Source organism: Apodemus sylvaticus, chromosome 14, assembly GCF_947179515.1.
Source record: "Apodemus sylvaticus chromosome 14, mApoSyl1.1, whole genome shotgun sequence".
Classification (NCBI taxonomy): domain Eukaryota; kingdom Metazoa; phylum Chordata; class Mammalia; order Rodentia; family Muridae; genus Apodemus; species Apodemus sylvaticus.
In genome coordinates, this window is record NC_067485.1 from 55,356,654 (window position 1) to 55,495,957 (window position 139,304).

The window sequence follows — 139,304 nt, forward strand, 5'->3', positions numbered from 1 at the left end:
GCACCACACATAATGTGTTTAGTGATGGTCCCTCACCATTGCCACCTGAACTACACTGGTGTGCTGTAAGCCATGCTGGGCTCCTACCTGCCACCTTCCCATCAAAACTTAGAGCTAGCAGGCTTTGATGGACAATACCCCCAGGCTGCCATTTCACACACAATGCTAGTTATCAGAGTCTCCTAGACACATGTTCACCACTTCTGCCACCCCACCTAGATCACTAGGTATCATGCCCTGTTGGACACACAGGGGCCAATGCAATATACACACATCTAAGTGTCAATCCATGTAGACCTCTTATGCCACATACATTGTTAGATAGCAGAAATTCAAGATATCCCCCTTCTGCTGATCTCAAAACCATGTTTTTGGCAGGCCCTACTGTGCTCAGCCTCCATGGACTCTGCAAATTCAAATACACTATTTGATATCAGGTCCTGTTACATCTCTATCTCTAGAAAACATTCAATTTTAGGTATTAGCTCCAATTGGGAGTCCTCTGCCAAGTCCTAGGTACACATTAAGTATCCGCCAGCAACACACACACACACACACACACACACCACTCCACAAAGGCTTCTAGGAATCAGATCCTCCAGGATACCTCTCCTACATCAAATTTACACATCTTTCCACAAAACCAGCTCTGCAAAGGATAACGGGTGGAAAATACCAACACAAGGCAGCAAACCACACCATAGAAAAATCAACAAGGTAATCTTTCAACAAACATAATAGAAGATAGAAACACAATCAGAATTTCACCTTTAACTAAGAAGATAACAGTAAGCAACATCACTTTTCCTTAATATCTCTTAATATCAATGGTCTCAATTCTCCCATAAAATGATGTAGACTAACAGACTGGATATGTAAACAGGACCCAACATTTTGCTGCATACAAGAAACCCACCTCAGTGACAAAGACAGTCACTATTTAAGAGTCAAAGAATGGAAAACAATTTTCCAAGCAAATGGTCCCAAGAAACAAGCTGGAGTGGCCATTCTTATATCAGATAAAATTGATTTTCAATCAAAAGTTGTCAAAAAAGATAAGGAGGGACACTTCACACTGGTCAAAGGAAAAGTCTACCAAGATGAACTCTCAATTCTAAACATCTACGCTCCAAATGCAAGGGCACCCACATTCATTAAAGAAACTTTACTAACGCTCAAAGCACACATTGCATTCCACACAATAATAGTGGGAGACTTCAACATCCCACTCTCAAAAATGGACAAATCATGGAATCAGAAGCTAAATAGAGATACAGTGAAACTAACTGAAGTTATGAACCAAATTGGTCTAACAGATATTTATAGAACATTCCACCCTAAAGCAAAAGAATATACCTTCTTCTCAGCACCTCAGAGTACCTTCTCAAAAACTGACCATATAATTGGTCACAAAACGCGTCTCAACAGATACAGAAATATTGAAATTATTCCATGTATCTTATCAGATCACCACAGCCTAAGGCCGGTCTTAAGCTCAAACAAAAGCAATGGAAAACACACATACACATGGACTTTGAACAATGCTCTTCTCAATGATAGCTTGGTCAAGAAAGAAATAAAGACTTTTTAGAATTCAATGAAAATGAAGACACATCATACCAAAATTTATGGGACACAATGAAAGCAGTTCTAAGAGGAAAACTCATAGCTCTGTGTGCCTCCAAAAAGAGAATGGAGAGAGCTTACACTAACAGCTTGACAGTGCATTTGAAGGCTGTAGAACAAAAGGAAGCAAATACCCCCAAGAAGAGTAGATGGCAGGAAATAATCAAACTTAGAGCCGAAATCAACCAAGCAGAAACAAAAAGAGCTATACAAAGAATCAACAAAACAAGGAGTTCTTTGAAAAAATTAACAAGATAGATAAACTCTTAGCCAGACTAACCAGGGGGCATGGAGACAGTATCCAAATTAATAAAATCAGAAATGAAAAGAGAGACATAACAACAGAAACTGTGGAAATCCAAAGAATCATCAGATCCTACTACAAGAGTTTATACTCAACAAGGTTTGAAAACCTGGATGAAATGGGTAACTTTCTAGATACATACCAGGCGCCAACGTTAAAATAGGACCAGATAAATCATCTAAATAGTCCCATAAGTCCTGAGGAAATAGAAGCAGTCATTAATACTCTCCCATCAAAAAAACAAAAAACCAAAAAAACAAAAAACAAAAAACAAAAAAAAACAAAAAAACAAAAAACAAAAAACAAAAAAACCCCCAAACCCAGGACCTGGGTTTTTGCAGGTTTCGCAGGGAATTCTATCAGATCTTCAAAGAAGAGTTAATACCAATACTCTTCAAACTTTTCCATGAAATAGAAACTCAGGGAACACTACTCAACTCATTCTATGAAACCACAATCATGCTTATACCTAAAACAAACAAAGACCAAACAAGGAAGGAGAACTTCAGACCAATCTCCCTCATGAACACTGATGCAAAAATATTGAACAAAATCCTGGCCAACAGAATCCAAGAATGCATCAAAACTATAATTCACCACGATCAGGTAGGCTTCATCCCAGGGATGCAAGGATAGTTCAATATATGGAAATCTGTCAATGCAATCTAGTATATAAACTAACTAAAGGAAAAAACCACATGGTCATTTCATTAGATACAAAAAAGGCTTTTGACAAAATCTAGCATCCCTTCATGATAAAAGACTTGGAGAGATTGGGAATCCAAGGCCCATATCTAAACATAGTGAAAGCAATATACTGCAAACCAGTAGCCAACATCAAGTTAAATGGAGAGAAACTTGAAGCAATCCCACTAAAATTGGGGACCAGACAAGGCTGCCCGCTCTCTCCCTATCTATTCAAAATAGCACTTGAAGTCCTAGCCAGAGCAATCAGGCAGCAAAAGGAGGTCAAAGGTATACACACTGGAAAGGAAAAAGTCAAAATATCACTATTTGCAGATGATATGATAGTATACTTAGGTGACCTCAAGAGAACTCCTAAAGCTGATAAACAACTTCAGCAAAATGGCTGGATATAAAATTAACTCAAGCAAATCAGTAGCCTTCCTCTATTCAACGGATAAACAAGAGGAGAAAGAAATTATGGAAATAACACCTTTCACAATAGTCACAAATAATGTCATACCTAGGTGTGACCCTAATGAAGCAAGTGAAAGATCTACATGACAAGAACTTTAAGTATCTGAAGAAAGAAATTGGAAGAAAGTCTCAGAAGGTGGAAAGATATCCCATGTCCATGAATTAGTAGAATCAATATAGTAAAAATGGCCATCTTGCCAAAAGCAATCTACAGATGCAATGCAATCCCATCAAAATTCCAAATCAATTCTTCATAGATCTAGAAAGAGCAATTCTCAAATTCATCTGGAATAACAAAAAACCCAGGATAGCAAAAACTATTCTCCACAACAAAAGATCTTCTGGGAGAATCACCATCCCTGACCTCAAGCTCTACTATAGAGCAGTAGTGATAAAAACTGTTTGGTATTGATATCCAGAGGCAGGAAGATCAACGGAATAGAATTGAAGACCCAGAAATGAACCCACGTTCAACTCACATATGGTCACTTGATATTTGACAAAGGAGCTAAAAACATGCAGTGGAAAAAAAGATAGCATTTTTAAGAAATGGTGCTGGATCAACTGGAGATCTGCATGCAGAAAAATGCAAATCAACACATTCTTATCTTGTACAAAGCTCAAGTCCAAGTGGATCAAGGATCTACACATAAAACCAGACACACTGAAGCTTATAGAGGAGAAAGTGGGTATGAATCTAGAACATGTGGGCACAGGGGAAAAGTTCCTGAACAGAACACCAATAACTTGTGCTCTAGGAACAAGAATCGATAAATGGGACCCCATAAAACTGCAAAGCTTCTGTAAAGCAAAGGACACAGTCAATAGGACAAAATGGCAACCAACAAATTAGGAAAAGATCTTTACCAACCCTCCATCCAATAAAGGGCTAATATCCAATGTATACAAAGAACTCAAGAAGTTAGTCTCCAGAGAGTCAAATAACCCTATTAAAAAAATGGAGTACATAGCTAAAAAGGGAATTCTTAACTAAGGAAACTCAAATGGCTCTAAAGCACCTAAAGAAATGTTCAGCATCCTTAGTTATCAGGGAAATGCAAATCAAAACAACACTGATATTCCACCTTATACCAGTCAGAATGGCTAAGATGAAAAACTCAGGGGACAGCGGTTGCTGGAAAGGATGTGGGGGAAAAGGAACACTTTTCCATTGTTGGTGGGATTGCAAGCTGGTAAAACCACTCTGGAAATCAGTTTGGTGATTCCTCAGAAAATTATATATAGCACTACCAGTGGACCCAGCTATACCACTCCTGGGCATATACCCAGAAGATGCTGCTACATGTAATAAGGACACATGCTCCACTATGTTCATAGCTGCCTTATTTATAATAGTCAGAAGATGGAAAGAACCCAGATGTCCCTCAACAGAGGAATGGATAAAGAAACTATGGTATATATACAAAATGAAGTACTATTCAGCTATGAATTCATGAAATTCTTAGGCAAATGAATGGAACTAAAAAGTGTCATCCTGAGCGAGGCAACTCAATCACAAAAGAACTCACTAATAAGCAGATGTTAGCCCAAAAGCTCAAAATAAACAAGTTACAATAAACCAAGCTCAAGAAGGAGGACTTAAGTGAGGGTGCTTTGGTTCCTCTAAGAAAGGGAACAAAATGGTCACAGAAGCAATAAGGGAGGCAATGTGTGGAGCAGAGACTGAAGTAAAGGCCACCCAGAGATTACCCTACCTGGGGATTCATCCTATAAACATTCAACAAACCCTGACACTACTATGGAAAACAAGAAGTGTATACCAAAAGCAGCATGCCATGGTTGTCTCCAGAGGGACCCTGCCAGAGCCTTACAAATACAGAGTCAGATGCTAGCAACCAACTATTGGACTGGGCATGAGGCCCCCAATGGAGGAGCTGGAGGATGGTCCAGAGGAGCTGAAGGGGTTTACAGCCCCATGGGAAGAACAATGATTTTAGCCACCCAGATGCCCCAAGACTCCCAGGGACTGAACCATCAACCAAAGGGCACACATGGTTCCAGCCAAAAATGTGGCAGAGGAAGGCCTTGTTGGGCATCAGTGAGAGGAATGGTCCTTGGTCAGGTAAAGGCTCAACAGAGGCCTCAACAAAGGGAAACTAAGGGGGGAGGGAGGAGTGTTGGGTGGAGAGGCATATTAGTGGAGGCAGGGGAAAGGAGGAGGGGGAGGGGATGGGAGTCTTAGGGGAGGGGGGATATAGGGAAAGGTTTTACCATCAGAGGTGTGAATGAAGACATGAATATCGTCTTCATTTAATAAAAAAAAAATTTAATAAAAAAAATTAAAAAAAAAAAAAAAACAAAGCGAGCCTCAACAGACAAAAGAAAATTGAAATAACCACTAGGAACTTATCAAACCACCATGGACCAAAGCTGAAATTCAACAGCAGAAACTACAGAAAGCCAACAAACTCAAGGAAACTCTACAATTCTCTATTGAGTGACTACTGAGTCAGGGAAGAAATAAAGAAAATACAGATTTTTCTAGAATTTAATGAAAATGAATGGACAACATAGTTAAAATTAAGGTACACAATGCAAACAGAACTAAGACGAAAGTTCATAGCGCTAAGTGCCTTCACAAAGAAAATAGAGAGATCTCCAACTAGCAACTTAAAAGCAAACCTGAAAGCTCTAAAACAAAAAGAAGCAAATTTACACACAAGAGGGGGAGTCAGTAAAACATAACCAAGATTAGGGCTGAAATCCTTAAATGAGAAACAAAGAGAACAATATTCGGAAAGAAATCTAACCAAGAGCTAGTTATTTGAGAAAAATCAACAGTGTAGACAAACACTTAGCCAAACTGACTAAAAGGCAGAGAGACAGTATACAAATAAAGAAAATCAAAAATGAAAAGTGGGTCACAACTGACACTGAGAAAATCCAAACAGACATTAGGTCTGACTTCATAGGGCTGTAAGCCCCAAAATTGGAAAATCTGAATGTTATTGATTATTTTCTTTATAGATACCATATAACAAAGTGAAGTAATGATCAGATAAACACTTTAACTAGTCCTACAAACCCCTACAGAAATAGAATCAGTCATTAGAAGGTTCTCAACCAAAACAAGACCATCTGGTCATACCAGGTGGGTTTCAAACAGAATTCTACCAGATGTTCAAAGAAGAGCCAATACCAATACTCCTTAAACTAATCAACAAAATAAAAACAGAAGAAACATTGTCAAACTTATTCTATGAGGCCACAGTCAGCATGATAACTAAATCACACAAATGCTTAACAAATAAAGAGAATAAAGAGACCAATTTCTTTTATGAACATTGATGTAAAAATACTCAATAAAATACTTGCAAACTGGATCTAAGAACAAATCAAAGACACCATCTACCATTATCAAGGAAACTTCATCCCAGGGATAGAGGTTTGGTTCAATATACAAATTCTATCAACGTAGTCCACCATACAACATGGGAACAACAACAACAACAACAACAAAAAAAAACCCCAAAACGCACATGATCATCTCCTCAGATGATGAAAAAAACTTTGACAAAATACACCACTCAAAAAACAAACAAACAAAAAAAATACACCACTCATGTTAATATCATGGAAACATCTTGGATACAAAGAACGTACCTAAACTTAATAAAGGCAATATATAGCCAAGATAACAGCCAACATCAAATTAAATGGAGAGGAGCTTAAAGATTTCCACTAAAATCAGAGTTTGGACAAAGCTGCTCTTCTCTCTCTCTCTCTCCCTCTCTCTCTCTCTCTCTCTCTCTCTCTCTCTCTCTCTCTCTCTCTCTCTCTCTCCCCCCAACATTGTACTTGAAGTTCTAGCTAGAACAAATAGACAGCTAAAAGATATCAATGAGATAGAAATTACACAAGAAGTCAAAGTATCATTATTCATAATGATATTACAGTAAACATTAGTTACCCCTAAAGTACTACCAGCTGATAAAAGCCTCAGGAAAGTGGCTGGATAAAAAATTACTGACGAGTGAACTCTGCAGTCAGTTCCACAACACCCAGAGGAACCTCCACTCCCAGGCGCTCTAACACTCCCAGGATCCCAAGATCCCAGGATCCCACGAGCTTGGTCACACCAAGATCCCAGAGCCCCAGAGGCAGCTTGACTCCCAGGAGCTCTGACACACCCAGGATCTCAGGATCACAGGATCCAAGAATCACAGGAACACAGAGACAGCTGGACTCTGAGAAGTTCTGATACAACTAGGATCACAGGAAGGACAGGTTACATCCCACTCTTTTGATGGTCTCTGTGACTCAAACCATAGCAGATCAGCAAGCAGAATAAGCTTGGAACAAAAGATTCAGCCCCAAGGATCAAAACCATCCATTCACATACTGGGGAATTGGAGATAAACTGCAGTCAGGCATTGACGACAGGAGAGCCTGTGACCAACATCTGAAACAAGTCAAGAGAGGAATAGCCTTTGACCAGCTCCCCACTCCCATGGGGATCAATCATCCATATTGGTATAGGGGAATTAGAGACAAGCAGGAGCCAGTTCTTGCTGATCAGAGAGTCTTTGACACAAATTAGAGCAAAGATTAGAATGGGCAAATGTCCACATAGAAGCCATTTTGGGTACAACTATCCATTCACATACACAGACACTGGAAACAAACAATATCTGGGTGTTGTCCATAAATCAGTTGATACCAGGAACCATCTAGGAAAAGCTAAAAATTAGCTGGTGATCTTCCAGTAATGGTTCCTCCATGGACTGTAAAGCTATGAAAGATTAGCTTCTTATAGAAGGCAAATAAAAGTACGTTTAAGGAAAGATTTTGCTATGAATATTCATTTCCTGTTATTAAATTTATCATGAGGTATTAGCCCAACCTTTTGAACAGATTTCTGCAGAACAATGAAGATGTGCTGACTTTTTTGTTTTGTTTTTGTTTTTGTTTTTGTTTTTGTTTTTGTTTGTCAAGACAGGGTTTCTCTGTATAGCCCTGGCTGTCCTGGAACTCACTCTAGACCAGGCTGGCCTCAAACTCAGAAATCTGCCTACCTCTGCCTCACAAGTGCTGGAATTGAAGGCATGTGCCACCACTGCCTTGCAATTTCTTAATTCTTAATGATGATTCTATAATTCCTAAAATTGTAGTAGTCATCATTAAGATCTTTTTATAATAGGACTGCTATTAAGTTCTTTCTGATGTCTAAACTGCAATGAGAACTCTACCAGTCTTCAAGTGTTACGATTTCATTGCTTCTGAAAAAGAAAGTAGGCATTTACAACAGATTGTAAAACAGCCAATAGTCATAAAAAGGAAACTAATAATTTACTATACATGAAAGAACAGAGGATTAAAAAAATGACTAGGTTAATCTATAGAAAACAATAATAGCATAGTAACAAAAATTATGATTTTTAACTTTCAATGAACTTGTTGAGCTTGTGACAGATAATGTTTGGCAAGATAATTACTCTTAAGGAATATGCATGTAAACATTCTCTGTTGTAAACTCATTATTCAATTTACTATTTGAATGTATGTGTAAACTTGTGGTGAACTTTTTACTATGTGATCATGTATTCAGAAAGATGTCTAAGTGCTCAGTACAAACAGAAGCTAGAATTTTTATTCTAAGAGAACTTCTGGGGGGGACTTTTTGAAAGTACAAATCTCACAGGACTTTTTAGATATAGAACTTAGAAGTAAAGATGAAAATCCTTTTTTTTTTTTTTTCTGTGACTTTCACTAGCAGGCTGAGAGTAAGATCAGCAAGGTTGTTGGGGAGAAGGAGCAAAGGCTACTTAATGTAATCCCCTAATCCTCTACAGGTGTCAATCACCTACGCCAGAGGTTTTTTAATCCTTAGAATAAGCAAGAAAATTTCAAGACTTTTTAGAAATTATTGTCAAGCATTGAGTCGAGAGGTAGAACTTCCAGAGACCATCAGGCTTTAAAGCTACAACCGAGCCTGGCTCTGTGTTCTGCATCCACCCATTCCAGGCTGGGCAGGCTCTAGGAACTTTGACTCACTTCAGAGAACATAGACAGGAAGGGGCTGTGACTGCCTTCTAGTCCCAAAGGGTCCTGTTTTCGGTGGATGGCTCACCTGGTGCTGGTGGTCAAGACTCCAGGGCATGGAGTAAATGAAGTCAGGAGCTGGGATGAGGGCACCATGTTTGACCAGCTTGACCATGACATCATGGCTGGTGCCTGTGAAAGCAGAAAGGGCAACGAGCTAGTAGCTCAGCTCCAGCAACTAGCGGAAAGCTGCAGGCACTCATAGAGTTTCACTGGTGTTTGATGGGTTTACAGGCACACATCACCATAAAGCTCTGGTCTTTCTCCTTCCTGAACTTCTCAGTCCTTGTCAGGATGTTCCCATTCCCCATGGTTCAAATGTCACAGAAGTGGGCCTTTTTCATCACATGAGAGATACAGGAAAGAGACTCTCTTAGTAACATTAAAACATGACACTTTCTCAGGACTGAGTTGCCCTGAGCAATATCAACAGCATCCCCGTGTTATACATGCATTCTGGGTCAGGAAAAGCCATTACCCATACTGACCAGGACAAAGCAAGTCGGCATTGTGAACGAGTGATTGGTTTCTGCATATGCCAGCAATTGTGGCTTCCTTTTACTCTACCTGGTCACAGAGCTGTTAACCTTTACATGGAGGTCAGGAATACACCCAACTCTGCATTCATTCCTTATACCCTCAAGTCCCTAGGAGATTGTCTGAAACAAGTCAGCAGGCTCTACCATTTTCTGTGTGTTCAGTGTGTCTGTGAGAAACTTTGCTTCTTCTTACTGAACGGAAACCACAGGGATGGTAACAGACATGGCACAAGCACAGATATGGATACCATGCGCCCGCCACTATTTTCATGGGAAATAATACAGATAAATTGGTTGAAATAAACACTTAACTAAAACAATTGAAACAGGAATTATGAATATTTTCTGATAAAATTAGAGATGTACATGGAAAATATAAATTGTGTGATAAAATTGAAGAAATATATAGAAAAAAGGGTTAAAAATTGAAGATGGAAAATTATACAGATAAACTGAGAGACATTAAAATGATTTATAAATACTTGAAAAGAGAATTATTAATATTTTCTGATAAAATTGAAGATTTACATGGAAAATATTTCAGATAAAATTGAAGAATTATATAGAAAAATGTAATGTGATTGAAGATTTTCATGGAAAATTATACAGATAAAATGGTAGACATAAAAACATTTCTAATATAATTGGAAAATGAAGGAGAAAGTTTTTCAGATAAAATTGAATATGTTGATGTATAATGTTTCTGATAAAATTGAAGAATTATGTAGAAAAATGTTTTAAAATTGAAGATTTTCATAGAAAATCATACCAATAAAATGGTAGACATAAAATCATTTGTAAATTAATTGAAAAAAGAATCATAAATATTTCCTGATAAAACTGAAGATTCAAATGGAAAATATGCATGAAAAAATTGAAAAAATATATAGAAAAACATGTTAAAATTGAAGATTTTCATGGAAAATTATACAGACAAAATGTAGACATTAAAATCATTTCTAAATTACTTGAAAAAGTAATTATAAACAACTTCTGATGAAATTGAAGATTTATATGGAAAATTTTGTCTGAAAAAATTGAAGAAATATATAGAAAACCATGTTAAAATTGAAGATTTTCCTGGAAAATTATACAAAAAAAAATGGCAGACATGAAATATATTTATAATGTAATTGGAAAAGGAAGTAGAAATTTTTCCAAATATATGTAAATATGTTGACGATAATGTTTCTGATAAAATTGAAGAACTACATAGAAGAATATTTTAAAATGGAAGATTTTTTTTATAGATAATCATATAGATAAAATGGTAGACATAAAATCATTTCTAAATTAATTGAGCTGGGCAATGATGGCACATGCCTTTAATCCCAGCACTTGGGAGGCAGAGGCAGGCAGATTTCTGACTTTGAGGCCAGCCTGGTCTACAGAGTGAGTTCCAAGACAGCCAGGGCTACACAGAGAAACCCTGTCTCAATCAGGGACTAGACAAGGCTGCCCCTCTCTCCATATCTTTTCAATATAGTTCTTGAAGTCCTAGTTAGAGCAATTAGACAACATAAGGAGGTCAAAGGGATACAAATTGGAAAGGAAGAAATAAAAAGGGTCATAGAAAGTCTCCCAACCAAAAAAAGCACGGAACCAGATGGCTTCAGTGCAGAATTCTATCGGACCTTCATAGAAGACCTAACACCAATACTCTTCAAACTATTCCACAAAATAGAAACAGAAGGAACTCTAACCAACTCGTTCTATGAAGCCACAATTATGCTGATACCAAAACCACACAAAGATCCAACAAAGAAAGAGAACTTCAGGCCAATTTCTCTTATGAATATTGATGCAAAAATACTTAATAAAATTCTTGCCAACCAAATCCAAGAACACATCAAAACGATCATCCACCATGATCAAGTAGGCTTCATCCCAGGGATGCAGGGATTGTTCAATATAAGGAAATCCATCAATGCTATCCACTACATAAACAAACTCAAAGAAAAAAACCATATGATCATCTCATTAGATGCAGAAAAAGCATTTGACAAAATTCAGCATCCTTTCATGCTAAAAGTCTTGGAAAGAACAGGAATTCAAGGCCCATACCTAAACATCGTTAAAGCAATATACAGCAAACCGGTAGCCAACATCAAACTAAACGGAGAGAAACTTGAGGCAATCCCACTAAAATCAGGGACTAGACAAGGCTGTCCTCTCTCTCAGTATCTTTTCAATATAGTACTTGAAGTTCTAGCTAGAGCAATTAGACACATAAGGAGGTCAAGGGGATACAAATTGGAAAGGAAGAAGTCAAATTATCACTATTTGCAGATGACATGATAGTCTACTTAAGTGACCCAAAAACCTCCACCAGAGAACTCCTACAGCTGATAAACAACTTCAGCAAAGTGGCTGGTTATAAAATCAACTCAAGCAAACCAGTTGCCTTCCTATACTCAAAGGATAAGCAGGCTGAGAAAGAAGTTAGGGAAATGACACCCTTCACAATAGCCACAAACAATATAAAGTATCTTGGTATGACTCTAACCAAACAAGTGAAAGATCTGTACCTCAGAAAATGGAAAAATCTGCCATGCTCGTGGATTGGCAGGATTAATATAGTTAAAATGGCCATCTTGCCAAAAGCAATCTACAGATTCAATGCAATCCCCATCAAAATTCCAACTCAGTTCTTCACAGAGTTAGAAAAAGCAATTCTCAAATTCATCTGGAATAACAAAAAACCCAGGATAGCTAAAACTATACTCAACAACAAAAGAAATTCTGGGGGAATCAGTATCCCTGACTTCAAGCAATACTACAGAGCAATAGTGTTAAAAACTGCATGGTATTGGCACAGTGACAGACAAGTGGACCAATGGAATAGAACTGAAGATCCAGAAATGAACCCACACACCTATGGTCACTTGATCTTCGAAAAAGGAGCCAAAAACATCCAGTGGAAAAAAGATAGCCCTTTCAACAAATGTTGCTGGTTCAATTGGAGGTCAGCATGCAGAAGAATGCGAATTGATCCATTCTTATCTCCATGTACTAAACTTCACTCCAAGTGGATCAAGGACCTCCATGTAAAACCAGACACACTGAAACTAATAGAAACGAAACTGGGGAAGACCCTAGAGGACATGGGCATGGGGGAAAAGTTCCTGAACAGATCACCAATAGCTTATGCTCTAAGATCAAGAATTGACAAATGGGACCTCATAAAATTACAAAGTTTCTGTAAGGCAAAGGACACTGTTAATAGCAGAAAACGGCAACCATCAAATTGGGAAAGGATATTCACCAACCCCACATCTGATAGAGGGATAATATCCAATATATACAAAGAACTCAAGAAGTTAGACCCCAGGGAACCAAATAACCCTATTAAAAAATGGGGTACAGATCTAAACAAAGAATTTTCACCTGAAGAAATTCGGATGGTCCAAGAGGCACTTTAAAAAGTGCTCAACATCATTAGTCATTAGGGAAATGCAAATCAAAACAACCCTGAGATTTCACCTTACACCAGTCAGAATGGCTAAAGTCAAAAACTGAGGAGACAGGAGGTTTTGGCGAGGATGTGGAGAAAGAGGAACACTCCTCCACTGCTGGTAGAGCTGTAAAATGGTACAACCACTTTGGAAATCAGTCTGGCGGTTCCTCAGAAAACTGGACATGACACTTCCGGAGGACCCTGCTATACCTCTCCTGGGCATACACCCAGAGGATTCCCCAGCATGCAATAAAGACACATGCTCCATTATGTTCATAGCAGCCTTATTTATAATAGCCAGAAGCTGGAAAGAACCCAGATGCCCCTCAAAGGAGGAATGGATACAGAAAATGTGGTATATTTACACAATGGAATACTACTCAGCAATTAGAAACAATGAATTCACAAAATTTTTAGGCCTATTTAGTGAGGTAACCCAATCACAAAAGAATACACATGGAATGCAATCTCTGATAAGTGGATATTAATTAGCCCAGAAGCCCTGAATACCCAAGGCACAAATCGCATAACAAATGACTCCCATGAAGAAGTATGGAGAAGGTCCTGATCCTGGAAAGGATTGATCTAGCATTGGAGGGGAATATAAGGACAGAGAAAAAAAAAGGAGGGAGGTGATTGGAGAATGGATGGAGAGAAGAAGGTTTATGGGACATATGGGGAGGGGGGATCCGGGAAAGGGGAAATCATTTGGAATGTAAATAAAGAATATAGAAAATAAAAATATTAAAAAAAATAAAAAATAAAAACCATATTTCAAAAGGCAAAAAAAAAAAAAAGAACTCAAGAAGTTAGACCCCAAGGAACCAAATTACCCTATTCAAAAATGGGGTACAGAGGAGCTAAACAAAGAATTTTCCTGTGAAGAACTTCGGATGGCTGAGAAGCACCTTAAGAAATGTTCAACATCATTAATCATTAGGGAAATGCAAATCAAAACAACCCTGAGATTTCACCTCACGCCAGTCAGAATGGCTAAGGTTAAAAACTCAGGAGACAGCAGGTGTTGGCGAGGATGTGGAGAAAGAGCCCCACTGCTGGTGGGGCTGTAAGATGGTACAACCACTTTGGAAATCAGTCTGGCAATTCCTCAGAAAACTGACATAATACTTCCGGAGGACCCTGTTATACCACTCCTGGGCAAATACTCAGAGGATTCCCCAGCATGTAATAAGGACACATGCTCCACTATGTTCATAACAGCCTTATTCATAATAGCCAGAAGCTGGAAAGAACCCAGATGTCCCTCAATGGAGGAATGGAGACAGAAAATGTGGTATATTTACACAATAGAATACTACCCAGCTATTAAAAACAATGCATTCATGAAATTCTTAGGCAAATGGGGGGAACTGGAAAATATCATCCTAAGTGAAGTAACCCAATCACAAAACAATACACATGGGATGCATTCACTGATAAGTGGATATTAATTAGCCCAGAAGCTCTGAATTCTCAAGACACAATTAGCATATCAAATCATGCCCAAGAAGGGGGAAAGAGAGGGCTCTGGTTTTGAAAAGAGTTGATCCAGCACTGTAGGGGAGTACCAGGACAGGGATATGGGAGGGGGGTGATTGGGAAATGGGAGGAGGGAAGAGTGCTTATGAGACCAATGGGGAGGGGGGAACCGGGAAAGGGGAAAGCATTTGGAAGGTAAACAAAGGATATAGAAAAAAAAAGATAACAGAAAAAAATCTAAATTAATTGAAAAAGGAATTATAAATATTTTCTGTTAAAATTGAAGATTCATGTGGTGAATATGTCTGAAAAGTTGAAGAAATACAGAGAAAAGCATATTAAAATTGAAGATCTTCATGGAAAATTATCCAGACAAAATAGCAGACATTAAAATAATTTCTAAATTACTTGAAAAAGGAATTATAAACAACTTCTGATAAAATTTAAGATTTACATGGAAAATATGTCTGAAGAAATTGAAGAAATAAACAGAAAAATTGGTTAAAATTGAAGATAATCATGGAAAATTATACAGACAAAGTAGTAGACATAATTAACATTTCTAAAGAAACTGGAAAGGCATTATTAACAACTTCTAATAAAATAAGAGACGTTCAGGGAAAATATTTCTGATAAAATTGAAGGAATATATAGAAAAAAGTGTTAAAATTGAAGATTTTTATGGAAAATTATACAGATTAAATGGTAGCCATAAAAAACATTTCTAAATTAATTGAAAAAGGAATTATAAAACTTTTCTGATAAAATTAAAGACTTACATAAAAAATATTTCTGATAAAATTGAAAAATTATATAGAAAAAAGCATTAAAATTGAAGATTTTCATGGAAAATTATACAGATAAAATGGTAAACATAAAAAACATTTCTAATATAATTGGAAAAGGAAATAGATACCTTTTCTGATAAAATTGAATATGTTGATGAAAAATGGTTCTGACAAAATTGACGAACTACACAGAAAAAAGTTTTAAAATTGAAGATTTTCATGGAAAATCATTCAAATAAAATGGTGCACATAAAAAACATTTCTAAATTAATTGAAAAAGGAATTATAAATATTTTCTGATAAAACTCAAGATACTCATGGAATATATGTGTGAACAAATTGAAGAAATATACAGAAAATGGTTTAAAATTGAAGAATTTTGTGGAAAATTATACAGAAAATGATAGACATAATTAACATTTCTAAAGAAAGTGAGAAGTACTTACTAACAACTTCTAATAAAATAAGAGCTGTACATGGAATATATTACTGATAAAATTGAAGAATTATATAGAAAAATGTGTTAAAATAGATAATTTTCAAGGAAAATAAATCAGATAAAACAGTAGTCATAAAACACATCACCAATATAATTGAAAAAAGAGGTAGATACTCTTTCTGGTAAAATTGAAGCTTTATGTAGAAAATAAGTTGGAAAATTTGAAGAAATATTTAGAAAAATGGGTTAAAATTGAAGATTTACATGTGAAGTTATATAGATAAAATGGTAGACATAAAAAGCATTTCTAATATAATGGAAAAAGAAGTAGATATTTTCTCTGATAAAATTGGATATGTTGATGCATAATGTTTCTGATAAAATTGAAGAACTACATAGAAAAATGTTTTAAAATTGAAGATTTTCATGGAAAATCATACAGATAAAATGGTAGATTTAAAATCATTTCTAAATTATTTGAAAAATTAATTATAAATATTTTCTAATAAAACTGAATATTCACAGTGAAAATATGACTAAAATTTTGAAAAGATATATAGAAAAATGTTTTAAAATTGAAGATTTTCATGGAAAATTATACAGACACAATGTAGACATTAAAATCATTTCTAAATTACTTGAAAAAGGAAGTATAAACAACTTCTGATAAAACTGAAGATTTACATGGAAAATATTTCTGAGAAAATTGAATAATTATGTAGAAAAATGTGTTAAAATTGATAATTTTCAAGGAAAATTATTCATATAAAATGGTAGTCATAAAAAACATTTCTAATATAATTGAAAAAGGAAGTACAAACTCTTTCTGGTAAAACTGAAGATTTACATGGAAAATATGTCTGAAAAATTGGAGAAATGTATAGAAAAATTGGTTAAAATTTAAGTTTTTCATGGAAAATTATAGATAAATGGTAGAGTTCATTAACTTTTCTAAAGTAATTGAAAAAAGAATTACATGCAACTTCTGAATAAAATTAAAGATTTACATGGAAAATATATCTGAAAATGTTGAATTATAAAGAAAAATGTGTTAAAATTGATAATTTTCAAGGAAAATTATTCAGGCAAAATGGTATTCATAACAATATTTCTAATATAATTGAAAAATGAAGTAGAAACCCTTTATGGTAAAATTGAAGATTTACATAGATAATTGAAGAACTACATAGAAAAATGTTTTAAACTTGAAGATTTTCATGGAAATATTACAGATAAATTGGTAGACATAAAAAACTTATCTAAAATAATTGAAAGGGGAATTATAAATATTTTCTTTTTATTAGATATATTCTTTATGTACATTTCAAATGTTCAAGTTTCAAGTGTCCCCTTTCCTGGTTCCCCACCCCTTCCAAAAATCCCATAAGCCCTCGCCTCACCCCAATCAACCCACTCCTGCTTCCCTGTCCTTCCCCTACACTGCTGCATCGAGCCTTTCCAGGAACAAGGGTCTCTCCTCCTTTGGTGTCTAACAAGGCCATCCTCTGCTGCCTATGCATCTGGAGCCATGGGTAACACCATGTGTCCTCTCTGGTTGATGGTTTTGTTCCTGTGAGCTCTGGGAGTACTGGGTGGCTCATATTGTTGTTCCTCCTATGGCACTGCAAACCCCTTCAGCTCCTTGGGTCCTTTCTCTAACTCCTCCATTAAGGACCCTGTGCTCAGTTCAGTAGCTGGCTGAGAGTGTCCCCCTCTGTATTTTTCATGCACTAGCCGAGCCTCCCAGGTGACAGTTATATCCAGCTCTGGTCAGCAAGCACTTGTGGGCATTGATGATAGTGTCTGGGTTTTGTAACTGTATATGGGATGGATCACTAGGTGGGGCAGTCTCTGGATGGTCTTTCCCTCAGACTCTGCTCCACACTTTGTCTCTGTTTCTCCTTCTCTGAGTATTTTGCTCCCCCTTCTAAAGAAGGGATATAATAATACCAGAGCATCCATACTTTGTTCTTCCTCCTTCTTGGGCATCATTTGATCTGTGAAATGTGACTTGGGTATTCCAAGTTTCTGGGATAATATCCACTTATCAGTGAGTGCATACCATGTGGGTTCTTTTGTGATTGGGTTACTTCACTCAGGATGATATTTTCCAGTTCTACCCATTTGCCTAAGAATTTCATGAATTCGTTGTTTTTAATAGCTGAGTAGTATTCCATTGTGTAAATATACCACATTTTCTGTATCTATTCCTCCATTGAGGGACATCTGGGTTCTTTCCAGCTTCTGTCTATTATAACTAAGGCTGCTATGAACATAGTAGAGCATGTGTCCTTATTACATGTTGGAGAATCTTCTGGGTATATGCCCAGAAGTGGTATAACAGGATCCTCCGGAAGTATTATGCCAGTTTTCTGAGGAACCGCCAAACTGATTTCCAGAGTGGTTGTACCAACTTACAATCTCACCAGCAGTGGAGGAGTGTTCCTCTTTATCCACATCCTTGCCAGAACCTGCTGTCTCCTGAGTTTTTTTATCTTAGCCATTCTGTTATAAATATTTTCTAATAAAATTAGAGGTGTACATGGAAAATGTTTCTGATAAAATTGAAGAAATATATAGAAAAAAATGTTAAAATTAAAGATTTTTATAGAAAATTATACAGATTAAGTGGTAACCAAAAAAAACCATTTCTAAATTAATTGAAAAAGGAGTAATACACAACTTCTGATAAAATTGAATATTAACACAGAAACTATTTTTGATAAAATTGAATAATTATAAAATAATGTATTATAATCGAATATTTTCATGGAAAATTATACAGATAAAATGGTAGACATAAAAGCACTTCTAATATAATTGGAAAAGGAAATAGAAAGTTTTTCTGATAAAATTGAGTATGTTGATGTATAATGTTTCTAATAAAATAGAACTATGTAGAAAAATGTTTTAAAATTGAAGATTTTCATGGAAAACCATACAGATAAATTGGTAGACATAAAATCATTTATAAATTAATTGAAAAAGGAATTATAAATATTTCCTGATAAAACTGAAGATTTACATGATAAATATGTCAGCAAAATTGAAGAAATATATAGAAAAATGTGTTAAAATTGATGATTTACATGGAAAATTATAGACAAAATTGCAGACATAAAAATCATTTTTAAATTACCTGAAAAGGGAATTATAAACAACTTCTGATAAAATTGAAGATTTACTTGGAAAATATTTCTGATAAAAAATGAAGAAATATGTACAAAAATGTTAAAATTGATCATTTTAAAGGAAAATTGTTCAGACTAAATGGTAGTCATAAAAGAAATTCTAATATAATTGAAAAAAAAGAAGTAAAAGCCCTTTCTGTTAAAATTAAAGATGTACATGGAAAATAAGTCTGAAATTTTTGAAGAAATATGTAGAAAAATGGCTTAAAATTGGAGATTTCCTGGAAAACTATACAGATAAAATGGAAGACATTAAAAATCATTTCTAAATTACTTCAAAAAGGTTATAAGAAACTTCTTATAAAATTGAAGATGTACATGGAAACTCTTTCTGATAAAATTGAAGAAATATACAGAAAAGGTTTTAAAATTGAAGATTTTCATTGAAAACTTAGATAAAACGGTAGTCATAAAAAACATTTTTTGTTTGTTTGTGTTTTTGAGACAGGTTTCTCTGTGTAGCCCTGGCTGTCCTGGAACTCACTCTGTAGACCAGGCTGGCCTCAAACTTAGAAATCCGCCTGCCTCTGCCTCCCAAGTGCTGGGATTAAAGGTGTGTGCCACCACCACCTAGCAATAAAAAACATTTCTGATTAAAAAAGGATGTAGAAACATGTTCTGGTAAAACTGAAGATGTTGATGGAAAACATTGCTGATAAAATTGAAGAACTACATAGAAGAAAGAGTTAAAATTGAAAATGTTCATGGAAAATATTACAGATAAATTGGTTGCCATAAAAATTATCTACAATAATTGAAAGAGGAATTATAATCATTTTCTGATAAAATTAGAGATTTAAATAGTGAATTTTTTTGAGGAACACAAGAATGTTTTGCACAAGAAATACCATGTTCTAAATGCGACTAGGAAGTTTTTATTCATATGTTTTTCTATACTCCACAACCCTGAATTTCATTACTCTATGGTATTTTCACATGCACTTCCCAGAAGAAACTTTAAATGCCTTATAACTGAAAGAAAACTGCTTTAACAAAGATGCCACAAAAAAAATTACTGCAACATGAATGCATGTGTGTTCCTCTCTGTGCTAATAACCAGAGTGTTTCTTTTAGAATTCACATGCACTGCTAGTTTATACACATTAAGCATTAAAGGTGTATTGTTTAGAGGAAAACAAGAACATTTTGCACAATAGATGTCATGTTCTAAATGCGATTGGGAAGTTCTTATTCATATGGGTTTCTGCAACACTATATTTCATTACTATGTTGTATTTTTATGTGCACTTCTCAACAAAAACTATACAGTGCATTATAGCTGGAAGAAAAATGCCCTAACACGGACAGATGCTACACAAAACGCACTACAGCGTGAATGTGTGTGTGTTCCTTTCTGTGATAATATCTAGAAGAGTGCTTCTTTTAGTCTTCAAATGGACTATGAGAGTAAACACATTAGGCAGTAAAAAGTATGTTTTTTAGAAGAAAACAAGAACGTTTCTCACAATAGACATCATGTTCAAAACGCATTAAGTAACTTCTTATTTGTAATTGACTTACTTTAGGACGGGGCACTGAATAGCATTCATTTCATGTAGATTCGCTTGCACATTTCAAAAACTAGTGTGCAATGTGTTATAGCAGAAAGAAAAGTACTTCAACAAAGAAGCTGCAAAATTCAGAGGACAGCGAGAATGTGTGCATGCTCCTCTCTGTGATAATAACAAGAAGAATGTTCCTTTTAGTATTCACACATACTTGTAGATTAAACACATTAGCTGGTAATGGTATGTTTATTTACAAGAAAACAAGAACTTTCCTCACATTAGAAGTCATCTTGAAACGGCCTTAAAGTAAGATCTGCTTTGTAATTGATGGGCCATCCCCTGTGGAACACTAATTGAGAAAAGGCCTTACAGATGGATGTCCTAGAGGCATTTGCTCGCCTGAAGATCCTTTGTCTGTAATAACTCCAGCTTGTGTTGAAACACAAAACCAGCAAGTATAATACTTCATCTTTAAAACGCATTATGTTCCTCTTTGTAATTGGTTTTCTTTAGCATAGGATACCCTGTGTCATTATATTCATGTATTAACACAGTGAGAAATACGAAAGCATTCACGTTGTAGTGTGTTTTGTTTAGCATCTATGTCTTTTTTTTCATTTTTTTCTTTTTTTTTATTCGATATATTTTTATTTACATTTCAAATGATTTCCCCTTTTCTAGCCCCCCCACTCCCCGAAAGTCCCATAAGCCCCCTTCTCTCCCCCTGTCCTCCCGCCCACCCCTTCCTACTTCCCCATTCTGGTTTTGCCCTATACTGCTTCACTGAGTCCAGAACAAGGGGCCACTCCTCCTTTCTTCTTGTACCTCATTTGATGTGTGGATTATGTTTTGGGTATTCCAGTTTTCTAGGTTAATATCCACTTATTAGTGAGTGCATACCATGATTCACCTCAAAGCCCTATTTTCCAGTTATAACACATTGTACAGTTTTCTCAGAGAAATGATTGTGAAAATACAATACAGTAATGACATAACATGTTGCAGAATGAAGAAAATCACATAAAAATAAGAACTTCCTAATCACATTTACAACGTGACATCTATTGTGCAAAACATTCTTGTTTTCTTATAAACAACACACCTTTACCACCTAAGGTGATTAAACTAACAGTAAATGTGAACTCTAAAAGACACGTTCTTCTGGTTGTTAGCACAGAGAGGAACACACATGCATTCATGTTGCAGTGTGTTTTTTGTAGCATCTTTGTTAAAGCACTTTTCCAACTATAAGGCATTGTACAGTTTTTTTTCTGAGAAGTGCATATTTCTGAAAATACCATAGAGTAATGAAATACAGTGTTGCAGAGTAAAGAAAATCACATACGACTAAAAACTTTTTAATCCCATTTAGAACATGATTTCTATTGTGCGAAACATTGTTTTCTTCTAAACATCACACCTTTACCGCCTTATGTATTTAAACTCACAATACATGTGAACTCTAAAAGGAACACTCTTCTGGTTATTAGCACAGAGAGAAACACGCACACATTCATGTTGTAGTGTGTTTTCTGTTGCATCTGTGTTAAAGCACTTTTTTCCAGTTATAATGACCTAGGTGGAGTTTTCCTACAGGAGCAGAGTGTCTGCTGAGTTTGCTTTGCAACATAATCCAGCTGAAACAAAGGATGGGGCTGTGAATTTTCCCTATATAAACACAGAGCTGAAAATTAAACTTTGATCTTTGATCAGAATCCTTTGTCTTGGCTTTATCCTTCTCTCGCCCACCTGTCTATTTTCATTTCCAGCGTCCCTTTCACGCAGTTCATCCATAGCTGCCGGACAGCTACACATGGGACAGTTTGGTGAAGCGGCCCCAAACTCTCCTCCGGACATTTTATAAGAAATGGCAAGGAAGAGACAGGGCGAGGGAGGATGTATAGCCTGACAATCATCTAATAGATTGACTACTGTAGCCAACAGGTGGGTGCTCTGAAGCAACAACCTTATACAATCACAAATGGTGATTAAATTTGGCCCTGTGAGTGTACATTGGGATCTCCATCTTTGTAAATGGCAGACCCCAGAAGGCTGGACTCCTAATCCAAACCCTAACCCTAACCCTAACCCCAACCCCAACCCCAACCCCAACCCTAACCCTAAACCCCAGCTCAACCCCAACCCTAACCCCTACCACTAACCCTAACCCCAAACCCAAACCCAAACCCAACCCCAACCCAAACCCTAACCATAAACATAACCCTAAACCTAACCCCAGACCAAATCCCAACCCCAACCCCAACACCAACCCTAACCCCAAACCCCAACCCCAACCCCAACCTTAACCCCAAACCCTGACTCCAACCCCGACCCCAGAACTAACACCAACACCAACCCTAAGCCTAAGAATAAAACACTCTTTGTGTTTACATATTATTCGAATTTGGGCTATCATTCTTCAGTAATCATGGACCCTTACAATAATAAAGATAAAACCATCACAACAACACAGTCTGATTTCTCTGGAGGGAGTTTTAGGAACTTCATATTTGTGCCCTATTTGATTCTCTACAGAAGACATTGATGGTTTTTTTCTCTGTATGCATGGAGCAGTCCAGATTCATAACTCTGAAGCACATGTATTGAATCAATTTAATAAAGATACATCTCATGATGGTCCGTTTTAGTAAATTACAAATTTTGTTTTCTTTTGTAACTAATGACTATTATTGTGAACATACCCAGCCAAGCACAGTTGACGAAACAGGCCAGTATTTCAATAATTTTTTAGAAATATTTCCAAAAAATTAAGAATCATGACAGAAAGCTGAAACTCAGAGGAAAAAATGCTAAGGCCACTTGGAAATGTCTCCAGCCTCACCCTAGTTGCCATGAATTTGCAATTGGTGTCCTCCAGGATTTTCTTGGCAGGATCATTCCACTGAGTTCCAAACTCTTACAAACATTTCCAGCGGGAGAGAGTTGAAAGCAGGAATCGCTCAGAGCAGTGTAATTCAGAGCCATGCTTCACGGAGGCCTCGAGGTTTGCTCCCACTCCACTTTCAATAGAACTGTGACGTTGTGAACTGCAGAACCTGGGTAGCTCACTCTCAGTTTTGAGATAAATGAACATTTTCCTACTTGCTGCAAGTGAAGCTTCTCACTGAGTAATGTTTCAACACCAAAAACCAGGCAGATGCTTACACTGGATATGTGTAAAAAACACCAAAGGTTTAACTGTTGTGAAGAGTGTAACCTAAACCCAAGCCTTCAAGTGCTCCTGACACTCTGCTCCTGGCACTTTCTGGCCTTGGCGATTTAACGTTCTTGTAGTAGTCATTGTTACCACTAGAGGGAGCCAGCAGAGGGCCTGCCATTTGGAGTCTCTCCCTGGATGTATTGTTGGAATACAGGAAAGGACCAACAAAGGGGCTGAAGTACCAGAACCTCCAGGGTAGTTAGAATAATTCCTTGTCCAGTGTGGTCAATAGGAAGGGCAGCCCCACCTCGACACCTTGGTAAAGATATGCTAATAGCCCTAGAACTTGTCACTACCTTGGACCTCAAGTTTGTGTTGTTGTTCAGAACGATTCTGGAGATCCAAACACTTGCAGCCTGTGAGTGGAAGAACAGACAAAGAGAACTGATACTGATAATTTTAAATTATCAGTAATAATAATATTGTTATTATTATTGCTGTTGCTGGTTCCGTCCGTCTGCAGGCCCGTCTGCAGGCTCAGTGCAAGCATCTGCCGTTGTTGAAAGTCCACAGCTGTCCTGTTCAGAAGACGGCACCTAGAAGCCTTTACTCTCTGCCTTCTGTTCAGTGGTGTCCCCAAGCTTTGGAGGGGAATGGCATGTTAGTGTCGTTTAGGCCTGAATATCCCAGCATCCCTTTCTCAGCCCTGCAGCGACAGTGCTTCCAGCGACACACCACGGGGTCTTCTCTGCAGGCCTCTCCACAGAGGCCATGTCTTCTTGATATGCTCCGCTCTCCTTTCATTCTTGACTCCCCCCGCCCCCTCAGAAACGTATCTACCTCTTTAGAATGACTGTAAACACTTTTGATGTTTATATTTATGGGAACTCTGAAAACGAACCTATAATTATACAACTTATAATAATACAAACAAGGATCAAACTGATTAAATCAACTATTCAGGAATATCAAGGCAGGGAATGCCGTATGTGATGGAGGAAGAAAAACCGTCCCGGACTAGCGTTTTAGAGGAAGCTCATTTATCAACATATTTTTCCAGAATTACACTGTCCAGTTTTCTTTTGCAGACTACAGGTATCATGAGCTGGGTTCTCTGTGGTTGGGCTTCTGTATTCTGTAGCCAGGCTTCTCTTGCTGCGACGCCTCTGCGTTCACGCGTTCTGCCCCAGCGACATGCTGTCTAAGTGTTCTAACTCTCCGCGGTAAAGCTGCTTAATGACGTCCAGCTCTTTCTTAACCAAGCATTCCTGGGTGCTCACTTCAGCGATGGCAGATCTGATACTTTTCATTTTAAGTTCCATCTGAGTTAGGACGGAGGCGCTTGAAGTCTCACGAACGGACCCTAAGTTTTCTGCAGTTGTTGCTTCTCCCTGAGACAAATGAAAGTGGTGTGTTATTTAAGATCAGAACCCAATAATGGTGAGCCATGCTGTGTTTAAAAACTCATTTTGTATCAGTAACTCGGAGAACTATTTAAATGCAGGGAAAGAGAATATTTCTGTAGGTTTTGAATATTTGAAATCAGTGACAACTCTTACAGTGTTTATTTCACAGGTGCTGGAGAGAAGGCTCGGCGGTTAAGAACTCTTTCTGCTGTTCTAGAAGAGCATCCGGTTCCCAGCACTTGGTCAGGCAGCTGCTCCTAACTCCTGTAAGTCTGATTCCAGAGGACACAATGCCCTCTTCTGGCCTCAGTGAGTACCATACCTTACATGCACACACCCATATTCAGACAGACACACGCAGAAGTTCTTAAAATAAAATAAATTTTAAAAAATTATAAACAATTTTAATGTATCCTCCGTATGTGTACAGGTGCGTGCCAAGTGCTGCGGTTTGGAAGCACGTCCTGCCACATGAAGCTCTCTCCCACTCAGCCACAACCTCAGCTCTTATTTACACTGTGAAAGCATTCGTGCTATATGGCAATACAGAGATTTATAAGAATGTGTTCGAAAAGTTTAATAATGAACAGGGTAACTTAAGAATGAGTTATGAGAGCCGGGCGGTGGTGGCGCACGCCCGTAATCCCAGCACTCTGAGAGGCAGAGGCAGGTGGATTTCTGAGTTCGAGGCCAGACTGGTCTACAGAGTGAGTTCCAGGACAGCCAGGACTCTACAGAGAAACCCTGTCTTGAAAAAAGCAAATCCAAAAAAAAAAAAAAAAACCAAAAAAAGAAAAAAAAAAAAAGAATGAGTTATGAGAATGACAGTCCCTAGACCTAGAAAAACCAGAGGTGACGATGAGGATTTCAAGACCAGTGGGAAATGATCATGAAGTCCGACATAGCAGGGACTCAGCTAAGGGCAGCCAGGAATAGAACCAATTATAAGAAGTAAGGAGAGATGAAGAAAAAAAGGCCGCACATAGGACAGCTTGTAGGAGCTCACACGAGCTCTAAACGTTTACTTCCCGTCTGAACCCCCCACACAAGGAACATCACCACAACATTCTAAAATAAACACCTTCTGAGAAAACATCAAATCCAGGCTGCTGCTGAAAACATCTGGTGTGCTGGACCAGCCTTGACTATGACTGTGTGCTAAGACTTCAGAAACCTGCAAACCAGTACTGTCGTCCCCATTAAGTTTTGTAACCATAAAGTTACCAAAGCCTTAGAGGCATTGCTTGGGTACAGTGCCACAGGTATTCCAAGGTGAGAAGCTTTCTCTCAGAGAGATTTGCAAGAATGGATTCTTATAGTGTCACAAATTGCAATAAAAGCCAGAGATTATCTCTTAAGAGAAATGAAGAAACAACAAAATATTGTTCATTTGCTTGGATTAATCATAACCAAAACAGCTTCAAAAAAAATGTGTGAGACAGGTTAAGAATGTAGTGTCTGCATCATGATAGCTTGTCACCTGCGGTTTGAAGTCTCTACACAGAGAGAAATTGTTTCCAAGGACAGTACTTTAGCAACCACGTCTGGAGGACCTCGGCCCTACTGGGACCTGATAATGCTGATAAGGCCTGGTGTTCCAAGTTTGCTTCAAGTGAGCGTGACATCTGACAACTGGACTGTGGCAGGTACTAACATTTATGAGTGGGAGGTGTCAGCCATTGCAAACAAAGAGCAGAATATGCTGGCTTTGGACAGTCCATCCCTTCACGGTCATTCACAGAGAAGGGTGACAGAGGTGATCACATGTGACTTCCATACATTAAGTTAGAAAACTGTCTCAGAATGCTGTCTTGGGACACCACCTAGCCTGTGAGGTCACTAAGCCACAGAGCTAGACCAGGTATTCCAGTGTGGGGTGGGGGGAAGGATTCCAACTGCCACCTCAAGTGACATCCCAGACCAAAGTGTCCCAGTACAGGAGTTCCAGCTGCCTCCCCAGCCAGCCAAAGTGGCAGCCCAGGAAACAGCAACATCTACAGCAACTAAAGGCCACCCAGCACCCTAGGCATCAGGCTGGCCAACCTCAGCTGAGAGGCATAAGAGACTAGGTATCTCCAACCTTTCCCCAAACCACACATTCAGAAAGGAAATAAATCTCTGAAGCCACTACATTGAGTGATCTAAATGGAAAAAGGTAAGGTTTGCAAAAGGCTCAGTAAGAGAGCCACTTTCACTACAGAAGTTGGTGTTTGTTCCTTAAAGAGACTGGGACACAGGGAGGGTGGGGGGGGGCACTGAACACATCAGCTATGCTGATGAGAAGCCACAAGGCAATCTACAGCTACACGGAAGGCTATGCATAGCTCCCTCCTACTGCAAATTCTTACAGTGAGGCCAACATTGTCCCGGAATTTTCCCCTCAAATTGGGGAATATGGAAAAGGGAGACGGTGAGAACACTTTACTTATGCATGTACTAACAGCTGCTAGATTCTAATTCTAATTTGCATGGTAACATCTCACGGCATGTTGACTACAACCCAAGGGTTTTCCTACTTGCAATCTGAGCACTGTCGCGGTATAGGCTGCTTACGTCTGTACCTAAGCCAGTTTTAAGATGAGAAAATCAATCCTGTATTTCCCTGATGTCATGTATATGGGCACTATAGTTCAATCTTCATGGGCTGTTGGAAGTTTCCAGACATCTACTTTTCCCAAAGTTAAGTGATTTTGATCCCGCAACTTGGTCACCTCAAGTCTTAGCATAGCAACGGGAACACCCGTGTCAGCTTGACTGACTTTTGACACCTCGCAGCGATGATGTCTTCTGCCCTCATGTGCACGCTTTTCCTGTGGTGGCACGCTAAAGATCTTCTTCATTCTGCAAAATAGCAAAGGAAGAGAGGTTTAAGGTGTTTTTTGGTTTTTTTTGTTTTGTTTTGTTTTTTGTGGTTGGTGGTGGTGGTTTGTTTTTTTGTTTTTTTTTTAAGATTAATATACCCTATCATGTGTAGGAAATGTCTGTAAGTCACAATCCTGTCTCAAAGTAACTTGATTTGAAACCACTAGATTACATTATAATCATAGATAACTGATGTCTTAGTTAGGGTTACTGTTGATGTGACGAAACACTGTGAACAAAAGCAACTCAGGGAGGAAAGGGCTGATTTTGCATGTACATCCTGAATCACAGTCCATCAGGAAGCCAAGGCAGGAACTCAGACAGGGCAGGAATCTGAACAGGGTCCTCCCCCAACACCCCAACAATCACTAAGGAAGAAAATGCCCTACAGGCTTAGCTGCTACCACGGGATCTTAGACAGATTTTTTCTTTCTTTCTTTCTTCCTTCCTTCCTTCCTTCCTTCCTTCTTCCTTCCTTCCTTCCTTTCTTCCTCTTCCTTCCTTCCTTCCTTCCTTCCTTCTTCTTTCTTTCTTTCCTTCTTTTCTTTCTTTCTTTCTTTCTTTCTTTCTTTCTTTCTTTCTTCTTTCTTTCTTTCTTTCTTTCTTTCTTTCTTTCTTTCTTTCTTTCTTTCTTTCTTTCGGTGCTTTAGCTTTGGGCACCATAGCAACAGGCCTGGAGACTGCAGAATACAAGGTGGGGAGTGGAGTGTCTGCAGTGACAGCAGTGCATGCAAAAGGACCAAGTGGGGAGGCCAAAGCTGTTGGGAAAGCAAGACAGGCCCAGGGCCAAAAGTCGTTACACTGAGCCCCTGGGCCCCACACCCTCCTGACTCCAGGCTAGGGATTCTCTGGACAACTTTCTACAGGAGCAAAGTACACAGAGAGGCAGTTGCCCTTCAGTGATAAAGTCAGAGGGTTTCCAGTCCTGCGTTCCTCCTTCACCCCTCACTCAAGTAAGGCCGTGAAAAATAGCTGGCCTCTATTGCGTGTTTCAGAGGCATTAATTTTCCCTGGTGTCCCAGCCCATCAACGCCACACTATGGCCCAGAGTGAGCACTACAAGCGTCGCTGCCTAATTGATAGGATAGGGGAGGGGGAGGGGTAGAAAAGGGGTTCCAGAGGGCCATCAAGGTACAGGCATACACTCATGGTGTTGGTGAAGCCAGAGCCAGGGCGTCACCCGGTGAGCACAATGACCACATCTTCCTTCTCGAAGAAGCCTCGGGTCTTGCCAACATCCATGGCCAAGTTTACACGAAGGTCAACACCTCAGCCCAGGCATCCAGTATGGCATCCTTACACAGCACTGGGAAGATGCCACGCTACAGATGGGCCTGGGAATTGTGCGTCACAGCAATGATAGCAGCCCGAGGGTGGTACCTAGCCACTTAGGTAGCACTCCTGCCAGACTTGGTGAGCACAATAACGGCCCCACTGCAGCACTTGAAGGAGGCCTTCACAACACCCACGGCTTCTGTGGGGTCGCTGGCAATGGGCTCCAGGCAGCGGAGTTCCTCGAATGGTAGTGGCAAGTGGTAGACAGTAGCCTCTGCCTCTCGGGCAATCAGGTGCTGCATGTGAACAGCTTCCGGTTCGAGGGAGTCCCGCTTGACTGTTTCTCGGGACAGCATGATGCAATCTGCTCCATCTAGGACTGCATTGGCCACAACACTGCCTTCAGCGCGGGTGGGGCGGGGCTTCTTGATCATGCTCTCTAGCATCTGCGTGACACAGATGACAGGCTTCCCAGCTCTGTTGCATCGTCCAATCATCATCTTCTGAGCCAGGAATCTCAATGCCCAGGTCACCACGAGCCACCATGATCCCATCACTGGCCTCCAAAATCTCATCAAACCTTCGGGCGCCTTCATGGTTCTCGATTTTGCTGATGATCTTAATGTTCTTGCCTTTCTCTCCCAGGACCTTTCTAACCTCATGCACATCAGCTGCCTTGCGGACGAAAGACGCAAACACCATGTCCACATCCTGCTCCACCCCAATCTTCAGGTCCTGGATATCCTTTTCTGACCCAGCAGGGAGGTTCACGCCCTTCTTGCTGCCCAAGGAGCCGCCATCTCCACCTCTGTCCCCAGGCAGTCAGCACCTTCCTTCACCAGCAGTGAGGTGAGTCCATCGCCCACGTAGATCTTGCTGCCCCTCCACCGCCTTGCAGATGTTCTTCTAGTCCAGCCACAGGATGTTCTCGCCACACCTCTCCATGTAGTGTAGTCTAGGGTGATCTTCAGAGCGGCTCCCTTCTTCAGTTCCACCTCTGCAGTGCCGCTGCCCTGATGAGTCCCCAGTCCGGATCTCAGGTCCCTTTGTATCCAGAGCCACCGCAACGTTAGGTAGAGAATGGGATCAGATGCAAAGCTTTCTGTGGCTGCACGGACATTCTTGATGGTCTCTGCATGGTAGAGAAATTCCATGAGAGAAATTCAGCCCAGACACATTCATTCCAGACTTAATCACGTCCTTCAGCATCTCCACAGATCGGGAAGCAGGGCCAGTGGTACAAAATGACGCCAGTGTTGCAGGCAGTGACGAGCGCGGAGTCCATGTCCAGGCGGCACATGTGCTCCAGGAAGGTGTTAACCATGGTCTCATGGTCTGAATGAACACACTCCCTGCTTCGCTGTGTGGCTTCCGCATGGTTCCTGAAGTCCTTGGGAGTACTTAGGATCCTGCTGCAATACCAAAAGCAGACAACTGTCCAGTCTGGACGCCTTACTGCTGTGATCAGGTGTTTTTTCAATTGAGGTTCCATCCTCTTAGGTTGTGTCAAGTTGATATAAGACTAGCCAGAACAACTGATATTCGTGGCAGACAAATGGTTAATACTATATATGGAATTCTATAACGATTAGTATCAATTTCAGTATGTTAGCCTACTTTAACTTAATATTAAATATTAGCAAGAATCCAGAAGTCAGTAGCCAAGGCAAAGAAGATAATAGTTGTATACAATGCTTTCAAAATATCTAAAAAAAATATACCTGTTAGCTCTAGAATACAGTCTATAAAAAGAAGACAGTATACATGAGAACACATCGGGGAGATTAGACGATGCAGCTCAGTGCTAGAATCTGGGTTCTTAAGCCACATTCTGAGCATCAAGAACATTCATGGATGAAAATTAAAAAAGACTCTGAAATCTCCATAGTGAGTGAAGTAAGACCAAAAAATCCATGTCTTTATTGACACAATATTGACTCAACACACAAAATAAAAAAATAAGCCATGAACAGGAAGCTAAGCAGAAGGAGAATATTGATTACACTCAGCAAATAAACTCAAGCACTCAGCGAATAAATAGAACTGCAGCCCTGCGGGGTGGGGCGGGGTCTGCAAAGCCTCTGCCAGGCCCAGTCTGTTTGGTTTTCCCTTCCTCTCTCTCCCTCCCTTTCTTTCCTTTCCTTCATCTCTCTGCTTGCAGATCAATACATAGCTCTTAGCTAATGCTCTAGCAACATAATAATGGTCTAGGCTTCCGAAACAATAATGAAGCCCCAATGAGATGCTTCCCTTTATAAGTGATGCCTTGGTCATGTTGTCTCTTCACAGCAATAGAACAGCAACTAAGACAGGACTAACGCAGAGATTTCAAAGAAATACACATGGCTGAGAGGTGTATCTTACATGTTAAGTATCCTTAGCTATCAGGGAAATGCACATCAAAACTACTGAGTTTTGATTTCATCTTACTCAAGTCAGAATGGCTAACATTTTCTAAAAGGCAAAAAGGTAATAAATTCTAGCATGGATGTGAGGAAGAAACCACTCCTTCCCTGTTGGTGAGAGGGCAAACTTGTGCAGCCGCAAAGGAAATTAAAATGGATATTAGATCCAATACATTAGAAATAAAACTACCATATGTATTAGGATTCTGTCTAAGCTCCACCCCACAGTTACCTGGCAACAGCCAGGCAGGTCTGGCCCACTATAAAAGGGGATGCTTGCCCCTACCTCTCTCTCTTATTCTCACACTCTCCTAGCCTCTCTCTTGCCCTCTTGGGCTCCTCTCTCTCCCGTCCCCTCCCCCCATCTCTCCACCACGTGGTCATGGCTAGCCTTTAACTCCTCTCCCCATGCCATAAACAAACTCTATTCTATGCTATACCATCTGGTCCCTTGGGGGAAGGGATGTCTTAGCATGGGCCCGCTGAGGCACCCCCTTCCCCCTCACCGCCACAGAACATATTCTCACACCTATTTCTCTTTTTATGATCACAACAATAGGACCCAGCTATTCATAGTCTCCAAAGACCCTATATCCTAGAACAGAGACACGTGCCTACCCATGTGTATTTCTGCTGTGTACACAGTAGCTAGGACATGGAAAGGGCCTAGATAACCATCAGGTGGTCACTTGGATAATAAAACTGTGCTCCCTATACACAAGGGAACTTGATTCAATGATAAAGAAAAACGAATATTTAGGAAAATGGATGGAATTGGAAATCATAATTCTGAATGAAGCGACCCAGGCCCAGAAAGACCATTGTCACATGTTCCCCTTCATCCCTGGATGCTGGATTCCACTCTGTAGCTATGCGTGTTTAAATTGGAGTACCCACAGAAGGAGGAAACTCGTCGAGGGCTGTAAGTGAGGGATCTCAGGGAAAGGATGTGAAACACAGGCAACATGGAGCAGAGAAGACCAGTGATGGAGTAGGAAGGGTTAAATGGGGTGGGGGAGGGGAGGGATGATAAACTGTAGACTTGAAAATGACAAAAGAAAACCCACATAGAAGCTTCATAAAATATATGCAAATGCTATATAAAGGCATTTACATGGAGTTACGCTATAACAGAGAGCACACCCTCTTCCAGATATCCCAAGCTATCTAAGAAAACCCAATGCCAGGTAAGGGTAACCCCTTTCTTAAGTGTTGACCACTGCACCGCCATGTCTCCCTCCCAGCGCTTCATGTTGTTGCCACTGTCCGCAGTCACCCTCTAGCACTTGATAGTGAGGCCTGCTGCTGTTAAAGATGCCACTTATCTGTTCCATAGAAATCAAGCTGGTCCCAGCTGCCTGCACACTTCTCACCGTGTACTGGCTATCTCTCACGGTGCTGGAAGTACGCTTGCTACCAGAAGCAATCAACAGTCCTGCAGGGCTGTGACTCCTGAGAGCTACGATAACGACCAGTCTGTATGAATACCCACTTCCAGCACCGTGAAGGTTGTGGAGGAAACAGGCTCTTTCTGATCGGATTTAACTCCTACGCCACAAAACCAGACTCATGCCTGGTACTGTTAACTGGGCCCAAATCTGTGGCTGGCTAGGTCACAGGCCCTAGGAGAAAACTAAGTAATATTAATATGCTAAATGGACACAGTTCTACAGTTCCCTTCATGTCCTTTTTTGTTTGTTTGTTTGATTAGATATATTCTTTATTTACATTTCAAATGATTTCCCCTTTCCTGGATCCCCCCCAACCCCGAAAGTCCCATAAGCCCTCTTCCCTCCCCCTGTTCCCTAATCAACCCCTCCCACTTCCCTGTCCTGGTATTCCTACACTGCTGCATTGAGCCTTTCCAGGATCAGGGGCCTCTCCTTCCTTCTTCTTGGACATCATTTGATATGTGAAATGTGACTTGGGTATTCTGTGCTTCTGGGCTAATATCCGCTTATCAGTGAGTGCATTCCATGTGTGTTCTTTTGTGATTGGGTCACCTCAGGATGACATTCTCCAATTCCACCCACTTGCCTAAGAATTTCATGAATTCATTGTTTTTAATAGCTGAGTAGTATTCCATTGTGTAAATATACCACATTTTCTGTATCCATTCCTCTGTTGAGGGACATCTGGGTTCTTTCCAGCTTCTGGCTATTATAAATAAGGCTGCTATGAACATAGTGGAGCATGTGTCCTTATTGCATGTCAGGGAATCCTTTGGGTATATGCCCAGGAGTGGTATAGCAGGGTCCATGGAGGCACTTTCTTAACTGAGGTTTCCTCTTCTCCGATGACTTTAACTTGTGTCACGTTGACACAAAACTATCTAGCCTGGGGCTCAGAAACTTCTCCCCTGAGATGAAGAGCTATTAGCAGCTAATGGCTGCTGTGGGAGGGAGAATCAGTTTTATTTAGGGCTGTGGTCCTTGGAGAACTAGCCATACTCCAGCAGATGCTCCTATATCCATTCCCATACAGACAGGAACAAGAGACTTAGTGTCTTTTTTTTTTTAAAGCACATAAAGTATGGAGGAAAGTAGTGTAGAGGCACAGAGGAGAGACTGGAGGAGAAGGGACGGAGGGAGGGAGACTTGATCAAAATACGTAAAGTGTACATATGAAATTCTGAAACAGTGAAAAATTAATAAAAATCATCTTTGTGTGATATAATTGTAGTATATTTTTCTCTTTTTGTACTAGCTATCAATAATGAAAATTAATGTGAAAAAACCACCTGGCCCACTTTTATTTTAAATCAAGTTATTATTAGGATAAGATAAAAGAAATGGATGATAAAAACCTATGAAAATAAAAATTCAAGGCAGAATAAGAGGGGAGCAGTTGGCATTATTCTTACTGTTTTTAAAATGATTAAAGAGTAAATGTAATATTTTGACAACCAAAATTGTTCAGGATGCACTTTGAGCGTCTAAAGTCCGTATTACAATACTGCACTTTCAGTGTGAATTGGGATGTAGGGTTTCATGCAATTATAGTCAAGCCAAATAATGGCTGAATAAAGTCTTACTCGGCTAGCTCTTTTTTTAACCCTTTAGTCCTCCTGGTTTCTTGATGCAAAGCGCAGAGTAGAGACCGTACCGAGCTGATTAGTTCAAGCCGTGCTTTCTCCTTATCTTCAGACTTTGGGAAGAAATTAGGAGATGGTTACATTTTTTTAAGTAAAAAGACTTGCACATCTTTCTTAAAACTATTTCAGAACTCCTCTACCCCACTCATGCCCATTTTCTAACACTTGATGTAGGTGCAGAGTTTAACAAAGCTAATCTCTGTCCATCTATTTCTAAGTGTTAACACAGATGAGGAGCAGTACTTACTGAAAATGAGAGCTCAGGGGTCAGGTTTTTAATTATAAATTTCCTCTTCTCCATATGTGCATCTCTGTGACCTTCTTTCAAAGCATAAGTCAACTAACTAGCTCAGGAGTTCACTCAAATTAAGCACCAACTGATGTCAGGAAGTCAAAACGCAGAGGAAGAGTGATTATGCAACTCACCCAGTGCCTAGATTTTTCCATGAATTCACATCTGGCTTCTGGGCCTTGGGAGGGCTGGGGCGCACTTCCTTGTGGCCCCATGGTGCTGCTTGTTAGATATGGCACTTGAGGGCCCTCAGGGTGGGGCCCCACAAGAGCCACCATTGACGAGGTCTTCCACCGCATCTCCTCCTCATAATTTGAACATGACCGCTCTGAACACTTGCAAGTCCTGCACAGATGGAAATGTTATCATGGACTGTATCTGATGTTCCCCCAAATGACTGCAGGGTTCCTACATGACTTGCACCTCAGAGAAAGGTGGCATCAGAGTAAAATGGTGCATTAACTCAGAAGCTGTGGCAGGACATGGACTTCATACAATTACAAGCTTAGGATCAGTCTCAAGACACACAGCAAGCTATGGAAGCATATTTCCATAATCCTCACACTTAGGAAGCTGAGGCAGCAGGATTGTGAGTTTAAGGCCAGACTGTGAGTTCCAGCCTAGCATCATCTACAGAGTGGACCTTGTCTCAAAAGACAACAAAAGAAACTTTGAGCAAACTAGTGACTCAAATAATATAGGACAGATTAGCGATATGCGGCTTAACGGGTAATGCCATGGCCTGTCGGCTCGCTGCTGTCAGGTCCAGGTGAGACAACAGAATTGGGTCCAGCCGGGTCTCCTCAGGGCTGAGCAGGATGGTGAGTGTCGCGGCTCGGTAGAGAATAACCACCCTGAGCTGGGAATCTGTCAAAGCAGGAACTTGTTTTACTGTATCAGTGTCTTGTTTATATAGGGTTGAGGGAGGAGGGAGGGATTTTTTGTGAGGTGAGATGATTTAGGGGACAAGGGGAAGGTGACAGAGGGTACAGGGTGACAGGGCCAATAAAGTTATTCTAGGTCAGCAGTAGCTAGGCAAATGCAGGCTTAGTGTTGAGTCACTCCAGTACAGAAGTGACCAAGACATGTCTCTAAACTCCAGCAAAGGCTCAAGCTTCCTCACTAGGCCTCAGCATCTGGCCAAATAAGGGCCAACAATGGCCTATGCAAGGACTCTACTTTGGTTTTTTAATGTGCCTGTAAAGATTTACATTGTTAAAGGGTAACACTGTAAGATAAAGGCATACTTGATAATTATAATAATTCCACTGTATATGAGCATATTCAAATATCATGCCATACTAACAAATACATACAAACAGTAAACGTTAAGAATACCCGAGTCAGAAGTGGCAGTGCATGCCTATAATCCCAACACTTAGGAGGCAGAGGCAGGAGGATCTCTATGAGTTCTAGGCCAGCCTGTCTTTCTGGATCAAATCACTTAAAGCAGAATGCCTACTCTAAATGTAGGTGGAACCTTCTGGTGCAGTCCAGACAGCAGGACACGAAAGACAGAAACTTCTCTTTTTGCCTGCTTCTCCTCACTCTTGCTGGCAAATTCATCTAACTTGTTGCAGCAACTCTTCTTCACCAATATTAGAACCAATTTCTTCAGGCTTTCAACATAGACTAAAGACCAGCAACTCTCCAGGAATCCTCAAAGGCCAGACTCAGGCTGCTAAGACATCCAGTCTCGTGGACTGAACAGATACCAGATCCTCAGCTTTATATGGCTGTCATTATTGAATTACGCAGACTGCAGCTTGTAAGTCAATCTACTAAATCCCCTCTGTGTGTCTCTGTGTGTGTGTGTGTGTGTGTGTATCTACATATGCCCTCTGTGTGTGTGAATGTGATTGTGTGTTGATTATTGAGCTTACACTTTCACATTGCTGTTCATTATCAAAGGAAGTCAGGACTGGAACTCAAGCAGGTCAGGAAGCAGGAGCTGATGCAGAGGCCATGGAGGGATGTTCCTTACTGGCATGTGCATATATACACTTTAAAAAATGCTGACTAATATACTTGTATCTAGCAAAACACTTTCGTAATTAAAAGAAATAAAATCTTGAAGACTTCCAGGTAAGATGGAAGACAAGAAGCTACACTGGAACAATTACCTGATAGTGACTTTGGAAAATACTATGAAAGGGAGTTTCCTATCACCCCTTAAGTTATTTCTCTAGCTTGGCAACTGACTTGGTCAGCACCCCAACAAACCCTTCTACCCCCAGGCCCTGAACTTTCCCACCCGCTGGACTGCACTTGCTACTACAAGTGTGACCAGTGAGTCCAGATTCCTACCAAGAAACCTAAACAGATGTAGGAGTAGGAATTCCAAAGGAGACTCCCAGGAACTGCTGTCAGAGCCACCATCAGCACCCCAGAGGGCTAAACAAGAGCTCTATACAGTGTTTTGAGTACCATATAGTGGCTGTGGGCGTGCAGCATTGGTGGCTGAGTGGAGTCTGCCTCGGCTATCCACAGTCCACAGGGCAATCAAGAAAACTCCACATACAAGAAGAACTGGGATCCCACAGGAGAACAGGACTAGGAGAAGTCAGCATAGAATAAAGCTGAGCAAGCCAGGGGAAGCAAGCCAGTAAGGAACATCCCTCCATGACCTCTGCATCAGCTCCTGCTTCCTGACCTGCTTGAGTTCCAGTCCTGACTTCCTTTGGTGATGAACAGCAACATGGAAGTGTAAGCTCAATAAACCCTTTCCTCCCCACCTTGCTTCTTGGTCATGATGTTTGTGCAGGAATAGAAACCCTGACTAAGACAGACACCCACAAGCATTTGCGTCTGCCATCTGTGCATTCATTGCACCGAAGTGAAAGAAACTGAGCCTTTGTCCCTGAGGAGTTCTGAGTCAGGGAGGCCAAGATGGAGAGAGAACAAGAAACAGCTCAGAATATCCTTTCCAAGGCAGAGAGGTGAGGCTGACCTTTCTGTCTGCCACACTCTCACCCCAACTGAACAAGGAATTGCTGTAACCATCTGAGACTTCCGCAACGCTGAAGGGCAGTGACTCTGCTGCACCCTCTAGTGGTGACACTGAGTACCACAGGAACGTTCAATGCGGATGTGCCCTGGGTGCACTTGAGAGCTTGGGTTTAGGTAATAATCTTCCAAAAATAGTTAAGCTTTTATGAAAACACAAATAATCGAGTTATAACAACAACTATATTAACTAAAGAGTTCCATAAACACCTTAAAAGATCAATAGATTAACTAGGTGAGGATACTGAGGTGGAAATAGACACACAGTGAAGAATGGGGGAGTAAGAAGTATCCCAAACTCAGAAATCCGCCTGCCTCTGCCTCTCAGGGGTAAAAAAAGAAAAGAAAAGAAAAAGGGAGGCAGAGACAGGTGGATTTCTGAGTTCGAGGCCAGCCTGGTCTACAGAGTGAGTTCAGGACAGCTGGAGCTACACAGAGAAAGCCTGTGGTGGTGGTGGTGGGGGGGTGGGGGGGGGGGCAGTGTCCTGAATTAACATTTCAAAGGAAGCGCATTAGCGTAACTTGCCAGGATGAAGTGCTTTAGCCTAACTTCCCAGAATTACAATGTCCACTTAGCTCTTGTAAACTACAGGCCCAGGAACACCACTCACTGAGAAGCTATGCTTTTAGTGACCAGCATTAGTTTGGTCTCAGGACCTCTCTCTCGCTCTAGCTCTCTCGTTTTCTCGTGCTCTCTCGCTCACCTATTTTGAAGACTTGAGAGTAAGGCATTATTGCTTCTTAGTTCTTTTAGATAGAGTTCCTTATATTTTTGCACTTCCATTTTATAAGAATCCTCTTGCATTCTCACTTGAGCGAGTTCCGATGTGAGCTCCATCAGCTCCACCTGACTCCACGAGGCGGCAACAGTCTCCCTCGTCTCCCCAGGTCCCTCTGCCGGTGCTGCTTCCGCCTGAAACAAATGACAGAGGTGGACTTTCACAAATCAGAATGTATGTAACTTCTGCGAAGCTTACGTTTTTCAGTCTCCACCCACAACTCAGCAACTCTAAGTATGCCGGAAACAGAATATGCATTTTGAAAAGGAAAACTCTGGGGAAATAAGGTGACTCAGGAAAGGGAAGTAAGGGGTCCCAGGAGGGGCACTGGGGCTTGAAGAATTAGTGGATAAAGACATATGTACATACAAATGTCACACTGTTTCTCTGCATGCTAGTAAAAAATAATTCAATAAAGAAAAACTGGAGTTCAATTTTTTCAGTATCAACTTAATAAATATGACTAATACATATTTGTGATTCATCCTTTGCATGTGTGTGCATGCACATGTGTGTGAGAGCATGTATGTGTGTGTGCCTGTACATGTGTGTGCTCACACCTGTGTATGAGAGTGTGTGGTTTCTGTGGGTGTGGAGTGCTGTGTTTTGAAAGCCAACCTTGTCACAATCTGGGCAAACTGAGTCACATCCTCAGCCGTGAATGGCCTTGTGTAATTTCATAATTCCCAAACTAATAAAAACCAATTCAGAAATTTTAATCACAAACACTGTAACCAGAAAGAAGCTAAGTAAGAAGTTTCTGGAGAGGAAGTATCACTGTCTTTAGTCTTGAACCCACTCAGACGGCCCTGGTTAATTTCACTGGGTCACAAAACAAATGAATAGACAACTGTGAGAAGGAGGTTTGCGAGGAAGGAGAGGCGTGAAGAAGGGTGGGAGGGGGGCGAGCATGCAGTGTATTCAGGTGAGAAATTATAGAGATCATTTTAAAAAGTAAAAACAAGGTAAATATGGTATACCTTGAGAATAGGAAAGATGGAAGCCATGGGGACTTCAAAGGGTGATACCGGACCCCTGCTGATGCTTCGAGAGATTGGCAGTTAGGACTTGGTTGCCCCCACCCCCACCGCCATCCCTGCACACACACCACACCCCCCTCCCCTGTGAAGCCTGATGAAGAGGGGATTTTACAACACATGCTGAGAGCAAATCAACATGCAGGCTGAGCTGAGTAAAAAGAACAGCTACTTCACTGGTCCAATTTGGGGCTCACAATGCAACAGGGGTCAGCGTCCAGGAAACATGGATGCCAGGATGCTGCTCTGTCGGATACAGATAGACAGCTCTCATGCTACAGCGATGGCATTTCCATCCTAGTGGAATATCCACCTTTCAGGGGCACGGACTGGCACATGCCCGGGAAGCTCAGACACTGCTAGCAGTCAGTGGTAGGAGTGCTGGGGTACTCTGCAAGGGCCAAGACAACTGAGAAGCCATGTCTTTTTTTTTCCCCAGACATAACTTTTCTTTTTAAAACCCAAAGGAGTAAGTGATACAGGGTAATTCTCTGGCGCACACGCGCACGTGCACACACACACACACACACACACACAATGCTTCTGTAAGACTTAGTATTTATTCTTGATGGATAGAATTCATAAGTTGTTTTTTCCCCAAAAGCTGTCACAGTTAGCTTTAGCTGCCACCTTGACACATCTGGGAAGAAGCCATCTCAAACGAGGAATTTCACAGTCAGAGTGGCTTGGAGGCACGTATGTGGGACATTTTCTTGACTGACGGCTGACATAGGTGGGACCGTCCCGCTGAGGGCACACACAGCATTCGTAGGCGTGTGGGTCTGGGCTGCACAGACAGCATAGCTGAGCGAGCATGGGAACAAGGTATGTGCTTCAGTTCTGGCCTCAGTCTCCTGCCTTAAGTTCCTGGCCTGGCCTTCCTCAGTGACTATGACTGGGGAGAACTAAAGTGAAATAATGTTTGTCTCCGCAAGTTGGCAGCAACAGAAAGCAAAGCAGAGGTTAACTATAAGAGACTGTTAATAAGATAAAGTCAGAATTCTTCATCTAACCACCACTAAATAAGAGTTATTTAAAAATTTGATCAGAGACCCAGACATATTCAGTACATCCAAAGCAGCACTGTTGACAGCAACCCAACTGTGGGAAGCATTGTGTGCATCCATCAATGGACGGCTGTGTAAAATAGGACCATCAATGTTTCTCATTAAAAATTCTACCAAAATCATTTCTTTTATTAATTCAGACAATTTCTGTAAACCCAGAGGACTTTCACCTCTACTAATAAATAGTAGCAACATGAATAAAATGAATATTTTTATCAATGAGCCTTTTTATTCTGAATAACAGAGTCCTATGGAATACCACTAGAGAAAGAACAACATCTCTTCCATATTAATGGCATTAATGAGAAACCTCTTACACTTACCACATTGACTCCTGCGTGTAACAGTTTTTCACCAAGCGCTTCCATTTCTCTGGCTTGTTTCTCAATTGTGACGACTAAGTTGGAATTTTCAAGTTCAATCCTAAGTATTTTAAAGGAATTATTCTCATGGGTGAATTTTTAAAATGCCACATGATTTCTAAAAAACCACCTTAAAAGTAATTTAGCAAATTCTTTGAAAAGCATGCTATTTGGTTGCTCTGTCATTTTTCTAGCTGTGTTATGTGGTTAGTTGTGGAGTTTAGGAACTGCATAAATAACTACTGTCTCCTTTTATTTTTGTGGTGCATGGGGATGACACCAGGGCCTTGCACAGGCAAACGTATATTCTACCACTGAGTAAATTACCTGCCCTATGGGACTATGTAATCATGTAAAGTAACTGGAAACAGAAATGTTACCCTGGCCTTACACACGTGCATTGCCACTCACAAGGATGCAGTGCTCACACTACTCTGCCTGCTGTCTTTACGAGCTGTGTGTAGTTATACCTCTGAATCCTACAGCGCATCTTCTTGGCAGATTTCAGCATCGCTAGTGATTCTCGCAACTAGAACAAAGGACAGGGGAAAGTTACAGTTAGGACAACTAGAGTCCAGTCCGAGCTTGTCCATCTCCAGTTTGTGTTCTCTTCTTAAATGTTACAGGAGCACAAATGGACCCTTCCTCTGCATGCTGTGCACAGTCACTCTGTGCTATAACAGAAGATCTAACAGAATTGCAACAGAATCTGGTGGTCTGCAAGGCCTAATATCATACTAATTTCTGGCTTTTTCCAGAAATTTTTATGACCCTCCAGCAGTAATGTTAAGCACATTATTAGTTCTGGATTATATTTTTTCAGATACTCAAGTTGGCGCATCAGTAAAACAGAAAGAGGAGATTCCATGCAGTGATAAGCACTTGTATTTTTGGCTTCAGAACAGCACCTCACTGACACTATAATTTGAGAAGCCATGGCAGTGATGATAAAATTAACATGACTCCTTAGATGGCAACTTAGTCACTGCTGTATTGCTGTGAAGAGGAAAGGCAACTCTTACAAAAGAAAGCATTTAACTGGGCCTAGAATGAGCTTTGAGAACCTCAAAGCCTATGCCCAGTGGTACACGTCCTTCAACAAGACCCCGCCTCCTAATCCTTCTCAAACGGTGCACTCTGTAATAACTGAGCATTCAAATCATGAACGAATGGAACCATTATCATTAAAATGTCTCGTGGGATCATTTTCAGGAACAGTATCTACACAGATGCCAGAATGCCTAGGTCTCCATCTCAACTTGACCCTGATGAGGTGTGGGATTGTCAATAGGACAAAATGGCATCCAACAACTTGGGAAAAGATCTTTACTAACCCTACATCTGACAGAAGGCCAAGTTATACAAAGACCTCAAGAAGGTAGACTCCAGAGAACCAAATAACCTTATTAAAAAATGGGATACAGAGCTAAACAAAGAATTTTCACCTGAGGACTATCTAATGGCCGAGAAGCACCTAAAGAAATGTTCAACATCCTTAGTCATCAAGGAAATGCAAATCAAAACAACCCTGAGATTCCACCTCACACTAGTCAGAATAGCTAAGATCAAAAACTCAGGAGATAGCAGGTGCTGGTGAGGATGTGGAGAAAGAGGAACACTCCTCCACTGCTGGTAGGGTTGCAAGCTGGTACAACCACTCTGTAAATCAGTTTGCTGGTCCCTCAGAAAACTGGGCATAATACTACCAGAGAACCCCTCTATACCACTCCTAGGCATATACCCAGAGGATTCCCCAGAATGTAATAAGGATACATGCTACATTATGTTCATCACAGCCCTATTTATAATAGCCAGAAGCTGGAAAGAACCCAGAAGTCCCTCAATGGAGGAATGGATACAGAAAATGTGGTATATAAACACAATAGAGTAATATTCAGTCATTAAAAACAATGAATTCTTAGACAAATGGATGGAACTGGAAGTTAATCTTTTGTCTTTGTCATGGTTTCTTTATCTGTGACATGGAGATATTGATAGACCCTGCCACAATGGATCATCAGGGATACTGATAGCACCGTGAACACAGTTGGCTGGGAGGGCAAAACCCAGCCAGAAAGAAACAAGAAGAGGCACAAAGAACAACACTCACAGCACAATTATCAGCCAAGGAACAGGTATGTAGTGCAAGCTCACAATGGTATATGTGCCTATGTGTCTGTGTGTGCCTATGTCTGTGTGTTTGTATATACGCCTATGTGTATATGTTTCTGTGTGTCTCTGTGTGTATGTCTCTCTGTGTCTCTATGTGTGTGCCTGTATTTGTGTGTGTCTGTGTGTGCCTATGTCTGTGTGTATGTGTCTCTCTGTCTATGTGTCTCTGTGTGTTTCTCCTGTGTCTGTGTGTGTGTGTGTCTTTGTGTGTGTCTCTGTGTGAATCTGTGTCTGCCTGTGTCTGTGTGTCTCTGTGTATGTGTGTCTGCCTGTGTCTCTCTGTGTGTCTGTCTGTGTGTCTGTGTGTGTGTCTCTCTCTGTCTGTGTGTTTGTGGGTGTCTCTGTATGTGCGTATGTGTATGTCTGTGTCTATGTGTTGAGACAGGATGCCATTAGATAGCCAGGAATTCACTATGTATACCAGGCTGGCTTTGAACTTGAGCCTATCTTTCTTCTTCTGACTGTGTGCTGGGATTATAGATATGAGCCACCATGCCTGACCACATGAGACATAAACAACATAAAGAAAATAAACATAAACAAAAGAAAACAACATAAAGCAACAAAAAGAAATAAAGAATCCTCAAAATATGCTAACTAAATGGGGCAGTTTAAAGGGCTAGATATTGTATAACTATTTGCATGGAGATTAAATTCACAGGGTGTAGATTGGTAACTTTCAAAGAACAAACAGGCTGAGGAACTAATAAGGGGTCTGCGGGGTCTAAATATGCAATCAAGAGCACAAACTACAAGAACACAACTTTGTTGAAAGTGTATAGCCTATTAGAGTGCTATCTCACGTATACTATTCAGATTCTAATTGCTTGAATTGACAGCGTGATTTATCAAAAACAAACGAAGTTCTTTAATGCAGTCAGGGATAGTATTGGGAATTAACATCTCATTACAAAACATTTAACTAAAATCACTGATTTCAGAGCTAAGTAAGCCTACACTAACATATCAGTGCCAAAACTAACCTTTATCCTAGATAAAGGTTTCCCTTGGTTCCCCTTCCATGCCATTGTTCAGAAAATATGTGCTGAGTATCCACTATACACGAAGATTTACAACAAACGAAAGTCAAAAACGTATCCATTAATGTCATCATTTTCTTTTAGCATGAAATGACATTTTGCTTGAAGTCTAAATAAAAGTCACACACCACACAATGTTATGGCCCACCATGAGCCGCAGGCCTGCTGTACATAGTGTGAGCACAGGACTGTGATGCTCCATTAGATACCACATTCTCAATCCAATGTCTGTCTCTATGCAAAACACAACTATGTGTCAAATCAAGGGAGTACTAAATGTTATATTGATCAAATAAAGTCATAAATAGGAGATTTTTACCAAAGGTTAACTCACCTCATTCCAAGTCTTTGCCTCAGTTTCTATCCATGGACAGATTCCATTGAGTGTCACATCAAGCTTCTGAGGGTATTGCTGTCTTTCAGTTCTCAAGCTTTCCATGTTTCCAAAAGGCAACTGTTCATTTATCATAACCTTCTCCTCTTGTGGGGCAAATCTGCAATTAAAGATGCTTTTATTGAAATTATCTGCTTATTCATGTGTTTATTACTATCCAGTAAACTGTTGTTCTTCATTTCTCACTTTGAACTTTTCCAAAGTACTTATACTCAAATGGTCACAACATAAGCATTCTGGCAATAACAAAATGTCTTCTCTCTTATTCTACTTAATATTATGGTTTTCCCAGGAAAGTAGCAACTTAAAAGTTCTTTTCCAAATGTTTCCTCAACTGGACCAGATAATTTAAAATGAAATACTTTTGAAAAAGTTATTATTAGCTAGTCATTGTGTTACATGCCTTTAATCCCACTCAGGAGGCAGAGGCAAGCAGATCTCTGTCAGTTCAAGGCCAGCCTGGTCTACATAGTGAGCTCTGGGATAGCCTGGATTACATAAAGAAATCTTGTCTTAGAAAAAAGTTACTGTTTATAGGTTTACAGACTAGTATATAAAACTACAAAATAGTTTATAAATTCTAGAAATGAAATTCTATCCTCACAAAAGGTGGTCCTATTGACCACCCTGAGATAGCTTTCAAATACCATGTATTTATATATTACTAACTCTAAGAGTCGGCTACCAAGTCCATTGTCTGTTACCACACAATTTTTTTATCATTTAAAATTCCATTTTTATTTTTCTACATTTATTTATTCACTTTACATCACTTTGAGAAAGAGTTTCATACATTGTTTTAGACAGAATTTCAAACTTTAGCTCTCACTGACCTGTACCTTGTGATGATGATTCTGCCTCTGTTTCTCAAGAGCTGGGAATACAGTGTCACCATTTATACCCGGATGCTATCACATTTTCAACTTCTTTTTTTAAATAACATTTTCTATTTATCTTGTGGATTAATTTATATTTTATAAATATTTTTATAAACCTCAAGGCCCAGCTATAACACTTCTGGACATACACCCAAAAGATGCACCACAATCCCACAAGGACACTTGCTCTATTATGTTCATAGCAGTTTTATTTGCAATTTATAGCCAGAAGTTAGAAACAAACTCAACTAAAGAATGAATAAAGAAAATGTGGTTCATTTGCATAGTGGAATACTACTCAGCTATTTAAAACAAGGACATCATGAAATTTACAAGCAAATGGATAGAACTAGAAAATACTATCCTAAGTGAGCTAACCAGCATTGGTATGTACTCACTGCTAAGTGGATATTAGCCATAAAGTACAGTATGCCCAGGCTACAACCCACAGACCCACAGAAGCTAGATAACAAGGAAGGCCAAAGGAAGGATGTTTAAATCTCACTCAAAAGGAGAAATAAAATAGTCATCAAAGGTGGATGGGGGGAACTGGGTGGGAGAGGGGATGGGAAGGGGACATGAGGGATCAGATGTGGGGAGAGCTGGGGAGAGAGGAGTGGGAAAGTGAATTGAAATTGGCAGCTGGCAGTGGAGGGGCATCCCTAGGATGTGCCAGAAACATGGGATGGGATGGGGAGGCTCCAGGGAGTTTTTGAGAGTAACTGTAGCCCAGCCTCTTAGTAGTGAATATGTATCCTGAAGTGACCCCCTCCATAGCCAGGCAGGACTCCCAGTGGACGAATAAGGACACAACCTACCCACAAAATCTTTGACCCAAAATTTGTCCTGTCTACAAGAAGCTCAGGGACAAAGATGGAACAGAGACTAAGGAAATAGCCAACCAATGACCAGCCCAACTTGAGACCCAAGGCAAGAACCAATCCCTGAAACCATTAATAACACTCTGTTATGCTTGCAGACAGGAGTCTAGAATAACTGTTGTCAGAAAGGCTCCACCCAGCAGATTATGGAGACAGATGTAGAGACCCACAGTCAAGAATTAAACAGAGCTCAAGAAGTCTTGTGGAAGAGTTGGGGGAAGGATTGAGGGTCCTGGAGGGGATAGGAATTCCACAGGAAGACCAATAGAGTCAACTAACCTGGACCTTTGGGGGCTCCCTAAGACTGAACCACCAACCAAAGAACATACACAGGGCTCCTGCACACGTAGCAAATGTGCAGCTTGATCTTCATGCGAGTTCCCCCAACAACTGAAGCAGGGGTAACATATAACTAAAGCATGGTAGGAGGTGTGCCCAGTCGTGCAGTGACTTTATGTCCCAAGGTGGGTAGGTACCCAGGGAAGCCTCCCCATTCTCAGAGGAGAAGGGGAAGTGGGATGGAAGGGGAGGTTGTGAGGGGAAGCGGACTGCAATGGGGATGTAAAGTGAACAAAAAAATGGAAATTTATGTATTTATGTATGTATGTATGTATTTATATTAAGTTTTTTGAGACAGGATCTCACTATGTAGTCTTGATTGACCTGTAACTCACTATGTAGACCAGGCTTGCCTTGAACTTACAGAGATCCACCTACTGCTCTGCCTCATGAGTGCTGGGACAAAAGGCATGTGCCAATAAGCCTAGATCAAACACATACTTTAAGTTCCTTAAATGTTTGGTTTTTTGCTGAAGACCTCATTAAAGGAAATAAATATCTAGAAACTGATAAAAATGATATTCCCTCATATCACAACACAATAAAAACTATATAAACCTATATCCAGAATTACACTAATGAGAAATTTGAGCCTGTTTTCTCTCAATCTGGGACTAGACAAGCATGCACATTCTCTCTACTCTTATTGAATATAGTCCTCAAGATCTAGCTGGAGCAATGCAATGAGAGGAAACTACAATGGGTTAAAACTCAGAAAGGAAGAGGATAAACTATCCCTGCTTCCAAACTACACGATTCTACACTTAAGAGAGTCCTAATTTCTAAAAACACACCGAATCCAATAAATACCTTCAGTAAAGTAGCAGACTATAAAATCAGTAACAGTTATGTACACCAAAAACTAACTTACTAAGGAGGAAATCAGAAAAAATACACCATTCACAGTGTCCTCCAAGCATGCTACAGTAGGACTGTCCTGACACAGCACATGGCCACTGGTGCAACAGAGGTGTGCTTAGCCTGGCCTAGCTGCCATGAAAGGTTTGTCATAGGTTTTTAAGGCTAGAGTCATGGCTCCTGGGGCACTATATGCTTGTCAGTTCCTGAGAAACCAAGGCACTCCCTCAGGCAGTGAAGGGTTCAGGCTGCTCTGTGTTTTTCTGCATGTTCCCTTAGAAGTCAAAGGAGCAAGGAAGCTTGGCAGGAAAATTGGTCTTAGACATTAATCTATGTATCCAACATAGCTTTCAAATGTCATTGTATCCTGGCAACTACAACTGTATTGATTCTGGCAATCACCACTATATTCTGCTTCTGATAAGGGTATAAAAAGTCTGATTGCCCTCAATAAAACTGTCACAGCCTCAGTTTTACTATGGCTCCTCCAACCCAAACCTGTTTTAATTCATCCATATTAGGTAACCTTAGCCCAGTAAGTAAGTAAGTGAGTATGGGTGCTTACAGAAGCACAAATATCATGGGAGTAGTCAACCTCTTTCTGACTGAATTGAAAGGCCATGCCACAAGATGAACCCATACCTCAATACCATTATCAGGGCAAGAAGTGTCTAGACAGATCATAGCTTCTGGGGGAGAACCTACCATTATTATGCTGCAAAATAGACATAATGTTAAATTGTCTCTTGATGGTTTCTCATTATATGAGTAGATCAATGAGTCTCTCAACCCTCATCTGAGAATTATTAAGTCATTTGGGGGTGAACTCACCTGTAATGGTTTGTATATGCTTGACCCAGGGACTGGCACTATTTGGAGGTGTGGCCTTGTTGGAGAAAGTATATCACTGTGGATGTGGGCTTTATGACCCTCATCTTAGCTGCGTGGAAGTCAGTCTTCTAGCAACCTTCATATGAAGATGTAGAACTCTCAGTTCCTCCTGTACTATCCCGGCCTGGATGTTGCCATGCTCCTGCCTTGATGATAATAGACTGAACCTCTGAACTTGTAAGTCAGTCCCAATTAAATGTCGTCCTTATGAGAGTTACTTTGATTGTGGTGTCTGTTCACATCAGTACAACCCTAACTAAGACATCATCCCAGTGTTCTTCAAATATAGCAATGTAAAGCAAAGGGCAATTTAATAGAAAATGTGTTTAAAACCTATGAACACTTCCTATAGCATTGTAAAAGGGACAAGCACAGATGGAAAACACCACAAAATGGTGAAATATTTCACCATCAATGAAAATCAAGTCAAAAGTCTGTGCTGATAAAACATGCAATACTCATATAACAGCCCTATAGCCAATGTCACATAACTAGATAATGCCAGATTATAAATATATATTAGATTGCAGTTCAAGGGACTATGAATCCTTGTATTACACAAACCTTACTTAGCTCAGACCAAAAAGAATTGCTTCTCTTCCTAGCTGGTGATCTCTGTTGCTATTTTGTACTATATCATAATGATTTTCACTACATGCAGTCACTTCTATCAATTTAGTATTTCTGGATTAGGTGATTGTTACCACTCTAGAATAACACTTAATTCTTCTAAAATAATTAACTACTGTTCCTATCTTACTTATCAACTTAATGTGTATTTGCTTCTTTATTTTGTAAAGAAAATCTACCACCATTTGTCTAAGTTGCTGTGTTTCAAGTAAAGGTATGATGCTTTCCTGGGAAAGAAAGAGAAACCGTCTATATGGAGTGAGGATGACCTCCATATGCTCCTAGTTTGAATTCTTGGCCTCCAGCTGGTGGAGCTATTTGGGAAGAATTAAGAGGTGTGGCCTTGTGGAAGGAAGTGTGTCACTATGGGTAGGCTATGTAATTTCGAAAGCCCACACTATTCCCAGTTAGCTTTCTCTGCCTCATACTTGTGGATCAGATGTACGCTCTCAGCTACTCTTCCAGTACCTGCCTTCCTGCTTCCATGCTCCCTATTATGACAGTGATGGACTCCTAATCCTCTGTGACCGTGACCTAAAATAAACCCTTTCTTCTCTAAGTTCTCTTGGACATGGTGTTTCACTAGAGCAATGGAAAAAAAAACTAAGACAGTTTGTTAGTCCTAAGATTCCATATTCTGCAACCAAACTAATCATCTCTGACATACAACAACATAAAGAAAGGATCTGCAGCCTCTTCCTCCTCACCATGGCAGATTTTACACATGCTATCACTTCTTTGAGAGAGTCCCTGCCTGGGGCCACCCAGAACCCCAGACCTCTCCAAACTCAGTTCAAATATGCACTAGCCCTGTGAGCCTTTCCTTCTCTCCTGTGTCTGGATTCACTGAGAATTTTCCAATGTAGGAGCTATAGTTTCCATTCACTGCCCCAAAGTTAACCAGAGTGCATTTCAGTTTTTTGCACCCCATGAGTGATCTGCTATCTTCTCATCTCTTAAGCAGGTTATTCCATCTTTACTCCAGGGCTAGTTTTTTCAAAGGAACCCCACTCCAGCAGAAAGAGGCCATGATTATCTATTTGATAAATTTGAAAAACAAAACAAATCTGGGTGTTCCTAGACCTACCATGAAACAATGCTTTTAGAAATGTATATTCAGTTCCTATTCAGCAGGGCAGGGGTTGACAAACATTAACATTTAAGAAAGTAGAAGTGTGGGGATATTGCAAGGAATACTGTGCAAAAATGTGGGTGCTTCCTCCAAATTCTGAAGAGATTTTCTTCTACTGATGATAGCAGCCACCCAGATAACAATGGCAGCCATTCCTGTTCATACTGGATCAGTAAGAAAATAGGACATGAATTGCCTTCTAGTCTGCACCTACACCAGGGCATATCCACTCATCTACCCCTCTCTCTCAATACCCTAAGTCTACAGTTCTCCCAAGAGATCTGCTGCAGCCAGGACAGCAGGTAAAACACCCACCCAAATAACTGCAGTAGCTGCCCCTCCCCAGGAGGCCAGTGGAAATGGTATCCCTCCCCTCCACACCAACCCTATCGCCCTACCTCCACCTAGGCAAATCTGCCTGTCTGCCCCTCTCAACACCCCAGAGACGACAGGCCTCCCAGGAGATCTGCTGCAGCCAGGGCCACAGAACTCCCAGGAGATCTGCTGCAATGCAGGGAGGCAAGTGCCAGACAGAGACACCCAGACCAGGTAACCCGAAAGATAACCAGATAGTGGGAATCATATAACCTACAGAAGCCAGAATAGTTTGAAATCATCAGAACCCAGCTCTCTCCCAGCACAGCAAGGCATAGATATCCCATCACATGCATGAAAAGCATGATGCTGACCTAAAGTTCCTTCTTATGAAGATAATAGAGACCTTTAAGGAGGATTCAAATAACTCACTTAAGGAAATAGAGGAAAGTATAGTGAAACAGGTAGAAGCCCTTAAAGAGGAAACAAAAAAAATCCCTCAAAGAAATACAAGAAAACACAATCAAACAAGGGAAGGAATTGAACAAAGGAGTCCAAGTCTTAAAAATGGAAATAGAAACAATAAGGAAATCACAAATAGAGTCAATCCTGGAAATGGTAAACCTAGGAAAGATGTCAGGAGCTACAGATGCAAGCATCGCCAACAGAATACAAGAGATATAAGAGAGAATCTCAGGCATAGATTATACCATAGAAGACATTGACACAACTGTGAAAGAAAATATAGAGAAAAAATACTTCTAACCAAAAACATCCAAGTAATCCAGGACACAATGAAAAGACCAAACCTAAGAATAATACGAATAGGAGAGGGTGAAGAATCCCAGCTCAAAGGGACAAAAAAACTTCTTCAACAAAATCACAGAAGGAAACTTCCCTAACCTAAAGAAAGAGATGGCCAAAAAAGTGAAAGAAGCCTACATAAATTCAAATAGATTTGACTAAAAAAGAAAATCCTCCAGTCACATAATAATCAAAACACCAAATGCACAGGAAAAAGAGAAAGAATATTAAAAGCTGTAAGTGGAAATGGCCAAGTAACATATAAAGGCAAACCTATCAGAATTACACCAGACTTCTCAACAGAGACTATAAAAGTAAGATCCTGAACAGATGTCATGCAGACCCTAAGAGAACACAAATGCCATCAACGGTTACAGTACACAGCAAAACTCTGACTCATCACAGATGAAGAAACCAAAACATCCCATGACAAAAACAAATTAAAAAATATATATCTACTAATCCAGACCTAAAGAGTATTCAAAAAGGAAAATTCCAACACAAAGAGTATCTACACCAAAGAAAAACCAAGAATTTACACAATAAACCCAAAAGAAAATAATCACACACACATAATACCACCTCCAACAACTATAACAGGAACTGACAATCATCTGTCTTTAATATATCTTAACACTAATTAACTCAATTCTCCAATAAAAACACATAAGCAAACAGACTGGATAAGCAAGCAGGACCCAATATTTTGCTGCATACAGGAAACATACCTCGATGACAAAGACATACACTACATCAGAATAAAAGGCTGGAAGTTTTCCAAGCAAATGATACCAAGAAATAAGATGGCATTGTCATTTTAATATCCAATAAAATAAATATTCAACCAAAAGATCTCAAATGAGATGGGGGAAGTACACTTGATATTCATCAAAGGAAACATCCACCAAGATGAACTGAACTCTTAATTCTGAACATCTATGCCCCAAATGCAAGGGCATACACATTTGTAAAAGAAACTTTACTAAAGCTCAAAACATACACTGAGCATCACACAATAATAGTGTGAGATTTCAACACCCCACTCTTACCAATAGACAGGTCATTGAAACAGAAACTAAACAGATACACAGTAAAAATAGTAGAAGTCATGAACCAATGGAGCAACCTGAGACAGGACTCCTCTGGTTTCCATCTGTAACTAGAACTGACTCTGTGCCACAGCTTTCCATACCCAAGTATCACCGGGAATGAGTTAGTTTCCCAAGAGTGTTGACACACCTGAGAGCACAGGGAAGACCATCACTTCTGCTCAAATTCCTGGCCCAAGAGGAACCTACCCAGAGCCATCAGGACACAAGAAACAAGGAACAATGGGGGACAGGATCCTTTCAGTTTACATCTACACCCCAGAGCTGATCCTCTGCCACAGATTTCCATACCCATACTCCTCCTTGACAGAACTGATCTCCCAGGAGTGCTGACACACAGGCTTACAGGAGGGACAAGACATAGTCAGAGACAGTAAGACCAGCTAAACCCAGAGATAACCAGATGGTGAAAGGCAAGGGCAAGAACATAAGCAACAGAAACCAAGATTATGTGGCAACATCAGAACCCAATTCTCCCACCTCAGCAAGCCCTGGTTACACCAACACATCAGAAAAGCAAGACTATGAATTAAAATCTCATCCCATCATTAGAATAGAAGACTTTAAGAAGAACATAAATAACTCCCTTAAAGAAATACAGAACAGAGATAAACACGTAGAAACCATTAAAGAGGAAACAAAAATCCCTTAAAGAATTACAGGAAAACACAACCAAACAGAGGAAGGAATTGAACAAAACCATCCAGGTTCTAATAGTAGAAATAGAAACAATAAAGAAATCACAAAGGGAGACAACCCTGGGAATAGAAAAACTAGGAGAGAGATCAGGAGTCATAGATGCAAGCATTATAAACAGATTACAAGAGATAGATGAGAGAATCTCAGGTACAGAAGATACCATAGAAAACATTGACACAACAACCAAAGAAAATGCAAAAGGCAAAAGGCTTCTAACCTAAAACATCCAGGAAATACAGGACACAACAAGCAGACCAAACCTAAGGATAATAGGTACAGAAGAGAGTGAAGATTCTCAACAGAAAGGGCCAGAAAGAAACCCTCCCAAACCTAAAGAAAGAGATGTCCATAAACTTACAAGAAGCTTACAGAACTCCAAATATATTGGACCAGAAAAGAAATTCCTCCCATCACATAATAATCAAAACACCAAATGCACTAAACAAAGAAAGAATGTTAAAAGCAGTAAGGGGAAAAGGTAAAGTAACAATTAGAGGCAGACCTATCAGAATTACACCAAACTTCTCACCAGAGACTATGAAAGATAGAATATCCTGGGAAGATGTCATACAGACCCTAAGAGAACACAAATGCGAACCCAGGCTACTATATTGAGCAAAATTCTCAATCACCATAGATGGAGAAATCAAGATATTCCATGACAAAAACAAATTTACACAACATCTTTCCGCAAATCCAGCCCAACACAAGGAGGGAAACTACACCCTAGAAAAAGCAAGAAAGTAATATTCTTTCAACAAACCCAAAAGAAGATAGCCACACAAACATAAAAATAAAAACAAAAATAACAGAAAGCAACAATCACTATTCCTTAATACCTCTTAACATCAATGGACTCAATTTCCCAATAAAAAAGACATAGACAAATAGACTGGATACGAAAACAGAACCCAGCTTTTTGTTGTATACAGGAAACACACCTTAGAGTCAAAGACAGACACTACCTCAGAGTAAAAGGCTAGAAAAAAATTTTTCAAGCAAATGGTCCCAATAAACAAGCTGGAGTAGCCATTCTGATATGGAATAGAATCACCTTTCAAACAAAAGTTATCAAAACAGAAAAGGAAGAAAACTTCAAACTGGTCAAAGGAAAAATCTACCAGGATATACTCTCAATTCTGAACATCTCTGCTCCAAATGCAAGGGCACCCACATTCATAAAAGAAACTTTACTAAAGCTCTAAGCACACATTGCACCTCACACAATAATAGTGGTAGACTTCAGCACCCATTCTCAGCAATGGACACAAACTAAACAGAGACACAGTGAAACTAACAGAAGTTATGAACCAAATGGATTTAATAGCTATCTATAGAACATTTCATCCTAAAACAAAAGAATATACCTTCTTCTCAGCACTTCATGGTACCTTCTCTAAAACTGACCATGTAATAGGCCACAAAACAGGCCTCAACAAATATAAGAAGATTGAAATAATCCCATGCACCCTATCAGATCACCATGGTCTAAGGCTGGTCTTAAATTCCAACAAAAACAATGGAAAACATACATACACATGGAAGCTGATCAACACCCTACTCAATGATAACTTGGTCAAATTAAAAATAAAGAAATTAAAGACTTTTTAAATTTTAATGAAAATATTGACACATCATATCCAAACTTATGGGTCACAATGAAAACAGTGCTAAGGGAAAAGTTCATAGCACTGAGTGCCCAGGTTAAGAAACTGGAGAGAGTTTACACTAACGACTTAACAGCACACCTGTGGGCTCTAGAACAAAAAAAAAAAAAGTCACCCAAGAGGAGTAAAAGGCAGGAAATAGTCAAACTCAGGGCCAAAATCAACCAAATAGGAACAAAGGAAACAATACAAAGAATCAACAAAACCAGAACTGGATTTTTGATAGAATCAACAAGACAGATAAACCCCTAGCCAAACTAACTAAAGGGCTGAGAAGCAGTATCCAAAATAACAAAATCAGAAATGAAACAGAAACAGAGAAAGTTCGAAAAAAATCATCAGACCTTATAAAAGTCTATACTCAACAAAACTGGAAAATACAGATGAAATGGATGGTTTTCTAGACAGGTATCATATACCAAAGTTAAATCGAGAGCAGGTAAACTATCTAAACAGTCCCATATCACACAAAGAAATAGAAGTCATTAAAAACCTCCCAACCAAAAAAAATCCCAAGGTCAGACATATTTAATACAGAATCTACCAGACCTTCAAAGAAGACCTAATACCAATTTTTCTCAAACTATTCCATAAAATAGAAAGAGAAGGAACACTACCTAGTTTACTCTATGAAGCCACAATTACTCTGATACTTAAACCACACAAGGACCCAACCAAAAAATTGAACTTCAGAGCAATCTTGCTTATAAATATTGATACAAAAATACTCAATAAAATTTTGGCAAACCAAATCCAAGAACACATTCCCAACTATCAAGTAGGCTTCATCCCAAGGATGCAAGGTTGGTTTAATATATGAAAATCCATTAACATAATCCACTATATAAACAAACTCAAAGAAAAAAATCACATGATCATCTCCATGTCAAATGCAGAAAAAAAAACATTTGACAAAATACAACACCTCTTCATGTTAAAAGTATTGGAGAGTTCACTAGCTAAAGATCTCTGGGTGTGCAAACCGCCAGGGATCTGCCTGCGCCCAGGACCTGAGCACATAGGGGGCTCATCTGCCAGCCGGTCGTGGGGCCTGTGTCCTGCATGGAGAGCAGCAGAGGGAACAAATCCCCGCGGCCATTTTCGCGGCCCACTGGGGCAGAAAACCATCACTAGATACTGTATTATCTCCAGCTTAAGATCTCTGGGTGTGCAAATCGTCAGGGATCTGCCTGCGCCCAGGACCTGAGTACATAGGAGGTTCATCTGCCAGACCGCTGGTCGTGGGGCCTGTGTCCTGCATGGAGAGCAGCAGAGAGAGAGACTCCCCACGGCCTTATTCACTGCCTGCCCAGGCAGAAAAGCATCACTAGCAGGTCAGTAGTAGGGCCTGTGTCCTGCACTGAGAGCAGCAGAGGGAGCAACTCCCCTTGGCCACCTTCACAGCCTGCCTGGGCAGAAAAGCATCACTAGGTACTGTATTATCCTGAGCTAAAGATCTCTGGGGATGCCAACCACCAGGGGTGTGCCTGCACCCAGGACCTGAGAACATTGGCGGTTCATCTGCCAGCCGGTCGTGGGGTCTGTGCCCTACTTGAGAATCAACAGAGGGAGTGACCCCACCACCACCAACTTCACTCCATGACAGAGCAGTCCGGGAACACCTGGTTCACCTTGACAACCCAAGTATAACATTGCTAGAGGCAAGACTGAGCAGGGCTCCAAAGGCACAAAAGAGGAAGACAGCATATCAGCAATCTGTGCCAGAAGAAACCCAGTCATCCAGTGTTGCGGAAATAAGCTTAAAGATCCACAGGAGGTTGAAGCACCAGCCAGTGACAATAAGACCTTCTAACACCTGTGAGAACCAGATGGCTAAAGGCAAATGTAGGAACATGACTAACAGAAACCAAAGCATTATGGCAGCATCTGAACCTAAATCTCCAACAACAGCAAGTCCTGGATACACCAACACACCAGAAAAACAAGAGTTGGATTTAAAATCACTGGTAAGGACGCTGTTAGAGGAACACCTGAAGGACATAAATAAATCTCTTAAAGAAAGTCAGGAGAAAAACAATCAAAAGCTAGAAGCCCTTACAAGGGAAATACAAAAATCATTTAAAGAAATTCAGGAGAATATGGGTCAGAAGTTAGTAGCCAATAAGGAGGAAATGCAAAAATCACTTAAAGAAATACAGGAGAACTTTGATCAACAGGCAGAAGTCATGAAAGAGGAAACACAAAAATCTCTCAAAGAATTGTAGGAAAACACAAACAAGCAAGTGAAGGAACTGAGCAAAAACTTCCAGGATCTAAAAACAGAAGTAGAAACAACTAAGAAAGCACAAAGGGAGGCAACTTTGGAGATAGAAAACCTTGGGAAGAAATCAGGGGCCATAGATGCAAATATAAACAACAGAATACAAGAGATAGAAGAAAGAATTTCAGATGCCGAAGATACCATAGAAACCATGGACTCAACAGTTAAAGAAAATGCAAAGTGCAAAAAGCTTGTAACCCAAAACATCCAGGAAATCCAGGACACAATGAGAAAGCCAAACCTAAGGATTATAGGTATAGAAGAGAGTGAAGATTTACAACTTAAAGGGCCAGCAAATATCTTCAATAAAATTATGGAAGAAAACTTCCCTAACCTAAAGAGAGAGATGCCCATGAATATACAAGAAGCCTACAGAACTCCAAACAGACTGGACCAGAACAGAACTACCTCCCGTCACATAATAATCAAAACCCCAAATGTACTAAACAAAGAGAGAATACTTAGGGCAGTAAGAGAAAAAGGGCAAGTAACATATAAAGGAAGACCTATCAGAATTACACCAGACTTCTCACCAGAGACCATGAAAACAAGAAGATCCTGGGCAGAGCTCATGCAGACTCTAAGAGAACACAAATGCCAGCCAAGACTACTATACCCAGAGAAGTTCTCAATCACTATAGATGGAGAAACCAAGATATTCCATAACAAAAACAAATTTACACAATATCTTTCCACAAACCCAGCCCTACAAAGGATAATAGGGGGAAAACATCATTACAATGAGGGCAACAATACCCTGGAAAAAGCAGGATGTTAAACTTCTTTCATCAAACCCCAAAGAAGATAACCACACAAGTATAAAATTAACATCAAAAATGATAGGAAGCAATAACCACTACTGCTTAATATCTCTTAACATCAATGGACTCAATTCCCCAATAAAAAGACATAGACTAACAGACTGGTTACGTAAACAGGACCCTACATTTTGCTGCATACAGGAAACACACCTCAGTGTCAAAGACAAACACTACCTTAGAGTAAAAGGCTGGAAGACAATTCTACAAGCAAATGGTCTCAGGAAACAAGCCGGAGTTGCCATTCAGATAAAATTGACTTTCAACCTAATGTCGTCAAAAGAGACATGGAAGGACACTTCTTGCTGGTCAAAGGAAAAATCCAACAAGAAGAACTCTCAATCCTGAACATCTATGCTCCAAATACAAGGGCGCCCTCATTCATAAAAGAAACTTTACTAAAGCTCAAAGCACACATTGCACCTAACACAATAATTGTGGGTGACTTCAACACTCCACTCTCATCAATGGACCAATAGGGAAAACAGAAACTAAACAGGGAGACAGTGAAACTAATTGAAGCTTTGGACCAATTGGATTTAACAGATATATATATAGAACTTTTCATCTCAAAACAAAAGAATATACCTTTTTCTCAGCACCTCATGGTACCTTCTCCAAAATCGATCATATAGTTGGTCACAAGACAGACCTCAATAAATATAAGAAGATTGAAATAATCCCATACCTCCTATCAGATCACTATGGAGTAAAAGTGATCTTCAATTGCTACAAAAACAACAGAAAGCCCACATACACATGGAAACTGAACAATACTCTATTCAATGATACCTTGGTCAAGGAAGAAATAAAGAAAGAAATCAAAGATTTTTTTTTTAGAAATTAATGAAAATGAAGGCACATCATACCCAAATCTATAGGACACAATGAAAGCAGTGCTAAGAGAAAAATTCATAGCTTTCAGTGCCTCCAAAAAGAAATTGGAGAGAGCATACACTAGAAGCTTAACGGAACAACTGAAAGCCCTGGAACAAAAAGAAGCTAATTCACCCAGGAGAAGAAGAAGACAGGAAATCATCAAACTCGGCTGAAATCAATCAAGTAGAAACTAAGAGAACCATACATGTGACCTCCCCCTGCCCACTGCTCTCAAGAATAGAAGGGAGGAATTGTAACTTCCCCCTGCCCACTGCTCTCAAGAATAGCAGCCAGTAACCTGACCACCCACCTCCTGAAGAACAAGAAGAACCAGTTTCCAGCCTTCAGGGGAGGGGCTTGGTCTGCCTTTGTTGCTTGGGAGAGAAAGATAAAAGATGGAGACTTGAACCAGAAGCCATGTGTTTTTGTGTCTCTCCATGTGATTTCTCTTGCCCCCGTTCCTATGCCCATCTCTCCTTCCAGAGAACCCACGGTTAAAATGTGTGAGTTGGACTCTCTATATATGATGCCAACGTGGATTATAACTGGAAACGGAGAGGCAAAATGAGGTATGTTGTCTGAATTTCGGAGCTCCAAGGAAAAAGTTTATGTATCGGGCACGGTAAGCAACAAGATATTAATTTAGTGCTAATAATGTCATTGTTGCTGCAGAAGTATGTAAAGATACAGGCTAGACTGACTCAGTATATAGGCCCTCACTGAGATCAGCTAGGATGTAAAAACAACTATGGAACAGGGAATTTAGTTAGGCAATTGTCTGCAGTCTAAAACTGCATCAGGCAAGAGAAATAGGGCATAAATTATAAAACAAAATAAAAACAGTAAAAAACAAAAAAACAAGAAAATTATTTCTAGAAACATAAAAGAAAAAAGGAAAATGGATTTGGTTACATTGCAAGCGCGCTTTAATTTCTATGTCTTCAGTGCACCAATTGTCCACATGTACGTTTATTTGTCTGTGTTTTGTGTGAATGAGTGTTTGTTTGTTTCATGTTAAACAAATAAAAATCGATGAAAATTTCGTCTTCTGGGGCCTCTTAAGCCAGCAGCAAGCTGATGTAAAGCTGTGGCGCAGCAGCCGCTGGCAATGATGGCGCACGCCTTTAATCCCAGCACTTGGGAGGCAGAGCGCAAGGAGTGAGCCCGGAACTCACTCTGGTTTAACTTATAAGATTTGGTAATTGCTTTGTTCTTGTTTTTAATTGGTCTTAATGGTATAAAGTTTTACATGTCCTGACTATGGAGTTATAGATTTAGAGGCTGGTTTTGGCTGATGGCTTAAAGGTACAGCCATTTAGAGCATGTGGCAATCGCTAAGTTTGAGCATTCGCTTGAGCGAGTAGGGAAGAGGCTAGAGCTGAGTCCCTACCATGCAGGCCCAGGTCACTTTGATTCAGCCCCAGCTAGAGAGAGTCCAGGACTCTATGGGCCACGAGCAGGTTACCCAGGTGAAGGCGCAGCTCGGCTCAGGGTGCGGGCTGGGCGGGTGGCCCAGGCGAGCAGCGGCAGAGCACTACACAGTGTGGCAAGGCCTCAATGGCTATGACTCTAGACTCAAGCCAAGCGACCTCTGGGCATGACCTGAGGGACTCAGTTTTTTCTTGGGACAGCAAGAGGGAAGTGTCTCCCCTGCCACTTCCTCCCTGAGCGCCACGCCTGGGGCTGTGGTTTTCCAAGCATGTGGTGGCATGGTGTCTAGAGCCCCCTCAACAAAAGGAACACAAGGCTTGGCTCGCTGCTACTTCTGGCCTGCATGGCACAGAAGTATGCCCTCCTCCGTCCAGCCTTCCCGCGGGCGGGAAGAGGGACTGTCTCCTAGAAAATATTGTGATAGATTCATACAGATATAATTCAAAATACAATTCAAATATAGCCTTACCTTATGTGAGAAGGAATGTTTTGTCTCTGCTTCAATACAAGAAGCTGAGATCTTAGATTTTTTAAATATATTAAAAATGTTTTGTTTATAGAAAAACAGGCCTTTGCTTTTGGGTTTTTAAAATTTTTTTAAATAAATAATTTTCAAAGGTTATTAAAATAAGTTAACTGGCTAAGACATCTTTTTAAGCTTGCCACAGGAGAACTTAAACCTCTGTTTTCAAGGCAGATAACGCTGCCTATAATCAGCTGTTTATGATATGTGTTCACTGCCATTCCTTGGCAAAATAATGTTGATATAGAATCACATTTTTTGCTCATGAAATAAAGCTTTTTACACCCTTCAATAAAGATTTTAATGTGTTCTTAAAATGTTATAAAATATTTTAAAGAAATGTTTTAAGAGTCTAATAAAACGTTTATTCCTTGCTTCAAGCAGCAATCAAATTAATTATTATTAATGGTTGATCTATTACATGGCAAGCCTTTTTAGGCAAAATTAATAATTGTTATCCAAAAAATAAGTTGTTGCAATTTACTTTATATTTCTATATGTACATCCCATAAATTATACATCAACTATGAGACTAAAGTTTATATAACGTCTATTCCTTTAAGTTTTCCCTGCTTCAGCACGTGGGTGCTATAGCAGCTATTTTTAAGATGTTAAAAATCAAGCTTTTAATAATAATAGATAGATATATAGTTCATGGTTTACAATTGCTTAAAATTGTTCCATTTTTAATATGGCTAATTCTTAATTTTTACAATTGTTTATACAAATGTAATTCAAATTTCAAAGTATATGTTCTCTAAATTACTGTCCTTTAAATATTTAAAGGTTAACCAAAGGCTGAAGAGACAGCCATGGGTGCTAAGAGCTGAACTCTTATATTTTATGTTTGTAAGCCTGGAGAGATGGCTCAGCTGCTAAAGCTAAGCCCTCATTCATAGAGCATGAGAGCTCAAATCCCAGCAACCACATTGTGGCTCACAACCACCTGTGGTGAGATCTAACGCCCACTACTGGCGTGTCTAAAGACAACTACAATATACTTATTTATAATTAATCCTTAAAAAGGTGCCTGGGTAAGACCCCTTAAGGCAGGGCACACAAAGTTTATATCCCATACAGGCTATATAAAAACATTTGGATGTACAAGCATATTTCTTATTTATATCATCAAAAGGGTAATGGCTTAAAAAATAATTTTATATGTTTATGTACATCAAATTATAAAGATTTGTTCTTGATGTCCTCAATTTCTACTTCGACCACATAATGGTGTTGATTCTAGAGGACTTAATTAACTTTTACAGATAAATGATATTCATATTTCTAATTTAGAAAATCAAAATATGTGCATATAACTATGATTCATTTTGGGGCATTCTAATTGCAACTGCTCTAGCAAAAGGCAACTAAGAATGCTATGTTTATTTTCTATAGTTACATAGTTATTGCCTATGTTATGGTATATGCTTGATGTTCCAACTTAGACCAGAACAAACATTGGAACTGGCCATTTAATAAATAAAGGCTATTAATTTGAGATATCTTTGACAATTTGATTCTTTATAATCTTCAAAGATGAGATAATATAAAACATTTTTACAAAACAAAACAATATCTTCTTAAAAAAGAAAAACAGAGGGGAAATGGTATCCCCGTGCATATAATTTGAATTATGCATATATATATTTAAGGCATATATATTTTTAAGAAAATTTTAAAATTTGGATGCCAAGGAAATCTTGCTAAATGTATATGGCTTCCTATCACTAGGCATGCCAATGCCTAGATAAGATAGAAGAATTCACTTGTTGGCGTTGCTGTTGTCCTTAAGATAGATTAATAATGTTTCTTAGATATACATGAGGTTGTATTTCCTAATATGATCTTTATAGCCTCTGCATAAAAATACTCTTGATTTTCATAGATGGCTCTTCTGAAGGAAAAGCTAGATATCTTATTTATAATCAACAGGTGGTTATAGAAACACCTGTGTTGGGGTTTTGTCTAAGCTCCACCCCACACCTACCTGGCAATAGCCAGGTATGCCCCGCCCCAGAGATCTGGCCCACTATAAGAGGGGCTACTTGCCCCTCCTCTCTCTCTTTGCTCTCCGCTCTCCCACATACTCTCACCTCTCTGCCCCTGGGGCTCTTCCCCCCCTCCACGTGGTCATGGCCGGCTTCCACTCTCTCTCTCTCTCTCCCTCTCTCTCTCTCTCTCTCTCTCTCCCTCTCTCTCTACCACTAACTCCCATCCCCTATTCTGAATAAACTCTATTCTATACCATGTCTATGTGTGTGTGGTCCCTCAGGGGCAGAGGTACCCAGGCAAGGGCCTGCCTGGACACCTTCCCCCATGCCGCCTAGCCACACTCACCTAACCTATACTCTCCCCTTAAGCCCCTTCATCATCCTGCTGACTCCTTCAACCTGGGCTCAGCTCAGTTAGCAGAGCTGACAATGATATTAAATGTTTTTCAACCTATAAATTATACTTTTAATCCTTTTACAATTAGCTTGTATGTTGCAAAATTTGTCCTTTATTGGAAACCTATGGCATGCTTAATTTTAATATGCCATCAGGATCTTTGTTTTCACTATTGTAAAACAATGTCCTAACTGCTTTTCCTTATCTCCAGCTCCCCATTTAGGGGTTTATCTATGTGGCCTTATACCCTATCATTTTTGACAAATGGATGTAACTCGCTATGCAAAATTGGAAAATTAAAATGTATACATGTTTGCATTGATGCTTATTCAAGATTTCTTTTCACTTCTCTACATTCGAGAGAAGCCTCTAAATGTAATCAATCATTGTTCACAAGTTTTTATACCAAGGGATTGCCATGGTTAAATGGCGGGACTCATTAACCAATATATGGAACGGTCCAGACCCTGTTTTATTATGGAGAAGATGTTCGATTTATATTTTCTCTCAAAAAGAAGATGGAGCCGGATGGCTGCCAGAAAGATTGATATGGTAGATAGAGACCCTGAATCAGCTGGTAAGTATGACTAATTCAATAATGTTCTTAAGCCTACTTCTCCCATATTGGGAAGGTAGGCTGCTTTTACTCTAGCCATTAATTTACAAGCCAGGTTTTATTCCTGAGCTACTAATTTACAACCAAATTAAATACCATGGGCCCTCCAGAGAAACAGTCCAAGCAGTTTTTCCCTTTAATCTCTTATTTTGTGCTTCAAGCAGATATCTTTCAGATACAACACTCGAAGGTGGGCTGCTACAGCAATGGCTTCCAGGACTCGAAGATGGGCGGCTATGAAAGCCAGCCAACTCATATTCACAGGGCATTTACTTTACCAGTGGATCCCCAGAGAGGGGGCTGCATAGAACCAAATCTATGCATGTTTGTTAATTGAACAAACATGGGCATCAGTTTGAGGGTGCGAGGCGAGGCACTGCAAGGGAAAAGGAAATGTCCTGCTTCCAAGTTTCCCTGAAAAGCACGCCTGGCTGCACAGGGGTTGACATTGAAAGATTGTCCTTAAATTATTAAGGCAGTCTATTTCCCCTCCCCTGAAAAAGATGTCAATTAATATTTAAGGGGGTCGAGGCCAATTCTTTCCCTCACTGGTCAATGCCCATCGTCTTTTGATGAATATAGTTATCCACTGTTTTTTCTTAAAATTAAAAAAAAAAGGGAGGAATTGTGACCTCCCCCTGCCCACTGCTCTCAAGAATAGCAGCCAGCAACCTGACCACCCAACTCCTGAAGAACAAGAAGAACCGATTTCCAGCCTTCAGAGGAGGGGCTTGGTCTGCCTTTGTTGCTTGGGAGAGAAGGATAAAAGATGGAGACTTGAACCAGAAGCCATGTGTTTTTGTGTCTCTCCAGGTATTTTCTCTTGCAACCTGTTCCTTACCCATCTCTCCTTCCAGAAAACCCACGGTTAAAATGTGTAAGCTGGACTCTACACATACAAAGAATCAACAAAACCAGGAGCTGGTTCTTTGAAAAAAAATCAACAAGATAGATAAACCCTTAGCCAGACTAACCAAAGGGCAAAAAGACAGTATCCAAATTAACAAAATTAGAAATGAAAAGGGAGATATTACAACAGAAATTGAGGAAATGCAAAAAATCATCAGATCCTACTATAAAAGCGGTGTACTCAACACAACTGGAGAATCTGGAGGAAATAGACAACTTCTTAGACAGATACCAAATACTAAAATTAAATCAGGATCAAATAGATCATCTAAACAGACCCATAACCCCTAGAGAAATAGAAGGGGTCATAGATAGCCTTCCAACCAAAAAAAGCACAGGACCTGATGGTTTTAGTGCAGAATTCTATCAGACCTTCAAAGAATACTTAACACCAGTACTCTTCAAACTATTCCACCAAGTAGAAACAGAAGGAACACTATCCAACTCCTTCTACGAAGCCACAATTACGCTGATACCAAAACCACACAAAAATCCAACTAAGAAAGAGAATTTCAGGCCAATTTCCCTTATGAATATCGATGCAAAAATACTCAATAAAATTCTTGCCTACTGAATCCAAGAACACATCAAAACATTCATCCACCATGATCAAGTAGGCTTCATCACAGGGATGCAGGAATGGTTCAATATACAGAAATACATCAATGTTATCCACTACATAAACAAACTCAAGGAAAAAAACCACATGATCATTTCATTAGATGCTGGAAAAGCATTTGACAAAATTTAGCATCCTTTCATGCTAAAAGTCTTGGAAAGGGCAGGAATTCAAGGCCCATATCTAAACATAGTAAGAGCAATATACAGCAAACCGGTAGCAAACATCAAACTAAATGGAGAGAAACTTGAAGCAATCCCACTAAAACCAGGGACTAGACAAGGCTGCCCCTTCTCTCCATATCTTTTCAATATAGTTCTTGAAGTCCTAGCTAGAGCAATTAGACAACATAAAGAGTTCAAAGGTATACAAATCAGAAAGAAAGAAGTCAAACTATCACTATTTGCAGATGATATGATAGTATCTTTAAGTGACCCAAAAAAAAACTCTACTAGAGAACTCCTACAGCTGATAAACAACTTCAGCAAAGTGGCTGGCTACAAAATCAACTCAAGCAAATCAGTAGCCTTTATATATTCAAAGGATAAGCAGACTGAGAAAGAATTTAGGGAAATGATACCCTTCACAATAGCCACAAACAGCATAAACTATCTTGGTGTGACTCTAACCAAACAAGTAAAAGACCTATATGACAAGAACTTCAGATCTCTGAAGAAGGAAATCGAAGAAGATCTCAGAAAATGGAAAAATCTTCCAGGCTCATGGATTGGAAGGATTAATATAGTTAAAATGGCCATCTTGCCAAAGGCAATCAACAGATTCAATGCAATCCCCATCAAAATCCCAAATCAGTTCTTCATAGAGCTAGAAAGAGCAATTCTCAAATTCATCTGGAAAACAAAAAATCCAGGATAGCTAAAACTATTCTCAACAGTAAAAGAACTTCTGGGGGATTCAGTATCCCAGACCTCAAACTTTACTACAGAGCAATAGTGATAAAACCTGCATGGTATTGGTACAATGTCAGGCAAGCAGATCAATAATAGAATAGGATTGAAGACCCAGAAATGAACCCACACACCTATAGTCACTTGATCTTCGACAAAGGAGCTGAAAACATCCAGTGGAAAAAAGACAGCTTTTTCAACTGGTGCTGGTTCAATTGGAGGTTAGCATGCAGAAGAATGCAAATTGATCCATTCTTGTCTCCTTGTACTAAGCTCAACTCCAAATGGATCAAGGACCTCCACATAAAACCTGACACACTGAAACTAATAGAAAAGAAACTGGGGAAGACCCTTGAGGAGATGGGCACAGGGGGGAAAGTTCCTGAATAGAACACCAATAGCTTATGCTCTAAGATCAAGAATAGACAAATGGGGCCTGGCGGTGGTGGCGCACGCCTGTAATCCCAGCACTCTGGGAGGCAGAGGCAGGCGGATTTCTGAGTTCGAGGCCAGCCTGGTCTACAGAGTGAGTTCCAGGACAGCCAGGGCTATACAGAGAAACCCTGTCTTGAAAACACCAAATCAAAAAAAAAAAAACAAACAAAAAAAAAAAAAAAAAAAAAAACAAAAGAATAGACAAATGGGACCTCATAAAACTACAAAATTTCTGTAATGCAAAGGACACTGTCAAAAGGACAAAACGTCAACCAACAGATTGGGAAAGGATCTTCACCAACCCTAAATCCGACAGAGGGCTAATATCTAATATATACAAAGAACTCAAGAAGGTAGAACCCAGAGAACCAAATAACCCCATTAAAAAGTGGGGTACAGAGCTAAACAAAGAATTTTCACATGAAGAACTTCGGATGGCTGAGAAACACCTTAAGAAATGTTCAACATCATTAATCATTAGGGAAATGCAAATCAAAACAACCCTGAGATTTCACCTCATACCAGTCAAAATGGCTAAGGTCAAAAACTCAGGAGACAGCAGGTGTTGGCAAGGATGTGGTGAAAGAGGAACACTCCTCCACTGCTGGTGGGATTGCAAGATGGTGCAACCACTTTGGAAATCAGTCTGGTGGTTCCTCAGAAATCTGGGCATGACACTTCCAGAGGACCCTGCTATACCACTCCTGGGCATATACACAGAGGATTCTTCAGCAGGCAATAAGGACACATGCTCCACTATGTTCATAGCAGCCCTATTTGTAGTATCCAGAAGCTGGAAAGAACCCAGGTGTCCCACAACGGAGGAATAGATACAAAAAATGTGGTATATTTACATAATGGAGTACTATTCAGCCATTAGAAACAATGAATTCATGAAATTCTTAGACAAATGGATGGAGCTGGAGAACATCATACTAAGTGAGGTAACCCAGTCTCAAAAGATCAATCATGGTATGCACTCACTGATAAATTGATATTAGCCTAGAAACTTTGAATACCCAATACATAATCCACATATCAATTGATGTCCAAGACGAACGGAGGAGTGGCCCCTGGTTCTGGAAAGACTCAGTGCAGCACTATAGGGCAAAACCAGAACAGGGAAGTGGGAAGGGGTGGATGGGAAAACAGGGGGAGGAAAGAGGGCTTATGGGACTTTCGGGGAGTGAGGAGCCAGAAAAGGGGAAATCATTTGAAATGTAAATAAAGATTATACCGAATTTTAAAAAATTAAAAAAAAAAGTATTGGAGAGTTCAGGAATTCAAGACCCATGCCTAAATATAATAAAAGCAATATAAAGCAAGCCAATAGCCAATATCAAATTAAATGGAGACATACATGAATCAATCCCACTTAAATCAGGGACAAGACAAGGCTGCCCACTCTCCCCATATCTATGCAACATAGTACTCAAAGTGCTAACTAGAACTATAAAATAACAAAAAGAGATCAAGGGGATACAAATTGGCAAGGAAGAAATAAAGGCCTATTTGAAGATGATATGATAGTATACATAAGCGACCCCAAAAATTCTACCAGAGAACTTGTCCAGCTGATAAACAACTTCAGCAAAGTAGCCGAGTACAAAACTAACTCAAGTCTGTAGCCTTCCTTCATACAAGTGATAAACAGGCTGAAAAAGAAATTAGGGAAACAACTCCCTTCACAATAGCCACAAATAATATAAAATATCTTGGGGTAACTCTAACCAAAAAAGTAAAAGACCTATATAACAATAACTTCAAGTCTCTCAAGAAAGAAATTGAAGATCCCAGAAAATGGAGAGATCTCCCATGCTCATGGATGGCAGAATTAATATAGTCAAAATGGCTATCCTACCAAAGGCAATCTATAGATTCAATGTGATTGTGATCCCCATCAAAAATCCCAACACAATTTTTCAAAGACATGGAAAGAGCAATCTTCAAATTAATCTGGAAAGGCAAAAAAAAAAAAAAAAAAAAAAAAAAAAAAAAAAAAAAAAAAAAAACCAGAATAGTGAAAAAAAATCTTAACAATAAAAGAACTTCAAGGGGAATCACCATCCCTGACCTCAGGCTTTACTACAGAGCAATAGTGATAAAAGTTGCATGGTATTGATATAAAGACAGACACATAGATAAATGGAGTAGAATTGAAGATCCAGAAATAAAACCAAACACTTATGGACACTTGATCTTTGACAAAGAAGCCAAAAATATACAATGGGGAAAAAAGCATCTTCAATAAATGGTGCTAGTCTCACTGGCTGTCTATATGTAGAAAACTGAAAATAGACCCATATTTGTCACCTTGCACAACGCTCAAATCCAAGTGGATCAAGGACCTCAACATAAAACCAGATAACACTGATAGAAGAGAAAATGGGAAAGAACATTGAACTCACTGGCACAGGGGCAAATTTCCTAAACAGAACTCCATTGGCTCATGCTCTAAGATCAAGAATTGATAAATCGGACCTTATGAAATTGGAAAGCTTCTGTAAGGCAAAGGACACAGTCAATAAGACAAACAGGCAACCTACAGACTGGGAAAAAATTCTTCACTAACCCCACATCCGATAGAGGGCTAATATCCAAAATATATAAAGAATACAAGAAACTACTCACCAAAAAACCAAACACCACAATAAAAAAAAAATGGGGTAATGAACTAAATCGAGATTTCACAACTGAGGAACCTCGAATGGCTGAGAAGCACCTAAAGTGATGTTCAAAGTCCTTAGTGATCAGAGAAACACAAATCAAAATGACTCTAAGATTCCACATTACACCAATCAGAATGGCTAAGATCAAAACCTCAGGTGACAACACATGTTGGAGAGGATGTGGATAAAGAGGAACACTCCTCCATTGCTGGTATGATTGCAAACTTGAACAACCACTCTGAAAATCAGTCTGGAGGTTCCTCAGAAAATTGGAAATAGATCTCTCTGAAGATCTAGCTATATGGCTCTTGGGAATATACCCAAAAGATACTCCACCATGCCACAGGGTCACGTGTTCCACCAAGTTCGTAGTGGCCTTATTTTTGATAGTCAGAAGCTAGAACCAACCCAGATGTCCCATGACAGAATAGAAACAGAAAGTGTGATTTGTTTACACAATGGAATACTATTCAGCTATTAAGAATAAGGACATCCTGAGCTTTGCAGGCAAATGAATGGAACTAGAAAATATCATCCTGAGTGAAGTAAATCAGATCCTAAAGGACATGCATGGTATGTACTCATTAATAAGTGTATATTAACCACAGAACTCAGAAAGGTCAACAAACTGAAGTGCCCAAGTGAGGACGCCTCAGTCCCACTTGGAAGGGAGAAGAAAGCAAACACAAGTGGGGAGGGAGGGATGGAGGGAAAGTGGAAGGGGTTGGGGATTGAGGGAAGTGGGGAACCTGATCTGGTATTGGGTGATGGAAAAGAACTGAAGCCCTGAGGGCCAGCAGAAAGAAGGGAAACAGGCAACCTCTGGAGATAGGAGGTTGGGGGGAACCTCCAGAATGAATCAGAGACCTGGGAGGTGAGAGACTCTCAGGAATCAAAGGGAGGGGCCTTAGATGAAATGCCTGACAGTAGGGAGAGGGAACTTATAGAGCCCACCTCCAAGAGGAAGACAGGGCATCAAAGGAGGGAGAAGGGGGCCATCCCACAGTCACAATTCTGACCCATAATTGTTCCTGTCTGAAAGAATTACAGGGATGGAAATGAGGAAAAGAAGGTCCAGTGACAGGCTCAAAGTGGGATCCAGCTCAAGGGGAAGTCCTAAGGCCTGACACTATTACTGAGGCTATGGAGGACTCACAAAAAGGGACCTAGCATGACTGCACTCCAGAAGACCCAACAAGCAGCTGAAAGAGTCAGATGCAGATATTTGCACCCAACCAATGGACAGAAGCAGCTGACCCCTGTTGCTGAATTCAGGAAGGCTGAAAGAAGCTGAGGAGAAGGGCAACTGTGTAGGAGGACCAGCAGTCTCAATCTGGACCCATGAGATCCCTCAAACACTGGACCAGCAAACTGTCAGCATACACCAGCTGATATGAGGCCCCCAACATGCATACAGTAGAATACAGTAGAGGACTGCCAGGTCTGTGTTCATTCAGAGATGATGCACCTAACCCTCAAGAGACTGGAGGCCCCAGGAAGTTTAGAGGTCAGGAGGGGTAGTAGGTAGGGACATCCACCTAGAGACAGGGGTTTGGGAAGGAGGTATGGGATGTGGAACAGTCAGAGGGTGGACAGGAAGGGAGGATAAAATATGGAGTGTAAAAAAATAATTTAAAATAAAACCATAAAATTTAATTAATTAATCAATTAATTAATTAATTAAAAAGAAATTAAAGACTTTTTAGAATGTAATGAAAATGAAGGCACAACATACCCAAACTTATGAGATGCAATGAAAGCAGTGCTAAGAGGAAAAACTCATAGCTCTGACTGCCTCCAAAAAGAAACTGGAGAGAGCATACACTAGGAGCTTGACAGCACACCTGAAAGCTTTAGAACAAAAAGGAGCAAATACACCCAAGAGGAGTAGATAACATGAAATAATCAAACTCGGGCTGAAATCAACCAAATAGAAACAAAAAGAACTACACAAAGAATCAACAAAACCAGGAGCTGGTTCTATAAGAAAAATCAACAAAATAGATAAACCCTTAGCCAGACTAACCAGAGGGCACAGAGACAGTATCCAAACTAATAAAATCAGAATGAAAAGGGAGACATAACAACGGAAACTGTGGAAATTCAAAAAAATCATCAGATCCTCCTACAAAAGCTTAAACTCAAAAAAAAAAAAAGAAAGAAAGAAAGAAAGAAAGAAAGAAAGAAAGAAAGAAAGAAAGAAAGAAAGAAAGAAAGAAAGAAAGAAAGAAAGAAAGAAAGAACAATCTGGATTAAATGGACAATTTTCTAGAGAGATACGAGCTACCAAAGTTAAATCGGGATCAGATAAACCATCTAAGCAGTCCCATAACTGCTAAATAGATTTAATTCTTTAAATAAGCTCCCAGACCCAAAACAAAACAAAACAAAAAAACAAAAACAAAAAACAACAAAAAAAAAAAACAGGATCAGATGGGTTTAGTGGAGAATTCTATCACATCTTCAGTGAAGACCTAATATCAATATCCTCAAACTATTCCACAAAATAGAAACAGAAGGAACACTACCCAATTCATTCTAAGAAGCCACAATTATGCTGATACCTAAACCACACAAAGACCCAACAAAAAAAGAAAACTTCAGATCAATTTCCCTTATGAATATTGATGCAAAAATACACAATAAAATTCTTGCAAACTGAATCCAAGAATACATCAAAAAGATCATTCGCTACTATCAAGGCTTCATCCCAGGGATTCAGGGATGGTTCAATCTATGGAAATTCATTCATGTAATCCACTATATTCAAAAACTCAAAGAAAAGACAACATGATCATCTCATTCAGTGCTGAAAAAGCATTTGACAAAATTCACCAATTCTTCATATTAAAACTCTTGGAAAGTACAGGACTTCAAGGCACATACCTAAACATAGTAAAAGCAATATACAGCAGAGCAGTAGCCGACATGAAACAAAATGGAGAAGAACGTGAAGCAATCTCACTAAAATCAAGAACTAGAAAAGGCTGCCCACTCTTTCCCAAGGTATTCAACGTAGTACTCCAAGTCCTAGCCAGAGCAATTAGACAATGAAAGGAGGTCAAATGGATACAAATTAGAAAGGAAAAAGTCAAATTATCACTATTTGCAGATGATATGATAATATACTTTAGTGACCCCAAAAATTCCACCAGAGAACTCCTAAACCTGATAAACAACTTCAGTAAAGTGGCTGGATATAAAATTACATCAAACAAATCTGTAGCCTTCCTCTACTCAAAGGATAAACAGGCTGAGAAAGAAATTATGGAAACAACACCCTTCACAATAGTCACAAACAATATAAAATATCTTGGGGTGATGCTAACCAAAGAAGTGAAAGATCTGTACAACAAGAATTTCAAGTCTCTGAAGAAAGAAATCAAAGATCTCATGCTCAGGATTGGCAGGAGTAATATAGTAAAAATGGCCATCTTGCCAAAAGGAATCTACAAAAGATTCAATGCAATCTCCTTCAAAATTATAACTCGATTCTTCATAGAGTTAAAAAGAACAATTCTCACATTCATTTGGAATAACAAAAAATGCAGGATAGCAAAAACTATTCTCAACAATAAAAGAACTGGGGGAATCACAATCCCTGACCTCAAGCTGTACTGAAGAGCAATAGTGATAAAAACAGTGTGGCATTGGTACAGTGACAGGCTGGTAGATCGATGGAATAGAATTGAAGACCCAGAAATCAACCCACAAACTTATGGTCACTTGGTCTTTGACAAAGGATCTAAAACAGTCCAGTGGAAAAAAAGACAGCATTTTCAACAAATGTTTCAACAAACGGTCAACATGTAGAAGAATGCAAATTGATCCATTCTTATCTCGTTATACAAAGTTCAAATCCAAGTGGATCAAGGATCTCCACATAAAACCAGATACACTGAAACTAATAGAACAGAAAGTGGGGGAAAGCCTCAAGTAGTTGGGCACAGGGGAAATTTTCCTGATCAGAATACCAATGGCTTATGCTCTAAGATCAAGAATTGACAAATGGGACCTCATAAAATTACAAAGTTTCTGTAAGGCAGAGGATACTGTAATAGGACAATATGACAACCAACAAATTGGGAAAAGATCTTTACCAATCCTACATCTGATAGAGGGCTAATATCCAATATATACAAAGAACTCAAGAAGTTAGACTCCAGAGAAACAAATAACCCTATTAAAAATTGAGTACAGAACTAAACAGGAAATTCTCAACTGAGGAAACTCAAATGACCGAGAAGCACCTAAAGAAATGTTCAACATCCTTAATCATCAGGGAGATGCAAATCAAAATGACCCTGTGATTCTACCTCACACCAGTCAGAATGGCTAAAATCAAAAACTCAGGTGACAACAGCTGAGGAGAGACATCCTGGTGAGGATGTGAAGAAAGAAGAACACTCCTCCATTGCTGGTGGGATTGTAAGCTGGTACAACCACTCTGGAAATCAGTCTGGCAGTTCCTCAGAAAATTGTACATAGTACTACCTGAGGACCCAGCTATACCACTCTAGGGCATATACCCAGAAGATGTTCCCACATGTAGTAAGGACACATGCTCCACTATGTTCATAGAAGCCATATTTATAATAGCCTGATGCTGGAAACAACCCAGGCATCCCTCAGAGGAATCTATCCCAACAGAGGAATAGATACGGGAAATGTGGTACATTTGCACAATGGAATACTACTCAGCTGTTAAAAACAATGACTTCATGAAACCCGCAGGCAAATAGATGGATCTAGAAAATATCATCTTAAGTGAGGTAACTCAGTCACAAAAGTCCTCACATGGTATATACTCACTGATAAGTGGATATTAGGCAAGGAGCATGGAATACCCACGATACAACTCATGGACCACATGAAGCTCAAGAGGAAGAAAGAAGAGTGGCTTCTGTCTTCCGGAAACAAAATAAGGGAAGTAGAGGGTGGGAGGGACTTGGGAAGAAGAGGGGGAGGGGGGAAATCTGGGAAGAATCAGGTATGGGAGGAGAAGGAGGAGATGTACAGAGGATCAGGAAATGGAACAGAGGTGTATAGCAATAGGGGATGGGGAACTTGGGGTAGCAACCAGAAAGTCCCATATGCCAGGAAAGCAAGAGCCTCTCATAACCCACAGGAATGAAATTGCTGAAATTCCCCCACAACAGGGAGGGAAAAGCTGTCGAGAACATATCCAGAGGTTGGGCATGGCCCTCCAGTTGAGGGATGGGGCTACCCACTCATCTCCAAATTTTTAGCCCTGAATTGCTCCTGTCTAAAGGAAATACAGAAAAAAAGAGTGGAGCAGAGACTGAGGGAAAGGCCATCCAGAGACTGCCTCACCTGGGCATCAACCCCACATGCAAACACCAGACACTATTGCAGATGCCAAGAAGTGCTTGCTGACAGGAGCCTGATAAAGCTGTCTCCTGAGAGACTCTGCCAGATCCTGACCAATACAGATGTGGATGCTGACAGCCAACCATCAAACTGACCCCAGTGACCCCAGTAGAGAAACGATGTAGGACTGAAGGAGATGAAGGGGCTTTATCTGGATCAATGTGAGGGGAAGCCCTTGGTCCTGTGAAGGCTTCATGCCCTAGTGTAGAGGAATGTTAGGGCAGTGAGGCAGGAGTGGGTAGGTAGGTGGGGGAGCACCCTCATAAAAGCAGGCTAAGGGGAAATGGGATAGAGGGTTTGCAGAAGGGAAACTAGGAAAGCAGATAGATAATATTTGAAATGCAAATAAATATCCAATTAAAAAAGAAGAAACAAGAATTTTTCTCAAAATAAAAAACAAAAGGCATTTTCTAAAGGCAAAAAAGGAAGTCATAAACCAAATGAATTTAACAGATATCTACAGAACATTACACCCTAGAACAACAGAATATACCTTCTTCTCAGCACCTCTCTGTACCTTCTCCAAAATTAACCATATAATAGGCACAGAACCAGCCTCAAAAGATATAAGAAGATTGAAATAATCCCTTGAACCCTATCAGATCACCACAGACTAAAGCTGGTCTTCAATAACAACAAAACCAGCAGAAGTCCACATACCCATGTAAACTGAACAACTCTTTACTCAATGATAACTTTGAAAGGAAAACATAAAGAAGAAATTAAAGACTTTCTAGAACTCAATAAAAATAAGACACAGCATATCCAAACTTATAGGACACAATAAAAGCAGTGCTAAGTGCCCTCACAAAGAAACTGGAAAGAACCTACTCTAGCAACTTAACAGCACAACTGAAAGCCCTAGAACAAAAAGAAGCAAACATAGCCAAAAGTAGTAGACAGCAGGAAATAATCAAATCCAGGGTAGAAATCAACTAATTAGACACAGAGAGAATGATACAAAGAATCAACAAAAGCAAATGCTGGCCGGGCGGTGGTGGCGCACGCCTGTAATCCCAGCACTTGGGAGGCAGAGGCAGGCGGATTTCTGAGTTCGAGGCCAGCCTGGTCTACAGAGTGAGTTCCAGGACAGCCAGGGCTACACAGAGAAACCCTGTCTCGAAAAAAACAAATCCAAAAAACCAAAAAAAAAAAAAAAAAAAAAAAAAAAAAAAAAAAAAAAAAAAAAGCAAATGCTGGTGCTTTGAGAAAATCAGCAACATAAACAAACCTTTACCCAAACTAACTAAAGGACACAACTGTATGCAAATTAACAAAATCAGAAATGAAAAGGGAGACCTGACAACAGAAACTGAGGAAATTAAAATAATCATCAGATCCTACTCTCAAGAGCTTATACTCAACAAAACTGGAAAATCTACATGAAGTGGACAATTTTTTAGACAGATATCAAGTATCTAAGTTAAATCAAGAGCGGGTAAACTATCTAAACAGTGCCAAAACCCTTATGGAAATAGAAATAGTCACCAAAAGCCTACTACCCCCTCAAAATGCCCAGGGCCAGATAGTTTTAATGCAGAATTCTACCAGACTTTCAAAGAAGAGTTAGCAACAACAGTCCTCAAACTATTCCATACAATAGGGACAGAAGGAACACTGCCTAATTCATTCTATGAAGCCACAGTTACTGTGATACCTAAGTCACACAAAGACCCAACAAAGAAAGAGAACTTCAGACCAATTTTGTTTGTGAATATTGATATTAAAATACTCAATAAAATTCTTGGATTCACCTTGAATCCAAGAACACATCAGAAGTATCATTCACCATGATCAAATAGACTTCATCCCAAGGATACAAGGTTTGTTCAATATGCAAAACTCCATTAACATAACCTACTATATGAACAAACTTAAAGGGAAAAATCACATGACTATCTAATTAGTTGCTGAAAAAGCATTTGACAAAATATAACACCTCTTCATTTTAATAGTATTGGAGAGATCAGATATTCAAGGCTCTTAGTTAAACATAATAAAAGCAATATACAGCAAACCATCAGTCAGTATCAAATTACATGGAGAGATACTTGAAAAAAATCCCATTAAAATTGGGAACAAGACAAGGCTGCCCACTCTCTCCATATCTATTCAATACAGTTCTACCTAGAGCAATAAGAAAGCAAAAGGAGATCAAGGGGATACAAATCAGAAAAGAAGTCAAGGTATCACTGTTTATGGATGATAGGATAGTATACATAAGCAACCCCCCCCCCAAAAAAAATCTACCAGAGAACCTCTCCAGCTGATAAACAACTTCACCAAAGTGGCTCAATATAAAATTAACTCAAACAAATCAGTTATCCTTCCTTCATACAAATGATAAGCAGTCTGAGAAAGAAATTAGAAAAACAATACTCTTCACAATAGTCACAAATAGTATAAAATATCTTGGTGTAACTCTTACTAAACAAGTGAAAGATCTATATTACTAGAACTTCAAATCCCTGAAAAAAGAAATAGAAGATATCAGAAAGTGGAAAGATCTCCCATGCTCAAGGATTGTTAGGATTAAATAGTAAAAATGGCTACCCGCCCCCAAAGAAATCTATAGATTCAATGCAATCTCCATCAAGATTCCAACACACTTCTTCACAGACATGGAAAGAGCAATTCTCAATTTCATATGGTAAAACAAAAAAACCAGGATAGCAAAAACAATACTTAACAATAAAAGAACTTCTGGGGGAATCACCACCCCTCCTGATCTCAAGCTGTACTGCAGAGCAATAGCAATAAAAACCACATGGTACTGGTACAGAGACAGATCGGTTGATCAATGAAATAGAATTGAAGACCCAGAAATAAGCCCACACACTTATGGGCACTTGATCTTTGACAAAGAAGCCAAAACATACAATGGAGAAAATAAAGCATCTTCAATAACGATGCTGGTCTAACTGGCTGTCTGTATGTAGAAAAATGAAAACAGAGCCATATTTATCACCTTGCCCAAGCTCAAGTCCAAGTAGATCAAGGACTTCAACATAAAACTAGATACACTGAAGAGAAAGTGGGAAGGAACCTTGAACTTATTAAATTTCCTAAACAGAACTTCAATGGCTCAGGCTCTAAGATCAAGAATTGATAAATGAGACTTCATGAAACTGAAAAGCTTCTTAAGGCAAAAGACACATTCAATAGGATAAATTGACGATCCACAGAATGGGAAAAATCTTCACTAGGCTCACATCTGACAGAGGGCTAATATCCAAAATATATGAAGAACTCAAGAAGCTAACCTAAAAGAAAATGAAGCCTGAACTAAAGAACACGTAACACAGAACACTGTGGGTGCTTCTCCCTAAATGGCCCATGCATTCTCTCCTATAGAAGTGAAAGGCTTATAGTTCAGTTGTGTAAAAGCTTAGTACAGAATTGTATTTGCACACAGAATGATATTCCATGACCCCAGTACCCATGCCCTATTTCAAACTAATGTTTATTCTGTTTCTATTTTCATTACCTTTGGTTATCTTCCATTTTAGGTAAAGTATATAAGGAGTAGAAATACAATGGAATATCAAAAATCCAACACACCTCTTTATATATAATGTGAGCATGATTAAAGCCACTTGTTAAGGGACAATGATGAAGAGAAGCATATAACTTTGTTTGCAAGAAGCATAACTCCCCCAATAAAAGCCACAACCGGCCCCATTAGGTTTCCAGGGATTCTAATAGGAATATGAATAGTTAACAATATCAAATAAAAATGATTTAAAATCCCCAAAATCAAATCATGGAGGAAACTGAGTACATCTGTGTGCCAGGTTGAGGTCAGAATTATTGGTTCTTTCTCTTTGCTGTGCGCACCTTTTTAAAGGATTGAACAACCATTGGCATGTGGAATTATTTCTTTCCTTAATATCACGCTTTACCAAAAAACTCAGGTCCCAGCATGAAACAGAAGGAATCGAAATGCCTTCATTGCCTGCCCTCCAGAACTTATCACTTCATTTACATTGAATTTTCCCAGCCTAAGTAACTGAACAATTAGTTGACACTAGTATTTGAAACTAAGCTAGGAAAATGATTTCTATTTGTATTCTTACTAAAGATATTGTTTCCAGTGTTTACAGATGCCAGCTGATGACACCATCTTCCACCAATGCGACAGATACAACTTCAACTGAAAAAACTGTTTAGAATCTGCTACTACTCACCTCTCAGGAAAGCTTGCTTGCTGTCATGGCTATTCTTGGTGTCAACTTGACTACATCCGGAATTAACTAAAACCTAACAGTGGAGGACACACCTGTGAGAGATTTTTCCTTAAGTCAAAGTAGGAAGATCCACTTTTAATGCAGACTCTTGAGGTAAGGATCTTGGCCTGGGAAGAAACCCCTTTAACCTGGGACTTGAAGTAGAAATATAAGGAAGATACACCTTTAATTCAGATCATTTAAGCTGGGAAACCCCACCTCTAATCAGGGCCATGCCTTCTGTTGGAAATCTGTGTAAGGACATGGAAGAAGGAAACTTTGCCCTTTGCCTGTTTGACTCCACTCCTTTGCTGGCATTATCTGAGTCTATTTTGTTGAGATTCCAGTGTATCCTGAAGACCTGCTAAGACATCCAGCCTCACAGACTAAGCAACTATTGGATTCTTGTACTTTGTGTTTATAGCCAGTTTCTGTTGGATTAGCCTGTAAATCATTCTAATAAATCCATATATATGTGTGTATATATACACATATATGTATATAGATAAATACATATATGTATGTATATAAACATATATATGCATATAGAGAGAGGATATCTAGGAATATACATATTAGAATATATATGTATATATATATTCTATATATACATATATGTATATGTATATATACATATATATTCTATAAATTGTGTTACTCTAATTGTTTGCCCTTCCTGTTTGTTGACCTGAGGATGGAAGTAAGAAAAGGGAGACAGAAAGTCTTTAAGAGGCAGTCTGTACTTACTAAAAAAACAACTTTCTAAAGACCCTGTGAGTAAAATTTACAGTTGTAGCAAATGCGATAGAATTCAGTGAACCATTACTTATATCTAGTAGTGTTTCTTTTAACTTGCCAATTAATGGAAGCTAAGAAAGAAGAAACTTCAGCTAATAGTATTAAAAAAAAGAAGACATTGCAGGCATATTATATAACCATACTCCTATGCTGATAAAACTCTCCCACGTTTTTGAGATCCTGGGATTCATGTTACACACTTCCGTATTAGAAGTTGCCAGAATCTTTAGAAAACACTTAAATATCCACACCCAGGCCATCTGAGGTCTTTTGAATCAGATGCTTAGGGATAGCATGTTTGTAATTGTTCAAAAGTCTCGCCGGGTCATTTGAATGGACGGTCTAATTGAAAGCAAACAAGTGACCCCTTCAGCCTTGTTACTCACCCCCTCAGCTTAGTTCCCTTGTCATCTGAAGACATGGCCAGATGAAGAAATGAGATACATTTGCTTCTTAAGAATGCTAATTTCCCCAGCCAGGGGCAGAACAGGAGCCAGAAAATTCCAAATGCAAGTTGATGCTGTCATATAAAATTCTGGAGCAAAGAACTGAAGAGTTGAAATGAGTTTCAGCTCTTACCTAAGGGCTTTTTTCTGCCAGAGAAAATAATACACCAGTATGCTTCTGATGCTCCTATGATCGCCATGCAGTCATGCCTGTGCTACTCTTTGGGGCCTTCTGGAACTCATGTTGGGCATGTTTGTGACTCAGATGTGATGATTTTTTAGCCCCAGTTCCCTTTCATACACAGAATCTAGACTATTTGAGCATTTGGTTAGCATTGCAACTGGGCAATGCCCTTGGATAGCTTTGTTTGTACACAGGCCTTCACACGGGGTCCCTCATCTTCCTTTATTTCCTTTTCCTCCCCATTATCCTCCCTTTCCTCTTCTTTTTGCTTTAGCCTTGCTTCTAAATATAAATCACTCTGGTAATTTTCAACAGCAACAAGATTTCCATTTATTATAAAATACAAATACTTTTATTTTCTTTACAATGAAGCCTGTTTTCGGGTCTTATTTTGTTTCACTGTGTTTTGTTTTCAACAAAAATCTTTGTTGAAAAAAGATTTGACAGTCACCAAACCCCAACACTATTGTGGACGACAAGAAGTGCATTCCGAAAGGAACCTGTTATGGTTGTCACCAGAGGGGCCCTGCCAGAGCCTTACACATACAGAGGCAGATGCTAGCAGCCAACCATTGGACTGAGCGTAGGATCCCTAATGGAGGAGTTGGAGGGTGGTCTGGAAGAGCTGAAGGGGTTTGCAGCCCCATGGGAAGAACGACAATGTTGGCCACCCAGATGCCCCAGGACTCCCAAGGACTAAACCATCAACCAAGGGGCACACCTGGTTCCATCCAAAAGTGTGACAGAGGAATGCCTTGTCGGGCATCAGTGGGAGGAGTGGTCCTTGGTCCTGTGCCTGGGTGTCTGAGAGCCTGAGACCCAGATGGCCCCAGGCTGGGACCCCCATGCAACTATGATTTTCCATTGCTCTCCATTCCATTGGGAGCCTTGGAAGAGCCAAGAATGGAGTGGAGGCCTGTGGGCTGGATCCACCCTGGGGCTGGAGCCTAGGGGAGGGGGTGGGAAGGAGCTCCGGCTGGTCCCACAAAGGTAGTTCTTGGCTTGAAGGCAGTGGTAGGCTTGAGCTTGGCAGTCCATGGTTTTAAGGCATTTATTGTCAGGGAGGAAAGTGGATGAGTAAAATTGTACCCCCTTCTCAGGGCAGGCCTGAGGTTAAATGCCTTTTGCAGGTAAGAGTGTTTGGGAAGGAAAGCTTATTGGCTAAGCCCTCCCGGCTTCTAGGTACCTCATTAAAATGGAGATCTGTCTTGAGCCTGTGTGACTATAGGTCACATCCTCTACCTGTGGAGAGGAGCGCTCATGTGATTGAAGGCCACAAATCTATGAGGAGTTGCAGCTAGTGACAGGGGCCTGGTGCCCTAGAACCAGGTGAACCTCCTACTGTCCCTTCAGAGTCACCAGGGTTTTGAGCCTTAGCTCAACGCAGAACCAAGATGCCTTTCAGAATCCCACAATATGTGTCTTTGTAAACACAACAAAGGGAACTTCTCTCTTGAGAAGCTTACAGCCATGCCTTTTTAAAGAAATCTTATTTATTTATGTATTTATTTATTCATTCATTCATTCATTTTAAATCCCAGTATCAGTCCCCCTCTCCTACTGGTACCCTTCCCCTCACACAGACCCTTCCCCTATTTTCTTCTCCCTCACTCCTCTGAGAAGGGCAAGCCCTCCCTGGGTATAATGCCACACACATATCAAGGCATTGCATTCCTAGACACTTTCTCTCCCACTGAGGTGAGCCTAGGCAGCCCAGTTAGAGGAACGGGACCCATAGGCAGGCCACAGATTCAGGGACAGCCCCTATCCAGTTGTTGGGGGACCAGGAGGAAACCCAAGCTGTTCCTCTGCTACGCATGTGCAGGGGGGCTAGGTCCAGCCCGTGTGTGCTCTTTGGTGGTGCAGTCTCTGAGAGCTCTCCCTGGTCCAGGTTAGTTGACTCTGTTGGTCTTCCTGTGCAGTCCCCATCCCCTCCAGGATCCTAAATTCTTCTCCCAACTCTTCCTCAAGACTCCCAGAGCTCACGCCTCTATATTCCTACTATGCTTAGGTTTGGTCTTTCCATAGTGTCCCAATTTTTTCTGGATATTTTGTGTTAGGAACGTTTTAGATTTGGCATTTTTCTTTGGTTGATATATGAACGTCTTCTCTGGTATCTTCTATGCCTGAAATTCTCTTCCATCTCCTGTATTCTGTTGGTGATGCTAACATCTAACATCTGCAGTTCCTGTTCTCTTCCCTAGGTTTTACATCTCCAGGATTCCCTCAGTTTGTGTTTTCTTTTTTTCTTTTTTTCTATTTTTTTTAATGAATATATTCTTCATTTTACATTTCAAATGTCATTTGAAGCTCTTCCCGGTTTCACACCTCAGAGAAAACCCCCAACCCATCCTCCCACCCCCTGCCTCCAAGAATATGCCCCTCCATGCAACCCACTCCCACCCACCCCGCCTCAATTCCCCTCCTCCACCCCCCCACCCCGCTAAAGCTTCTATTGAGCCTTCACAGGACCAAGGACCTCTCCTCCCACTGATGCCCTACAAAGCATTCCTCTGCCACTCTTTTGACTGGAACTATGTACACCCCTTGGTTGATGGCTTAGTCCCTGGGAGCCCTGGGGCATCTGGTTGGCCGACATCATCATTCTTCCCATGGGGCTGCAACCCCCAGATCCTCCCATCAGGCCTCCAACTCCTCCATTGGAAACCCCACACTTAGTCCAATGGTTATCTGTTAGCATCCACCTCTGTATCTGTAAGGTTCTGGCAGGGCCGCTCCAGAGACAACCATAACAGGCTCCTTTCGGAATGCACTTCTTGTAATCCATAGTAGTTTCAGGGTTTGGTGGTGACTGTTTATAGGATGAATACCCAGGTAGGACAGTCACTGAATGGCCTTTCCTTCAGTCTCTGCACCACACTTTGTCTCCATAATTGCTTCTGTGAGCATTTTTTTCTCTTTCTCAAAGGAACCAAAGCACCCCCACTTTGGTCTTCCTTCTTTGTGAGCTTCCTGTGGTCTGTGAATTGTAACTTGTTTATTTTGAGCTTTGGGGCTAATATCCACTTATCAGTGAGTACATACAATGTGTGTTCTTTTGTGATTGGGTTACCTCACTCAGGATGACACTTTCTAGTTCCATCCATTTGCCTAAGAATTTCAAAAATTCATTGTTTTTAATAGTTGTATACATAACACAATTTCTGTATCAATTCCTCTGTTGAGGGACATCTGGGTTCTTTCCACCTTCTAGCTATTATAAATAAGTCTGCTATAGACCTAGTGGAGCATGTGTCCTTATTACATGTTGGAGCATCTTCTGGGTATATGCCTAGGAGTGGTATAGCTGGGTCCTCAGGTAGTACTATGTCCAATTTTCTGAGGAACCAGCAAACTGATTTCCAGAGTGGTTGTACCAGCTTGCAATCCCACCAGCAATGGATAAATGTTCCTCTTTCTCCACATTCTCTCCAGCATCTGCTGTCCCTTGAGTTTTTCATCTTAGCCATTTTGACTGGTGTGATGTGGAATCTCAGGGTTATTTTCATTTGCATTTCCCTGATAACTAAGGATGCTGAGCATTTCTTTAGGTGTTTCAGAGCCATTGAGTTTCCTCAGTTGAGAATTCCCTGTTCAACTCTGTACCCCCATTTTTAAAATAGGGTTATTTGACTCTCTGGAGTCTAATTTCTTAAGTTCTTTGTATACATTGGATATACAATAGCCCTCTTTTGGATATAGGATTGGTAAAGATCTTTTCCAATCTGTTGGTTGCCATTTTCGCATATACCCAGAGGACTCCCCAGCATGTAATAAGGATACATGCTCCACTACATTCATAGCAGTCCTATTTATAATAGCCAGTATCTGGAAAGAACCCAGATGTCCCTCAATGGAGGAATGGATACAAAAAGTGTGGTATATATACACAATGGAGTACTATTCAGCCATTAGAAACAATGAATTCATGAAATTCTTAAACAAATGGATGGAGCTGGAGAACATCATCCTAAGTGAGGTAACCCAGTCTCAAAAGAACATTCATGGTATGCACTAACTGATAAGTGGCTATTAGTCTAGAAGCTTGGAATACCCAAGACACAATCCACATATCAAATGATGTCCAAGAAGAAGGAAGGAGTGGCCCCTGGTTCTGGAAAGGCTCAGTGCAGCAGTGTAGTGGAATACCAGAACGGGAAAGTGGGAAGTGGGGACCAGGGAAAGGGAAGATGGCTTATGGGACTTTTGGTGAGGGGGGATGCAGGAAAGGGGAAATCATTTGAAATGTAAATAAAGAATATATTGAATAAAAAAGAGCTTCAGTATATCTGGTTTTATGTGGAGGTCCTTGATCCACTTGGACTTGAGCTTTGTACAAGGAGATAAGAATGGGTCAATTTGCATTTTTCTGCATGTTGACTTCCAGTTGATCCAGCACCATTTGTTAAAAATGCTGTCTTTTTTCCCACTGGATGTTTTTAGCACCTTTGTCAAATATCAAGTGACTGTAGGTGTGTGGGTTCATTTCTGGGTCTTCAATTCTATTCCACTGATCTTTCTGCCTGTCTCTGTACCAATACCATAAGGTTTTTGCTCTGTAGTAGAGGTTGAGGTCAGGGATGGTGATTCTCCCAGGAAATCTTTTGTTGTGGAGAGTAGTTTTCACTATTCTGGGTTTTTTGTTATTCCAAATGAATTTGCAGATTGCTCTTTCTAGCTTTAAGAAGAATTGATTTGGAATTTTGATCGTGATTGCATTGAATCTGTAGATTGCTTTAGGCAAGATGGCCATTTTTACTGTATTAATCCTTCCAATCCATGAGCATGGGGGATCTTTCCATCTTCTGAGATTTTCAATTTCATTCTTCAGAGGCTTGAAGTTCTTGTCATACAGATCTTTCACTTGCTTGGTTAGAGTCATGCCAATGTATGTAATATTATTTGTGATTATTGTGAAGGGTGTCACTTGCCTAATTTCTTTCTCGGCTTGTTTATCCTTTGAGAATAGAAAGGCTACTGATTTGTTTGAGTTAATTTTATATCCAGCCACATTGCTGAAGTTATTTATCAGCTTTAGGAGTTCTCTGGTGGAAGTGTTGGGGTCACTTAAGTATACAATCATATAATCTGCAAATAGTGATATTTTGGCTCCTTCCTTTCCAATTCGTATAACTTTGACCTCCTTTGGTTGTCTAATTGCTCTGGCTAGGACTTTGAGTACTATATTAAATAGATAGGGAGAGAGTGGGCAGCCTTGTCTGGTCCCCAATTTTAGTGGGATTGCTTCAAGTTTCTCTCCATTTAGTTTGATGTTGGCTATTGGTTTACAGTATATTGCTTTCACTATGTTTAGGTATGGGCCTTGAATTCCTGTTCTCTCCAGGACTTTTATCAAGAAGGGATGCTGAATTTTGTCAAAAGCTTTTCCAACATCTAATGAAATGACCATGTGTTTTTTTTTTCTTTGAGTTTGTTTATGTAGTGGATTATATTGATGGATTTCTGTATATCGAACCATCCTGAATCTCTGGGATGAAGCCTACATGATCGTGGTGAATTATTGTTTTGATGCATTCTTGGATTTGGTTGGCCAGAATTTTGTTGCATCAATGTTCATAAGGGACATTGGTCTGAATTTCACTTTCCTTATTTGGTCTTTGTTTGATTTAGGTATAAGTGTTAATGTGGCTTCATAGAATGAATTGAGTAGTGTTCCTTGAGTTTCTATTTTGTGGAATAGTTTGAGAGAATCGGTATTACCTCTTCTTTGAAGATCTGATAGAATTCCCCACTAAACCCATCTGGTCCTGGGCCATTTTTTGTTGGTAGACTATTAACAACTGCTTCTATTTCCTCAGGATTTATGGGCCTATTTAGATGGTTTATCTGATCCTGTTTTAACGTTGGCACCTGGTATGTATCTAGAAAATTGTCCATTTTGTCCAGATTTTCCTATTTTGTTGAGTATAAGCTCTTATAGTATGATCTGATGATTTTTTGAATTTCCACAGTTTCTGTTTTTATGTCTCCCTTTTCATTTTTGATTGTATTAATTTGGGTAGTGCCTCGGAGCCCTCTGGTTAGTCTGGCTAAGGGTTTATCTATCTTGTTGATTTTCTCAAAGAACCAGCTCCAGGTTTTGCTGATTCTTTGTATAGTTCTTTTTGTTTCTATTTGATTGATTTCAGCCCTGAGTTTGATTATTTTCTGCCTTCTACTCCTCTTGGATGTATTTGCTTCTTTTTGTTCTAGAGCTTTCAGGTGTGTTGTCAAGCTGTTAGTGTAAGCTCTCTCCAATTTCTTTTTGGAAGCACTTAGAGCTAAGAGTTTTTCCTCTTAGCACTGCTTTCATTGTGTCCCATATGTTTTGGTATGATGTATCTTCATTTTCACTAAATTCTGAAAAGTCTTTAATTTCTTTCTTTATTTCTTCCTTGACCAAGCTACCATTAAGTAGGCATCCATGTATATGTTTGTTTTCTGTTGTTTTTGTTTGAACTTAAGACCAGCCTTGGGCTGTGATGATCTGATAGCGTGTATGGAATTATTTCAGTATTCCTGTATCTGTTGAGGCCTGTTTTGTGACCAATTATATGGTCAGTTTGGGAGAAGGTACAATGAGGTGCTGAGAAGGTATATTCTTTTGCTTGAGGATGAAATTTTCTTTAAATATCTGTTAGATTTATTAGGTCCATAACTTGTTTAACTGTGTCTCTGTTTAGTTTCTGTTTCCATGATTTGTCCATTGTTGAGAGTGGGGTATTGAAGTCTCCTACTATTATTGTGTGGGGTGCAATGTGGGCTTTGAGCTTTAGTAAAGTTTCTTTTATGAATGTGGGTGCCCTTGCATTTGGAGTGTAGATGTTCAGAATTGAGAGTTCATCTTGGTAGATTTTTCCTTTGACCAGTATAAAGTGTCCCTTCTTATCTTTTTTAACAACTTTTAGTTGAAAGTCAATTTTTCCCCCGTATAAGAATGGCCACTCCAACTTGTTTCTTGGGACCATTTGCTTGGAAAATTGTCTTCCAACCTTTAACTCTGAGGTAGTGAGTGTTCTTTGTCATTGAGGTGGGTTTCTTGTATGCAGCAAAATGTTGGGTCCTGTTTACCTATCCAGTCTGTTAGTCTATGTCTTTTTATTGGGGAATTGAGACCATTGATGTTAAGAGATATTAAGGAAAAGTGATTGATGCGTCCTGTTATTTTTGTTGTTAAAGTTGGAATTCTGTTTGTGTGGCTATCTTCTTTGGGGTTTGTTGAAAGAATATTACTTTATTGCTTTTCCTGGGGTGTAGCTTACTGCCTTGTATTGGTATTTCCCACCCATTATCCTTTGTAGAGCTGGGCTTGTGAAAAGATATTGTGTAAATTTGCTTTTGTCATGAAATGTCTTGTTTTCTCCGTCTATGGTAATTGATTGTTTTGCTGGGTATAGTAGCCTGGGCTGACATTTATGTTCTCTTAGGATCTATATGACATCTGCCCAGGATCTTCTAGCCTTCGTAGTTTCTGGTGAGAAGTCTGGTGTAATTCTGATAAGTCTGACTTTATATGTTACTTGACCTTTTTCCCTTACTGCTTTTAATATTCTTTCTTTGTTTAGTGCATTTGGTGTTTTCAGTATTATGTGTCAAGAGGAGTTTCTGCTCTCGTCCAGTCTGTTTGGAGTTCTGTAGGCTTCTTGTATGTTCATGGGCATCTCTTTCTCTAGGTTAGGGAAGTTTTCTTCTATAATTTTGTTGAAGATATTTGCTGGCCCTTTAAGTTGTAAATCCTTGATCTCATCTATACCTATAATCCTTAGGTTTGGTCTTCTCATTGTGTCCTAGATTTCCTGGATGTTTTGGGTCAGGAACTTTTTGCATTTTGCATTTTCTTTGACTGTTGAGTCAATGTTTTCTATGGTATCTTCAGAAGCTGAGATTCTTTCTTCTATCTCTTCTATTCTGTTGTTGATGCTTGCATCTATGACTCCTGATTTCTTTCCAAGGTTTTCTATCTTGAGATGTCTCACTTTGTGATTTTTTTATTGTTTCTACTTCCATTTTTAGATCCTAGGTAGTTTTGTTTAGTTCTTTCACTTATTTGTTTGTTTTTTTCCTGAAATTCTTTAAGGGATTTTGTGTTTCCTCGTTAAGGGCTTCTACCTGTTGACCCACGTTCTCCTGTGTTTCTTTATGTTCTTCTTGACCTCAGGGTACTGCATTCCCAGAAAAACCTCTCCACATTCTCTAAGCTTGCTCTAGCTCATGCGCCATCATAGCACCTGTGTAGTAGCTGAAGGTAGCCTGCTGACTGGAGATGCAGTGACAAGAGCTGTTATCTCAGGCTTTGTGGAGACTAAGCTCAGCCTCAGGAGACACTGGCAAAAGTACTCTGCCTGCTTCTGGGCCTCCCATCTCCTGAGCCTGAATTCCATGTTCTCATGACTTTTACTTTCTTCTATTAAATTTGGATCATGGTATAAGATTAACTTCATAAGCCCTCCATTTTTTTTGACAAATCAATATCCTTACTGTGTAAAAATATTGCTTTGAGAGACCTTGCACCAGCATAAGAGCCTGAGAATGCTCCAGGCAAGATTTCCTCCTCCTTGCCTCCCAGTCATCTACTCCCCTTTCTGCTGACCTTATTCTCTGAAGAACTGTCCATCCCAAACTCCCAACATCTGAGCTGTCTGGACTTCTGAGACCTGTGTCTCATGCCTCTCCATCTACATCCCACTCTGATGTCACTCAAGGTCTCCATCTTGCAACCTCTGCCTTTAGGATCCACACCCTGCCAGATACAGCCTTCCACCTCCTATGTGACAACTGTGGAGTCACCTCTTAGTATCTGTTAAGAAGGTATCTGAGCACAGCTTGCCAGTACCAAGCCTGGTAACAGGAACCTGGAACCAGAGAGGCCACACAGTCAATGACAGCACCATGAAGAACTGGCCTTGGGAAGGAGGAGGCCAACCTTGTATGGCTGTCTGCCCCTTTGGCTGTAAGACCGTCAGTCAGACAAGGGCTGGTTCCTGGCTTCACGTAAAGCTCTAGGGTGGGCAGGCAACAGACTTTGTGGAGTTTGAGCCTGGCTGGCTGTGAAATAGACACTAAAGCATAAAATCTTTTCTATGTATTCTATGTCTGACTAGTTAGTAACAGAAAGGAGGCAGTCAGCAAGACTGAATGGACCAGATTGAAGCTAGTAGCAGGAGGCCGTAGTAAGAGTGTCCAGCTCTCCTGAACTCTCCACCTTAGACAGCTTTATTGGAGAGAAACAAACTCTATGTCTCTGAAGCACATATCCATCGTCATTTTTTTAATTTTTATTATATATATTCTTTATTTACATTTCAAATGTTGTCCCCTTTCCTAGTTCCCCACCCCCAAAAATCCCCTAGCCCATCCCCCCTCTCCCTGCTCACCATTCCACCTACTCCTACTTCCCTATTCTGGCATTCCCCTATACTGGGGCATCTAGCCTTCTCAGGACCAAAGGCCTCTCCTCCATTTGATGTCCAACAAGGCCATCCTCTGCTGCATATGCAGCTGGGTAACTCCATGTGTACTCTTTGGTTGGTGGTTTAGTCCCTAGGAGCTCTGGGATTACTGGGTGGTTCATATTGTTCCTTCTCCTATGGCACTGCAAACACCTTCAGCTCCTTTCTTTCAGAGTCCTTTCTCTAGATTCTCCATTTGGGGACCCCATGCTCAGTTCTATGGTTGGCTGAGAGTGTCCCCCTCTATATTTATCATGCACTGGCAGAGCCTCCCACGTGACAACTATAGCAGGCTCTTGTCAGCAAGCACTTGTTAGCATCCACAATAGTGTCTGGGTTTTCTAACTGTATATGGGATGGATACCTAGGAGGGTCAGTCTCTGGATGGTCTTTCCCTCCTCCTGTGGGTATTTATTTTGTTTCCCCTTCTAAAAAGGACCAAAGTATCCATACTTTGGTCTTCCTTCTTCTTGAGCTTAATTTGGTCTGTGAATTGTGTCTCAGGTATTACAAGCTTCTGGGCTAATATCCATTTTTCAGTGAGTGCATACAATGTGTGCTCTTTTGTGATTGGGTTACCTCACTCAGGATGATAGTTTCTAGTTCGAACCATTTGCCTCAGAATTTTATGAATTCATTGTTTTTAATAGCTGAGTAGTATTCCATTGTGTAAATGAAGAACATTTTCTGTATCCATTCATCTGTTGAGGGACATCTGGGTTCTTTCCAGCTTCTGGCTATTATTAAGAAGGCTGCTATGAACACAGTGGAGCATGTGTCCTTATTATTATGTTGGAGAACCCTCTGGGTATATGCCCAGTTTTCTGAGGAACCGCCAAAATGATTTCCAGAGTGGTTGTACCAGCTTGCAGTCCCACCAGCAGTGGAGGAATGTTCCCCTTTCTACCCATCCTCACTGGCACCTGCTGTCTCCTGAGTTTTTTATTTTAGCCATTTTTGATTGGTGTGAGGTGGAATCTCACAGTTGTTTTGATTTGCATTTCCCTGATGACTAAAGATGTGGAACATTTCTTTGGTTTTTCATAGCCATTCACGTTTCCTCAGTTGAAAATTCTGTTTACCTCTGTACCCCATTTCTCTAGAGTCTAACTTCTTGAGTTCTTTGTATATATTGGATATTAGTCCTCTATTGGATGTAGGATTGGTAAAGATCTTTTCCCAATCTGTTGGTTGCCATTTTGTCCTATTGACAGTGTCCTTTGCCTTACAGAAAGTTTGTAATTTTATGAGGTCCCATTTATCAATTCCTAATCTAAGAGCATAAGCTATTGATGTTCTGTTTAGGAACTTTTCCCCTGTGCCTATGTGCTTGAGGCTCTTCCCCCACTTTCTTTTCTATTAGTTTCAGTGTATCTGGTTTTATTGAAGGTCCTTGATACATTTAGACTTGAACTTGCTACAAGGAGATAATAGATTAATTTGTATTCTTCTGCATGCTGACCTCCAGTTGAACCAGCACCAACTGTTGAAAAGGCTATCTTTTTTCCAGTGGATGGTTTTAGCTCCTTTGTCAAAGATCAAGTGACCGACCATAGGTGTGTGGGTTCATTTCTGGGTCTTTATCACTATTGCTCTGTAGTAATGCTTGAGGTCCGGGATACTGATACCCCCAGATGTTCTTTTATTGTTGAGAATAGTTTTAGCTATCCTGGCTGGAGCTTGTCCCTCATGTGGGCCTGTAAGCCTGTGTCAGTACTCCTGGGAGACCAACTCTCTTCTGGCAGGGTCTGTGTACTGAAGGCTGTAGAACTGCCTGGCTCCCTAGTGCAAATGGCAATTGGAAGGTTCCTGTGCCAGCTGCTCTACTGATTGTATGCCCTGTGCACTCCTAGCTGTTCCCCTCCAGAGAGCTATTGGAGAGAAAGTGGAGATTTCGCCTCCATGCTCAGAAGTGGAGGCAATGCTGGGAGCTCACTCTCTCCTGGAGGACTATGCACAGAAGGCTGTGAAGCCACCTGACTCCCTGGTGCAAATGCCGTATCCATCTTCTTGTAGCATGACACATCTGTGCCCTGTTTGGAATCCACTGCAAAATGCGGCCTTCACCTCCTGCTCTAGTCCTAATGATCTTGACCTGATCTACACTGTGTGCCAAGTTTCTTCACCCTTCAGTCTTAGTTCAGTGGGCCACTGCAATATATAGATACTTGAGTAAATCTGTGAAATGGAACACCGACCACATAGGAATCCTCATGAGCTCCGTGCGTGTTTCACCTCAGTACAATTACTGTGTGTCTTAAACACAGGAAGCCTGTGTATACTGGCTGAGAGGCACTTCCTCCTGCCACCCTCCTGGGTAAACACCCAACTTCCACCAAGCTGCAAAGCCTGCGGCTGCTCCACCTGCCCAGAGCTCTGTCCTCCTTTGCTGTCTTCTACCCTACTCATTGTTCTGTATGCTTCATGTTCAGTGTCGCTGTAGAGGGAACGCCCACACTGATGTGCACAACACTATCCCATTGGTCTGGACAGAATCACAGAAGGAAGCCAGGCAAGGAGCTGATTCTCTTCTGCTTCCTGACTCAGTGGGGGTGTGAACTGCTCAACTGCACCTTGCCTTCTCCACCCTCTCCATCTTCCTCACCCTTCTTGCCCTTCTTGCCCTGGTGAGCTGAAACCTCTGAAGTGAGAGTCAAGATGGTTTTCCTTGATTTGCTGCTGACAAGTCCCTGCTGACAGCAATGATGACACCAACTCAAGCAACACTGACAACTGTAGAGACAGTTGGATCTTTCAGATCATGAACAGACTAACACAGTATCTATTATTATTTACCCAAATTCTTTTTTGAAATCTTCTGATTTTTACTGGGTACATTTTAAGTATACCCTTTTATATATCTTACTGATATCATTTTGAATTTCACTTGTAGCTCATTCATACATGAAGATATAGGTGCAGATTTTATCCATAATTTGCATATGATTCGGTAGTTCCTCAGTGCCTCTCATGACACTATGTGGTGGCTCGCTGCTTCCCTATCTAATTAATCTGTGACCTGTGAGGGCCCTTTCCATTGCTGTTCATGTGTGGATGTACAAGTATCTTCAGCATTTTGTGTTTCCTTTATTATATTGTTACAGCCAGTCCACTGCCACTACTAGTTTTGTCCCCTGCTGTGTTGGACTGGCACATGCTGATTTCCTGAATCACCAGGAAGCCTGATTCAACCTGAGTCAGGATGGGGTCTCTCAGCTGAGTTCCTGCGCAACAGGGCTACATCAGCAAATCTCGCCCTCCACATCCCTCCTCCCATGCCATGATGTGGACTCTCTGAAGTGCAGAGCCATGCTTCTAGAGACCTGAGACTTGTAAAACCTTTAACCAAGAATAATCTCATGGAGACCGATGAGTGGAGTCCCCTTCATTCCTAAAAGGCTATAGGAAGCAGATCTGTGACCGCTAAGAGGTCCTGCACAACCTGACTGGCCCTACTGGATAGACCAGCACCTTAACTGCCCATGATCGCATATGTTGGACACCAATTAGTGGTAGTCATCAATGCCATTATCCAGAGAGACAAGAATATACTGAGTGCAGTTATGTAGTTTCCAGTTCGTATCCAGAAACACTGGAAAAAATAAAAATAAAACCTTGACATTGCCCTCAAGTGAAAATATCTGGTTTTGTTAGTGCCAGAGACCAGCTCAGAGCTCTGGTTCTATCTTGAAGGGGAAGATAGAAGGGTAAGCATTGATCTTATGAGGGATTAGGTGGCTGTCTACAATAACATTTACCTATCTTGACTTTAAGTTACTGAAGCCAGAGCCTGCAGGCCTCTGGACCTATTGACACTTGTTGCTAAAGGGGGGTGGGGGAGGGAATTAGATAAGGGATTTATTACTAATGCTCCCTTCTCTGGACAGGCAGTCAGGAGCCCCTTACTGACTTGAGTGGTTAACTCTTCATAAACCAGAAAGGAAAGGAGTCACACAGAAAACACACACACCAGATGAAACAGAACATGGCCACACCACCTTTTATTTATGACTTTCAGCTTTTTATAGCTTTTAGACAAGAAAGTTCTCTATGTAAAAAAAAGGTTACCTTATAGATAAAATGTTACAAAGGAAAAAAATAATTTACACAGGAAAATATGCACAGATACACATAAATTCATACACACACACACACACACACACACACACTGGCCAGGCCCAGTCACGTCTCAATTCCACAAGTGTTCATGCATGTTTACATACATATATATCTTCATATGTCCATATAAACAGACATATACATGGATGGATGTATGAATGGATAGATGGATGGATGGATAGATGGATGGATAGATGGATGGATGGAGCAGAGACCCTCAACCCACCAATCTTATTTTTTTCCCCTTTGGCCTTTTCACACCGTATTAGACAAACACTCTTAGAAAATTACATCAGAGATAAAACGTTATAAAATTTGAATTACAGAAGAATGTTGATATTAATTTCAAAGCAGTATTTCATTCTATATGCTCATTATAAATTCAAAGCAATTTTCACATGGCTTTGCCTTATCATAGTGCACACCTGTAGCTTCTTCCTTGGGCTTGAATGTTTTTCCTTGAACACAAATTTGATCCAAGTCTGTTTCTCTTTTTAGTGTAATTATAAAAGTTCATTGTATTTTATTATGCAGCCTTTGCTTACTATTATGAGGAATGGGCACATTCTATTCTTGATTCTAGCTTTCTTACATCTTTCTAGCAAAACAACTAAGACAATCTCTTAAAACTTTCTTCCCAAAATTATTTGAATCAGATCAGGAATTCTACAGAATCATCAATTCATCTGACCATCCTTAATTTATAAAAGTTCATCTTTATGTTGATCTACAGGAAATCTGCTCAACAGGGTAGGCTAATGCCCAAGGAGTGTTATATTAATTTAATAGTGACAGGAAAGACATCATCTGCAAGAAGCAATATTGAGATGAAGTCCTTTTGAACCTTGCCTCATAGAGCTCACCATTTCAGACCATGCAAAAGTGGTGGGCCACCTCCAGGAAGGCCACCTGTTAGCCTTAGCCTAGCCAAGATGGCCCCTGATACTTTGAAAACTCAGTTGTGTCATATGATGCTTTTCTGGAAACTGTCTTATGAGAGGATTTTTTTCCTGGAACAGACACATGGCAGGGTATTTTTGCTGAGAACTCATACTGTTTTTCTGGAACTGCCTGGAAAAAGGGCATGTGATGTTTTTGGTAGAGAGGATGCTTGAGAAAACACGTTTGGAAAGTGTACAGATATTAACCCGACAGACGGAGGATGATGCTGAGTGATATTGGTTCACCTTGGCGCTCTTTGCAGGGCTTCATTGGGCTTTGGTGATGCTGGTCTTCACTGAAGCAGCTTTGGCACTGGTTCACCTTACCTACTTCTTGGATCATCATTTGTTATGACTTCATAGAAGTGCACAAAAGAACTTTAGGTGGAGTTCAGGCAGCTTCTTGCTGTTTCCATGGACTCTGGCCAATTGGGAGAGCCTCTTGGTTTCTTCTGGATTGAACTGCCATTGCTGATTTGTAAATGGTGTTTGAGAGTGGACTGAGCTACCACTGCTAACTCATGTGAACTGAACTGCTTATATCCTGACAACATAGGTTGGATTCACCCCAAAGAACTATTTCTAACCACATCCACATCCTTTTTTGCCCTTTCCTTTCCACTGCCTATAGTGGGTGGTGGGCTAGAAAGGAGGTTAAAGCATTTAAGTACACTTACTAAAGTAGGTTTTGAAAAGTATACACCTACATTGTCTGCCAACATGGAAGTAACCATTCCTTCAAGAAAATCAGGATGGTTTAAACATGCTCTGTAGCATGAAATACCTCTGAAGCTCTGACCACTCCTCCCTTCAAATTGTGTACTGAACATGGTCAATGGAGTGTGTGCTCAAGGCCTTGTGCTCATGGGAAGCAGGAATCTCAGAATTTGTCTTCATCAGACCCTGGCATGGTACTGCTTCTCAGTTTCAGGAGCCTGAAACTAAAGCAGAAACCTCTTTGAAGGACACCTGGTTGGTTGGACCTCAAAGCAAATGACCTTAGCCATGACATGTTGGGAGCCCAAGCAAAGAGCAGTCAGCCTCAACTATCTATTTCTAGCACCACTCTCAGGCACAGACTTGATCTCTGTCAAAGCAAGCACTTTCACCTCCAATCCTCCAGGGTGGTCTGTCTCTATAGAGCCTCTCGCAGAAGCAGCATGGTCTGCATGGTAGACTGCTATGCCCAGTACAATCGTGATGAGTGGACATCACAACCACAATAAATCAATGAAAAATGAGCACTAACAATTTATTAAAACAAATACTTATAAAAAGAATCACAAGGGTAAAAAGGTTATTTCTCATGGAGAGGTTAGGGCTGATTGTGAGGCAGGGAAAACCGCTATATTGAAATCATGGAAGGATTCTGTCAGGATTTCAGACTGGTGATATCTGCAAAGCAGATATGAGAGACCACATAAGTGCTAGAGTGTGACAGGGTCATTCTCTAGGAACAAGGACAAGATGTGTGAAACGCCACTGTGTCAGCTGACATGGTGAGACACAGGTTCCATAGGTTCTAGCAGGTGATTCTGGCTGGACTGCTGGTGTCACATGTGGCTCTAACATTAGAGCATTCTTGTGGATTTTGGGCTCTCTGCCTCTGGTGCACAAGCTGGTTCTGGCTGCAGTTTCACTGGCGGAAACCACACTTCAACCTCTGAATCTCCAGATGTGTGACTCCCCAGATCTAAAGATGAGGACAAATCTGCAGTCAATGCAGGCTTGTGAAGAAGGGGAAGTGGTGGTGGGATACAAGAAACAAGATCCCCAAGATGAGACCCCCTCTCAGCCTTTCCAAAGACAGAGGAGTCTGCTGGGAACCTCAGCCATGTCCTACAAAAGGTCATGTGCCCAGCCCAGGGTCCAGTGACAGCTCCTGCAAACAGGAGCTTCTCAACCACCCCCCAGCACACCAAGTACTAAACCTCACACTCAGGGCCTCAAACACCTACCTGAGTAGTCTTCATCCGCTTTCTCTGAATCACTAGACTCTTGCTGCAACTCCATGAGAAGCATATGAACACGGAGATTCAGATCTGAGTAGGGCATATTCACCATCAAGTAGGTCTGCAGCTTTTTGAGAATGGACAGGTCTGAGATCTTACAAAACTCCTCGGGGTATTTGTCTATCCACATGTCCAGGAAAGAATAGAGGATGCTGGGGAGGGGATGGACAACACAGTCAACAGACAGGCCTTTCCTTCTCCAACGCTTCCATGGCTTCTGCCTACAAGGAGGACTGAAAGGAAGGAATCCAGCCCTATGCAGCTGAGTACTGTGAGCAGGGCTGTGGGGTCCTAGTGAGCAGGGAGCCTCACACACATCATTGCCAGCCTCCAGTGGAGAACAGCTGAACAAGCCTCCTGGCATGGCCTGGTTTATGGATGAGTGCATCACAGCTGCACTTAGGCCCCAGACTCCCACATCTCACCACTTGCAAGAACTATGCCCATGGATACTCATCCTGCAGGCACTGCTTGGACAACGGTGTGGTACTAGAATCCAGGAGATGAACAAGAGCAGAGCATTAGCCATTCCTTCCCTAGGAGCTCAAATAACCCCACACTGGAGACCCAAGTCCTTCCTCTTGTTGCAAAGCCCACTTACCTCTTTACTTGTTCATCCTCTCTGCAATCCGGGCGGAAGTATGCATACCTAGAGGAGACCAGAACAGATGTCACCTGTAAAATCTCAGGTTCCCACCTAAAAGACATCTAGGAGGCAGGTAGCTACCTGGACAAGAGTCAAAATACAGAACCTGAAAGTTCTGTCTGCTCTCACAATTATGAGTTCTCATGCATATACTAGGTGCTTCAAAAATGCTTGTACAATGTGTAAATGTCTTTATTCCAACATCTCAGTGATCTCAGGTCTCTCATATTGCCCTCCATAGGTCTCCAATCTGGACACATCTACTTTGGGTACTACTATAGGAATTCTGGAATGTTCTTTACAAATAAGAAAAGTGCTTACACCAAGGCCTCAGAAATATTAGGCAAAAGATAGAGAGCTTATTTAAGGACAGCTACATTCAGTTTGGACGGCAGGCTCCCTTAGGTCAAGACTGGGAGAAGCATTTTTTCACTCCATACTTCTGGGACCTGACAATTAAGAACAAGAAGTAGAAACAGTGTTTTCAAGAACCAACAAGAGAATCTCAGACCTCCTACCTTGGAGGTGGGCACTCACCGTTTGAACAGCAGGTCCAGCACATGCTGTGTGGTAGTGAACCTTCTGTATGAGTACAGGAAGGCAGGGACATAGAAGGGGTCGCCATCACCTTGCAGGGATGGCACCAGGTGGTTCACCAGCCTTTCCACCATGTCTGCACTGATGCGGGACTCTCTATAGGGCTCCTTCATGTCCTTTGGGGCACACTCATGCACACCCTATGGAGACATCAGGGTAGATGGTTCAAGCAAACACAGATCTTCAACATTCTCATTGATTATTATCATTACAAGTTTCCCCTCAATCATTACAGTGTCAAAGACGCAGAGCAACACTGGGGGAAACTGAGAGTTCATAGAGGTTACCTTGTCTTCGTGGTCCTGGGTCTGGCTGTCCTGTGTCAAGTCTGTTTCCTTCTGGCCAAAAGGCCAGAAGCATTGGAGGCAGGAGAGTACTAAGTATCTCCAGGCCCCTCCATGGCCTTCACTCCTATCTTTCTTGAGACCTGAGTCTCCAGTAGTCCAAAGACAGCAAGAGAACATCCTACTCTCTCTAAGGTCTTGGACAAGTGAGCCTGATGGGCCGTCTCTAAGCAGTTGGCTGCCTGGTCAGGGTTCTACATTGTTGGGTCATTTTGAAGAAAGTGAGGTCATTTCCTGCGGGGTCCCTTTGATGTACCTTCTTCACACAGGGATTTCCCTAAATGTTTCTAGGTCCCCTCCCATTCCGCAGATGCACACTTAGACACAAATATATAGGTGTGTCTCCTTCTACTGCTCCAAGCGATGTCTGGATACAGGAAGCACCTCAGCTTTGCAATCTGAGTCCCTACACTTGAGTGACATCTCTATTCCTACTCCTAAATCAGCCCTGCTCATGCTACCTTCTTTGTGTTCTGTGTGAAAAACAAACATGCACGCGCATGTGCACACACACACACACACACACACACACCTGGGCCAGCCTCCCCACAGTGTCAGTGTTCTTGCATGGTAATTGTCTTTCTCATGACCAGTTCCCACCTCATGATCATTTTAGAGCAGTCCTCTGTAACTGCTGTCTCAGCCACACCCACCAGCTCACAAGATGGAACCTGGCCCCCAACACTGTTTCAGAACTGATTCATCCTCCATTGTATCTGCTTCAAGTTCCTTCTTGAGTCTTTGTCCTGACTTTCTCCAGGGATGAACTGTGACCTGTATTCCACAAGAAACCTTTGCTTTCCCCAAGGTGCTTTGGTCATGGTGCTTGTCAAGGCCACAGAAGGAAAGTCCAATACCACACTTTGTATGTCACCACTCATGTCATCTGGCAGCCAACCTCGTCTCTAGTGCCGCATCTCCCTCCCTTTGCTGTATTTTATTTCTTCTTTTTCACTCACTGATTGCTTTTTCTGTGTACCAGTGGTCTCTGTTCCAAAGTCCATCCCATGGCTAGACCTCAATCACAGTGATTAGCAAGCCAGTGATTGATGAGTTAATACCATAGGTGTGTCTGGACTTCATAGGGAGCACTGGATGGGCAGTTTTAGAGTTCACAAACATCATGTTCCCCTTGTCAACCTGAACTGCAGTTCTCCCTTTATTCCTCCTTACAATGTTTTCATGATTTCTGTTATACAGACTCCTTCCGTCCTGTGAACCTGGGCATCATTGAGGTCTACCTTTGCTATGAAAGTTTTCCAACAGGAAAAGCAGTGAGGGATAAGGCATTGGAGAGAGACCCAGAGAGGAGTCCTGGAGGTTGGAGTACCTCCTCCCCACAGCCCAGCTTTCCCAATGGCTGTTGAGCCTCACCACTGCCTCCATGTGGAGTGTTAGTTTGTATATGATTGTCCCAAGGAGTGGCACTGTTAGAAGGTATGGCCCTGTTGAAGTAGGTGTGTCACTGTGGATGTGAGCTTTAAGACCCTCATCCTAGAAGCCTGGAAGCCAGTATTCTGCTAGCAGCCTTCGGATGAAGATGTAGAACTCTCAGCTCCTCCTACACCATGTCTGCCTGGATGTTGCCATGTTCCTGCATTAATGATAACAGACTGAATCTCTGAACCTATAAGCCAGCCCCAATTAAATGTTGTCCTTACAAGAGTTGTCTTGGTTATGATGTCTATTCACAACAGTAAAACCCTAACTAAGACAGAAGATAGTCCCAGGGACTGGGGTATTGCCATGATAGGCTTGGCCATGCTTTTGTTTTAAATAATATGGATTTTGGAACTTTGGATTTGGAAAGCAGTTGAATACTTTAAATGGGGCTTAATGAGCCATTCTAGTAGGAATATGAAAGACTTTGTTGCTGCGAGTAATTTAAACTGTGTTAACCTGGACCAAGAGGTTTCAGAGAATTTCAGTACATGACATAAAGACTGTTTTGTGGTATTTTGGTGAAAAATGTGGCTACTCTTTGCCGTTGTCTGAAGAGTCTCCCTAAGGCTAAGGTGAAGGGACTCTGATTAATTGTATTGACAAAGGAAGTCTCAGAAACACCCATTATAGACTTTGTTCTCTCTGGTTAAGTCTCATGAAGAGCATTTTAAACATAGCAAACTGAAAAAGGAAAAATATAAGATATATGATTCTAGTATTAAAGGGGCAACAAGAAGTAAAATGGAGCTGAATCCTGTGTTCAAGGATATTAAATTAAATTAAATTAAATTAGTGACCTTGGGGAAGGAACCTACCTAGCTAAGTTTACATCCAGGCATGGAAGTACAAGCCTTTAATCCCAGGGAGGAAAGACAAGCAGATCTCTGAGTTTAAGGCCAGCCTAGAACAGAGAAAGTTCTAGATCAAAGAAAACTTAAATCCAGGCTTGGTGAACCACACTGTTAATTCCAGAGCTTAGGAGACAGGTATGCAGATCTCTTGAGCTCAAAGTCAGTCTACAGAGAAAGTTTCAGTACAGCCAAAATTAGACAGTGAATGAGTTGGAAAACATAAAGCTGGTGATAATGCCATATTCCAGTCCCAGCAAGCAACAGAACTCAGCAGCTTTGGCCACATGCCTCTGGCCTTAGAGTCCAGAACAGAAGGGACTACTGGGACAATTGTTGCTGGTTAGCTGGAGCTAAGAAATTAGTGGTGATTAAGAAGAGACCAGCTTCACTGAGGTGAAATCTTCTGGTAAATGTTTTCTGTGAGCACAAAGAAACTGTGTTCTAGAGATAGTCAAGGTTGTACCTCATGCAGCAGCTGTACTTGGTAATGTGTAAGAGTCACCCAGGTGGTACTGGTTTTGAAGGTATGAAGAGGCCATAGGAAGCAGCTGAGGCTTGGCACTGTGAGAAGCCATGGAAGGCCATTGGTGAAGGTGTGGCCTCAGTTGCAGTTGATGGCCAAGGACTGAAGGTGTCATGCAAAGGAGTTGGGGCTTGGCACCATGAAGAGAGCCTATGAGAGGTTATTGATGAAGCCTAGTTGCAATGGAAGACCCCAGTGTATTGGAGATGCCAGTATCATGAACCACCAAGAACAGCAGTGGCAGTAGAGTGGATCAACCTCAGCTTAGAATGCTATAGAGGGCAGAGCTGGAGAAGTGATATCAAGCCCTTTGGAGTTTCCCAGAAGATCATTTGTGGATGCCAAACATTGAAAAAAGACTCTTTAACATTGAAGTTGTCAACAACAGTATCAATCAACCAGAACACCCAGGGACTAAACCACCAACCAAAGAGTATACACATGGAGAGACTCATGACTCCAGCTGTATATGTAGCAGGGGATGGCTTTATCTGGCATCAATGGGAGAGAAAGCCCTTGGTTCTCTGAAGGCTTGATGCCCGCAGAGTAGGGGAATACTAAAGCAGACAGTGAGGTAGGAATGGGTGGGTAGGTAGGGGAACACCCTCATAGAGGCAGGGAGGAGGGAGGATGGGTTAAGGGATTTGTGGAGGGGAAACTAGGAAGGGGGTAACATTTGAAATGTAAAACTAAAATAACCATAAAAAACATTGACGTTGCCTTGGAGACCCCAAGATGTTTGAGATGCCAGAGCCATGGGCTATCTGCTGAGGAAAGCTGCTAATAGAGAGTAGAACAGCCCAGGAGAAAGAAGTTTGTTGTAGTCAACAAGGATAAAAAAGGAGTTGGAAATCTGAAGACTGGTTTGACATCAGCTATGGAGATGCAGCATTTGGAGTTTGCCCAGCTTGCAAACTAGTTTGCCCAGCTTGCAAACTTTGCAAACTTTGCAAACTCCTGTCTTGCTTTGGAGATTACAGTTAAGTGATTGGATGAATCTCAGAAAAGACTTTGAACTTTGGACTTTTAACCTTGTGGAGACTGCTATAGACTATGGGGACATTGGAAGTTGGACTAAATGTATTTTGCATTATGCTATGTTTAGGTACGGCCTCCATTGACTCACGTGTGGACAAGCCTATGGGGAGCAGGGAGTTTGTATATGATTGGCCTAGGAAGTGGCACTGTTAGAAGACCTGACCTTGTTGGAGTAGGTGTGTCACTGTGGGTGTGGGCTTTAAGACCTTCATCCTAGCAGCCTGGAAGCCAGTATTCTGCTAGCAGCCTTCAGATGATGTAGAACTCTCAGTTCCTCCTGTGGCATGTCTGCCTGGATGCTGCCATGTTCCTGCCTTGATGATAATGGACTGATCCTCTAAACTTGTAAGCCAGCCCCAATTAAATATTGTCCTTATAAGAGCTGCCTTGGTCATGATGTCTGTTCATAGCAGTAAAACCCTCATTAAGACATAGAGTAACCAGTCATAGCAGGTGACAATACAAGTAGAAAATCACTTTCAGTGCATTGTAACTATTTTATAAAGAAGAATGCCTAACCGGTAGGTGTCAGATCTGGCTAAGATGTGATTACAAAATAGATGAATGCCATTTGCCCCAGGGAGCCAGGCAGCTATACATCCTTCTGTGCACAACCCCCCAGGAGAGAGTGATCTCCTAGCAGCGCTTTCACTTCTGAGCATGGAGGTGAGATCTCCACCTTCTCTCCAATGTCTCTCTGGAGGGGAACAGATAGGAGTACACAGGGCATATGATCAGTGAAGCAACTGAGACAGGAGCCTTCCCATCACCATTCGCACCAGGGAGCCAGGCATCTCTATAGCCTTCTGTGCACAGACCCTTCCAGAAGAGAGTTGGTCTCCCAAGAGTACGGACACAGACTTACAGGCCGACAGGAGGGACAAGCTCCAGTCAGAGGCAGCAAGACCAACTAACACCAGAGATAACCAGATGGCAGAAGGCAAGCACAAGAACCCTACCAACAGAAACCAAGGCTGCAAGGCAACATCAGAACCAAGTTCTCCCAACACAGCAAGTCCCAGATACCCCAACACACTGGAAAAGCAAGAGTTGGATTTAAAATCACATCAAGAAGGACTTAAATAACTCCCTTAAAAAAAATACAGGAGAACATGGATCAACAGGTAAAAGCACTTAAAGAGAAAACACAAAAATCCCTTAAAGAATTAAAAAAAAAAAAAAACAAGAGAAGGAACTGAACAAAACCATGTAGGATCTAAAAGTCGAAGTGGAAACAATGACAAAATCACAAAATCACAAAGTGAGACATCTCTGGAGATAGAAAACCTTGGAAAGAAATCAGGAGTCATAGATTCAAGCATCAACAACAGAATACAAGAGATAAAAGAAAGAATCTGAGATGCTGAAGATACCATAGAAAACATTGACTCAACAGTCAAAGAAAATGCAAAATGCATAAAGCTTGTAACCCAAAACATCTAGGAAATCTAGGACACAATGAGAAGACCAAACCTAAGGATTATAGGTATAGAAGAGAGTGAAGATTTACAACTTAAAGGGCCAGTAAATAACTTCAACAAAATTATAGAAGAAAGCTTCCCTAACCTAAAGAAAGAGATGCCCATGAACATACAAGAAGCCTTCAGAACTCCAAACAGACTGGACCAGAACAGAAATTCCTCCCAGCACATAATAATTAAAACACCAAATGAGCTAAACAAAGAAAGAATAGTAAAAGCAGTAAGGGGGGAAAGTAACTTATAAAGGCAGACCTATCAGAATTACACCAGACTTCTTACCTGAGACAGTGAAAGCTAGAAGATCCTGAGCAGATGTCATACAGACCCTAAAAGAACACAAATGCCAGTCCAGACTACTATACACAGCAAAACTCTCAATCACCATAGATGGAGAAACCAAGATAATCCATGAGAAAACCAAATTTACATAATATCGTTCCACAAATCCAGCCCTACAAAGGATAATAGATGGAAAATGCCAACACAAGGAGGGAAACTACACCCTAGAAAAAGCAAGAAAGTAATCTTTTTCCAACAAACCCAAAAGAAAGTAACCACACAAACATAAATATAACATCAAAAATAACAGGAAGCAACAATCGCTATTCCTTAAAATCTCTTAACATCAATGGACTCAGTTCCTCAACAGAAATATTTTTCATGTAAATCTTCAATTTATTCAGAAAATGTTTGTAATTCCTCTTTCAATTAATTTAGTAATGTTTTTTATGTCTACCATTTTATCTGTGTTATTTTCCATGATAATCTTCATTTTAACATGTTTTTCTATATATTTCTTGAATTGTATCAGAAATATTTTCCATGTAGATCTCCAATTCTATCATAAAATGTTTCTATTTCCTTTTTCAATTAATTTGGCAATGTTTTTGTCTACCATTTTACTCTTTAATTTTCCATGAAAGTTGTCAATTTTAACATGTTTTCTTCAATATTGTCAGAAATATTTTCTATATAAATCTTCAATTTTATCATAAAATGTTTTTACTTCCTTTTCCAATAAAAAAGAAGAAATGAATGACCAGTTAATGAAACTCCACAGTTTATGTACATCCCATAATAACCATTTCCAATGACTGAGACTGAAGTGAGTCAGGCAATGCTAATGTTTATAGGATGCTGCTTCACTCTCCATCCTTGCAGGCAGACCTCGGTGACAATTTGTCCTACATAGTGTTCCACATATACATCCAATGTATAGTTAGACTCTCTCTCTCTCTCTCTCTCTCTCTCTCTCTCTCTCTCTCTCTCTCTCTCAAAAAAGAAAGAACAAGGAAATTCAACTTAACTCCATAGAAGCTGGTTTGAAAGTTTGCTACATTTGCTTTTGCAGTGTGCTTAAGTTAATGATGTGACTCTATGAAAGGTACCTATAGATTCAAGCTGGTTGAATTTTATAGCATGTATATAGTGTACCCCTGATATATTTTATAGGACTTTTATGTACAATTAGAGAAAATTATTGATGTTTTACCTAACTTACACACACACACACACTGGACACCAAATCATGAGTCTTCTGGCAAGAGTTTTCTGGTGAGAAAATGGAAATTGTTGGTGAGTCTGCATCAGTGGTGTAACATTATACATGCACTCAGGCAGAGATGCAGGGAGGGCAGAGTAAATTAGTCACTGTGTGCATAGGTCACACTGATTTCATAGCTCTCCCAGATATGCGAGAAAAGGAGTGAACAGAAATGACCCAGTACACTCCATGAATATGTATGTGTCAATTAAACATAGAAATGAACTTCAGGTGATGATTAAAACTTTACTCATATACCTGAGCTATCTGATAAGACATCTACAAGCTACAAAATATTCTTGAGAAAGCAGAACAGTCTGTAGACATGGAGAGATTTGATTCAAGAATTGACAGTATTGTTAAAAAGAGGGCAATACTCCCAAGAACCCTTCCTCATAGGACACTTAGACTTTTCTTTTTCTATAATGTTTCCAAAGTTCCCCTGGAAATCTGTCGGCTGAGCTCAGTGGCGGAACAGTTGACTGGCATGGGCCAAGGCTGGGATATGATCCTCAAAGATGCAAAATAAAATTATATGTAACTGAAAATGTTTAAGAATTGTCAATATAGGGCCTGGACAGGTGGCTGAACAGTTAGCAGTACTGGCTGTTCTTCTAGAGGTCCTGGGTTCAATTCCCAGCAACCACATGGCAGCTGACAACTGTCTGTAACTCCAATAGATCCAAATATAAAATTCTCTCACAGCACTTGGAAGGCAGAGGCAGGCAGATTTCTGAGTTCAAGGCCAGCCTGGTCTACAGAGTGAGTTCCAGGACAGCCGGAGCTACACAGAGAAACCCTGTCTTGAAAAACAAAAAAACAAAAAAACCCAAAAAAATTCTAACTATAAAACTTCTAGAAAAGTTGCATGTGGTGATGCATGCTTTTAATCCAAGAACTTGAGAGGCACACATCTCTCTGAGTTTATGGCCAGCTCAGTCTCCATATAGAATTTTGGGACAGCCAGATCTCCAAAGAAATACCCTGTCTCAAAAAATAACTTCTAGAAGAAAGCATAAAGGTAAGTTTTTGTGGTCTGGTAATAGATGTACTTCTTAGTCTCATGGGAAACATCAAAATCATGGAGGAAGACACACATAATAATGTTATAAAGACAGACCTGGGCTGGAGAGTGGCTCAGCAGTTAAGAGCACTGTCTGCTCTTCCAGAGGCCCTGAGTTCAATTCCCAGCAACCACATGGTGGCTCACAACCATCTATAATGGGATCTGATACCCTCTTCTGGTGCATGTCTGAAGACAGTTAAAGTGTACTCATATAAATAAAAATAAATAATTTTTTTTAAAAAAGGAAGAAAAAACAAAGACAGATCTGCTAAGACATGACCATTTATACAATAACAGTAGCTTGAACGTCATGGGAATCTGCGAGTTCATATGAGCTTCGCTCAGTGGATTTACTGAGCTTTTGTTCTCTTGGCGTTCTCCATCCCCTCTGGCTCCAACAGTCGTCTCCTCTTCTGCATGGTTCTCTGAGCTCTGAAGGGAGAGATTTGATGGAGACATCTCATTTAGAACTGTGTGTTCCGAGGCCTTCACACTGAGTAATAGCCAGCTGTGGGTCTCTGTATTTGTTCTCATCTGCTATAGAAAGAAGCCTCTCTGGTGGTGGCTGGAACTGTGAGTATAGCAGAGTATCATAGGGGTCAATTTATTGTCACTTCCCCCCCCCCTCTCTCTCTCTCCAGAAGTAATTGGTTTTCCCCTTGGTCTCTGGGCTACCTAGTCTCTGGTTCTTGGCCAAGTAGTGTCAGGTATGGGTTCTGTCTACATTGCTCCCCAATAAAGGGGAGGGTGTCACATCAGATATCGGCTTCCCATGAGCTTTTACCACCATTACCTAGCATATTTTGCTGTCAGAACACATTGTAGATCAAAAGGTTTGTGGCTGGGAAAAAAACATAATTTTTAAATAGCAAATAAGTTGAAAAGATGTTTCAGCAGATAGAAAAAAAGGGAAAATAAGCAGGAGAAAAGACACCAATTTCTATCCTGCAACCATGAAATCTGTATAAGCCTATAGCTACAGGCAATGCACACACACTATAATGAGAAAACAATCATCACTGATAAAAGCACCTGATGGTGAACCAAGACAAAAATCACATCTCTCATATATGCTAGTGAGTATAAAATGGTACAAATGCTTGGAAAACCAATTGAGTCATTTCCTATATGCAAAATATAAGGGTTCTGTGAGCAACGTATACATGAGCCTTGTTTAGAAACAGATTTATTTATTTTATTATATGTGCATTGAATTGTGTCTAAATATGAAGGGAACCATGTGCTAACCTAGTGCTCATGCAGGTCAGAAGAAGCTGATGGTTTTGTGGGGTATCCACCAGAGAAGACTGCTCAGACATGTGTTTAAGCCAAAAGAAAGTCTCCATTAACTGGGAGACCACTACACTGGGTATTCTGGCTCCCAGTGTAGCCCTGAGCCTTTCTCAGGGTGATTTTTATTTTTGGATGGACGATAATTTTGTAATTATATTTATGTACAGAAAACTTAGCACTGAACATTTAACCTAGTTTAATGGCAAGTTCTTTAGCCTTTGCCTTTTTCAGCTTGACAACGTGAGCCACAGACTTAGGACCCAGGAGGCTGCCTCCCCAGTGGTGGCAGATCGCTCGCTGTCTTTGTGTCTTTGTAATTGGTCCTAATAGCTTCCACCAGCTTAGCCAGAGCACTCTTGATCTCAGACTTAACCTGTGTGAGGGTAACAGCAGTGCATGTCTTCCTGTGGATCTGGTGCCCCAGCCTGGCCTTTCCCTTGATGATGCAGTAGGGGGAACCCTCGACACAGGGCAGGCGGGAAAACCAATGGGGTCTACATCATCGACAATCACCACCAGCTGAGCCTTCTTGGTCTCCACCAAGGTGGTGACTGTGTTGACCCCTGCTCCAAGGACAGGCAGTCTCTTAGTTCGGATGTCCCCTTTGCCAGCGGCTTTCCTCTCAACACAGGCCAGTAGCCTTCGCTGCTTCTCCTTTGTCTCTAGCCTGTACTTGTGGGCAAGCTTAAGTAGCTGGGTAGCTGTTTGCCAGTCCAGGGCCTGGGTGAACTGGTTAACGGCGGAAGGTACTTTGAGCTCCTTATAGAAGATGCCCCTTTGCTGCTGCAGCCTGATGTAGAGGACCTATTTGACAAAGCATGTGAGGTCTCTTTTGGGCTGGATAATCTGACCAATGCCAAAGTTCTCCAGCCTTTTCGCAAACAAAGGGTTGACCTCCTTTTTGGCCTCCTGTGTCTTCATGACGGCAGGGGATGGTGCACCTTTCTGCCCTTGGTCTTCTTTCCTTTGGGGGTGTTGCTCAGCTGGAGAAGAGGGCCAGAATGATCTTCCAAGTGTGAGGGGGGAGAGGGGAACTGGACTGGCAAACAGCTACCCAACTACTTAAGCTTGCCCACAAGTACAGGCCAGAGACAAAGGAGAAGGAGAGAAGGCTACTGGCCTGTGCTGAGGAGAAAGTTACTGGCAAAGGGGACATGGGAACTAAGAGACTGCCTGTCCTCTGAGCAGGGGTCGACAGTCACCATGGGGGTGGGGGGGGATGTTCTGGGTTGACATACTTCAGATAACAAGAACAGTTAACCAGAAGCAGACATACAGAGCCTAAAAGGCAAGGTTAGTACATTTAGAGACTTTCTCAAAGCTATGGACCTTGATGGATTAGGATTTTGATTTCTTTGTGGCGCATGGTACTGTCTATGTGCTGAGTTTTAGGGTCTGAGTGGTATTTCCACCAGGAGTCAGTTGTGCCAAGGTCTGGGGGTCAACTAAGGTCTGGGGCCCTGTTAAAGGGGTTCCCCTGGAACAAGTCCTAAGGATGATTGTAAGATAGTTGTTGTTGGAGCTGTGAACAGAACCCTATTCAGTGATAGAGTTATCTGCTGAGCATGCTTCCAGCCCCTAAATTTCTTGAAATTTCTTGTTTGGTAGATACATAGACATTAACCAAACTGTACAAATGTATATGGGTAGTTTATCACATGGCACTTACAGCTCACTCATGGCATAGATAGCATAACTCTACATACAGAACAAACATGAAGACAGTAACTGGAACACTGACGCATATGAGGGACCCTAGGGACCAGACCTTCAGCATCACAGGACTGAAAAGTGACAGCTGAATTTTAAGCACAAGTAACTAATGACAAGCTCCAAGTTTTTAATAGCATTTTATGTGGTGATGGCTACTATTGGTTGTTAACTTGACTACATCTGGACTTTTTTTCCTTAACTAAATCATTTGAAGTGGGAAGACCCACTTTTAATCTGACATTTTGAGATGGAAGATCCACCCTTAATTTGGGCTACACCTTCTGTTAGCAGCCTATACAAAGGATTTGGAAAAAGGAAGCTCTCTCCCTCCTAGCCTGCTTGCCTCACCCTGGTTGGCTAGTCTATTTCTTCACTGGCTTTGGAGCCTATTTCTTTGGGACTGTCCTGAAGAAAAGCTAAGACATACAACCTGATGAACTGAATAACTGTTGGATCCTTATGAGATCCTTGGACTCTCTGTTGGTCTACAGCCATTGTTGGACTGGCAAGATCATGGTCTGGAAGCCACTCCAATAAGTCCCCTTTGTGTGTGTGTGTGTGTGTGTGTGTGTGTGTGTGTGTGTGTGTGTGTTGGGCAAAAATGTCTTTGTGTACACAAAGAAGCACTGGAAAAGCTAAGAAAGTTAAACATAGGAGCATTCTTCAAAGGAAGGAGATGTTTTGCCTGCTCCTCCTAGAATGCTGGGAATGAATCTCTTTTACAATCTCCTGATCCTCTGCTGTCTGATGAGCCAGGCACTGCCCGTATCTTCCAGAATTTATGCTTTACTGATCCCAACCCTTTCTTCCTAAAACATTAAGCATTACTTCTAGGCTATAAAACTCATACTTGTGCGAGATGACATTTGAACCTTAAAATAGCCTAAGTGGTTTCTGTGCTATCTCAGGACCAGGCCAGTTCCGACACCCACAGACATGATGCTTACCCCAGTCAAGCTCCCCAGATCTTAAGTGTTGGCCACTATCTCTGAGCCAATGGTACATGTGTTTGTGAAAGAAGCCAGATGTACTTTATAAAGAGTTTCAATTTAAATGTATCTTAAATTTGTTGTATGCTTGGGACCGAGTTACTTGTTATCAAAAAATTTTTCTCCAAAATTTTGCTGTGCTTAAATATGACTAAAGTAAACTGATCTGGGTCAGACTCTGATGTCTTGGCCCAGCACTGGTGCCTGAAAATCAGACTGAGCTGAGTTTCATTCTTATCTCTTAATGGACCATTTTCCCTGCCTGCAGGGGTGTATACACAGACACATACACACATACACACAGAGAGAGAGAGAGAGAGAGAGAGAGAGAGAGAGAGAGAGAGAGAGAGAATACTTTTTTTTTATTCTATCAGTTCTGCTCCTCTAGGGAACCCTGACTAATATACTAGTATATGTGGATATTTGTCCTGTGTGTATTTCTGTGCACATATATCTGTACACCATGTGCATGCCTGGTGCCTGCAGATACCAGGAAAGGGTGTCAGAGCCCCTAGAACTACAGTTGCAGGCATTTGTGAGATACCATGTTGGTACTGGGATTCAAACCTAGGTCCTTGGAGAAGTCAGTCATGCTCTTAACCACTAAGCCAACTCTCCAGCACCAATTCCCAATTTTTTTTTTAAAAAAAAAGCATTTTTGACTTATTCTTTGAATACTTCATAAATGTATAAAATGGTTTTGACCACATCCTCCCCAATTTCTGCCCCTGCTCTAACTCCTCACAGGCCTTTCTTCCTCCCTCATGGTGCTCAGACAAAGCTGCACACTGGGATGGAAGGATGAAGGGGAGCCTGGAACAGGTGCGGTCTGCACAATCCATGTCCAGCTGGGAGGTGAGTGTGCTCCGGGGGTCAGGGAGACACATGTGTACATATTGTCTAGGGGAGGTCTTCTCCAAGGATTTTAGCATTGCAGCTGTTTTATATGATACTCTAGAAAATAGCTCTCTTAAACCATATTTAGTGAAACAACTGGTGTGGATACACTATATTCAGGGCAAACAAGGGCTGTATATGGACCTCGGAGAATGGGAAGGAGTTTTCAGGGTGAATGTAAAATCATTGACTGGAGCTTAATGTACTGTGAATGCCTCATTTGTGTGGAGAGGCATCCCAGGAATCCCAGGTACTTTGGGGGTGGGTTCTTATCTGGAAAGAGGAAGTTGAACTTATAGGTTTGCCAAAGGCTACTCAACCTTTCTCAAGTAGAGAGTCTGAGGGTTGGGCTTCCCACACAAGTTCAGAGAAGGGAAGTCCTGCTGGCCAAAGAGAGTCCATCCATTCTGTGCCGAGCTCAGAAGAGCTATTGGGACATGGTAGACTTCAACCTTAAGTAGCAGGGTTTCCCAATATCCTCCAACATGCTCTCTTCCCAATTTCATGATCATTTTTTTTTGTTTTGTTTTTAGTTATCCACTGAGATCAATCAGGACTGCTGCATGCTCATGGATATTGGGTCACAAACTGTAGACTGGACAACCTACCAACAGCCCCATCCCTCAAAGACTACTTACTCCCTCTGGCTATCCTCTGACAATAGCTCCTCAGCCTGTGTTGCTTACCTGTGATCTCCTCTTCTATTTCTGGAGGTGGGCCAATTTGTGTTGTTGTTGTTGTTGTTGCTGTTTTGTTTTGTTTTTTCAGGTCTTGAAAAGTAGCACTAGCTGCTCTGAGTTTGTGAGTGTGACAGGCATATCATGTCAGAGGGCAGCAATTCACAGCTCTCCCCGTCCAGTCCAGTCTCCAGCTCTCACATCCTTCCCACCCCTCATCTATGATGCTCCCTGCACCTTCAGTGAGGAAATGGATAGAGCTGTCCCATCTACAGCTGAGCTCTCACATCACTTATTATCAGAACTTCGTCCAGTTATGATCAACTCCAATTTTTAAGTACGTAATCTGGGTCTCGGGTAAGTAAATTGTAGTTTCAGGAGGTAAAGTGGCAAGAAAAATGTTCAAATGTCTCAGTTGTGTTCTAGGTACATGCCTACACCTGATCATGGTAAAGGTACAGGAGAGAGTTGCCAAGATAGTTAGGAGAGATCCAAGAGTGCATACAGTATGATGACCATCGCCCCAGGGCCCCACATGGAGAAAACTACAGTACAAATGTCACGGCTTCAAACTGAGGCACAGACGTTCTGCTCTGTGGTGATACATACCATGTTAGCTATGCAGGGCGTCTCCCTGTTAGTGTACTGCAATGTAGTTAGTGTTGAACAGGCATGCATGTTGTAGAGCACACATTCGAAGGCCTTGTACTCATGTTGTTTGACATCTACACTCCATTTGTCCTTATTTGTTTTCTAGTGTTTTGATAACCATCACAGCCAAAAGCAATTTGGGGCCAGTCATGGTGGTGCACGCCTTTAATCCTAGCACCGGAAGGCCAAAGCAGGAGGATCCCTGTGAGTTTCCAGCTAGCTTTGTCTGCAGAGTGTTCAGTGAAACCAGGACCACAGAGAGAGACACGAAAAAGAAAAAAAAAAAAAAAGGAAAAAGAAAAAGGGGAAAAAAGCAATGGGGAGAGGAAAGGTTTTAGGGTGCCTAGTGTGACAGCCATCTTTATTCAGAGTTTCAGAGAATTTATAGTCTGAGGTCATGTGAGCAAAGTTCACTTGAGTACAAATTGTATATAACCACAAGGGCAAGGTCACATAAGTTCAGATTGTATAGAGTGAAAAGGATCACCCGTGCTTGGAGGCATCACCTACATAAGAACTGTGAAATGAGTAATGTGCAGCTAACCGACTATTTACCACACCTGGGAGGGGCACAAGAGCCATTCCACAACAGCCCATGTTGTGGATGAACAGAGTTTATAAGATGCTTGGAGTTTCCTCACAAGCTTTCAGAAATCTTCGCACAGTTTCGTTCACGGACTGTGTTTATAGCACACCTAAATGTATGAACATGGTGACTAGTCACCTTCTATGTTAATCAGAAACACAGTCTTCTGAAAACAACACGCTATGCCAAAGGCTCCCTCAGTTTGTGGCCTGCCTTAATCGCATCTCCATGGGAAAGCCTTCCCATACCACAGCTTCCAGCTTTTTACTTTACTCTGTACATTTTCCATTAACTTTTGGATGTATCACTTTGAATTTTGAAATTTTTAAATAAAATGCTATTGTTATTTTTTTTATCCAACTTAGGCTTTTCCTCTTAAGTGGATTCTAAGTATTTTAACTTGGTTCCTCACACTTACAAGGCAAACATTTAACTAAATGAGCAGTTCCCCTCACCTCAAGGCTTAATTATTTCTTATAGAAACTATTTTTGTGTGAGTGGTGTATGCATATGATTGTGAAAGCATTGGGCTGCAGTGTGTGTCTGGAGGTCAGAGGTAAACTTTCTGGAGTCCTCTGCTTCCAGTTTTATGTGGGTTCTAGGCATAGAATTTTGATTGTAATGCTTGCTTGCATAGTGAACTCTTCTACCAGATGAGGTATCCTCCTGACCCACAAGATTTAATGTGGAGATGCCCACAGAGGCCAGAAGAAGGCAACAAATCCCCTGGAGAAGAGCTGAAGTTAGGAGTTACATGTGGCTGTGAGCTGCAGGATCTAGGTGCTGACAACCAAACTTGGGTCCTTTGTAAGGACAGCAAATACTCTTAAATGCTGGCTGAGCCATCTCCCTAGCCCCAGGAGTTCATTCCTCGTGTGAAAAAGCAAGACTCTGGCAGCTTCCAGCAGTTGACTGCAATCACAACCTAGACTCTAGGAAACAGCAGAGGCTCTAGCAAACACGGCACTGGCAGGCCTTGTCTCTCTCCCTTATAAACAATATATTACATCCCTAAAGCTAGCCATCAAACTGTAGTCCCTTAGCTGAACACTGTCTTATGCCAGACTCATTCCTGCGGCTGACTCCCAAAGTCCAGCAATCAAAAGCCTTTTTTGGCTCACCTAATTATCATGTCCAATCAAAATGTACCACGGCATCCTAGCCCACTCTAACATAGACCTCTCCTTTTCTCTTCTTAAAAATTAGACCTGCATGGTCCTTCAAAGCTCTTTTGCGGCCTGGGTCAGAGAGCAGCCACTTTGACTTTCCTTCCCTGCTTAATAAAGGATCTCTCTGTGAAAATAGGTGTTTGGGTGTGGTTTGTGTCTAATCCAGGATCCTGTAGGGAGCCCCCACTGTATGTAAGTTTCTTCAGTACTTATAGGAACTTACACTATATCAGACATAGATTAGGCTCAGGGAAAATTAAGGAAGAGTTAGTAGAAAGAGTGTAGGAGATAGCATACAGAAAGGGGTGCTATGAAATGTTGACTTTTGAATATGGCATAGCAGTTACACACATCAACTGATAACCACTGTGCTGACCTGCACAAGATCACCACAGTCAAAATTCCAACATGAACGGTCAAAGGGTTTCCAAGGCCCCAGCTTTGATGGAGGAGCTATTGACAGTACATGGTTGCTGAGGGAGAGAGAGAGAGCTTAGGCTGTCTAAGCCTCAGTGGATATACCCACGTTCATGCATATATGGGTTGTACTAATTGGACTCAGGGGCTATCAGTAGCAACAACAACAGATAGAAGATATGAAGTTTGGGAGACAACCAGGTTGGGGGACAATCATGGATGAATATGATCAAAATACACTGGATTAATGTGTATAAATTATACGAATAAAACACTCCTCCTCCATCCTGACCCCATCCCTACCACTGCACACACCCATATTCCTTTTCTACATAATACCCAAGGTCAAGGTAGAAGGCTAGCACTGTTGCTCTCTCTCTCTTATTCTCCCTCTTATTCTCTCTCTTCTTTCCTCCCTCTATCTTCTCCTACAGCTACCTCTCTCATAACCCAAAGGCTGAATTGATATCTGGGTTTATATCTTTACCCCATATTTTTATTCTGGTAATCAAAACTCCCACATCTCCTCCTCCTCCTAATTTTCTTTGCCCTCTTTATTCCCAGTTACTGCCCTCCTCTGTTTCTCCCCTAGTGTACCATATTACTCACATAGCTCACTGCTCCTCACTCATGTTCTTTCCATGTTTATCATGATAACTAATATGTTAGCATACACAGCATTATCAGCTCTCTCTTACTTGATTCAACAGTTGATATGTAACAGCTATATGCGTTGTAGGTGACTATCACTCTATAGCCACAGCAGGCTCATGCCTGGCCATTGGCTGGTGCTACCGATAGTGCTCGACTCTTAGCAGAGGACTGGGAATCCCGTCTGATATCTGGAACAAGGGTCTAACAGAAAGAAAAAAAAAATCATCACAACACTACACAGTATACTCATTCCTGAACAGTGCATTGAAAGAAGACATATGACCTGAAGAAAAAAATACAAAACAAAAACAAGTTCAAATCAGCAGTCTCAACTAACAGCCTAACAAGACAAGCAGGCCTGAGTTTAAGACTCAAGCAACCAGAAAAAAATAACTCATTTCCTCCCCCAGATTACCAGTACCATAGTAATGACTCCCACGAAACAACTTGGATGAAGTTGAAGAACAAAAATTGAGTAGAGGGCCAGAGAGATGCCTCAGCAGGGGAAGGCAATTGCTACTAAGACTGATGACCTGATTTTGACCCCTGGCCTGCATGTATGAAAGGAAAGAACCAACTCCTCCAAAGTTGCCCTGTGGGGTGCAGAGCCAAAGAGATGCAAGTCAGGATTCTTGTAGACCTTTAAAGAGGAAATAATAGCAATGCTTCTCAAATTATTTTATAAAGCAGAAAAAGAACATGCCCAGAGTCCTCTCATAAAGTCAGTACTGTATCAGTAAAGACACACACACAAAAGGAACTTACAGGTAAATCTCCCTAATGAGCATTAAAATCCTTAATAAAAGACTGTAGAACATATCATAACATAGTAGAGATTTTCTATAAGACTACAGCCAACATAATGCTAAATGAAGAGAAAATCAAAGCATTCCTGTTAAGATCAGAAATAAGACATGGTTGTCTTATTTCTGACTTAAGAAGTAAGGTGTGAAAATATGCTCTAAGTCTCCTTAGCAAGTGAAATGCTGTACTTCTGTTAGGATTTATTATTTATTATTTCTCTCTCCCTTCCTCCCCTCCCCTTCCCTCCCCTTTCTCTCTCTCTCTCTCTCTCTCTCTCTCTCTCTCTCTCTCTCTCTCTCTCTCTCTCTCTGTGTGTGTGTGTGTGTGTGTGAGTGAGTGAGTGAGTGAGTGAGTGAGTGCAGGTACCTTTGGAGGCCAGAGAGGGCATAAGGTCCCCCAGAGCTGAAGTTATAGGTGAATGAACAAAATAAGTAAATAAAAAGGAAAGGAAAGGACTGCTCCAAGGTACAGTGGAGGAGAACGTTAATTATAGATATATTGGAGAGCAGAGCAGAGCAGCAGAGGCAGACACATGTGGAAGAATCCAGAATGGTCATGATCCTGAACCACATATGGAGAAGGGGAGGGGAAGGGAGAGGGGAGACAGGTTAACCAAGTACCGCAGCCAGGAGACCAAAGGTGCATAAACCAGTAACCAAAATGTCTGGATTATATAGGATAGAGCCTCTGGGGGAAGGTCGGCCCAGCTCTGGGGCTGGAGAGATTGGGGTATGCCAGCCATACTCTGTAACAGATAGGGACTGAGGGATGCTGGGAGAAAAAGCAGGTCTGAATTGATATGTTATATAGGCACCTCAGCTACTTGTTCTGGGTTTGAAACTTAACAGTGGGCAGTTGTGAGGCGTCTGATGTGAGTGCTGGAAATGAAACCCAGAAGAGCTGCCATCACTCTGAGCCTCTGAGACCCCTTTCCAGGCCCCTTCCAGCATTCTTAAGAGGTTGTCACAAAGAACCCCTGCCTCAGAAAGAGAGCGACAGAATGAGAGAAAGGGGGGAGGGAGAGAGGGAGGGAGGGAGGGAGGGAGGGAAGGAGGGAGGGAGAGAGAGAGAGATTTTGATCGTTATTGTGGTTGCTTGAATAAGTTTGTTTGGCCCTCATAGACTCAAGAGTTTGAATGTTTGGCCCACAAGGAGTGGTACTATTAGGAGGTGTGGCCTTGTTGGAGGAAGTGTGTCACTGTGGGGGTGGCCTTTGAGGTCTCCTATGTTCATGCTCTGCCCAGTGTGGAATTTCATTTTCTTCCTGGTTGCCTGCAGAAAACAGTCTCCTTCTAGCTGCCTTTGGATCAAGATGTAGAATTCTCAGCCCCTTCTCCAGCATCATGTCTGCCTACAGGCTGCCATGTTTCCCACCTTGATGATAATAGACTAAACCCCTGAAACTGTAAGCCAACTCCAACTAAATGTTTTCTTTTATAAATGTCACTTGGTCATGGTGTCTCTTCATAGCAATAAGACCTAACTCGGTCATCCAAAACTGTTGGGCAGGATTTACTGCGATCTTGTTTCATCCTTAAGTTACAGACCAGACCCTAAAGTAAAATAAGTAGCCTATAAAAACTTTCCATCCGGAGAGCAGGCCCAGCACCTAGCTGGGGCACTGCTGAAGCTTGCCCTGGTGGTGTGGGTGCAGGAGACTGATAGGGTGACTAGCTCAGCTAGCACTCAGGCCCAGACCCACGGTTCTGAGACGGCCCACCCCAACATCTACCCTATCAGTGAACTGCTGGAGTGCACAAAGGGGCCTGTCCTGCACATCCAAATCTGCAGGATCTCCATGACACAGGGCAACAGCAGGATGTCTTGGAGGAGTTCCAGTGAAGATCCAGTATTAATAGAGTAGAAAAAGCCAGAGGCCTCAAACCAGACCAATGACTTTCTGCAATGAATATTTGCATGTAAGATGTGTGAGTGAAAGGGTGTACTGTGGAACACACCGTGACTATAGTGTGCTACATCTAAGCTGAGTCTGGAATCCACTCAGGAATGTGACTTGTGTGCCTTGCAGTAGTCTTGGTGGTCTGCACTGTGCTCCACATGGGTGCCACAAATTTCTCTTCCCTTCTGTCCTAACTCAGTGAGTCGCTGCATTTTCAGCTGTAATACACAGGTTCTTAATTAACAGCTTTTAGGCTGGACAAGTTTATGCTATCTGCACACACTCCATTTCTTTTGACCCCTTTTCCTTTGTAAGTCCACCCAAATTGCTCAGCCCCACCCCTTGCTCCCCAAACGCAACAAGAACACATCTGCCCCAGGGCCTTTACCCTTGCTAGCTCTTCTGCCTGAAGTAACAGTGTTACAGTGTTTCTGTCAACAATCCACTCACCTTTCCTGAGCCACTTCCTTCAAATTTCAGATTGTGAGCCAATCTGACCCTTCCTGACCTTCTCTAGTAGCTTGTGTTCTACCCACTCACCATCTAATGTTTCATGCTTCAATGGTCATTTTGTCTAATTGTCCCCCAAATGAGTGTAAATTATGAGATGGAGATCCTCTGTCCCTGTCTCCAGCACCCAATACACACCTGGAATACAGAAGCAACTTTATGTGTGTTGACGCCGGCACGTCTTCCACAACCTGTCCTGCCACGCCGTAGTTCTAGAAATGAAGTCAAGTGAAAGAAAACACAACTGTAAACACATAAAATACAGCCGTAACCAGCCCTCATACTTGAAAAAGTCAGATCATTTACAGGTATGGCATGCTTTTCAATGGAGCAAAGACACAAGAAATCAGAGTTTTCTCTGACACTATGCAACATCTATATCGTAAAGCTCTACCAGGATTATTTGAAGCCATTTGAACATTTTTTTGTTGTTGTTGCTATCACAAGCCTTTATGAATGTTAGGTGACCCTGAAGGAGTTTAGTTCCCACCAGGCCAGAGACAGAGTCCTACCCCAGGGTCTCTGAATGACTGCTGGGCCCTTGGTACCTGCTCAACTCTTAACTACCCAAAGCTGGCAGAAAACAACAGCAGGGAGACTAAGGCTGCGAGCAGCACCTGGGACTTTGGCCGTGAGCCTTGACAGCCCTGGAAGGGACGTCTGAACCAGTCACAGCCATTTGTCCGTACCTACAGCCACCAAATTAGTGGCTGTGATTGCATGGCAGGTTCAAGGTGCCCAGGGAGTTTTCAAAGTGACTGGCTGTGGTGTAAGGGTCATTAGAGAATCGCCTCACCCCCAGAACCTTCGCTTAGAAGAAAATGGGTATGGGAGAAAATTTCTACAATCTAAATTTAAAGAATTTAACACAAGTTGTGATTTTTTTTAACAGATTTTTAACTCTGCTTAACATCTTCCTGGTACTCAGGGCAAGGCAGTCCATTTATCCATCTCGGAGTGGCCTTGACCAAGTTGCTTAGATGGCCCAGATTTCTCTTTGAAATGATCACAGCACCACAACCCCTGACACTAGGCTGTATGTGAAAGGCTGAACTGAAGCATCAAAGCAGCTGCAGTGCACAGACCCTGACTCAGAGTGCCTGTTACTAGCTGGGTTTTCTTTTCTTTTTCCAATATTCAGTCTAAAATTCTCCTAGCCAAATGGAATTTCCTATCAACCATCCTCTCCTATTTTACAATTTTATTTTCATTATTGTAGGTAAAGAATCCTTTAAAATTAATACTTATCTTTTTCAGATTTTAATTTTAGAAAGTTTAGAGGAATTTTAAAGATAAAATTATAATGAATTAAACAAAAATCAAAAAGTAAAAGCTAGACCATTGTGCATTTTGTCCCCATTTGTTATTTATACATTGCATGCATACATGTATAAATTCAAAATTGAAAATGGGATGTACCTGTGTAATTTTGTTTCTTTTTTTAGTATAACTTTGCATCTTTCCTCCAGTTGTTAACAGTGTTTCAAAGCTTTAACTAGTCCTGCTATAAACTCCTAACCATTTTGGATACTTTCTTATTTTTCTAATTAAAAATATACTGTAATTTAATTTGTAATTTGTTGTTATTGTTACATTTATTTATTTGTTCTCTGTGTGTGTAGCCAGAATGGTAATCATTTGCCACATCTCACATGCGGAGGCTAGAGAACAACTCTTCTTACACCATCTGGTTCCAGGATCTGGTTCCAGCTTGGCAATAGGTGCCTTTACCTACCGAGCCATCTCACAGGCCCCTTGTTCTTATGCCAAACTCCATGTGGTTTCTGATTGGTTAGTTACAACAGGTTTCTAAGCTGGCATGGTGGCACTCTCCTTTAAGGCCAGCACTCAAGAGACAGAGACAGATGTATCCCTCTGAGTTCAAAGCCTGATTTCTAGACCAGACAGAATCTCTACAGAGAGATTCTGTCTCAAAACAGAAGAAAAAAAAGGTTTTCTAGCTGTGCAACTACTGAGTTAAATAACTTAAACGAGGTCAAATAAAGACTTGCTGTCAAATTGTAAATGTTTCTACTTTAAATCACACCAAGTTTTGTGTATATTATTTATACGTATACATTTACTTATTTATATTTGTCTATGAGGAGTTAGATGCCCCAAATCATTACAAAACCAGGTTACTTTTTCTTTTTTTTTTTTTAAGATTTATTTATTGTTATATGTGAGTACACTGTAGCTGTCTTCAGACACACCAAAAGAGGGCATCAGATCTCATTACAGATGGTTGTGAGCCACCAAGTGGTTGCTGGGATTTGAACTCAGGACCTTGGGAAGAGCAGTCAGTGCTCTTAACTGCTGAGCCATCTCTCCAGCCCAGGTTTGAATTGTTTCACCAGTGAGCCCCCAGTATCCCCCTGTCTGTACCCCAGTGCTGGATACAGATACACTGTGCCTGGATTTTTAAGTGGGTTCCATGTATTCAAACTCAGATCCTCATTCTCGCATAACACGTAGCCCACCTACTGAGCCAGCCCCACAGATCATGGGTTGGTTTTTATTTTAATTTTTAAATTGGTATGCAGAATAATAGGTTTTATGCCAGCAATTTCATGCATATATGTCATTTTACTGCTTCTTATTAATCTCCTGCTGCACTATCTGCCATATTGCCCCCTTCTCTCCTGCTACTGACCCTTCACCCCCTCTGCTGCTGTCATGTAACGTGTGCTCGTTTCCCTCTTTCCATCCTCCTCCACCCTTAAGTGCTCTTCCAATCTAAAAGTTGGGACTAATATCTTCTAACGCAAATTACAGTCTTCGTGTGTGTTTTCTTAGGAGGAAGTTGGTATAGGTAGCGATGGGTGTGGTTGCCTATTGGTGTGGCTATATATACAATTTGGTTACTTTTGAGTGGACTTGGGGTGTTTGGCATTTGTCTCTAATGTTTTAATAGGTTAGTTTCTCTTCACAACTGGTTATTTCACTTAACTACTTAATACTAGTTACTAATTCCATTGCATTTTCCCTTTTCTTTTCCTCACATACATGCAATGATGAGACTATCAGTACACAAAGTATCTTGTACTGTCTTAAAATTTTCTAAACTTAAAAAAAAAAAAATAGACCTAGGACCAGATGAATTCATGCCAAAATTCTATCAGACTTTTAAAAAACTAAACCAATGCTTCTCAAATTATTAGACAAAATAGTAAACTCAGCTATGCTGCTAAGCCTTTTTTATTAAAACAGTATTGTCCTAATCCCAACATCAGATAGGAGGAGGGGGAAGAGGAGGAAGAGGAGGAAGAGGAAGAGAAGGAAGAGGAGGAAGAGGAGGAAGAGGAGGAGAAGGAGGAGGAGGAAAACTATAGACCTCTACCCTGATGAACACATGTGTGGAAGTCTTTTATGAAGGGTGCAGGAGATGGGTGAAGGGGTGGGGAAATGGGGCAAACAGTTATGGTCCCTGCAAGTTTTATTTCCTGCAAAGAAATGTTGTGCAAGAAGCAAGAAGGAAAATTCAGTTTAGCCTGACTTAATCGGTGCTACTTCTAACTTCTGGAGTCTGACACCAAGTCAGTTTATTTTAAACATATTTAAATCCAATACAATTTTGGAAAAAAGTTTCCTGGCAACAATTATTCCAATATAATGTGGACAATAAAGCTTAAGGCATGATGACATCAAAACTCAAAAAGTACAAGTGACCTCTACCATGAAGATGGTAGATGGGCTTCTAATCTGGTGTGGTCTCTGAACAAGACAGTGTAGAGGTCAGCAGGTTATAAAGTACATGTGACATCTCCTCTAATGATGGGTTCTATTGACTGAAAAACAAAGTTCAAACTAAAAGTCTAAGGGGGGGAGATCTGGGATTAAATTTTTTGGGTGATTTGTGAGGCCTGGGTCTACAGAGAATAAAGGTTATTAACAACATCCACTCCCAGCCTTGTGGGTGGAAAACAGATATTCATTTCCTCCATTAAAGAGACAATCTTGTACAGTTCTCATTCCTGGTTTTTCCAGTGTTTATCTGTGAACGTTCTGTGAACACAGTTGAACATGCACATGGTTCTTCCAGAGGATTAGAGTTTATTTCCCAATATTCATGTCAGATGACTGACAACAACTCCTAATTCAGCTCCAGGGATCCAACACCCTCTTCTGGCCTCCATAGGCACTGCATTTGTGTTTACATACCTCTCCACACACATATACACATATATATCATTAAAAATACAATACATTTTTGGTGTTTTTGAGACAGGGTCTTTCTATGTAATCCTGGCTGTCCTAGAGTTCAGTACATCGACCAAGCTGGCTTCAAACTCATGGAGATCTACATGCCTCTGATTCTCAAGTGCTGAGAATAATAAATTATATACCAAAAATTACAAAACAAATTAAAGGTGACATAAAAAAATCATTGGTCATATGAAGTTGGTTTTATTCCAATTCGACATATATGAATAAATAAATGTAATTCTCCATTTAATGGACTCAAGAAAGATATCATATGATGATTGTATTAGATTCAGAAAAGGCCTTCAATAAATCCAATTCCTTTATAATGAAAGCCATGGAGAAGATAAAGATGAACTAGATCTCAAAATAATAAAGAACATATAACAAGAAACCTATAGCCAAGGCTGGAGAGATGGCTCAGTACTTAAGAGCACTGACTGCTCTTCTAAAGGTCTTGAGTTAAATTCCTAACAACCACATGGTGGCTCACAACCATCTGTAATGGAGACCAATGGCCTCTTCTCATGTGTCTGAAGATAGCAACAGTATACTCACATACAAAAAAAATAATTAATAAATCTTTTTAAAAAGGAGAGAGAGAGAGACAGAGACAGAGACAGAGACAGAGACAGAGAGAGACTTATAAACTTACAGCCACCACTAAACCAGAGAAACTGAAAGCTTCTCACTAAGGACAAGACCAGGAGTCTGCTCAGTCTTCTCCCCTTCAATATAATGTTTAGCTAGAGCAATATTAACAAGAGGAGGAAATAAGGAGGGATACAGAAAGCACAGGAAAATGTAAAAGCATCCCTGTTTGCAGGATGTGATCTATATATCGGAAAACCATATACTTTCAGCAAAATGGTAGTGTGAAACACGGTAGCCTTAATGAGAGGGAGGTCAAGAAGATGGTTCCAATCTCAGAAGCCACACATAATATATATCTGAGAACAAACCTAACCAAGAAAAGGAAGTCCCCTTTAAGAAACTGATAAAAAAGGGAGCTATGAGAGATACCAGAACATGGGAAAACTACCCATGCTCCTGAATCAGAAGAATAAATATTGTAAAGACCTCCAATTGAAGGCATTTACAAATTCAGTGTGACCTCATAGTAATTCCAATAACATTTACACAGAGTGAAAACGAAAATCCTAAATTTGTATAGGAAACTTAAAATTTGAAGTTATTTACATATTGTTGACATTAGCTGCCAGTCAAAGAGAGCTGGCAAAGATTGTCCCCATACTTAGGCTGTCTGCATCTGCTGAGACTTCCCTGAAACCCCGTTTATCAGTTCTCAGGGTTATTTCCCGATCTGTTGGATTCCTTTTCATAAAGTTGTTGCCTGTGCATGCACCCTGAAGCGTTTCCCCCCAAGTGTTTAAGCACTTCAGGTTTTATTTTAAAGCCTTTGCTTTATTTTTGAGTTGATTTTTGTTCTCTTCTAGGTGAGAAATATGGATCTAATTCCATCCCTGTAGGTGTAGAATGCAGTTTCTCCTGCACCACTTGGTAAAGATGTTCTTCTCCACTTCATCTGTATCTGACAACTTTTTCAAATCCAGGTAGCGACCCTGTGTGTCTGTGTCCTCCCTTCTGCTCCGTTGTTCTACACATCTGTTGTTTGTCTTAATTGACTACATGGTTTCAAAATTGTTTTTTTTTTATTTTCACCCTTTTATTTTTAAGAGAAATAAATAAAATAAATGTCTAGCTCTTACACTTGGTACCTTCTGTCTTCTGAGATGTTCTCTGAGCTAAGTGTGAAGAGGTGTGACAGACATGTCCCATTTATGTCTGAGCACGCCACACTTCTGTAGGTTTCCATGTTAACTTCATTTTACTGCACAAAACACTTCTCTTATGAAGACTGAGAAGTTATAGACTTATGTATTAAGAAGGCAAATTGACATTATGCCCATTTACCAAAATACTAGTAAGTTCATAGGCCTAGGGCTTATGAGTTTCCAAGCCATGGCTGCCTGGCCAGATTTACATGTAGAACAGTTCTTAAATCCAGAGAGTAGAAGAATCCTGCCATAACTGTCATACTGCTATTGCACCCATCAGCACATCTTGCAAGACTTACAGGGGACTACCATTTACTAAGATGGAGACCTCCCCCCCCCTCAGGTGAGCTCCCAGGCCCAATTTAAAGCCCATTTGGGGAATTCCAGGGAGGGGTAGGTGACCTTTATCTTAATTGGTTGGCTCTATATCTAGGGACATTCCAGAGCCATTGCTGGACACTGCCAACTCCCTACCAGAAGAAGCAGGAGAACTTGTGGATTCTCATCTGGATTCTGAACTAGCTGTGGATCTGCGGGCCTCCCATGCTCAGGGAGGAAGACAGTCTGAGACAGCCTTTTCATTTTGTTTTCATTTTCCCAGGAATGCCCTTCTGTTCGTGCTTTTCGTCCTCTCATACAAAGTTTTCTTTGAGTCCTAGGATGGAACTGGCACAGAGCACCCCACTGGGCTTGGTCTTGAACCATTTTAAGAAATTTGCTGAGTTGCAGAAGACGTGGGTGTGGTTGTTCATCCCCGCAAACTATTTTTTGCAGGAACGAATGGCCCACCTATAAAATAGCATGGCCTAAGGAGGGAACTTTTCATCTTCCCACCATTTACAGGGTACATACTGTAACTTATGAGGCCAGGGGCCACCCAGACAAAGTGCCATATATCACCACATGGCAATGCGTGGTTGAGAAGTCCCCTGTTTGGGTGAGACCTATTTTGTTACTGGCCTCACTGCCCCTTACCCTCCTTCCTCTAAAGAAGAGTTGGCCTTGGCTCCTGCCTTGCTCCCCACTTCTACTCCCAAGGAGGATCTCTGTCCCCCTCCTTATGATCCTGCTCCAGCCACGGCTGCCCCTGCTCTCCCCTAATTCTCCTGACTCCACTTGGAGTCCACCTCACACTCAGGCCTATACTGTCCAACTCTACTGTAGACTTATGCTTCTGGGCTACAGGATTGTTCAAACTTACTCTAATGTACATTTGATTGCTGACATTTGAAGTTTGGTGCTCTTGGTATCATTGCTAGGTACCTCATTGTTAGCATGTAAACATGAGATGTGTTCTTTTACTACTGTTCTAGTTATAACTTTGTCTTGCCTGCTCACCAGCATTCCTAAATTCCTCAGGTGCTTCTACAGAATGACATGATATGTGAGTGGTCAACTTCTTTGCTCTTCACTTTTAATTCCCTTCACTTTTCAGTGAAGTCACTCCACTGCCAACCCCTTGAACTACCAATGCTCACTTAAAGTCTATGGAGACCATAGAAAGAACGAGAAAATGTATATGCTATTGCCAAGACTATAGGTTGTTCCCCCACAAACTTGCGGCAAGGCCCTATTGCTGAAGACAATACCTACACAACCCATTGGACATGACAAAGACAAGCTGGAGCCTATATAAAGCCTTCACTCCTACAAGCTGATGTCTTTGGTACAAGAAGCTACTCTGCATGCTACCAAAGGAGAAACATCAACACCAGCCCAACCACAAACCCTTTGACCTACTACAATGCTATCCTTCCTGCAAGATATGTTAGTGCAATGGTGGCACACAGTTTGTAGGTGTAACCAATTAATATCTGATTTGACTAAAGGCCCACTCACTCCATGACATCGACCCCATACCCGACACAGCTTGAATGATAAAGTGCCTCAGACTAGATAGCCCAAGGACTTACGTAAAAACAAATACTACTATTCTTTTTTTTTATATCAAAGATTTATTATTATTATATGTAAGTAAACTGTAGCTGTCTTCAGACACACCAGAAGAGGGAATCAGATCTCATTACAGATGGTTATAAGTCACCATGTGGTTGTTGGGATTTGAACTCAGGACCTTTGGAAGAGTAGTCAGTGCTCTTAACCACGGAGCCATCTCTCCAGCCCTAAATACTACTAGTCTTAAAAAAACAAAAGCAGTATAATGACTCATCTACACTCATAGATCAACGCCTTGCTCGGCCATCATCAGAGAAGCTTCCTTCTGCATCAGATGGGAACAAATGCAGAGACCCACAGCCAGACATCATGTAGAATGAGACACCTAAGACCACCTCAGACATAATCGGGACTTTTCCATGGAATTCTTTCCATGAGGAGTCATAGATCCCCTTTAAAGAGGAACCAGAAGGAGTGTAAGAGCTGGGGGCATGGAGAACACAAAGGACGTAGACGGACCTGATTAGTGTCTGTCTGTATCGATGCACACCGACTGGGGCAACATGCACAGGGCCTACACAGATCCAACCACATGAAGTCCTAGAGCTAAAAGGAGAAGTAAACCAGGTGGTGGCGGCGCACGCCTGTAATCGCAGCACTTGGGAGGCAGAGGCAGGCAGATTTCTGAGTTTGAGGCCAGCCTGGTCTACAGACTGAGTTCCAGAATAGCCAGGGCTACACAGAGAAACCCTGTTGGGAGTAGGGGGGGGGGAACCTAAAAAAAAAGGAGAAGTAAGTGGACACATGCCCCCATCCCTGACAGAGAAGCAATCCATATCAATTTGCAATTGATAACCACTTGAAAATGGCAACTTAGTTTCTTTCAAGAGGATCTCACGGGAAACAAACCACTCTTAAGGGCAGACTGCATGCCCAGCGGGAGATGCCAACAGGAAATGAACTCTGCAGCATCTCTGGAGGTCTCTGGCCTTATAATGCCATGTCAGGGCTCTTCCTTATTTTTCCTTTCTCTTTTTCTTATTATGTTTTTGTTTCTATTTTATTTTTCTTCTCTCTTTGAACCCTATAGGTCATCTGAATACATGTTTTGGCTTCCAGTTTAATGTTTCTATGGGATTTCTACAGGAATAAATCTAAGCCTTTGTTTCCTGTGTCATTTCTTGGGCTCTTCCTTTGCTTCGTCCCTGTCCTAGTCAGGGTTTCTATTCCTGCACAAATTCACAACCAAGAAGCAAGTCGGGGAGGACAGGGTTTATTCAGCTTTACATTGCGGTTCATCACCAAAGGAAGTCAGGACTGGAACTCAAGCAGGTCAGGAAGCAGGAGCTGGTGCAGAAGCCATGGAGGGATGTTTCTTACTGGCTTGCTTCCCCTGGCTTGCTCAAATTGCTTTCTTATAGAACCCAAGAACACCAGCCCAGGGATGGCACCACCCACAATGGCCCTTCCCTCCTTGATCACTAATTGAGAAAATGCCCCACAGCTGGATGTCATGGAGACACCTCCCCAACTAAAGCTTCTTTCTCTGTGATAACGCCAGCCTGTGTCAAGTTGACACACACAACCAGCCAGTACAGTCCCATTCTGGTGTGTTAGTTTTTGTTTTATCTTGTCATATTTTGTGGTTATATTTCATTTTATTATTATCCCATAAAAGCCTATTTGTTTTCTAATGAGAGACAGAAAAGGATGGATCTAGAAGGAAGGGGAGGTGGAAAGGAATTGGGAGGAGGGGAGGAAGGGAAAGCCAACATCAGGACATATTATGTGAGGGGAAAAAAGCCTACTTCCTGTAAAAGGAAAAAAATAAAAATAAAGAACCAGAAAATAAAAAGTATATTTTTTAGAGGGGAAGGCTATAGAGTGCTAAGGGCTGCTGCCGAAGGAACCTGGGGATGAGAGCACAAGAGGCCACGGAACCGGAGCGATCTTCCAAGTGGACAGAGATGGGCTGTCAGAAGAACTGGTCTTGTGCAGCCACCTCTGTAGGAGGCAAACCCTCTGCAACAAGTGCCAGATGTAGGCTTATATTTTCCAAAGCCGACTTTTAGTATGGGTTCTTAAGTGCTATAACCTTCCTTCTAGCCCACTACCCACCAGAGGTAGAGGAAAAGAAAGGTTATTAGGATATGGGGACAGAAGGACCTTTTGAGAAATTGTTCTTTAAAGTAAATTCCATGTGCTTCGTCAGGAAATTGACAGTTTAGTTCACAGGAGTCAGCAGCAGCATCTTGGTCCACTCACAAACACTTCCAGATACACCAGCAGTCCAGTTCAGTAGTGTTGATAGCAGTGTTGATAGCACAACCTACTAGTGACAGCCAGGCCTCAGCCAAAATGGCACAAGTCAGCAGGAGGGATTAGGACCACCAGGGATACCAGAAGTTCTCTGCCCTGCCTCTCTCAACAAACAAAAACAGAGAAACTAAGAAGCATTGCAAAGCTAGCTATGCCAGCAAGCCAAGCCCCTGTGACTGTTCACTGAGTCCTATTAATCCTCCCTCCAAACATTATGTGTCCTCCACATGTGTCCTGCCTCACCACGTGAATCTGACTTAGCAAAACTCCACAGGAGTCTGTATCATTGCTAACATCATTCTATAAATCAGCTGAGTCTTTGGAAGAAACAAGAAGCCACCAGCACACCGCCAGAAGGTTTTTGGTGCATTTTTCTATATAAAGTCCCAACAAATGGAGTTCACCTATGCATTGTAAGGTGAACCAGTACATGTGTGTCATTTGCAAAGAATCCTTCATCACGTGTTATTTCACATGTTTGCTTTAGCAGAACATCCTTTTTGCTGTGTCTGCTTCAAGAAAACAGTCCTTCAAATGTTTGTTCCAGCAAAACACCATCCAGCACAACTGACTTTCCAAAGAACCCTTAAGTTTCCACTTCAACCAGGGGTATAAAATGTGGATTTTGTCTGCGGGTATGCTGAGACCCAGGATCCACAGCTACTATCAGATGACACCACAGTAGGATAGAAGACTGGGATGGAAGGAAGACTTACTCAGCCTATAGATGAAATACACATACCTGGAAATGTGCCTGCACAGAGTAGATGCTTCATGTATTATCACACAGCATGGGAACCCAAATGGCTCCTTTCCAGACCCGTGTTTAGAATGTTTCTCTAAAGTGACCAGACTTCCTGAGTTTCCCTGTATTTAAAGAGATCTATACATATAAAAATAACTCAGTTCCCTGTTTTCTCAACCTGTTCTACCAGATTAGTGACTGAGAGGTTCTGAGAGTTAATTTCCCTTTTCAAGGTCCTGGGATCAGTGCCTGGGCCCCATGCATGCTAGGCAGGTGCTGAACCACAGAGTTACACCTGGGACCAATGCAAGAACTAAGAGTTATAGTCTTAAAAGTGCCCTGAGCTTTCCTGTACATCTTCCGGTCACTCTGTCCATGGGATCATCCTGCATTCTTTTGGACCCCATCTCTTCTCTATTCCCTCATCTCTTTCACTCCCCAGATGAGCATACTTTCCATGTGTTTCAAGAAGCCCAAGTTCCACGGTCATTTCCTGCCGTGCCCTTGTCAATCCACTTGCTCATCCAAATGATCATAGCACAAGCAAGCACTCTACCTAGTTACGTCGGCACCCACGTGTGACTTCACAAGCAATCCAGAAGTGTAAGGATGCTTTTCAAACGCCGCCCTGAGAAATCCCTGCTCCTCATCAAAGTGAAGTGCAATTGTGTTAATTATGTAATTGTCCCGTCTGGGTTATTTTTGTGGCTGCTATTACATACACTCCATCAGTTATGTAATAGCGATCACTGGCTTGGCAGCCTTTATTCTGAAAGTTTGCCAACACAAAAAGAAGTTGAGAGGAGGACAGTGGAGGAGGAGCTGGGAAAGGGGACTATAAACAGTTGGCTTGCTTGCTATTACACATCGCTGTCTGCTAAATGCTTCATGCTGTGTTTACCAATGGAAGAAAATGAATATAATAAATGAGATTGATTTTTCAGAGGGATACTTGCGACTGTATTTGATCAATGAGAAAATCTGAAAGCTAGGCTTGATGTTAGATAATAGCTGGTTATTAATTAATTCCTATGTTATAAGTACATTCAATAATGCTTTTTACCCAGCGAGTAAGTCTCACGCAAGTCATCATGTGGGGTGATGCAGCTGTTCAGGAGTGGCCACTTCGCTTGATAGGTGATATGGAGGCTTCATGCGCCCCAGGATGCAGCCCTGTCAGTTGTCCCAGGCAGGCAGGGAGACTGGTAAAAATGCTTGTTCTGAGAGAGTATGCTTCTCGGATCCTCCTTCTCCAGAACTGTAATAACCACCTCCTGCTGGAGAGAGAGAGAGTAGTTCATGAATGTGTGTTATATGTATATGTGTGGTATGTATGTGTGGTTTGTATATGTGTGGTATATGTGTAGTATGTGTGTGTTTGCACTTATATGTTTATGTGTGTATGTGTGTGTATGTGATGCGTGTATTTGTATATGTACCTCTGTGTGTGTGTGTGTGTGTGTGTGTGTGTGTGTGTGTGTGTGTGTGATATACGTGTGACTTGCTCCATATGGCTTGCTCAGTCTGCTTTCTTATAGGACCCAGGACTTCCAACTCAAGGATACCAGAACCCACCAAGGGCTGGACCCCTCTCCATTGATCACTAATTGAGAAAATGCCTTACAATTGGATCTCATGGAAGCATTTCCTCAACTGAGGCTCCTTCCTCTCTGATGACACTAGCTTATGTCAAATAGACACACAAAACCAACCAGTATGATAACTAATCAAACTCTAACAGCAGAAGTTTCCCAAGGCAGGAAAAAGATAGGGTTAGTTAAAAACAACTGTCTAAATGTTGACAACAGACAACCTTTGTGTATCTGCTGTCACTAAGGAAAGGTAGGAAGCCCTAGTTGTGTTATGACTTGGAAGTGGTAAACGCCTCACCTGAGTCCTGACCCACTCACAGACCCCCTTTGTGCTCTAGAGTGAAGCATATTCCATAAGGAAAAACAGTGCCATGCCTTACAGGACTTCTCAGCTCCTTCTGCCCTTGCTCAAAGGTCACACTTCAAGGGAGTGTCTTTGTCCACTGTACTAGCTGGTTTTGTGTGTCAGCTTGACACAGGCTGGAGTTAACCACAGAGAAAGGAGCTTCAGTTGAGGAAATGTCTCCATGAGATCTAGCATATTCCCAGTTAGTGGGGCGTTTTCTCAATTAGTGATCAAGGAGGGAAGGTCCCTTGTGGATGGTGCCATCCCTAGGCTGGTAGCCTTGGGTTCTATAAGAAAACAAGCTGATCCAGTCAGGGGAAGCAAGTCAGTAAGGAACATCCCTCCATGGCCTCTGCATCAGCTCCTGCTTCCTGACTTCTCTCAAGCTCTTGCTTGAGTTTCAGTCCTGACTTCCTTTGGTGATCAACAGCAATGTGGAAGTGTGAGCTGAATAAACCCTTTCTTCCCCAACTTGCTTCCTGGTCATGATGTTTGTGCAGAAATAGAAATCCTGACTAAGATACCCATTGCTGTGGACGATCTAATTCTTCTCTGATTTAAGGGATTCCTGTTGAATTGGAGCAGTGAAGGCTGTGGGTTTTCTCCTTATTCCCTCCAGTCCCTACAGGAGTGCATCGAGGAGGCAGGAGGCAGGAGGCAGGAGGCAGGAGGCAGGAGGCAGGAGGCAGGAGGCAGGAGGCAGGAGGCAGGAGGCAGGAGGCAAAAAGCAGGGCCAGGAGTTTATAGTTTGCTGCTTTCTTAATAACAGAAAGAATCCCTTTCCTGTATATCCTAGCTGAAACACTTTCCCTTGAGGCACTTTTACTGTTATTTTCTATGTCCCATTACATTACATTACACACACACACACACACACACACACACACACACAGGTATTTGGTGTTTTAATCACTTTAGGTCCACCAGAATCCAACTATATCCACTATTCTATAAGACTCAGGCATAAGAAATTTGAGTGACAGCCAAGGTCACCCCAGATTCAGAACTCATATACTGAAGTGGCTGCTACTGGGAAAGGCATCTGTATGGCCATAAAATAAGAATACCAGGCTGTAGCTGTCCAGTAGCCATGGACAAACTGGGTCTACCTGAAAGGGGGCCTGGAAATGAAAAAGGAATGGGGAGCAAGGGAAGGATGAAGCCAAGACAAAGTTTCTGATCAAGGCTCAAGGTTTAATAGTCAGCACTGTTTATATAGGGAGAGTCCACAGACCCCATCCTTTGTTTCAGCTGGATTGAGTTGCAAAGCAAGCTCAGTGGTTTGTCAGTTCCTCAAAGTTCCTGTAGGAAATTGCAAATGCAGTCTTCTTTTGGAATGAAGGCCAGAGACTTCAGCTAGGTCATAAAACCATTGCGAGTTTGTTTAGCCTCCTCAAAGATGGAAGAAGGACACAATTTCCCCGTTTTTGTTTTTAAAGATGAGCAGTTATCAGTAGCTGGACAGGGCACAAGATTTACTTGTTTTCCATAATCCCATCTAGGATACAGAGTGGCAAGGCCACCATGCCTGTCTTAGGTCCGTATCTATATTCCTCCTTCTTACCAGGGAGAACAAACAGAGCTTTTTGATGCACATCTCTGTCTCAGCTCGATGGGAGCTCAAGAACACTCTTACCCATATCTGGCTACTGGTCTTCTATAGCACACTCTTTCCCATTCAGACCAAAGTTATGAAGGACATGTGAATACACACTCAGTGCATTCTTCATAGTGGTGAGTAACTGCCATGAGAATAGCTGGGCTGGCTGAAAGTGACCCTGTGTGAAGGCAACCGATCTGTGTAAGATACAAGGTCCAAAAGGTAAAAGCAACAAAATTATAATTAATGGTCCAAGCAGTGCAGAAATTGAAGTTGTAAGCCACGTGGAAGTGGAGAATCAGGATCCAACATCCCTGATTCTGTCCTTTTTCTCTTTTCCTTTTGGCTAGTCCTTCTCGAACTTTAGTCACAGAATAAAAGTAACATTCATCATGGAGGGCTGTACATAGTCCTCCCTGCTGAAGGAATAAAAGATTAAGAGCTTAAACACATGCACTAATACTTGTTCAAAATCCAAATCCTGTTCAATTTTATCCTCTGCAAATGTAACTTCATAAAGAACTATAACTAACTTCCAAATATGTCTTTAAAAATGTCCAGAATCAACCTTCCAAATGAAGACTGTCATCCTTTTTTCCAGTATTGGATTGGTTTCTAGACCAGTCCATGATTGAGTCAGAATAACTGGTTATATTAAAGGAAAGAGAAGAGTCATTATAACTTCTCTTTTTGATTAATTTTTCTAAGTCAGTTTCCACAGTCTCCATGTTCTCTGTCCCACAAGGTCTAAAAGCTTGAAGCAAGGTAGGTTGTCCAATCTGGGGTGTAGGCAAGCAAAGGTGAGTCAAGAACACACACCCAATACAGCTTCCCAGTCACCATTGTCAGGGCGCTCAGCAAGCTCACAGGTCAGCATCACTCTTTGTCTCAGCATCAGCATGTCACACCAATCACTCTGGGAGCTAGCACGCTCCTTCAGCATCCTGAGGAAAAAAACACAAACATCCCCTCTTCCCCATATTAAATACTTGATTGGGATCATTCCATATGCCAGGAAGTGGATCCTTCCATTTCACCTAAGCATAAGTATGCCTTGTTGTAGGGTGCCATAGACACTCAGCAGAGAGTTCCTTGGCATCCAAATTTTAAAATTTTAAAATAAAAAGCATGATTTAAATAAGTTGGTGTACTAGAATATAATTCCCCCTTTTTTTGTTTTTTATGAAGATAATTGTTTTAAAATTCTATGTGCCTGTTCCACAAAACCTTTTCCTTGAGGATAATAAGTGTTAGGGTTCTGTCTAAACTCCACCCCACAATTACCTGGCAACAGTCAGGTATGCCCCTCCCATAGTTGCCTGGCAACAGCCAGGTAGACCTGGCCCACTATAAAAGGAGCTACTTGCCCCTCCTCTCTCTCATCTCTTTTGCCTCTTGCACTCTCTCCTCTCTGCCCCTCTTGGGCTCTCCTCCCCTCTCCCTCTCTCCACGTGGTCATGGCGGGCCTCCACTTCTCTACTCTCTCTCTCTCTGCCTTTCTCTGCCTCCACTACCCCATTAACTCCCATCCTCTGCCCTGAATAAACTCTATTCCATACCATTTCTATGTGTGTCTGGTCCCTCAGGGGATGGGATGCCTGGACATGGGCCCGCCTAGGCACCCCCTTCCCCACACCGCCATATACTATTCTCTAAACCTTTTTCTCTTTTTATGAACCCAACATTTGGTGCTGAAAACCGGGAACAACAATAAGGAATCCCAGTAAAATGGATTATATTAAATTGTCAACAAAACATCTCAAATGCTTGACTGTAATAGCCATTTTCATTATTTGTTTTAATCTGATTTGGAACAAAAAGCATAGAAAAACAATGCCGGAAATGACTAATTACATTTTTTTTTTTGAGACAGGGTTTCTCTACATATTTCTGGCTGTCCCGGAACTCAATCTGTAGACCAGGCTGTCCTCAAACTCAGAAATCCACCTGCCTCTGCCTCCCAAGTGCTAAGATTAAAAGTGTGCACCACCACTGCCTGACTACTAATTACAATTTTAATTGCTTCTCCTGTTAAAAATGTTGCAATTAGAAAGCCTGAAAAGGTGTCAAGTCACATGTACATATTTTAATAGTACAAAATCAGAAATATGAGTACCATCCATTTGCAATAATTAATTAGGTATAAGTCCTCAAGGATTAGCACCATTATGTGGCACAGGAAGAAACTGAGGATACTGAGAACAAGTCTTTACAATTTGACATGAGTATTTTCTAGAAATACCAAATTCTTGTCTTGAACGATTACTATTTTGTTGATGTAAAGAATGAGATTGTATGGCCAGTTGTTCCTGTATAAGGCCTATAATCTGCCTGATATGCAAATCTACTGTGGCATTGCTCTAAAGGATCTGTCCAGGCAATCCAGTATGAGCTTTTAAATGTCCTATAAAGTAAGGAACAGTATGTTCTCTTAAATTAAGTTGTAATTGCATGAATAATTGCAAATTTTTGAAAATTAGCAGTATCTAAATAAGGAACAAGTTCAAGCAATTATAAACCATGAGCTATGTATTGGCTATCAGTATACAAATTAAAAGCTTGATTTTTCAACATTTCAAAAACAGAAACTACAAGCACACAATTTAATTATTTGTGAAGCAGTGGGGAAACTGAGAATTAACATGTGATCCAATCACATATGTTTTTCTCCCAAAGATTAGCTGTTTATAAATACAGTAAATGCATTCTTTACCGGCTGCATGTGTAAATTTATAGGCAATACAAAAGTATGTACAGAGGCAAATTCTAACCACTTGTCTTTTGCCTAAGATTATCAAATTTGCCTAAAATGTTTGCCATGCAATAGGCCAAATATCAGTATTCTGCAATAACCAATTTAATTGCTGTTTGAAATAAGTAATAAATGTTTCATCAGGTTAAGACATTCATTCTAAAATACTTTCATGATTCTACCCTACAATTCTGTATTAACAAAGCAACAGCTTCAAAATTAGGTGTTCAAGCATTACTTGGAGATGAAGAAAGATGAATCCACATTAATATATCTATTGTTATCTAATAGCTTCCTCTGCTTTCTGCAAAGCTATTCATCCCTCACCATTTAATTTGCTTCCCACTTGAGAATATCAAACAGAAGCTTAAGTCCTCCTGTGGTGAGCTTGAGGTGAGGGCTTAGGCAATAACATCTCCTAGAAGCTTTTAAAAAGTAAGTAAACTATCTTTTCTTATTTGAATTTTTCTGTGCCACAATTTGTTTAGGATATAAGTGAGGCCCCAATTATTGAAAAAGATATTGCCTTTGAATCTTTTCTGGAGCAACAACTACTCCAAAATTTTAAAACTTGTTAAACAATAAGAGCAAAGGCACAGGGTGGTGGTGGCGCATGCCTTTAATCCCAGCACTTGAGAAGCAGAGGCAGGTGGATTTCTGAGTTTGAGGCTAGCCTGGTCTATACAGTGAGTTCCAGGACAGCCAGGGCTGCACAGAGAAACCCTGTCTCGAAGAAGAAGAAGAAGAAGAAGAAGAAGAAGAAGAAGAAGAAGAAGAAGAAGAAGAAGAGGAAGAGGAAGAGGAAGAGGAAGAGGAAGAGGAAGAGGAAGAGGAAGAGGAAGAGGAAGAGGAAGAGGAAGAGGAAGAGGAAGAGGAAGAGGAAGAGGAGGAGGAGGAGGAGGAGGAGGAGGAGGAGGAGGAGGAGGAGGAGGAGGAGGAAGAAGAAGAACAAAGACTTGTAGTAAAACTCCTTCAGAGGAATCAGCTAATAAAATACCCTCCATGTAATGAATAATATATACTGAAAGATTCAAAAGTCATAATGTCTTGGATTGAAGCAGAAACATTTGTTTTTACATAATATAAGGCTATTAGCCATTCCTTGAGGCAAAACTTTCCATTAATATCACTTCATGGGTTCTTCAAAATTACAAGCAAACCCACTAAATGCAAACCTCCCAGTCACCAGGATGCAAAGGAACAGTATAAAAACAATCTTCCAAATCCATAATGATTCTATATGCATTTCCATAATGATTCTATATGCATTTCCTGCAATGGCAGCTAGAGTAGGCAAACCAGGCTGTAATGCCTTCATAAGTCCCTAGTTTCATTAACCTTTCATAACTCTTAAGTTTGGACTTTGTTTTGGCCTAATGGAATAACCAGTCCTTTGGAGGTGAGTGAGTACATCAGCTCCAGTGTCTATTAATCCTTCAAACCTTTTTTCTTCAATTAGTAATTTAAGGTTAGGTCTCTTATTAGTAATAAATTGAACCCAGTACACATCAGAGGACCCAAAGACACCTTGTCCTCTCTTACTCATGAGCAATTCTTCTGTTAGCAGGCACAACTATAATGCCGTGGAGGGAAGCTTTGTTATCAGGTTCTGGCCCACATCAGGCTATATTGGCATTCTCATAAGCCAATTGTGTAACAAAAGGAGTTCTTGCCTGAGGGTCTCCAAAAATCCTACTACTGTTTTTAGCAGTACATCGGGACCCTGTTAGATAAACTCCCCTGAGATCTCCTTTAAAAGGGGCAGCAGGCTGGTATTACTCTTGCAATCATCTCCACTTGCTTGATTTTTTTTTCTTAATTACAAATATGGGTGAGTTAAAAGTCCTAAGCCTGCGATCGAACTGCAAACTGCAGTCAATGGAACACTGGCAGTTTAACTATGATTTTTAAGTTTCTTTTGTAATGCCAGAGCACAACCACAACTTTGGAAAGCAAAATTGAACCTCCAACAAACAATCCATTCTCTTTAAAATCAATACCAAGAGCATTACTTTCACATTACAAAGTTTGGCTGCCAGTTCTTATATATGATTGCATGACAGTGCAACTTTTAATACCTCATTAAAGAAACATTGTTTTAAATTCTATCTTTTATAAGTCTAGTTTCTAGGATAAGAATTACATGAAATATCATCTCAATTTGGAAGTATCTTTAGAGAACTGTCCTGGGTTGGCTCATGCCACGTGCTGTTGTTTAGAATGACTCTAACCCTGAGTTACTGGTTTTAAGTTGACTTTCTATTACCAATGTTACAAATTTTTAATCACACCCAATAACTTATAGGTCAATACTCTATAACCAAGACATTCAGAACATATTTATACCTTTAAAACCAGTTAGAAACAAAAGTGAAGTAGCCACACATATCCTATATATTTAGACCAAACAAAATTGTCTTATCCTTTCTAGCTGTAATTTCAAGAGAAAAAGCACCTTAACACTTGCTGAACCCAACAATCACAATTGCAGAGATTTTTTTTTTTTTTAAATCATACCCTATCGGGGCTTCTCCAGCTATGCTTGACTCCCAGCTATAGTGCAGGGTAACTTATCAGCTTCTGCTGTGCAAATTGAGACTTCCTTCTAAACAAGTTAAACTAAATCAAAGGGTGGATAGCCAGCAGATAAAGTTTTAACCATTTTTCTTTTGAACATGAAACATAACAATTATTCAAACAACAAAACAAAAACAGACATAAATTGACAGACATATGGACATACTAGTGCACCAAGGACAGACAATAGACAGAGAGGGAAGAGAACTTGATGTCCCAAAGGGACCTAAAGATAACCTAAACTAAGGATATTTCTAGTAGGAGCCAGAGAGGAAGCAGGACATCTCCCAATTTCCTCCTATCCCTAGGAGAGCTCTGAAATAGCTTATAGCCATTTTGCTTCTCCTTTGCTAACAAGTCCTGGGCAGGGAACAACTGCTTTTCTAAAACCTATTCTCTCTCTCTCTCTCTCTCTCTCTCATGTCATTTGTGTATTTACTATTCCTACTTCTGTGAACAATGGACAGCATTCTTTTTTTATAATACTTTCTTTTTTATTAGATATTTTCTTTTTCATTGTTTTTTGAAAAGC

At 40.9% G+C, this 139,304-nt stretch overlaps 1 protein-coding gene and 1 pseudogene across 1 annotated transcript; both read right to left on the bottom strand.

Moving 5' to 3' along the window:
- Positions 1–24,887: 24,887 nt before the first annotated feature.
- On the bottom strand, positions 24,888–108,897 carry LOC127664580 (uncharacterized). The gene is made up of 14 exons (XM_052156630.1): positions 108,871–108,897; positions 108,475–108,780; positions 98,335–98,534; positions 97,753–97,800; positions 97,098–97,303; positions 46,995–47,055; positions 44,847–45,006; positions 41,771–41,829; positions 41,262–41,361; positions 38,760–38,968; positions 35,184–35,394; positions 34,698–34,810; positions 27,833–27,962; positions 24,888–25,106 (listed from the first exon to the last, which is right to left on the bottom strand). Exons 1-14 carry the CDS (start codon positions 108,895–108,897, stop codon positions 24,888–24,890), a joined length of 2,049 nt encoding a protein of 682 aa, XP_052012590.1.
- LOC127665180 (pyruvate kinase PKM-like) lies at positions 29,040–30,647 on the bottom strand (annotated as a pseudogene).
- Positions 108,898–139,304: the final 30,407 nt, after the last annotated feature.

What these genes read in the sequence shown, in the direction of transcription:
- LOC127664580 (XM_052156630.1), bottom strand. Translation starts at nt 108,897, where the DNA reads ATGAAGACACAGGAGGCCAAAAAGGAG. An exon ending in CACAGGAGGCCAAAAAGGAG is followed by an intron (nt 108,781 to 108,870) that starts GTCAACCCTTTG and finishes TTTGTCAAATAG; the next exon opens with GTCCTCTACATCAGGCTGCA. An exon ending in TACGTGTGCAGGAGCCCTGT is followed by an intron (nt 45,007 to 46,994) that starts GTATGTTCTTTG and finishes CTTTAATTGCAG; the next exon opens with ATTTGCCCCACAAGAGGAGA.